At 34.7% G+C, this 144,179-nt stretch overlaps 5 protein-coding genes and 4 pseudogenes across 5 annotated transcripts; 7 read left to right on the top strand and 2 right to left on the bottom strand.

Annotated features, from left to right (window-relative positions):
- Nucleotides 1-395: 395 nt before the first annotated feature.
- On the bottom strand, nt 396-7,971 carry LOC128172966 (uncharacterized). The gene has a single exon (XM_052838704.1). The coding sequence runs from the start codon at nt 7,192-7,194 to the stop codon at nt 1,600-1,602; it is 5,595 nt and encodes a 1,864-aa protein (XP_052694664.1). The 5' UTR covers nt 7,195-7,971; the 3' UTR covers nt 396-1,599.
- A 13,482-nt stretch (nt 7,972-21,453) lies between these two features.
- Nucleotides 21,454-23,642, top strand: LOC128173877 (uncharacterized). The gene is made up of 4 exons (XM_052839555.1): nt 21,454-21,504; nt 22,601-22,784; nt 23,145-23,198; nt 23,476-23,642. The coding sequence occupies exons 1-4, from the start codon at nt 21,454-21,456 to the stop codon at nt 23,550-23,552; spliced, it is 366 nt and encodes a 121-aa protein (XP_052695515.1). The 3' UTR covers nt 23,553-23,642.
- Nucleotides 23,643-25,942: 2,300 nt separating this feature from the next.
- Nucleotides 25,943-49,085, top strand: LOC128173876 (multiple epidermal growth factor-like domains protein 10; annotated as a pseudogene).
- Nucleotides 49,086-68,407: 19,322 nt separating this feature from the next.
- On the top strand, nt 68,408-69,342 carry LOC128173019 (RE1-silencing transcription factor B-like). Its single transcript, XM_052838772.1, has one exon. The coding sequence runs from the start codon at nt 68,427-68,429 to the stop codon at nt 69,123-69,125; it is 699 nt and encodes a 232-aa protein (XP_052694732.1). The 5' UTR covers nt 68,408-68,426; the 3' UTR covers nt 69,126-69,342.
- Nucleotides 69,320-105,774, top strand: LOC128173875 (uncharacterized; annotated as a pseudogene).
- A 77-nt stretch (nt 105,775-105,851) lies between these two features.
- Nucleotides 105,852-107,304, top strand: LOC128173874 (uncharacterized; annotated as a pseudogene).
- A 4-nt stretch (nt 107,305-107,308) lies between these two features.
- On the top strand, nt 107,309-111,705 carry LOC128173873 (uncharacterized; annotated as a pseudogene).
- Nucleotides 111,706-111,885: 180 nt separating this feature from the next.
- On the bottom strand, nt 111,886-112,768 carry LOC128173023 (uncharacterized). The gene is made up of 3 exons (XM_052838778.1): nt 112,418-112,768; nt 112,079-112,300; nt 111,886-111,964 (listed from the first exon to the last, which is right to left on the bottom strand). The coding sequence occupies exons 1-3, from the start codon at nt 112,702-112,704 to the stop codon at nt 111,886-111,888; spliced, it is 588 nt and encodes a 195-aa protein (XP_052694738.1). The 5' UTR covers nt 112,705-112,768.
- Nucleotides 112,769-113,143: 375 nt separating this feature from the next.
- LOC128173872 (uncharacterized) lies at nt 113,144-117,784 on the top strand. The gene is made up of 5 exons (XM_052839553.1): nt 113,144-113,409; nt 113,683-114,866; nt 115,109-115,251; nt 115,690-116,994; nt 117,758-117,784. Exons 1-5 carry the CDS (start codon nt 113,144-113,146, stop codon nt 117,782-117,784), a joined length of 2,925 nt encoding a protein of 974 aa, XP_052695513.1.
- The last annotated feature ends 26,395 nt before the right edge of the window (nt 117,785-144,179 follow it).

The raw sequence follows: 144,179 nt of genomic DNA, 5'->3' as shown, positions 1-144,179 counted from the left end.
TCACACTTGCGCACTGACCATACACACCCATGAAAACCTGTTTTTCCACTACCAAATAAAGACATACAGTAGCTATTACCGTATTTGGTAAATCACAACCCAAAATAACACAATCACGTAACAGAACACGAATACCACTCAAACACGAGTAAACTATGAATGAGTTAATAATGAAATGTATGGATGAATGAATGAGTAAATAAATGAATTACTAAATACTAAATTATACTCAATTGTAGCCCTGTGACACACACACACACATATATATATATATATATATATATATATATATATATATATATATATATATATATATATATATATATATATGTGTGTGTGTGTGTGTGTGTGTGTACTGTTTGAAAAACAGCAAGTATAACCAGATTCAATAACTATTGGTAATCTTTATTGAATGTAGATCTGATGTAGATCTGAAGTGGTAAATTGCTGAAACAAAATATAAACAATTTATGAATACATGGGATAATATGCAAACTGACATTTTAACAATTCACACAATAATACATTTATATCATATATGTATATATATCATAGTTCTCATAAGAAATAAATTGACAATTATCAAAATAGACGAATTCCAAAATGTGCACCCAGTATTGAAACAGTAGCCCGAGGGAAATTATGGAATGTAGGTAAAAAATGGAAAACAATTTAATTGAAAAATATAAACAAAGAAATCACACTTTATAGGTGTGCTGTGTACTTATTAATGACCAGTAAATCATATAAATAATGAAGGTATCCTTATATGTTTAACATCAACAAATGTAAACACGAGAAAATATGGCGCCTACAACCTACTACAGTAACAGTCATTACGAGGGTGCTTATGTTTGCTTATATAAACATGTCATGGCAAAAACAACAAATAAAATGAATATTTCATATATCTAAATGCATATGATACTTACAATTTGAGGGGACAAGGATGAAACATGGAATATGTTGGTATAGAAAATGTGTAGCACTGCGGCGGGACCGCACGTATACAGCGTGAAAAACTAAACATAGAAGAGTTCCACATAAAGAGGAATAACTCTCAGACTGTACAATACAAGATCAAGAGAGATAACTCTTGGTTCCACTACACTCCCCGCCTGGCATCTTTGAGATGCCACTACTCATATGCATGCACAAAACATTTCAAAATTGTGATAAACTAGTTGATAAACAATACATCTCGTGATCACTTGATACATGAATCATAATACAAGTCAATGTTTACAAATTCATTGTTAACAGTCCATTATTCACAGTCCATAAGTTACAGTCCATTATTCACAGTCCATAAGTTACAGTTCACATCTAGTCACTGTTCACTTTCTATTAGCAACACGAGATCATGAATTGGTCGAATGTAAAATGTTGGTTTTCCGGCTCGAATAGTTCGCACAACAACTTTTCTCACGATTCCATCGTCACTTGGAAATACGCGGTCGATAATACCAGTTGGCCAGTTGTTCCGGTGCTCAGCGGGATCTTTCAACAGTACCACATCATCTTCTTTAACGTTTCTGGTTTTGCTTTTCCACTTACGTCTACTTTGTAGGATAGATAGATACTGCTTACGCCACTGATTCAGAAAATATCTGCAAGGATTTGGACACGTTTCCATTGCGCTCTGTAAACGTCTTGTAGACTGAGTGAATCAGACACGACTGGTAGGAAATCAACTTTTCCGGTGAGAATCATAGTTGGTGTAAGAATCATTGGGTCATTTGGATCCGAAGGTATCGGTGCTATAGGTCTAGAGTTTATGATGGCACAAACTTCACATAAAAATGTTGCTAATGTCTCATGTGTTAGAGGTTTACCACTAGATTCCAAAAGCATTGAATCAAGGATTTTCCTTGTCATTCCTATGACTCGCTCCCAGACACCACCCATATGGGAGGAATGTGGGACATTGAAAATCCAGGTGATGTAGGATTTGTCCAGGAACTGTTGAACTGGTCCCTCTTCTACTTTTATCGTGTTCACTCTCATTTCCTCAGCAGCTCCAATGAAATTGGTGCCTCGGTCAGATCTTATTATCTTCACTGGGCCACGGAGTGATAGAAATCTACGCAGTGCATTTATAAAACATGAACTCGACATCTCTTCAATAACCTCTATGTGAGCTGCTCTTGATGTTAAACAGGTAAACATCAGTCCCCATCTCTTGCTGTTTGCAGCTCCTCCTCTAGTTCTGCGGGTACAGACTTCCCATGGTCCGAAGACATCAATTCCAACAGATGTGAAAGCTGGGCCTGGTGTGATCCTGTCCTCTGGTAAGTCTGCCATCATCTGTGTTTCGAGGCCACGGCGAAGTTTTCGACAAGTCACGCAAGTGTGAATGAAAGATGAAATCATGCGCTTGCCTCCCAGGATCCAATAACCTGCCGTACGAAGTGCACCTTCAGTGAATAATCTCCCCTGATGTTTGACTTGCTCGTGAAAATGACGAATCAAAAGAACAGAGATATGACTGTTCTTGGGAAGAATAATTGGATTGATTTCCTTTGATGGTAAAATTCCAGCAGCTTTGTTCAATCTTCCACCAACACACATTAGTCCATTTTCATCTAAGAATGGTGCAAGTGTGGATATACTTGTGTCTTTGTTCAGAGGTTTTCCAGACTTTAAACTGTTTATCTCTTTAGAGAAGAATTCTTGTTGAATCTGTTTTAGGACAAAGGTCTCTGCTTCACGAATTTCATCATAACGGGTAAGTTGCATAGGTTTCTGGTCACGACAAGCTCTAAACCTGCGGCAAACTCGCTTGAGACAAGCAATGCCCGTAATGAGACAACTCCAACGATCAAATCGATCAAATTTCTTGGTAATGAGATCAGATCCTGTTGTTGTAATGGTAACGTCAGTTTGTGAACATATTACTGGTCTATCGATTGGACGGACTTCTCTGTCACTATCAGGTTCAACAAGTGGAAACTGTGTAGGTTTCATTTCCGTCACATCACACAACCATTGTGGACCAGTAATCCATGGTAACCGCATAATGTTGATCACATTAGTGTTGCATCTTGTACAAGAATCTGCAGGATTCTTTTCACTGGAAATGAAGTTCCATTGATTGGCATTAGATATTCGTAGAATACGATCAACTCGGTTGCTTACATAGGTGTAAAATCTTCGAGTCCTATTACCAATGTAGCCTAACACAACTCTGCTATCTGTGTAAAATCTCATGGTTTGCAATGGGATGCCAAGTTGTACAGATATGATCTCTGCGAGTTCCGTTGCTAAGACAGCTCCACACAATTCTAGGCGAGGAATGGTGTGGCCATTAAGAGGTGCTAACTTGCTTCTTCCCATGATGAATCGAACGCTTGTTTGTCCATCACTTACAGTTTTTATATATGCTGATGCTGCTATTGCCTTTTCTGAAGCATCTGAGAATATGTGAACTTCTGCTGTCTGAGCTGAACTAACAGAGGTGTGAGACATCATACGGGGAATGGCGATATCACTGAGACAGTGAAGAGACGATTGCCACTCCTTCCACTTTTGAAGATTATTGACAGGTAATGGTTCATCCCAGTCAACTCCTTCAGGTGTGCATTCTCGGAGAAGTATTTTACCGCTGATGATGATTGGTGATATGAAACCTAATGGGTCGAATAAGCTGTTTACAGTTGAGAGCAGACCGCGACGAGTAAAAGGTTTCTCTTCAGTAGGTACAGTAAACACAAAAGTATCGTCCTTCAGTCTCCAACAAAGTCCAAGAGATCTGTGTATCATGTCATCACTATCTATTTCTTTCAGCTGTTCTCCATGATCACTGACATCAAAAGCGTCCATCACAGCTTGTTTATTGGACGTGATTTTGTGAAGACGAATCTGACCTTCCTGTTTCATGGTTGACTGTGTTCGCTTCATCAGGCTGATAGCATCTGATTCATTTGGTAAAGAGATTAACCCGTCATCAACGTAGAAGTTATGCTGTACAAAGTTTTTCACATCTCGATCAGCGTGTTCGACAGTCTTAAGGAGTCCATAAGATGCAATAGCAGGCGACGGACTGTTGCCGAATACATGTGAAGTCATTCTGTACTCTATCATGATGTCATCTGGGTTGTTTTCTTTATACCAAAAGAAACGTAGATAATTGCGGTGGTCTTCATCAACACGAAATCGGTAAAACACCTGCTCTATATCTGCTGCCATCGCCACCTCATCCTTCCTAAAGCGAAGTAAGATCCCAAGAAGACTGTTGATCATGTCTGGACCAGACATGAGTACTGAATTGAGGGAAACTCCACCATACTTGGCTGACGAGTCGAAAACGCCTCTTATTTGATCTGGTTTCTTTGGGTTACGAACGCCAAACAAAGGTAGGTACCAGCAACCTGTGCTTGTTGGAGGTGGCGCAACTTCTGCTGCTCCACTGTTTAGAACTTTCTCCATGAATTTCACAAACTGTCTCTTCTTTTCTGTATCTCTCTGTAAACTGTTGTGTAGTATCTGAGCTCGATGTAATGCCTGAGGTCTGTTGTTAGGAAGATCAGGTTGGTTCTCTCGAAAAGGAAGAGGTGCAGTCCACATGCCGTCCTTGTCTTTAGTGAATGATCTATCCATCAACTTAAGGAATAGTCTGTCTTCTACCGATAAACCAGTACAATCATCTTCAGGGGTCTTCATGAAGACATCTTCACCATGAAATTGAAAGTCACGCTCACCAATTATATAGTTAGACACAAGTGTTTGCTCTTTCACATCAATGTTGTTCTGACACGGTTGACTGCATGTAACTCTACCATCATTGAGAATAGACACTTTGTTGACATTCACTGAGGTTCTTCTATGAAGTTTACCGAGACAAACTTCACCAATTATAGCCCAACCAAGACTAAGTCTTTGAGCGAATGGTTCCCCTCGAGGTCCAGTGATCTGCTCTTCAATGTGATGGGCCTCAATCAAGTCTCTACCAATAAGGAGCTGTATTTTTGAATTCACATCAAACTCAGGTATACTAGATGCAATTCTGAGAAGGTGAGGGTAGCTCTTAGCAACTTCTGGTGTAGGAATTTCAGAGGTTTCGTTAGGGATGTCATCACATTCCATCAGAAGAGAAAGGTCCATTGTCACAGCTGTGTCCAATGATCGTAACTTCAAACCATGTGCTTGCCGACCATTTTGGGCTGTCTTTCCCATACATGTAGTCAAAGTGTAATGAATGGGTGAGGACATAATGTTCAAGGCATCAAATAGTTCTGGAGATGCAAGAGACTGGTTACATTGGTCATCCACGATTGCGTAAACACGATACATGTTGTTAGGACAGTCTGTGTGAAATACATCCACAAGGAAAATTTTGCTGCATGATCTGCCTTGATAATGGTCGCCACAGAATGTAGTACACTTGACACTAGTGTTTGTTGAAGCTTTCATAGGTACAGGCGATATGTTGTCTGTTTCTGACTTCATGGTTTGTAGAGCTGAGTTATACATTTTCTCCCCGCCATGCATGCTTGGGCTTGATGATGGACCTTTGTTTATATGCAAAGCTGTCGTATGATAAACACTCCCACAAGCAGTGCATTGGATTTTGACTTGGCAGTCTTTTGCTGTATGACTAGTTGAGGTGCAACATCTAGTACAAATGTTTTTACTTTGCAAAAAGTTCTTGCGTTCAAAGAACGGTTTCGCACGGAAGGCTCTACAATCATGGATGCTATGATCTGCCTTATGATATGGACAGCGGGCGTTGTTGTTGTTGTCTGTTGACACCTCAGACTTTTTGGAGTATACCGGTCTCTTGAGAGCTGGTTGTCGGCTGTTGGTGAATACAAATGCCGGATCATTTCTGATTTCACTCATTTCGCGTACAAATGTCACAAAATATGAAAATGGTGGGAACGGCACTTTGTTTAACTTTTTGTAATTGGAGGCTTTGGCGATCCATTTTTCCTGCAGGTGAAATGGTAATTTGTTGATGATAGGATTCACTCCAATTGACGAGTTAAAATACGATAGACTTGTAGAAAATGTTGAATTGGCCATCAGTGATTCTATCTTAATGAGAATGTTTAACAAGTCATACAGGCGTTTGTTTTCAGCTGATGTCACTGGTCGGAAGTTTTCTAGCTGGTGACGTATAGACGCTTCGATCATTTCTGGTCTCCCGTACATCTCATCAAGTCTTTTCCAGATTATTTGAAGTGCTTCCTTAGGTTTACCAGGATTTGCATTGCGAATTCCAATTGCTGTAAGTTTGGAATTGCCAGTGAGTCTATTTAACATTAACTCAAGTTCTTCATTACAGGAAACTTTTAGTTCACTGATAATATTGGTAAATGTTTCCTTCCAGGCATTGTACGAATCTGGCGAGTCATCAAAGTTTGAAAAACGTTCAGGAAGCATTTGCTTTTTAATCATAAGCAGGGCCATTTCAGATAGCACATGAGGCGATTCAGTTGTGGGTATCTGGACATCAACAGGATTGGAAGGGATGTTTTCCACAAACTTCTGTGTTCGTTCCCCTGAACTCTCTCTCTCAATGTCGGCAAGGTCTTGCTCCATTGAAAGTTCATCATCACTAGCACTCTGTTCTTGTTTCAGTAAATCTAAGTCAATGTCCAACTCACACTTTTTTCTGTTCATTTCAGCTATGCGTATTGATTCATCTTCCTCAAGGCGAAGTTTCTGTTTTCTTAGCTCTGCTTCTTTTTTCATTACTTCCAACTTCCGCTCTTTTCTTCTTTTCTTCTCAGTGCTGGTTGTTGATATTTCTGAGGCTGTTTCTAAGAGGTCTAATTTTGCAGCTTTAATGTTGTCTAAGGCCTTGTAAACCACTGACTTTCCTTTCTCGAAGTCCTCGGTACATCGTTTCATCTCACTTTTACCTTGGTCACTTCTAGAGTGTCTTTGTAGAAAGACAAGGTACTGTTTAATACTGCTGTGAAACTCACTGAATGTGTTCTCTATATCACTCTGTAAGATTTGATATTGTTCAATGTTTCTGTCACATTTTTGCACACGTAGAATGCATTTTTCGACTTTCCCCCATGTTTCGAATATAGGTTTCTTATATTTTGAACATTCTTCTTCAAATGCTAAGAGTCCTTTCTCACTCAAGATAACATCACGTTTATCCTTGGTAGAGGTGTTGTTTTCTTCAATCTCGTTCTGGGAATCACCGTTCCGTGGTAAGGGGAGCCCTCCAGTAGCCATGTATCCTTGGTGTGTAAATTCAATTTACTGTACTGTTTGAAAAACAGCAAGTATAACCAGATTCAATAACTATTGGTAATCTTTATTGAATGTAGATCTGATGTAGATCTGAAGTGGTAAATTGCTGAAACAAAATATAAACAATTTATGAATACATGGGATAATATGCAAACTGACATTTTAACAATTCACACAATAATACATTTATATCATATATGTATATATATCATAGTTCTCATAAGAAATAAATTGACAATTATCAAAATAGACGAATTCCAAAATGTGCACCCAGTATTGAAACAGTAGCCCGAGGGAAATTATGGAATGTAGGTAAAAAATGGAAAACAATTTAATTGAAAAATATAAACAAAGAAATCACACTTTATAGGTGTGCTGTGTACTTATTAATGACCAGTAAATCATATAAATAATGAAGGTATCCTTATATGTTTAACATCAACAAATGTAAACACGAGAAAATATGGCGCCTACAACCTACTACAGTAACAGTCATTACGAGGGTGCTTATGTTTGCTTATATAAACATGTCATGGCAAAAACAACAAATAAAATGAATATTTCATATATCTAAATGCATATGATACTTACAATTTGAGGGGACAAGGATGAAACATGGAATATGTTGGTATAGAAAATGTGTAGCACTGCGGCGGGACCGCACGTATACAGCGTGAAAAACTAAACATAGAAGAGTTCCACATAAAGAGGAATAACTCTCAGACTGTACAATACAAGATCAAGAGAGATAACTCTTGGTTCCACTACAGTGTGTGTGTGTGTGTGCTGTTAAGCTTGTTAATATAGAAAAACAAAATTTGGTTAGTTACAAAGAAGACGCCTGGTAACGTTTTGTGATTCTGTTTGTTTTTAGTTTCGAAAGAAAGAAAAAAAAATTAACATTTAACCAATTCCATAATGAAAATTATCAAACAAAAAGAAATTAGGAGAGCTTTAAAGTTAATCCTTTTTTGTTGGTTAGTCATTGAAAGAAATTGCCCAAATTAATAATGCATTTATTGTAGGTGGAATGCATATTTGTTGTGGATAATGATTACATAAGCTTTGAAGGGTTGTTTTAAAATGTATAACTTGTAAGAACGGATTGACAGACAATTTGTGAGGGATTTGTATGGTTGTGTTTGTTTATCTGTGAGAGAAAACTCTGACCATTTAGTAATGACTTTACAAGACGGATACTGAAATATCAGAAATAATTGGTTTGGTTATGACAGAGTATGAAGGACAGAGTGATACATGGGTAACAGGAAGGAACTATAACACAGTTTCCACAAGAGGTTAACTCTAGTGCTATAATTGACCCCTTCTGCGACCTAGATTTGTACAAAAGATATGATACTAATAAAAGGATAACCAAAACAATGACCGAAATGATGACCGAAGCATGTACCCAAGTAAACTTAATAAATTCATCAGAAGTCTCTATGAGAGCTGCTTCACTACTGGGCTTTCTACATATAAACGAAGGGACATTTTGAGAAGATGCATGGTGCACCTTCTTCAAAACTAACAAGGTGGTACAATTGTTCCTCACCTTGATACGTTATACAATACATAGCACAAAACATATACCTGCTACACTTAGAGAAACTAAGGTAATGATATATGAGGTATTAGGCCATTCTCGAAGAATTTCAATCTGACCGTCTAACATGGTTTCAGCAAGGGACTTAACAATTTTCTGCTCCTTCTTAACTGCATTAGCTATTTTTTAAAGATTTAAATAAGCTTTTGTGGCTAACACATCATGCATATTTTGATTGTAAAAGATGAGTTCTGGGATGGACATATTTATAGGGGTCGGGAAGAAGTTGTTACCATATATATGTTGTAGGGGAGGTTCATCAAAAAATTGTTGCAAAAGGGCTAAATTTACAGGATGAATAACAGAAAAATTTGATATACTCTCATAACAACTGACCAAACGTGGTGCGAAAAACAATGTTTCTGTAGACAACGAACATCTACAGGGAATATGGAATATACAAAAAGCACAACCTTTCACAACCCTCTTTTCTTTGGGACAATCAAGAACAACTGTAGGTGTATTGTACAAAAAAAAACGAAGTAGAATATAAGAATTTACCACATTTTGAAGATACCTAAAATTACATAATTCCTTAACCTGTTGAACATTGTTTGCAAATAACGCCATGGTACAATCAGGAACGGTTATTGGGGATTGAGGCCAATTAGAAAAACACAAAATTGAGGTGCCATGAACACAATCAGACAAATCCTGAGAATTTAAGGACAAAAAATAATCATGATTAGGGGTAATTGCAAAATAATCTGACAGTGACAAAAGTTGTGTTGCTTGCATCTTAGAGGTGACATTTTCTGAAGTTGGTACAGGTAGAATGATTACTTCGTATTGGTTCAGTGGAAGTCTTTGAGAGGAAATAGGAAATTTCACTGTTACAAACAAATCACTATTGTGACGAGCAAAAGGAAATGTATTACTTGAGTAATAAAATGAAGAATCCAGTTGAATCAAATAAATTTTGTGGTATGACTGTCGTAGCTTATGCCGAATACTTGAGATGACCTCTGCCAAAATGTGTTTTGGAATAAGAAATGGGCTAATTTTTCCTTCTGAGAGACTTCCTACTGCATTTTCTAACTTTGCGAAATTTGTTCTAAGTGATGAAGCTTGATGAACCTGATTAATGAGGATTTCAGAGACATTAGTGAAAGCAGATTCAAGATCAAACAATTTGTTGTTAAGAGAGGTTGCTACACTGGTTATATAGTCAGAATTAGCCTTGATTCAATGCACTAAATTTTTCATACGTTTATCGGTTAGTGATAGAAAAGAGGAAAGTTGAGCACCATGTTGTTCTAAAGCTTCAGCTAACTTCCCTGTTTTTCGATTCAAAGCATTAATATGACCAGACAAAATATTAACGTCATCCATGGTTGATGTACCAACAAGAATAGAATTCCGGGGTCCCCCGCCGGTCAAGCAGTATACTAGTATCGACCAAGGCTGATTTAGGAACTTGACCAAGGTATTAGTGGTATAAACATTTGGTATACATTTCATGTAAAGCCATCAAAATTTGTAGGCATGAGAGCGCTTACAAGGTCAATTTTTGTATAAAACGGAGTCATTATTGTGGTCAAAGTCCAATAACTCCAACAAAAAGTATCGACCAATGCTGATTTTCGAACTTGACCAAGTATTAGTGGTATAACATTTGGTATAAATTGAATGTAAATCCGTCAAAATTTGTAGGAATGAGAGCGCTTACAAGGTCAATTATTGGATAAAACGGAGTCTTTATTGTGGTCAAAGTCCCATAACTCCAACAAAAAGTATCGGTCGAACTTGACCAAGGTAATAATGATATAAACATTTGGTATAAATTTAATGAAAATCCGTCAAAATTTGTAGGCATGAGAGCGCTTACAAAATTGTGACGGACGGAAACACGGACGCACGGACACACAGACGGACGCCCGGCATTTCTATGTCCCCGCTCCGCGTTGCGGGGACAAAAACACTTTTTGACAAAGAACCAATAAAGGGTAACAAAGCGCGTGTTTGACGTTGATTGCTTGCAATTTTAGTTTGAGGGATCAGATTTAATAGTTTCATTAAACTATAAAAGAGTTTCCTCATGCAAACCATTGATAAAGTTAGCCAAGTTTTTGAGTAGCAAACAAGAAGTAACACTGTTAGTAGTACTAAGTGAACAAAATGGAACCTTATTGACCTTAAATCTAGGAAAAATGCAACGGAATATGAAATGTATGCAGCCAGTACTCTTGAGCTAACATCATGTTTGACTGTTCTCGAAAAATGACACCATTGTTAATTCGCTGTACCATGTGTTAGAAGACGGATCCACTTGATTTGCCTGGGCCATTACCATACACAGGGACAACATCATGAATACTCTAAACATGTAATGTTGAATTCCAAAGTTTTCAAAGGGAAAAAGAACTTTAATGATGTGATGATTTTGTTGTGAAGAGATGAACCGATCGTTATTCAAATTTTCTAGCACTAAAGTTACTGCAAATGAAATTTACCAAATTGGATTACTACATCACATCAATAAAAACGTTATCTTAGATTTTAGAATATGAATTAAATTTTGAAGTGATGTTAATAAAAAAATATGGTAAATTACGGCAAGCCATGTAGGAATTGAAAATACATATCTGAAAATCATATGCTTACAGACCAATAAAGGGCCTTTGAACACATTGAAGAGCTCATTAGACGAAAATATTAAAATAAACCCTATTATTAGAACCACTGTAGATAACCTCAACACATTTCTCAAATATCAAATTATAATGTGTTGACATTGACATAAAACCACTAAAAATGAACCACTATGTAATACAAAAAGTTTGGACATAGTTTTACCTCAATATTAGAATGCATTACTAAAGGTTTTGACATTGAAAAGTAGCATTGAGCAGCATAAAAATAATATAAAAGAAAACCATATTTCACCTACTTAGTTCAAAAAGTACTTCATAAAGATATTAATAATTCCTTTTAAAACAAGATTTTCTAACTGTGCCAAGTTTGGTAAATTTGCGATTGATCATTTCTAAACCTTCATCATCAAAACATTGATCTGGTTCCCATGTCTTGAAACCATCTTCCCACTCAACATAAATTTCACGTCGGCCATTTTTGAAACGACCTCTCAAAAACCTTGTGAATTTCCACTTTTTCTGTGGATCATAAATTTCTTCATCCTGAATATCATAATCTTCATCTGACCTTTGACCCGAGTCTATGAAAGAAGTCATGTTGTATATTTTATTTGATAAAATGAAATATATCAGAAATATAAAGACACTAGTTACATTAGCACATTTAGGCACAGTGGAGGGGAGGGGGCATATATGTTGAATTAAAAGGATTGTTTGTTCACCTTTTCAACCAGTCTTTTGAGACCTGCATCGATCGAATTAAGACAGCTCTGTTAATTTATATACTGTTCTGATTTAACCTAATTTTAGAAATATAAAAAACGAACGCTGTGAATTAAATGTAAAGCTTTGTCTTTTTAATAACAAGTGAACAAATTGTAACTCCGTGTATATAACTATATGTGTTGTATGCAATAATGACGTTTTCTGTGAAAGTCTTTCCTTTTGCAAGTCGAAAAAAAACAAGGATTGTTGAATTCATCGTTAAATTTTCCTTTTTCGAAAACACGCGATCTGTCTCGCATACGCTTTAATACTGTAGAGGCAACTCGATGTTTTTCCGTCTCATGAACAAATCATGCTATTTTTCAAGTTTTACATTTAAAAAAAATTCAGTCAACCCAGGCTTAATTTCAAATGCAGTCGTTCTCAATTAAAATATTTTGGAATTATTTCATTTTGGATCCTCGATTAAAAAAAAAAAACACATTTCTGGAACTATAATGTTTTATCGTTCTCGTGATATCCATTGAATTTAATTTAAGCGCATGCAAGATAGTTATGTCAACATGCAACATAAAAACGTGTCGTCTTAAAGTGGTTTTAACACCTTTGCAATTCTTCATATAGCCTGCCAATTAACTGGTTTTATAGAACCACGTGACATAAACAGCTAATCGAATGAAAACCTGATATTTCCGGACAATTGATGTATTGTTACACCAAGTAAATTTCTGTTTAATTCGTCCCTCAAACGAAAGAAATAATATTTTCTTAGCTCACCTGAGCTGAAAGCTCACCTGAGATGAAATCTCACGTGAACTTCTCTGATCACTTTTTGTGTGGCGTCCGTCTGTAAACTTTTTATATTTTCGACTTTTTCTCCAGAACCACTGAGCCAATTTCAACCAAACAAAGCATCCGTGAGTGAAGGGGATTCAAGTTTCTTAAAATGAAGGACAATGCCTTCATATCAAAGGAGATGATTAATGATTATTAAAGACTTGTTGGTATCTTTAAGACATCTTCTTCTCAAGAATCAATTTGCCAGTAAAATTGTAACTTGTGTTGAAGCATTCTTAGGAGTGTAAATTCTAGTTTGTTCAAACTATGATACCCGGGGGTTGATTCTCAGTTGTTAAGACTGTTGCCTTGGATAATTGTTTAGTCACACAAGGGGTTCAAAGTTTTATGTAGGTTTCTATTGATATGAACAATCATTTAGGCTCAATATGTGATACAAGTATGAAATCGTCTAGTTACCAAAGGGGCTAAACATAAGAACATTTCTGGAAAATTCTAAAAATCTTTAAATACAGGATCTATTTTACTCATTCATTGTCCCGATACTTTGGATATGATGTAGAGTGTTTTAGGTCATTATTTACAAATGTATCTCTCTTGCACATACTCAGAGACAGGGGTTCTCAATCTCTTGCTTCAACTAAGCAAGGATATGCCTGTCCACATTTACTTTTGTGCCTGATATCATGGGTTCCCTGAAAGGACTATGTGCGGTTTTATGCATTTTTTGCCCCCAAAATTAAAGTTTTATAAAGCACTTTAAAAATAAGAGTGAAGATAGTTAGAATCATAATAAAACTAACGGTGAAAAAAGTTATCACCACAGTGACATCATAGTGTAGAAATGACGTCATGAAGATTGCCTTAATTTGATACATTGATGTTTTGAGGCAAAATATGGGTGTTTTCCGATGATTTTTCGACTGGAAAACATTGAGCGCAGGCTTGCTCAAGAACCATTTTTTAGTATAGTGTGTATAATTATCTGAAGAAAAACATATGTTAAAATCTTACTTGATCAGACCTGCGCTCTATTCTTCCGAATGCAAAATATAAAGAAAAAATGAGAATATTTTCATCCGTTTGCAAATATGCGGAAATAGGGTCATAAAGTTGATGTCATAGATAAATAGTCAATGACCAATGGTGGTTAAAATCAAGATTTAAGTGATAGGCATCTACTGTACGATGATTTATGACGATTTGATTTCTATATGACAATTTAAAAATTGGTTAAAATTGGGGGCAGATATTTGACCATACCGCACATAGTCCTTTAATTAATTCAAATGAATTATACTACACGTGCTCGAAACTGGAGCTGAGTAAGAATATGCGTTTGAAGTGTACTGAATTCCACATATAGGACATCAATGAGATTAACATGCTTATCCCACTCTCCCTTTCTGGGGGAGATGTAAAAAAGGACTAATATTCATATTTTTTTTCACCCTGTTTAAATATGTATTTAATCGAGTAAATCAAACATTATTAGAACAATATAGTCCACATTAAGCAAGTAAAATTAAGAAAATTAAAAAATATATCATAGCAAGCATAACACATAACTTCTCTTCCTTAAAAAGCCTAAAAGTAGAATTAACATATCTTTCAAATCATGTATACTACAAGTAATACGTACTACATGCATGGTTTGTTCTTTGAAAAAAAAAATCAAAGAATGGAGATAGTCTTCATATGTTATATCAGGTACATTACGATATCACTGCTTTCGATTGTTATCATTGCGCATTGTTTTAATATTTTAGAAAGTAAAAATTATTAAATTCCCATTTGGTTTAGATAGACTAATATATCGAGCTGACAAAGTATTTAAATCTTTGCAACGCACGTCGTGAGAAAACAAGATTTTTGACCAGAAATATGTAAATATTTGCAATTTTTTGCAAAGTAAATAAATTAATAAAACATATAATAGCGGGATCATAAATATTAAGGTAAATTTTACAGTTTCGTTTTACTCTTTCAAATCTCAAAAACTTTAGAATTTTTTGAAGACTTCGCCCCCTGGACCCTCTGATGACATTTGTAGTCTTTAAGCGACCGACCCCACTCCCCCTCTGAAAAAAATGCTACAAGCCTACGTACCTCCATCATCGCAAACCACGCTCAATATGTACAATTCTCTTCCACTTACGTGGACTTAAGACTGTGGCTTGAGACGATGATGTACTTCATGCCAGCAAATTACCTCTCAATCCCCAATCCCCCTTTGAAAATTTTCTGGATTCGCGCTTGCTGAAAATTAGGCCCCACGACAAATCGCTTTTAGATGCAAAGTATATGGTTTATAACAGTAGAAACTGCATTTTAAGTACATTGAAATACACAAAATGGTGATAACGATTATCCATATCAATAACTTTCAAGAACAAAGATCATAACATATGTAGCCCTGATTTCATTATTTTTTCGCAATTTCCTAACTCACTTCTTCTGGATCGATCACGAATTTTCTTTGACAATTTCTGTACCACAAGTTTTGTATAAAGTTAAGAATGTGCTAAATATTATTTTGTTTAACAGTGACTTACGTAGGCCCGATTGGTGGGGTATTTTATTTATGGTATTTGTATGGTATGGTTCAAACTTCAAAATTCTAAATACGCCCCTGTGTAGATACAATATAAATATTGAATACATATAAGCAACTGGAACAGGAGAATAGACAAAATACTCAAATTAAGGTTAACAAACCGTTTTGTAATTTTAAGCTATCATTTTTATACATGTATTTTTCAAGATTGTTTATAATTTTTTTCATTTTCTGAGTTGCACGTTGCTCAAGTTTGACTATTGTACCAAAAAAAAGGTTTTATATGTTTTTTAAAGAAACATATTATACAAAGGACATATCAAGATAAAATGAAATTTAGTCAACATTTATGACTCCTATACCACCCTCTTCCCGAAAACAATATCCACTACAGCCCCTTAATTTTTATTTATTTTTTTACATCCGCGCTTCCCCCTTGATGTCCTCAGAATTAACCGTAACTACTCGACCATATCCGTTTCTAAAAAAAACCGCGAGTGGAATCACCGAGTAGATTGGTGCTGTATAGACTGGTCCTCTGTCTCTATCATACGAAAGAGGCACGCCATCGAAGCCAGGGATTCCTTACTTGATTGACGCGCCCTCTATCGCTGCTGTTTTATACAACAATATGGGAAATAATCAAGTATCAAAATTTTACTCGATCTAATGCCTGTAATATCAAACTAAGTCGATTTATGTGTCCTGTGTTGGTTAAATATACCGTATATCAGGTTTTTTCCGCGTGTATCCAATTTCCGCTTTGTTCGCGACGATTTCCGAATCGCGGAAAATAAATCAGCGTAAATTTGATACAAAGTTTCCTTTTTGTAATAGAGTTTTCTCTTTCCTGATGAAGTGTACAGGTAAATAAAAGTACGGTGAACTGTGTTCAGTTAGTTTACTTAGATGTACAAATTGCGGGATCAGAGGACAAGCGCCAGATAATAGATTTGTATGCCTCGTTGTTTATTTAATAATCCATTGACAAGCTAATTAAAATGTTCGCTTTCCTTGCATGAACCGATGTCTAATTATACCTGAGCTACTGGTATATGTAACGGTACATGATCTATTTATTTATAACTGTTTGCGTCTCCAAAAATAATTGTCGGTAATTATTTCACATTAAGGAAAACGTGTAAATGGATTCATTGTCCGAATTTTTCATTACAAAGAGCGACAATTTAGATACTTTTCGCCACTTTCCTCACAGGTTAAGACAATCGTAAATTATATTTACAATGTGACTTTGAAATAGTGAAAATTAGATTCGCGTAAATTTTATATACCCTTCTAGGCTATGATTCGCGGAAAAAACATGACGCGGAAAAAACCTGATATACGGTATTTCACCCCCAACCCCAGTTTACATAATTGTTTCAGTTCATTTTTTTTTATACAATCTATGGAACAATTTGTAATAAGAGAGAACCATGTAAAGGTCTAAAATAAACAAGCAATTCCCCTTTAATAAAAATCTGAAAAAAGAATATTTGTACATGTTACATAGGCGTCAGAACTGGGGAGGGGGGTGGGTACGGGAAATTGTTGTGTTTTTTTTTGTTTTTTTTTATTTTTTATTTTTGCTTGTTAAGATTTCTGATGATAAGTCTCGCCCAACCCATACTTTCAATTAGCTTTTAAACGCATTACTTACAAATGGAAAACAAACTTTTTTTTCATTTCTCATCATTCGTTTTCATTTTAAGATAACCAACATTTGCATATTTTCTTTATTCCTGATTTTCGGTGAAATAAGTTATTTCTACCCAAAAGTCAACTTTCTGTGAAACGTCTCTTACACTCACATTTTTTTTATTCTAGAACTATTGATATCATTTTTTGTGTAAAAAGTAGTAGATATTAAGTGCCCTTGTTTAAACTGAAGTTGAACAATAAGAAAAAACACGATAAAATGAAGCTTTTGATCCATTTACATTGTATAGTTTGTTGTTTAAGCAATTACATGGGCTGAAAAGATCCTCAATCGAGATTTCTACCAATTTCAACTTTATTCGCTGCGCCGCCATTGCATCATAATTTTATAATCCGTCGTGGTTAGAACTAGTGAATCTTGCACAAACGTTAGTCACAATAAATAGGGAAAAAACATGTATAATTTGATTTCCTTTATTATGTATCGTTGGTCTACCGACACTTATAGAAAGTAGTTAAAGTTATTTTAAACTCAAAGTTTATGTCTGCATGCGCCGGGTACCCCGACCACATACTTGTTTATGTACTGTTGTAAATAAAATATTAGATATTTGTAATATTACTTTGTTCATTTATGTGTTCAGGTTTCGTCAATGTTTACTTAATTTATCACTTAGAAAGGGAAACATTTGTGTTGTCTCAATAATTTTCGAACAACCCTCGTAGTTATTGTCTCGCACGGTCACTATAAATTTCAACATAACATATGATACTAGTACTCCGGCTGAGTACAAAACGGCGATTTTTTTAGTAATCTATGGAGCTTTCTCAAAGTCGTACTCAAAACATTTAATCTGAATAAAATGCATTGCAAGCAGATTATATTGTTACATATTGTAATGTTGCTGTATTATACGCTATAATTTAATCATAATTACATGTATATGAATTAAAATGGAAATGTTTCACTTATCAATAAAATATAAAAATACAATCGAGATGAATCTAAGAGTAAGGGATAGTTGAAACCAAAATTATCGAAATAACTTTTAGATTTTTCACTTCATTAATTAATGTACATTCGTACAAAATACTTTCATTGAATAGCTCGGCTTTCTAAGAATTGTGGTTTTAAACAAATACTTTCCATCATTTAAAAAAAAGCAAGAAATGAATGTACATGTATCGCTTTTAATTAATATTATTCAGATAAACTTGCAGGGTCTCTTCTTTGATTTTAGTGAGAATGTATAGGTTAGTTCTAAACCTTACAAAGAATGAAGGATGCATTTAAGCTCTGGATCCACTTGCAGCCTCAATGCGGCACCACAGAAACCCCGGCCATTTACTTGCGCCCCTCTAACTTAAAATCCTGGATCCGCCCCTGGTACGAAATATTTCAGAGGTGTATGTCTGTGGGGGGGGGGGGGGGGGGGGGGGGTTGAATCCTTCCTTCTGTAGTATACCTATATGATATTTTATTCAATTTCATAATTATACTTTTAATTGTCATAAAGCAGCTGCTGTCTGTAGAAAATATTGGCTTTTAGAAATCGCTCTTCCTCTTTAGTGTCACAAATGCTTTGGAATAGAATAATTTATAATGATATTATACAAGGTTCATTTCGTGGGTTTTGTTTTCGAAATATCAAAAGCGTTAAAAATAATAATAACCTATTCTGAAAGTTAACAAAAAGCAATCTTAGCTGGAACTACAGAAACTAATCAAAACTCAGCAGTTAGAAACCAAAATGCATGTTAAAGGGCATTAAATGTAAACTTAAATAAAAAGATTGCTAATTACTGTGGGTTCATCCACAGGGACCAAGCCCGTTTTAACATCAATTTCAATGTAACCATAGATAAAGAAAGGGGTCGAACTCTGACCCAGTTAAAAAACTACCAGCTCGCTTCAAAAGCCTAATAAATCAATTAACTTTTAAAACACTCGCAATATGCATGTATTTTTCATAAAAGTAATGTATGAGATACACTCATGCCGAATTTCAAGTTGATGGGTCTTACAATAGCGGAGATATACGTCATTATTTTCTCGAAGTCGCTTATTTTTTTTTACTCGGACATTTACCGGTCCAGGGCTCACGATGGGATTTTACCTATGACAACAGCAGTATTGCAACAAGTCGAGAAACATTCGCACTAGTCTTTTAAAATCTCACATCAAACGTATGCTACTTACATCCTTAAATTCTGATAAAATTCCTTAAATATTTAATTTTTATTTTCCGAGTATTAAAGACATTTTGACCTAGAAACATCACTTACCTCATGATCTTTTTTATTTATTTCAAATTGAAACATAGAGATAATAGACATTTCTAAATAAACGTAAAGTGAAATGCGTTATTTGGTCTAACATTTGATTATAAACGCTCGAATATCAGGACGGTGGGTCCCAGTGACCCATAGTCTAATTCTTACATGTACATGTATATTAGTGTCTTTCCGCAAATGATTTTTTTAAAATGAAAGAGAGAGAATTCTAGACAGTGTTACCTCCTTTCTGTAAAAGTTATTTATATCTACGCTCCCTACCTTCTTTTCCAAACACATTTGACATAATCACAATTTGTTTTCCAATAACACTGGATTTATCGTCTTTGTTGCTCAAAAGGTAAAAAAAATATAGATGCAAATACATCTTCATGCTTGCAGATGGAAAAGGGCATGTGTACATGTAAATAATGTGTACCATTTTGTTGATAAATAATATATCTGAATACATGTACAGTTTGCCTACATGCCAGGACTATTTACATGATTTGCCTTGCTCTGTCTTACTCCAGAGCCGTAAAGTTTTCTCCACCGGCTTTTGGAGCATACTCCAAATAGAACTCAGCGGAGAACGTACTCCAAAACTTTTATAACCTCGGGTTTTTAAAGTCGTACTCAGTGGAGCACATACTCTGAGTTTAAAAAAAAAGTTTTATAACCTCGAGGTTCCCCGAGACATCTGGTAATTTTTATCAGCCAATGAGCATGACAGGCCACAAAAGGGTCCTTTACATTACTGATTACTCATTCGTTGCTGTCATTGATTACGAGCGCGCCTCGTATAATCAATGACAGGTCACCAGCCATGATAACGCGTCATAGGAAATAGCAGTGACGAGAAAATCTATTTTTAGCCCGCATATTATGTTCACACGATTGCCATGGAATGCCAACGAAAATATCTTGCAGAGAGTTTAGAATTTTATTTCAAAACTAAAGAGGCTTTAATAGATATAAACAAAGAAAAAGAACATATTTCAATTATCTAAAACCGCTACAAAGTGTTTCTCTGAAGAAATCTCTGGAAGGCGATTTTATGATTATTTTACCTACTGGTTATGGAAAGTCCTTAAAGAAACGGTGCAGCTGAAAACACATGTGTGAATAACTTCAGATTTACCCATTGTATCGTAAGGAAATAAGAAATAACGTTGATTGTAAAAGTTGAAATACACAAAAATCCCTTCCATATACCTAATTAACGTAATTATGACCTTCCGGAAATTCAAGGGTCGTACAAACCGGAATAATTTGTACCACGTGGACTTTGATTGACAGTAATTGACACGTGCTGAAAACTACAATATCTTCGTCCGACTACGGTCATCATGGTATACGAGGTTAAAGGGACTCTCTAAACGGAACACATCGTCAGTTACTCGATAATTGAAAAAAATGGTTTATAAATTTCGGTTCATTTTCATGTCATAAATATGTCAAATGACCCCTCAAGGGGCCTCATTTACACAAATGAATGTAGGTTGTAGCAACTCTTATGATAAACACGAAAAATACATGCTTACAAAATAATAATTGTGTGTTTTTTAAAACTTTGAACAATTATTACCTGAGAGAAGAGGAAAAAACATATTTGTTATCAACAAACATGTCCAGGAGAATCATCGCGAGCCCTGCAAATGTTTTGTTTACAGTACATACGCATGCGTAATAGTATAGAAGGCTGAACCCCGTAACACGTTGCGATGTAAATATGTGATAGGTTATACGTAATTATTAATTTTAATGAGACAATTAGATTTATTTTATGGAGAACTTTGTAATTTTCTGAAAGTTTATACATTCACGAGTAGTACAAAAATATCGAACCCGATCGGAAAAAATTTTCAAGTCGTTTTTTGATAAGATGCGCCGTACGTACTGTCTCTTTCTCATCTTGAAATTTATGAGACATAATTTCCTAGCGGCAGCGTTTGGAATCAAGGGCAGGCTATCCAGTCTATTATTAGTATCAAACAGACAGATATATAAATATAAAAAGAATAAGTATGCAGAGTATGTTAATGCCATTCCTCCTGTTCATTGAGGCGTTCTTTCCGGTAGGTAGAGTTTAAAAGGTTCCATCTATCTTCACGCAGACTATTCTGTCCGTGTCTATTCTAAACGTGTCACACTTTGCTTCGCCTATGTGCGCCATGTTTGTTTTCAGTACATGTAGGTTAACATGGTAAAAAAAATATGAGCTGTATTTTTCAGAATTTGTTTATGCTGCAAAAACCTACGAGTATAATAAGTTTTCATATAACTTCAACTTTAATGATAAATAAGACTTGATAAAATCATAAATTTTTGTCAGAAGAAACCTAAGATTTCTCTTATAAGGAGTATATAGCAGATCAATTTTTGTAAAGGACGACATTGATTCAATTTTGCTCCAAGTAAGACTTCTTAACGGCTTTCCTCACAAAAATATGGCCAACAGAAATGTAAAAACCATGATATTTTTCATGAAAAAAATCGACATGAAAATTGCAGCTCATATTGCTATATAATTACTAGATTTGTCCAAAGAATCTCTATTTTCACATAAAGTATTATTAAAATGATCTTTATTTATAGACCCATGTTACTGGAAATGTGGGCGGGGCCTAAATAAAACAAGTCTGACTAAATAAGAGGGTATTTACAATGAAGCGCATTGAAGTGGTAAAAATGTTCGTTGGAATCACAGGCACTTGTTTCTGAGAAATATTTTTTACCCTATAGTATAATAATAACACAAGGTATCTAACTCCAAATGAGGTAAACCACCCCCTCCCATTTGTTGCAGTCGTTTACGCTTTTATACGAAATGCAATGCAAACGTGTTTAATACCATTTTCTTCTACAATAAATTATCTAAACAACCATATATAGCATGCTGACTTTTGTTGTATTCTAATGTGCATAATCTGCGTCAAAACATGATAGACTCCAATTGAACCGTAGGCACTGACATGATGGTATCGCAGAGAATAACTTACTCGTCTGAACAAACCGATTTCATCTTAACAATCCTTTTTCGTCTGAACAAATAACGTAATCGTCAGAATAAATAAGACTTTTAAATATAAAAATTATCTTACCTTTCCACGCCGCCGTAATCTATAGATATATTATATACTTCTTAAAATAAAGATAATCTTTTTTTTTTAGATTGTGATCAACTCTACAGTCCTTCGTCTGAGAGAAACAGAGGAATGTCCTACAAACGAAACATCATGGATGAAAAGCTCAGCAGTCTACGAATGCCCTTATCCCCAAGAGTATCACTGTCTTCCTACTCTCTTTCTGAACGGGTCTGTGCAAGGCTGTCTTAACGTTACAGAAATTAACCCAGGTTTATCTATATAAATAAAGAAATGTTGTATACAAGCTTAGATTTTTTTCTGTGATAACAACCAAGTTTAAATTGCTTGAATTGGCACATCTATTTTTTTGCTTTTAAAACTTAATGTATTAAAATCTTTCTTTTGCCAAATAAATCCTTAAAGAAATATAATTTAATATTCGGTATATGAATCATCAATTTTATACAGGTAATACAATTGTAATGTGATCTAAAATCTCTTCTGATTCTTGTGTAAAAGGATACATATTATGAGATTAAAATCGATTCCTTGACGCCCAATAAATTATTATGAATTGTTTTAGTTTTCCTTTCATGTCGTAATGTGTTTTATGCTTTTTTTTGTTACAGGTTTCTGTACGATCTACAACCCGTTTTTTGAGACTGCTCGCACCGATGATAAAAGTGAATGTGATCAAATAAATGAGTTCAATTGTCCGAACGATTTTTACAATTCTAATAAAACCTACCTTTGTAAGTGTCGCTACTTTAAGTCATGATAAATTATAAAAATAAAGAAAGTGTAAAATTTGTTGTAAAATGTATCATATGCAAACATTCTATCATAAATTCATATTTACAATAACATTGCATGTATGTCACGTTTAACAAAAGTAATATTATTGCAGTTGAATATTTTGTTGTCTTTATCTAAAATGAATTGGCTTTTTACCTTTAATAGATCCATCCTGTCAGAAAATCAATCCTGTCGAAAAATGTTACCTGGGCAACCCCAACTGTCCAAACATTACCAGGTAAATGTTGTATTTGATCACACTCACCGTAAAAAGGACTTATATATACTGAGTTTTATTGTTTGCTGACAGCACTCCTGGGAAAACCACAGGTGTACAGGAATGCGATGGTTCATAATATAGAGCAAAATATGATATCTCTTGTCTATTCATGCGTTATCTTTCATCGTTCAGAGTCACTGGTTGTGTCATGAAAATGGTTTAAAATAAATAGAAATTTTAGAAAGAAAGCATTGCCCACGCATTAAAATCACGTGTTTTTAAACTCTTATCATATATTTAAAGAGCTTGTGTATCTGCAACAAAAATTCATAAGATATTAGAAAAATTTCATCGAATAAATATAAACACATACTATTTGATCATAATGTTTTTACACTTACGGAAGGAGTCTTCTCGTTATTAGACATAGTTCTTATATTACGAAATTCATGAAATCGTGAGTTAACAGATCATGTAACCAAATTAATCTACATTTCTTCTTATTTTCTTAAATTTTAAAGATATTTTGCTTCAAATATTGAAATATTTCTGAATGTTACGTATTATACAGACTTTATATAGATATATAAATCGACAGGAAAGCTAATATATTGACCATTTAACAAGAGAGAAAAATTTATTTAAGGTTCGCCGATCATAAGCCTAAAAGTATTTTTTTTTTACATCATGTAAATATTATTTATCCTTCAACCTTTCTAAATGCAATTTTAAAAATAAATTGTTGATACTATCCATGCAATTTTATGAAGTTATTGCAATTTTGGCCACGATGAATATAATGGAAAATATTTTGTATACAATTAAGATCAAATTAGAAAAAAAGTTGTAGCGGTGCATCGTTATCTCGAACACCGTTAACTCAAGGCAGTATGTCTCTGTGGAGCCAATAAGCCAACCAGTTCGTTGACTGGCTTTGTGTAATATTAACTGTTTATGACTTATCAAATTTTGTCTAATATATAGAATGCAGATTTATGGTACGGATAAAAAAATCAAGAAAATTTTGAGTATAGAATTAGGGCTTAAAAAAGCTAATTAAAATGTAATTTGATAGACAAATCATATTTTAAAAACATATTCTAAAACCTAAGTATCTTATTATTAGTTCACATTAGTTTAAAAATTTCAACATTAATGTTATTGTTTTCAAAATGTTAATAGACTCATGAATCTACAGCAATTCTGAATTGCAAAAACATTTGATATTTTCCTATGCCAAGTTGTATGATAGTAAAGAAGAAAGGTAATTATAATAATTTAATTTCCTTTCATCTTGAATCAATGAACATTAAATTAAATTTACTTTGGGCTAGTCGATAACCAAAAAGACTCCTTCATTAAGCATAGCATAGTACATGTCATTGGATTCATAACAGTACACATATTACTTTTCGCTGTGTATATTGTCAGAACACACGATATTAGATACAGGTCGTAAATCAAAAAATAACTATGGAAAAATTTCTTAACTTGACATTATTTATAACAAAATAATTTGTAGCAAAAACATAGGATCATCCAGCAAGGCCGAGACGGTTTACAAAACTGGGACAGTGAGACATGTTACACGTTGTTTTTCATATCTTAAAAAATTCAGCCTCTGTCGCGGGATGATTCGGGAATTTATTATTCGTCAGCCATGTTTTGAACTTCCATTGAATGATTGACTATTGTGACACCTATTATTTCAAAAATAAAGATACTTGTACATAAGAAAATAAGTACTTGTACTTGTACATAAGAAAATAATCCTTTATCACATTTTGCTCACAGCTCCTGGCGTTTTATATTTTTCTCAAAATAAGAATAAAATGTCATAAACATAATAATACGTAAGGTACCCATTGCCGCCATTTTTGATCAATTTCAAACTCCGGTTTTTTATTCGTGCTTCAACATTTTACCTTACAATCGATTCAACCAAAACGGTGCAATATACCTGTCTTTAGTTTAAGAAATATTTTATTCAAAAATATACATATAAGTATATAAATTTAATTAAATATTTCGTAAGCTAAAAACAAAACGATCCATCAATCTGTATCTACGGCCTTAGATATGCGAAAACATTTCCAAAGAGGGGGCGAAAGTTGTAATCTATATGTAAATGAGATTTCCCAAGCACCGTGTTGTAAGTTATATTGAACAGTTTATATTTTCCAAATTCTTAATTTTAACTTGTATGTTGATCGAGTAGAAATTCGAAGCCCTTTCATTGCTATATTTAGAGGGGATTGCCCAAATCTGACACAAAGATGTCAACCACTGCCCCTCCCTCCCCCCCCCCCCCTTAGCATTTTGTGGCATATTTCAGGCGGTAGATGCAGATTGAGAGTGATTTTTATTTGAGACAAATGTAATGTACCATTTTAGTTGTGTCAGTTGTACGCGATGGGTACCTTGTGTAATATGAGGTACATGTATATGGCATTTTTTTTAAGGAAAAATATAAATGATCATTGATCGTCAATGCTTCAAAATAAAGCTTTTCATAACTATCAGTCACAGAGAAGAGCCAAAAGATTCTCTTTTCTTACTTTTTCATTTTACCTTTACAGCACCACCCTAAGTGATCCCTCCACCATCCCTGGAACAGATGGCACCAGTGATGCAAGGAAGTTATTCCTACTCAATGGGATTTGTCCGACAATGTGTATTTCTATCATCACGATAGAAATGAATTGTCGCAGGATTCTTCCGTTTGGATAGAGCCGATTTCAACTACTTCAACTAATCTGTTGATGGGTCGGGTTTTTTTTAAATTTTAAATACACACTACCTGTTAAATACCTGCGGTTAAAGCTTTATTTCCTCAAATGTTGAAGCTGCATGTCCTTTAGAAAAGGTACAAAAAGGTCAATTTATCCCCGTCTCACATTTGAGACATCAAAGAAGATTTTTTTGTCGACAAAAATCTACATTATCTGCTTCAAGTGTAATCACTGGTCTGATCTCGTTGACATCAGGATTAACAGCCAACAGCCGATCAATTATTGATTCATGACGGCCTAAATTTAAAGGAATAACGTGGTAATTTGCATAAACTCTAGCATAGAATTTAATTTACGTAATTTACGTACCGATATTCCCATAAAAGTTAATAAATGGTACTTCAACTTGGTTATTCATATTTTTTACAACTATTATACTAAAAAATTCAATATTTAGCGCAAAACACCAATGAGCTATAATATCATTTTAAATATTCATATAGAGCAGACTAGTACTGTTTTATTTTTAAGTGCAGTTTTATGATGCATTTGAACACGCGGAAATTTATCTAAGGTTAAGTTTTACTTATTGATAAATTTTCTTTTAACAATAAAACAACATTTGATTATAGCACACAGAAAAATGCAAATATTATAAAAACCATAAGAACGGAATTTGAATTTATCATAGACAAAGCCACCAAATGTTAATATAAAAATGTAAATAGTTATCTATAACTGATTAGAGGCTAAATCGTGTATGATTTTTATTATTTTGTAAAAACTATCTTAAAAATCCCATATATAAAACATCGTTAACACATGCACCTGTTTTTGACATCTTTGCTAGTCAAGGGCGAGTCGATAGTTAACCCTTTGCTAGCGAAGATAGTTTTTGAAAGCCTCTCGAAAGATCTAAAAAGATAATTCCAACAACACTAGTTTTGCATGTCTTTCTATAATATTTTTGAACGTTTCATGACTTTTTAATTATCTAATCGTGCTTTTAATATCAGGCGTCTGCCGGCTTTGCTGTAAACTTTTTACAATTTTGTCTGGACTTCTTTAAAATCTTTTAGCAAATTACCTTTACATTTTGGACAAAGCAGCCTTGCTGGAATGGCTTCAAGTTTGTACAGTCCGCATTCTGTGCGAAGATAAACAACAAAAAATAAATAAAATGTGGTGTTTTTAAAAGTATTCTCTAGAACAAAATAACATTCCAGTTCTCTCAAAACCCATACGTTTCCTAATTTATAAGTATTTTTGTGTGTGTGATACAAACCATGAAGCCATAGCGAAAGGGGGTTGATACTGTATTATACATAATAGTAAAGTTTAAAAATATCTTGGATCATTGCTTGGCATTGTTGCTCGGATGAAAGATTTGGGCCATACGCCTCTACGTATTATCATTTTAAGCTATATTGTATTTATTTTGATATACATATACATATATGCATTTTTCATACCCCGGTGTGGCGTTTATATTTTTGAATATTTCAAAATCAATATACGCATAATTTAATTTGTAAATATTTTTTTTACATCTCTCGAATGTGTTGGCATAGATTGCTGAAATTAGATAACAGGAATTAAGTGTAAATAAAGAAATTAAGGAAATGAAATACTCGTTGAGTGTCGAAAATTTTCTTTAACATACAATCATTAGAACATGATCAGAGGTTAGTATATACAATTCACTTATTCATTAAACTAAAAGCTAGTCTTTGCTATGCAGGTACCAAACATCAGGCATATATCACCGTTTTTTTAAGTGTAAAAATAAATAACAAAATAAAATTTCTTCTTTTAACATCTATCCTAATCGTAGAGGGGCGAGTTATTAATTTCTCTACATTCTTTTCAAAACAGCAGAAGGCCGTTGGGGAGGTTCATTAATTTCTTTCTTACATGACTGTAAATTTTTGTAAGCCCTCCTGTACACTCTATGCTTTGTTCGCTACAATTGCTGCTCCCGAATTCTGTGTATACGAAACTAGCCATTATAAATTAGTGAAAAAAGACTCAAGGACTTTATATAAATAAAATTGTAGTCAACTTTTTAACAAGCTAAGACATATGCAGGCTAAAAAAAATATACACTGGACATCTTTTAATCCTTTAACTCTCATTATATACATGTTTATATATATATATATATATATATATATATATATATATATATATATATATATATATATATATAATGCCTGCGCAGTTCCAAAAAATCCAAGAGTGGTGAGAGATAATACTCAGTACAAGATTCGATTTAATTTGATAAACACTAAATCTCATTCATTTGCTAAGTTCACGGATGATGGGCTGGTCACAGGACGAGATGGTGAATCTAGAATGATCAGCGCTCAAGTCCCTGGGGGTCGCCGTCATGGCCATCATGGCAGACATGGCAGCATTAGGATCCCAATACACTAAATCTCATTCATATGCAAACTTAATATTAAAAACAACTCTGTAAATTTCTTATTCAAATAAATTTTCTAATTGATTAAAATGTATTTGTTTCCATTATAGTTTGGCCTATTATAGTCCGTTTTATCTATTATCAGTTTTAGAAAAAGGTCCGACTTTCCATCCCTCTTATTGTTTGTCACATGTAACTTATTGTTGACAAAACGGAAATTTACTAAATTACTTTTGATCGAAGAAGAGGTTGAACGACACGTCATTATGTCAGCTTCAAACAAACATTACAACATATTCTGTGTTTTGACCTACTTAGATAAACAGATAGTCTAAGCGTGTTGTTACTTGCACGGTTCTATGTTTGGAAAGTAGTAAATCATTTCGTTATCACGCATGCGAGTTATAACTTTGATTGAAATAATACTTTAATTGCTGGTTTTGTTGTCTTTTTACAACGATTAAATATAAAATTTACCTTGAACATATCTATCCTGCCAAAATATATATCCTGCCGAGTCATGTTATCTGGCCGACAGTAGCTGTGCGAACATAACTAGGTAAATATTAAGAGATAGATATATTTCCCTGTTTAAATACCTTCCGAAATATGAAACATTCACATATACATGTACGTCAGATACCGGGAATATTTTACCTGTGTCTGCAATACAATCGGTTGCCAAAACTGAATTATTATAAAGTTGAAATTGAACGACTCCACTATCTAAGTAAACATACTTAGTCTAACGTTACAAACATCATTGTTTACCGAAGAGAATGTTTTGTTCCGTGCTTCGTGCTTCGAATCAGTACGATTTTATGGGACACATTCAGTTAGTAAAATCATTCTCCACGTCATGATACGTTTAAGACCGGTGCTCCAATTCTCCAATTTCCATGGTGCTAAGTGGACGAGAATCATCGTCTCCCTCCAGATGGGTCACAAGGCATCCCTAATTGAATCGACCCAGTAGTTCGGTGGACTGAGTGCCTAGTTTAAGGACAAATCGAGCAACCGCCGCAACGGGACTCGAATCATGGACCTTGGGGTAATATAACTAACAATTATGATCATGCGTGAGCCATGTGCTCTAGCTTTCAAAAGCTTCTATTTTCAAGTGTTCATTTCTACTTTCGAGATTTGTTAACTGGAGAAATTCACATTTTTCATCAAAAGTGAACTGAATAAATTTCAGAAAATGAGTTACAAGTGAAATAAATTATTTGAAATTCGTTGTCATGTACAAAAAGTGTGTAACATGTTTTTAATTTCATAGGTGTTTAAAATTGTAAAAATGATCATTCAAATCTTGGGGGTTAAGCGACCACAGCGAGGTTTGAACCTTTCGGTTATTGGCCTAGTGCCCATGACTATTGAGCCATGTACTCCACGTGCTAAAAGGTGATCTATGATTTTTGTGTGAGGTTAAATACAGTAACTAATAATTAAAGATACAACTTTAAAAGAGGAAACCGATGGTAAGAAATGGGACGGACGCTGGTGGGTATCACATTCCATGTGATCTTTCTGGATCTGCGGTTTTGTTTTTTTTTATGGTTTTAAAGAGACATGGTCTCAATATGAGCTGAAAAATTCAATTTATTTTTTGTTTTGTTGTTTTTTTCATTTGTGAACTGTATATATAATTTTGTACATCTTTTAATGTAAAACAAATATATCAAGTTAGGTACTAGTAATCAGTAATAGTAATACTAAATACTGGATGTAAGATATGAGAAAAGCTAGTTTCTAGTATATAGCTTCAAGATGAAAGAACATTCTTTACACTCGTAGCCAGTTACAAGTTGCTAGCTTTTCTTGTATTTCGTAGCAAGTTACTTGTTGCTATCTGTTTTCGTAGCCAGTTTCTATATATACTAATAACTAGCTTTACCTATCTATCTGACAATGTCACGGCCAACATCATCAAGACAATGACTAAAATCAAGCGGCATCCACAGCGGACTGTTGGAGGTTGCTTATTTTTCGCTTATCTTTTGTTCTAAGATAGTGTTTGTACAACACGACTGACAAATATATAAGTATCAAATCTATATTGCTTATACATGTGACTTACGTATTTGAAATCAACCAGCCTGACTTACCACTAGATTGACATTTCAGACAATGAACATGGCAAATTGGGAAACAAAGCATACTAATTAAAAATGCAAATGCAGATGGTATGACCTTGTTTCCTTCCTGGTGCAATTTCAATATAATTGTATCGTTACATGACAGTAATGATTGGGAATTGGAGGTGGGGCATGGGACAGAAAATGATCAAAAATCTTGATTAAAAACAAAATCAAAATGAGTTACTGTTATGATATTGATAAAAGCGTCAGTTGGTTTTATATTAATATTTTGAATTTAAACCTATGTAAATTCAAAATATAAAATAAGAAATCGTTCTCCAACTGTAATACACACCTTTCTTCATTATATATGGCGTACGCATGAATAAAACCTCATTGGTTGAATTGAAATTTCTTTCAGATAGCTATAGCATATGATGTCCTAACACACGATGCAGATCAGCACTCTAACAATAAGGAAACTGAACTTTAATACTTGATACGTTGCATTCTTATTTCGAACGTTTAACCGGTACACCAGGTCTAAAAGCGGAAAATCATTTGTACTACGTAATTTAATCGACTAAGCTTTATCTGCATTACTCTTTATATATGTTTTTAAAGAACACTTTGTACAGACAAAAAAATATTGATTTATATAGCATTTTGGTAAAATGAGAATAATTTACAGTAAGCATAATTACATGTACTATAATGCATATTTAAACATGCACTTATATTATAATATGGTATTTTAACTGTATGTTAAAAGACATGAGCCAAGGCTCATGTACGACTCTTTATAATGAGGCAATCACCAAATTTTAAAGAATTATGTCATTGCAATTGAAATGAGGAGGTAGCAATGACATAAGAAAAGATTCCTCAAGGTAGCTATTGTGGCTTTTGTGTCCGATACTGGCTTCATCACAAATAAATTGCTCATATTTTTCAAAGGGAAAGGGAACCTTATTTATGTCGTTTTGTATCCGTTCGCCACATATGTTCTACCCACTTAAGGATAAGTAATGCTTGCTCTCCTTTTTCATTTAATTCCAGTAGATCTTAAAGGGTTGCTTTCTTTCTCGATTTTTTTTTAAATATTGACATTGTCAAATTTTGATAAATGTTTCAATGAGTCATAAAAAAACCAATAGATAAGAATTATCTGATAGATAATCAATTGCATACTAATTACTTAACTATATTTTTTTAAAGAACGGAATATGCCAGCAGTTTAGCTTGCAATAAAAATGTTTTAAACTCTATCTCATTTAAAAAAAAATGTCAGAAAATTCACAGGTATTCCGTATTAGATTTGAAAAATACTTTCTGATGGCGAATCAATATCGACGGAATATTGCCCACTCCAGTTGTTATTGTGTTTTGGACACTATTTTTATTCAGAAAACTATTATTATTTTCAAAACTTAATGTATTGTATACTAAGATGAGAATTGTATTAATAAAAGAACTAATGTTGTAACATTTTGGTATCTAATGCATTGAAGTATGTCCCGAATTAAAACGAGCATTGTATACAAAAATGTCATTTTACAACTGTCTTTCCATCAGATATTTACCTGCTATAATTTTGTATTAGATGACCTCATACCAAACAGACCAATCAATGATATACATTAAAGAGGCTGGGTCATCGGATCGTTCTTATGATGAAGTCTTTAGCTATAATCTATTATTAAGTAAAGAAAAAAATCATGTATTTTACCTTTTAACTTACCTTTTAACTTTTGCATTTTCCTATATTCTTAATATATAAGGCTATCCTTTTAAAGTATATCTAAAAATGGCCATGACCACAAACCCATTTAAGCATTTTCAACCGTTTGAAAGTGGCATATTACATGCGGTGCCGGACATCTCATCGAAAGACAACTCGCCCAATGCGACAACTCATCGAAAGTCAACTAATCGAAAGTAAAACTCACCGACGCGACATGTCAACGAAAGACATCTCGTGGATGACGACAATTCATCGATATAAATTGAAATAAAAATATAAATGTTTGAACACTTTTCAGGTTATCGTCTTCATTTTATTCTCAGTCACGATATGGCTGAGGGAGGAAGCGATTTTACATTTATTCCTTCGCAAAGGAATAAAAACAAATTAGCTTACAATGGTTTTATTTAGATTTGTGATCGGAAAAATGATAAAAAAAGTGATTGGAAAAAACAAAAAGATTTACTCGATCGTTTCGACATTCGGAGAACGAGTCGCGAATGCCAATTATTTACCATACCTTGAAGGGCTAGCACACAATATAAGGTTTTCATGTAAATGTTAATCAGTGCGAATACAATTACAATTTTTGATACCTATTAGTTATTGTGTTTTACTTTTCACTCTTAGAGTCTACTTTTTCACTTTTATTTTCACTTTTGATAAGTTTCGATGAGTTTCGATGAGTATCGATGTATTGTCGTATCCATGAGATGTCTATTCCATGACTTGTCGTATAGATAAGCTGTCCATTCGGCGAGTTGTCGCATCGATGAATTTTTTCGATGAGTTGTCTTTCGATGAGTTGTCATATGGTAATTACTGTTGTCGAAAATCCAGAGCCAGTATCTCATACATGTACTAATACTTAACGCATACTCGCACAACTGGTCGTGAGTTTCCTACATGGATAATTCTGTGGAAATCGTAGTTGTGATCACAATCCACACTTTACAAATGTTGTGTCTCTTTATCGCCATCCTTTGGGGAAAACCTATAGATTTATCACTGTAGCCTTTGCAGTATAGAAGTTTGTATCTATATGTTTGAATCTATATGTTTGTTTCTATAATTATGTTTGTATCTATATCACTTGACATTAAAACTCCGTTTTCGGTAATACATGTACTACATGTATGTATTTTTATTACCCCAAAATAACTCATTAAATATGTGGGTTGACACCACATATTGAATGAATAAATCAAATCCAAAGCAATTTCATCACAGTACCGCCAAATTGTATAAAGAAGGGGGATTTTGTTTTTTTCCCTTTTGACCTTTGGGTTGACACCACAAAGGGGAACAACTTTTGAAAAGTGTGGATTGGACTATTGTGCTTTAAAGATATTGTAGATTTCTCAAAGTAACGAGAACAAATAAAGCTTTTGTTTGATAAAATACTTATCAGGTTTTTACCAACTATTTGGGCATACATATAGGATGTTTTATTGTCCACCTCGACAGCATTTTCCATCAATTTCTTCACGGGGAAAAAGTTGCAGTCTCGTGGACCATCACATTTGCTTTTGTCCTCATAGTCAGTTAATACATTTAGGTGTGGTTTGGTACGGATGGTTTACAAGAACCTGTTTGATGAAACTGGTATTGCTTTTGGAATGCACGTCATCATGAAACAGAAGAGTCAATCAATATTTTATCTTCGACTCTAGTGGTGGATTATTTGCTCACAACGAAAGTAAATAAAAATTTGAAAAAAAAATCATACAATATTCAGTCGCGACAGTTTCATTAATCAACGTTTTAAAGTACATTTGTTCTATTGTATTTAGCTATAGATTTATTCAAATCATTTGAATGAATTTGGTAAAGTCACATCTCAGTACACTTTAACACGCATAATTTACTTGCTACATTAAACTTTTCTAGTTATTCAAAATTAGTTTTTAAAAACACCAAACAAACAAAATCCAAGTTGAACGCATGTTTTTTTGACCGTACAGCTGTGTATATAAATTTCATTTTATTTTTTGCATGTACTATACGATAGATCTAAAGCTAGAGTTAGAAAATCCCGGCAATATTTCCGGAAAGCTATAGTTCTGTAGCTCAACAAAATACTACAGTCATCTATGAAGCACATTTTTTGCCTTCATGTTTCATTATTTATCGCAAATATAGCATGGATGTATACGGTACGGCCGATGTAGCATTTTGTTGAGTGATGACACTTTCTAACTGGTGTGTATTTCGATTGCGAGTCGCAACAAACTGACGCCTATTTGTAAATGGAAACAGCTCATAATAGACTTGTACTCGCGAGTTAAAAATTATTTGAGAACAAAAGGGGCGATATTTACGTACATGTGTAAATAATGTTATCTGATAGTAAAAAAATCCCCTCAAAACCAAAGAAAAGGTTCTCTAATAGCAGGACGGGCGCATATGGATTAAAGTCACAGATTGAACTTAGCTCATCAAATTGCATTATTCAGTTTATTCTGAAAAAAATCGTCAAAAACTGTTTAGTGAACAAATTTATTATATCTTACATTACCGTTCACAATGTACCATAAATGTATATGGAATATTGCACGAGTTGAACCGATTGTTTTTTCTCACAAAAAAGCTAGCGTTTGCTGCAAACTAGAGATACAGGAGCTGACACGCCGTGAAATACATAAGACGTTTTACAGCATATGTCTTTAATCCCTTAATTCTTTGAAACATCGTAAAATGTGGTTTGTTCAACATGTATACATGTAAAATTCTAAAATGGCGATTCGATTTGCACGTGAATTTTACAATCCGAGATCGATCGATTAGCGTGTTTGAGAGACAGTCAGTAGTAAATATTGTCTGATGAATACTGAGGTACTTGTAATATAATTCATGTTCCTACAGACTAAGTGGGTTACAAAATTAGGTAAATCACAGGTCAGTCCAAAATTAAACACATTTGTATCGTAAATTTCAATTTTTTGTAAGTTAAAAAAAAACATGCACACTTGTAGAAGAAAGCGTGCCATTGGTCGGTTAAAGTTCAATAAAATGTAATTTATGTAATATATACTCATATTGTCAGTATCTATTGTGAATTCTTTGGAATAAGCTACATCAAAATAAATATTCTTCCTCAACTAAAATTAATTTGTTGAAAATGACTGAATTTATCGATGATCGAAGCATAATTGCTGAAATATGAAATGGCAAACCTGTTTAAATAGTGTGTTTCTGACAATTGTTTACATCATAAAAAAAGATCGAGTATTGTGAGATCTCTTAGCCAATTATCGCAGTGATATTATAGTTTATGCAGTCCTGATACAGAGTTTAACGTCACAAGTGGCAGTTGGTGCATAAATTATCGATACCGTGTATGCAGACAGGGTAACGGCTCATTTAAAATAAAACACAATTTCATAAATTATTTAGATATATGTACAAAATAAATAGCAGCTATAATGCTTGAAATATCCGATAAGATTAAAATTAGTTCTCATACTGAAATCGACATATACTAGATAAAATTAACATTGCGTGTAACACTGCATACCTAACGGAGTTATCGTTCCTTATCCGCTAGGGTCCCCGTGAGAAATACTCTTCCGGTCAGGACCGTAGCAATAGACCGTGGCTATTTATAGCCACCGTCTAAAAATGGAAGACCTTATTGTTTTCGTTTGGTTTCTTTTTCCATATAATTATTTTTTTTTCTTACAAAATTTGTGCAGGCATTTATCGGAAATAGCTGAACCAATTATAGTGAAATTTTTATATCTAATAGATATTAATCCGAACTTAATACACATTTTTTTATTTTGATGACGTCGTTTCCATTCTTGAGAAAATGACGTTTTAACGATTTTCAGAGGGTCGGCTTATCCAGGGATCTCCTCCTAAACAGTAGAAGATATTGAGTTCAAACTTTCAGAGATTGTAGATGTGCAATTTCGCATTCATATTTGTCATGCTAAAAAGGCGTTAAAGCTCGCCTGTTTACAAAAATTGAAACTAAACAAACGTCGTAATTTTTCATGATTTTCTTAATTTATTTTTTTTCTGAAAAATAATTTGTTAACACGTGTAATGCAAAAAATGTTTTTATTTACAAGACCTTTCATTTGATATCAAGAAAAGGGGCTGGCCCCTCAAATTAGGGGACCAAAGGGCTTTTTTAGTCTTTCATATGTAGCCATTTACTGAGGGAAATTTTGTGAACACTTATAGAAGCAAATATGTTTATTATACAGTTATGTATCCAAGGAATGTAATGATTTTATCATGTGTTACGTAATTAGGGGTTTTTAGGGGCCAACAGTCCAGAATTTTTATTTCATATATCTCAGAAAGGAAAACTATTTTGAAATGCAGTATAGAAGAAAAGATGCTCAGAATGATATATTAAATCATATACAATTTTCAATATTTCGTTAAACGGCCCCTATAAGGAGTTAAGGGATAGGCCCTTAAAATGGTCTTTCCCATATATCTCAAGAACGGTAACGAATTTCTAAACATTTGTTGAACAAAATGTGTTAAGATTTGATTGACCTTTTATTTTATATCAAGAAAAAGGGACTGGCCCCTCATATTAGGGGACCAAAGGGCTCTAAAGTCTTTTATCTGTAGCCCTTTGCTGAGGGATATTTTGTGAATGGTTATAGAAGCAAATATGTTTATTTTACAGTCATGTATCCAAGCAATGTAATGATTTTATCATGTGTTTCATTTTTAGGGATCAAAAGTCCAAAAACTATGACCACTTATATCTCAAAAAGGAAAATATTTTGAAATGCAGTATAGAAAAAAAAATGCTTAAAATGATGTACTTTACAAAATGCAACCTTCAAAATTTGGTTCAGCGGCTCCAATAAGGAGATAAGGGACCGGCCACTAAAACTTTTTTTTCTCAGTTATATTAAGGACAGTGAGGAATTTCTAAACACTTATTGAACATAGCTCTTATCCCTGAAACAAAATAGTATCTGGCCCTTTGAATGCGTCCCTGTGTTTCTATTCTAAATCATGTTTAGCTGTTAAATAGCAAAATCAAGATCGAACATATATCTCCAATTCTAAAAACAGACGGAAGACCTCTTCGTTGCTCGCAACGAGATGGTGTCTAGTTATTATTAAGGTCTTCCGTTTCCAACGGAAGACCTTATAGTTTTCGTACGATTTCTTCTTCTTCTTATTTTTTTTACACAAATTTTGCGCACGCGATTTCTCGAAAAATCATATTTTCACAGACGATGGGACTTGATTTAAACATAATACATTTTTTAGATGTTCCCTGTCGTCACTTTTGGTACCAATTTATCGGCCATTTTGTACCATTTTACGACCTATTTTGTGCAGAGCTGATCTCAGAAACTATTTCATAGAAAGAAGTCTATAGTTTGAAGTTGTGCACTATTGTGTTGTTTTACGCCAGTGGCGCTATTTCTTAGAGTTCGCCTAGGCACGAAAATTGGGTACGAACTTTCATTCAAAATTTTCATACGTTTTGATCTGTATCTTTTTATCAGTTGAAATTTTGTTAAGACATATATTACAAAAGTAGTAGATAATCAAAAGTTCTTTCCAACAAAATCAAGAAATAGGGCCTGCCCCTTTTTTAAGGGGCCAAGACACTCGTAAACTCTATTTCAAATAACTTAAAAACGATAAAGATATTGTAATCCATTATAGAAGCAAAGTTGTTGATCGTAACAATATGTATTAGAAAAAAATATTGCCACGCCCATTTTTTACGTAATAAGGGATTTTTAGGGGCCAAAGTACTTAAACTTTCACGCAATATATCTAGATAAGTAGACATACTTTTTTGGACATCATAGAAGAGAAAATGTTTGCAATAATGATTTAAATCGATTCCACTTATCAAAACACCAATGTCTGTCCCCATTAGGAATCTACAGGGCTGGCCCCTAAAATATTAAATCATTTGTACCTCAAAAATTTACAAGAATTCTAGATAAGTGTGAGAGAAAAAATCAAAGTACTGAAGTACTAACGGGAGTTGATTTTATCGATTATCATTTATTTTAAAATCATATAATCTGGCGTGGCAATTTGTTTCTAGTCTGTATTTAAATTACGCGCTTTTTTATAATATGAATTTTATTTAGACTTTTCAGACAAGAATTTAGAGAAACCCCATATGAATCATGTATAATATTTAAAGATAGATTTCAAACTATATATATTAGTAATCGAAACAATTCTAAAAATTGTATGGATCCAAGCACTATTGATATTGAACTCCAGTCTCGTTCAATCAGACGCTCAGCTGTCTCCGTTAATCTCCGACAAGCAAGAGAGCCAATCGCAACTTCTCGGGCCTTTCCGGCAAGCTCGGAAAAACACCTCGAATGTATTAACATCACCGGATGTTAGAATTTTATACAAAATGGAGTCGCTTCCCATTAAAATAAGTATCGGCTACACAGTCTTGTATGTCGCTTCTGTGTTATATTTTAGTGTATATCGTCTACTTTAATGAAGTATAGCTCACATCTCAACAGATCATAAACTGTGTTGTAGTTATATCAAGTTTTATAAAAAGGGGGGTTGTCATGGACGCTTAGGTAATACATTCGAGGTGTTTTTCCGAGCTTGCCGGAAAGGCCCGAGAAGCTGCGACTGGCAAGAGAGCATCTCTGTTTGTCGGAGATTTACGGAGACAGCCGAGCGTCTGGTTGAACGAGACTAGTATATTAAACTCTGGCGTAGGAATACATTAGACTACATAAATATCTAAATTGTTCGTATTATATAAAATCTTACTAGTTTCAAAGTGTTTATAGATAATTTTCCTTAAAAAACAATGCTTCAGCATACATTACATCGAATTTTTCTATTATATGCAAGAACTAAGACTTGTCAGCGGTGGTGATTTGTGCTTAGGTCCAAACACTGTTTCACTTTCAGTTTGTCATAGTGACTACATAGGAGAGTTGATTTAAACCAACTCCCAAAAATGTTAGTATTTCGGAGACCTTTCGAATGAACTCAAGAAAAAGGGGCTGACCCCTTCAATTAGGGGCCAAGACTCTCGTACACTCTATTACAGATAACTTAAAAACGATACGGATTTGGTAATGCATTATAAAAGCAAAATTGAAGATATAACCAATATCTATTAGAAAAATTCCTTGCCACGCCCATTTATTACGTAATTGGGGATTTTTAGGGACCAAAGTACTTCACCTTTGACGCAATATATCTAGAGAAGGAGACATATTTAAAATTTGTTAAGCATTGTTATAGATAAAATATCTCTATTGATGATTCTAATCAATTCCACTTATCAAAACACCAATGTCTGTCCTGATTAAGGATCTAGAGGGGTGGCCCCTAAAGTATTCAATCATTTGTATCTCAATAATGTTTAACAATTCTATATAAGTGTAAGAACAAAAAATGTTTTTATTTGTGAGACCTTCCGAGTGATCTCAAGTAAAAAGGGCTGGCCTCTTAAATTAGGGGCCAAGACATGCGTAAGCTCTATTACACATACCTTAAAAAGATCAAGATTTTGTAATGCATCATAAAATTAAAGTTGTTGATTGTAACAATGTCAGTTTGTAAAACTTTTTTCAACACTCATTGATGACGTAATTAGGGATTTTAGGGGACTAAAATCTTAAATCTTTAAAGTGCTGTATGTCAAAAAGCAAAACCCCTTGTTAAGCATATTAAAGGATATTGACAATCGTATACATTATCTGAAATAGAGTGGTTGAAGGGACTTCTGAAATTTCATTGATATTTTAATGATATCTTTTAAAAATTGAACGGAAGACCTACTCGTTACTCGTAACGAGATCGTATCTAGTTATTATTGGGTTTTTCCCACAAATTTTGTGCACGCGATTTCTCAAAAACTATCCAACCAATTTAAACCATTTTTTCACTGATAATAGGAAGCAATCTGAATTTATTTTGTTTTTCATATTGTTGCCGTCGTCCCTTCTGATACCGATTTATTGCTGATTTTGTCAAAAACTATCAGAGATATGAAAATGAAATTTTCAGGATTGGTAGGCCATATTCTGAAGTTTTGCCTTTTGTTTTTGTTTTACGCCATTGGCGTTGTTCTAAAGAGCTCACTATGGCTCAAAAGTTGGGTACGAATTTTGTTCCCATTCTTTGTACACACGATTTATCAGAGATGGCTCGTTAGATTTTGTTAAAAATTTTAGGAGTGATAGAAAAAAAATATATCTGGATTATCCATTTTTCATTTTTTCAAAGTTAATTTCCGGTCGTCCGTTTCCTGTCCCACGACAATAAGCTTGTGACATTCAGATCTCAAAAATGATTAGGACTTGAGCATTCACACTTTGTAGGATTATAGACCTATAGTTGTGGATGTCTGTCAACCATTTTGTTTTGTCCGTCCTAACTTCCGGTCGTCACCGGAAGCACTTCAGAAATTATTTTTTCTTTTGCAATAAATTTGTTTGATATGAAATTGAAATATAAGTATAATCCTTACATATGTGATGTTTCCAATGTTAAATGAAAACAAAAAACTCGACTTCGGGTGAGATATCTCAAACATCTCAGAAAGCGTTTTTTAGATAAATGTTTTACTCACGAAAACTCGAAAAGTCAAGTGATCAATACACGAAACTTATATAGATAATAGACATTCGATAGAAAATGCGTTTAATTGTTTTCATTTTGTCAACCGTCACTTCCGGTCCTCATCGGAAGGGTTCAAACAAATCAAGCTGTTTGAAAGTTTCACTGTTTTTCTTTTTAGTTTTAATTTTAGTAAAATTGATAAACAATAAAGTACAAGTGTCTAATGTTCATGAAATACTAACTTTTTATTTTGACTGAGCATTTCCATTTGTCCGTTTCCTGTCAAGAAACAAAAACAAAAATAAAAACAATGACTCCACAAGATCTCAAAAACAGTGATGAATTAAACAACCAAACTTTGTGGGATGATAGCCCTAAGTATGAATCCGTGATTACATTTTTTTGTTTGAATTGTCGTCACTTTTGGTCGTCACCGGAAGTACTTAAAATATGTTTTCCCTATTTTTTTTTTACATGGACTTAATACCGGTATATAATTACACGATCTTATATATGTTAAATAAGCAAAGATATTCAATTTTCGGTCAGTTATATCAAATATCTTTGGTATCTAGTCTTTTTACAAAATTGATAACCTCGAGATTTAAGTCACAGTAAGTGATTGAGAAACGACCTCTTATAAATGATAGACAATCGATTGAATATATGTTTAACGGGTTTTCTTTTGTCAATCGTCACTTCCGGTACTCACCAGAAGAGTTTAAACAATCCATTTTCTTCACAAGTTTAACCGATGATCTTTGGTGTTTCATCTTCCATGATCAACAGTGGTGTACACTAGACAAATGTATAAAAAAAACAGCTTTTATTTTAATAAATCTCTTTCGTTCGGCCGTTTCCGGTCTCGAGACAAAAAACCTAGATTCACCAAGATTGCAGATTTGGCAGAGAATATTGATATTTCATCGTTTCATATAAAAACAAAATCGGGCGGAAGACCTACTCGTAACGAGATCTAGTGTAATGAACTGCTTGTAAGTAAATGTGAAAATGTGCTTCATCAAGAAAGATTTTGACACAAGTCATTTTTTGTAGATCGTTCCACCTTTCAGGTGAACGACCTCTTGTTTTCTTTATGTTTTTTATTCTTCTTCTTTTTTGTTTTATTTACTTCGGAGTCACTTTTTGTTATTAGGGTTATCTAAAACAATTTAAACTTTATGTAATTGCTCATTAAAGGTTATAGTACCAATTGACCCTGTGTAAAAAGAAACTCCCAGAACTTACAGAGTTACTGCCCTTTGAGAAGGAAATGTTTGTTATCGCTACTCCTCTGAAACAATAAGAGATAGCGACTTGGAACTTTTACCAATGTCTTTAGTACCATTACATGGTGCAATTAAATAGTTCTTCACTCGATTTATACCAACAGGATCTGAGGCCCGCTTCTAGAAGTTATTGCCCCTGAAAGTATATAAATTTCCATAAAATCACGTCCAACTTTTTTTTATTACTTATTGTAGACACTTCGAACCACTTGGGATGGAAGCGTCTACCTTGGCCGAACAAAATGACATAAAGGTCAAAGGTCAAGGTCATTTGGAAATCTGTAAATTAACGAGTGTTTAGATCTATTTTGTTTAGAGTGCTAGAGAAATTGTTTTTTCATAGACGTAGTAGGACACCTTCAGACATGTCAAAATATAGCCCCTTAGCTCACACTTCTGAATAATTACAGAGTTATTGCCCATATTATACTAAATACTTGTTATCGCTACTCCTCTGAAACCATAAGAGATAAAGACTTAGAACTTTTACCAATGTATTCAGTATACTTAGAGGATTCTTCAATCTATTTATACCGAAAGGATTCGAGGCATCCTTCTAGCAGGTGTTGCCCCTGAAAGTATTGAAACTTTGATAAAATGACTTTTTTACTATCTATCATAGAGACTTCGGACCACTTGGAATAGAAGCGTCTACCTTGGCCAAACAAAATGACATAAAGGTCAAAGGTAAATGTCATTTGGAAATCTAGTAATTAATGGATTTTCATATTTTTTGAAGTACAGAATTATAGTAAGAGTTTCAATAGCTTGCTGGATTGCGCAATAAGGTATTCAATTAGATCAGCGAAGTATCACATCAAGTTCTGCGGTTACTCAAGTGAAACTTGTTTTACAGTCAACTCATTCATTTTGTACAAAGACAGCTAGCCTCTAGAACACTCTCTTCTATTGTTAGGTTTACTGCTTATATGATTGTGTAAAGAATATTCACTTGGCTCAATTTTTTTTCAGAATGAGTGAAAAAAAAAATCAGAAAAGTAATTTAATAAATATTTACGATATATACAACAAGGAGTTCTTAAAGAAATGGGTTGAAATTAAAAAAAAAAAACACTTTAAAATAATTTATCATTTTATGACTTTTTTGTTTTCCCATTTTATAGAACAACATATATCAAGTATGATAATTTGTTGTATACCTTATTGAGCTATCTACAGCTGATCTAGCAATTCATTAAAAAAAATTAAGGTGGAAAGACCTCCAATTGTTCGAGGACAATTAGCCTACTAGTTTATATTTGTTTTACTAGAAAATTTCGGTACCCTTTACTATTAAAAATAACTCCTTGTTTAGGTTGTAACTACAATGGGTTCTCTGGGAAGTATTGTAACATGTCTTGCCCTACGAACTGTGGAGACAAAACATGTGACTCAGAACTTACAGCCTGTTATGCATGCACGACCGGCCTCCATGGAAGTAAATGTAATAGTTCCTGTCCATCCAATTGTAACGAGAACAAATGTCGGCAAGAGGATGGTACATGTTTTTCGTGTGAACGTGGTTTCTATGGTAATGAATGTAGGACACTTTGTCCAATCAACTGCAAAGACAACGCATGTCCAAAGGAACTCGGAACTCGTGTGAGCCAGGCTTTTTTAAAAATCGTTGCGATACTCCATGTCCCATCAACTGTAAACACAACAGATGTCACTTTCATTATGGAACATGTTCTGAATGGAAACCTGGATGGACGGGTACAACCTGCCAAACAAGTCTATGTAATCATTTTGCATTGGATTCCAAAATGTAAACCATATTTAAAGGTATGGTATTAATATATACATGTTTTTATGTCTGATATCAACAGAATGTGTAGATGGCTAGTTTGGTGAGGGATGTAATTACCAATGTTCAGGACATCATCTGTAACTACGTGACCGGTCAGTGTGAACGAGGCTGCTCTATTGGATGGGCAGGATATAGGTCTGAGAAGGTAGCGTATCTGTCGGTATAATCTGAATTTCAAAATAAATCTAAAGCAATCAGAATGCTACACGACAATCGAATAGCAGCAGTTTTAATGTAAATGAACACGAAATACTTTTTTGCGTTAATGACATGTAAAGAAAGTATCAAAAATATGTTTAAAAGAATGCGAGGATGGTACCTTTGGTTTGGAATGTACCAACAAGTGCAGTGGCCATTGTTAGAATGATTTACTTTGTAATAAAAAGACTGGTGTTTGTGATAGAGGGTGCAATCCAGGGTACATTAACAGTAACTGCGGCGCAGGTTAGTGATTACAATTATTTTCTACAAGTCCATAAAAATGTATCTTTCTAAACATGATTGACACTAATTGTGGCGTGATACATGTAAATATCGTTGATTGTAAAAGTCTGTTTGAAGGCACATGTGAAATTATCAAGAATTTAATTGTTGTTCTTCAATCATTTAAGCATATCTTTTACAGCATGCACACGCCATCGCATTCAAAAAGCATAGCATTGGAATATCACAACATAGCATCTCATACATTCTCAATTGTCATATACCCATAGCATTCCATAGCAAAGCACACTTGATTGTAAATCGATTTTAAATGCTTTTATCTCAAAGAATAAGTGTTTACAATATCGATAAGTGGCAAACTTTGAGTTCTTATCATTTCACTTCGAAATGTTTGGAACTCTTATGTATAAGGAGGCGTTTTTGTTTTAATAAAATAGCATAGCAAAGCAAACCATATCATAAAGTCCTTCACTTTGATTTCTCATCGCATAACATAAACATCTTATAGCATTGTATTAAAATTTCATAGCATATCATTAAAATTACTATAACACAGCATTATATTGTAGCAGATATGTATGAAATTACTGTTGTAGTTTTGCCTGTATTTGTCATATCGTTTTGGGGAGTTGATTTTAATCAACTGTCCTATGCAGTTACTCAGGCAAACCGAAAGTGAAACAGTGTTTTGACTTCAGCACAAATCATTGCTGCTGACAAGACTTAGTTCTTGGAAATAATTCATAAATTCGATAAAATGCACGCTAAAGCATTGTTTTTCAAGGAAACTTATTTATAAATACCTTGAAAATAGTCAGATTTAAAATGGTACGAACAATTTAAATAATTTTTGTCGTCGTGTATATTTCTACGCCAGAGTTCAATATAGTCTCGTTCAACTCGACGCTCGGCTGTCTCCGTAAATCCTTGTCGGAAATTTACGGTGTCAGCCGAGCGTTTGGTTAAACGAGACTAGAGTTCAATATTGCTTGGATCCATACAATTTTCGAGAAATATTTCTATTACTGATACATAGTTTGATTGAATTAATTGTATCTTTAAATATTATTTAACATGATTCATATAGGGGTTTCTCGACATTCTTGTCGAAAAAGTCCAAAAAGTCATATCATAAAAATGTGCGTAATTCAAATTAAAAACTACATGTACTTGTCATGCAAAATAACATATCATTGAATTTAAAATAAATAGACATCGACAAAATCAACTCCTGTAAGTTCTTCAGTATTTGATTTAGAAATACATGTCATTATCTACAGAAAAAAGCATCTACATATTCTTTATTAAGTATGTTATCTTTTTACTTAGAGTGTTCAACCGGATATTTTGGAATGAACTGTCGCGAGAATTGTAGCGGTCATTGTGTTAACAATGAATCATGTCGAATACAAAATGGTGCGTGTTTGTCGTGTAAACCTGGCTTCTATGGGAGTCAGTGTGTGGTATCTTGTCCAACCAACTGCAAAAATAACGGTTGTGACCAAGAACATGGGACCTGTTCTTTGTGTAAACCCGGCTTCTTTAAGATTCATTGTGATACTCCATGTCCCACCAACTGTTAAGACAACAGTTGTCACTTTGATTATGGAACATGTTATGAATGCAAACCTGGATGGACAGGAACAACTTGCCAAACAAGTCAGTGTAATTATTTTGCCATTGTATAAATGAGTTTTTGAATGTGAACCGTATAAACATGTTTTATTTATGTCTGATATCGACAGAATGTAGAGAGGGTTGGTTTGGTGAGAGATGTTATCACCAATGTTCAGGACAACATGATCTGTAACTACGTGACCGGTCACTGTGAACGAGGCTGATCTCTTGGATGGACAGGATATAGGTGTGAAAAAGGTAGTGAATCTGTCTGTTCATAATTCAAAATTAATCTAAATCATGACACTTAAATATCAGCAATTTCAATGTAAATGAACACGAACTACTTTTTTGCGTTAATGACATGAAAAGAAAGTTTCAAAAATATGTTAAAAAGAATGCGAGGATGGTACCTTTGGTTTGGAATGTACCAACAAATGTAGCGGCCATTGTTTGGATGATTCCCCGTGTAATAAAAAGACTGGTGTTTGTGATAGAGGATGCAGTCCAGGGAACATTAACAGTAACTGCGTCGCAGGTTAGTGATTAAAATCATTTCCTATAAGTCCATATCAAAATTTATATTTCTAAACATTAATGACACTAATTGTGGTATACATGTATCTTTGATTGTAAAAGTGGTTTTGAAAGGACATGTACAAATTATCATGTGTTTCAATATTGTTCTACAGTCATGTAAAGCATATCTTTTACAGCATGCACACACCATAGCATTTTGAAAGCATAGCATTGGAATCTCTTACCGTAGCATTGGAATACCACACCATAGCATCGCATACATTTTACGGCTTAAGGGAATTATTTAGCAAATATTTTATTTTGGGACATTGACTATATAATCACCAGTACAATAGTCCTGGTACCTATATTCAATTTAAAATCACGAGAACAATAATCCCGGTACCTATATTCAATTTAAAATCATTTTGAAGAGGAGGACAAGAGCTTGTTCAATACCGTTTTTGGAGAGACTGTAGGCATTCTAGATATATTTCGTTAGTCAAATGGACAAATCTCCGAGATATGTTACTTTTAACCCTCATATTTCATAGAAAATGATTGTCTAAAACATGATTTTTAATTGCGTTTACCAAAAACTTAAGCCCCGGTACACCTTATGAAAAAATATATTGTTATGATGCATCAATCATTAAAAAAATTTATATCTTGAATTTCATAAACCTGTAGGTACCTTTCAATTACTAGATCTTGACCTTAGTTGTATTTCAATCGAGTGTAAAGTATATCATTAAAAGGTAATTTTATGGATGTACATATGTATTTTGTTAACATTCTGTTATGAATACGCAGAATGATTTCTTTGAATTTAAATTGAAAAAAAAATTCATTTGTTTGAAATTAAATTATTCTATCAAGAAAGTTTTGCTGTTTGTAAGAACAGACTATATACTTCTAATTAGCGGACCCCAAGTCACGCTAATTGCTGCAGGTAACCAACCCCGACGACAACCACCCAAATTCTTTATACACATACTGTATACGTAATGTTACGCAATTCACCTTTCTCTGTTGGTGAACTGACACTTCGAAATTTTAACGTGTGATGGATACCCAAGAAAATATGAATATTCATATTTTATTTTAAACCGACTGATAAACTAGTTATACAACTTATATTAAAGGGGCATGGTCACGATTTTGGTCAAATTCTATTTTTATGTTTTAATGCATTTCGGATGATCAAATAAAATTTGAGAGTCATTCGTAGAGTAATAAACAAGATATAGGGTTCGTAATTCTTTGTCATGTACACAAGGATCGTGCCCTTTTTTTGTTTATATACGTTTGATATACCAATAAAAAATCTGTCTCTAGCTTATTTGTTTATCTTTTTATTTATCTTAAACATAGATAAATATTTCTTGAAGTTTAAAACATTCGTTTAATCTTTAAAATTGATTTTTTTACTTCAACGTCCAAAATGTAAACAAACGCTTTGTTTACATAGCAAAGAATTTCAAGCTTTGTAACTCGCTTATAACTCAACAAATGACAATTAAATTTCGGTTGCATGTTAAATATGCCTTTCTTAAGCATTGTAAAAACGAAAATCGGAAAAGTAATTTTTGACCAAATTCGTGACGATGCCCCTTTAATATCTTTCGTTGACATGGGTATCAGCGCGATGGAGTCATCGACGTGGGTGAAAGCTGGAGTGTCCAGAGAACACCCACGTGTCCAAGCGGGCAACCAGCATATCCATTCAACTATTGTCGATCACGGGGATTGAACTCGGGTCGTAGCGGTGATAAGCGAGTGCACTTTTAAACAGTTTATATCTACATGTGCTTTGTTATTTAAGAGAAATGACTAGGTGTAAGGTATGTTTTATAGGTAAGAATCAATTATGAAAGATTGAAACGCTAATTAGTATCCTCTTTCTCGAGGCAAAATAAGATATTTCGAAATGTTTATTATATTATAATAATTAATCAAATTAATTGATAACAAACAATTGTAAGCGATGAATGTACCAGTATCAGGTAATATGTAACGCTATCGAGTATACAAAATAGTAAACAAAATTATGTAATAGCATCATTACACGTTTCTTTTATTTCTCACACTTTTAAAAAAAAATAAATAATAAATTGTAACAATCAACTCCATTTATAAAATAAAGGAAGATGAATTAATATTCATTAATTCCCTCGGTTATATTTCCCGTATGAGAAGAAATTGGGGGAGGTAACTCGCGTTAAAAACAAGATCAGTATCACCTGGGACTGGTTTTACAGTACAGCGACGGTGTGGACAAGGTGAGAAGCTGTACTGCGAGGATGCACAGTTTTACCTGAGATACCTGTGCTAAACCGCGATCAGTTTCACACCAAGAGGACTCGCGGTAAATACGCAAACCGCGTTGGCCGTAGTATAATCTACTACAATAATAATAGATTAATACTACACAATATGTGTGTGATCCTGTCCCTCTGTATCTGCCTGCATGCTGATGAGTTGTTTATGTGAATATTCTTTGCCCTCCAAACGGTTTAGAAGAGTTATTTTCAGAGTGTGTGTGGTCGTTTGGAAAGAACTGCCAGTTTCCACGTGATGGATACTGTATTGATCAGAAATGTGACAGATTCAACGGAAGCTTGTAAAATTGTACACTAGGTAATGGATTTTATCTTAAGCCGTTAATCCAATTTGTACAAAAAACCGCACTTTGTTAAAAAGTTGTTAATTTGTTAAAATATTTTTCTTAATATGTATTGCATGTTTTGAATGACTTGTAAAAACACCCTAACCAGTTTTCTATGATTTTTTTTCAACACAAATACTCAACATAATGACGATTCTAAACAAATCACACCTGTGACGATAGCTTTAGCTTTCATGGTTGGACTCTTGGCCTCAGTTGTTGTAAACCTTTTTGCTATCAGTTTGTTTCTGTTAGAGTTGAAGTAATTTACAGTACAAACAGTAATATTAAGTCATATGCTTGAAAACAGAGTGTTTTTTTTTAAAGAATGGGGTTTCTTCTTTTACCTTTGAGCAAATGGATAAAACATTTTAGTATTAAAATTAGAATCCATTCTAAGTATATCGAATATCATATGAATTGTAACACTGTGATTTTGCTGGTCGAAACTCCACATTGAAGAACGGATCACTACAGAAAGCCTACCGTTCACTCAAATTCATTTAAAAGTCATTTAAAAAATCAATAAAATCAGTTCGTACTTTTATTGTACTTGTTTTGTTTTAACTTTTTATATTTCTTAAAATAATGAAAACAATAGACTTTGTTATTTGCCTATATTGAAAAAACTATTAGCATATTTTGTCTGTTGCAACAAGTACATATTATTTCTTCTACATAAATACAAAATATACACAATGATAAATAAAACAAAGCTTGGTTAAAAAATAATCTATAGAACAGAGTCTTTCTTCTTTTTTTTTTTAAAGGACTTATTATTCAAAGTCAAAAAACAAAATGTTCTGATTTATTTAGTGGAGAAAATAATACCAATCTACTCATATGATATAGTGTACACCTTACAAAAACGTTTTTTTTTTTCAAATATAGATCTTTGTTGAATAGATGACAGTTTTTTTTTACACAAAAACAACAGACAAAGTTGTTGAAAGTCAGACACATTTGTTGTGTGCATCTCTTAACTCGTATTTTAAAGAAAAAAACCTACTTACTATGTACATGTTAATTTCGTGGTGATTATGAATTTATAACTTAAAACATAATATTATTAATTAACTTTTATTGTTTAACAATGATAAAAATAATGACAGTGTTGTATTTTCTAAGCAATAATATTACAGAGTTCCATCTTTGTGTGACGTTGCTAAATGACCCATGCGCCACCGTAGTCATATGGTTAATAACGACACAAGACGATGCATAATTTAATGTTTATCATATTATTGAAATGTTTATGAAATCAATATATTTTTTACGTGTATGACATCAAGTACTTTGACTTTAATCATTTAATCATAATAAACCGTATATTTTTTAAATATATTTTTCTGAGAGCAAATATAATTTCAAATTTCATATCACATTTGTGATTGTTTCTTAATTCTCCATTTTATCCTATTAATTCAAACAGATAAATACAAAAATCTTTAATTACTAAACCAAATATTTCTTTTTCATGCATAGTATAATACCATTTTTAGGAAATAAGTAGATGGATGAGATATAACATGATCTTATGTACCTCTATCACACAAAGGTCCGATTCGTCCAGCAGCACATCCACTGACCTGTCGCGTGGTTGCAAGCAGTGTGTTCCTTACAGTTTTTTGCACATGGTTCTGTGCAGTTTTTTTAAAACTATCTGTCTCTACACTCTTCGTACAAAAACTCAATACTTTAAAGCGTACCTGTAGCTCAGCGGATGTGAAACTTATGTCAAAGAATTCATTTACCAGAATTAAATGCCTAAAAACCCCGCATCGAAATCGATGCAAAAAAATGCAGTTACGATGATTCAAAGTGGCTATATTTACCTGCTTTGAGAAATCTAATCAAAAGAAAATAGAATTAGCCGAGAACGAGGCTTCAGCGGAAGTGACGTCACGAGGTCAATAGGAAGGAAATTTTCTGACAAATTAAAGGTTTACAAAATTAATTTAATTTTACAGACAAAATGTTTGATATAGGTCTGATTATTGACGTATCAGGTTTTAATTTGTATCCGTAATTGTTTTGTTACAGTCAGATTTCTTTTTAAATGATTCGAAAATCTGCTATTCTCATCGCCTTTTTACCGGTGATTACGCAGATGATTGGATGGGAAGATTTATGCTCATTATTGTTTTTTATTACATAATTTCCCTTCACACACGACTGGTCCGAGAAAATGAAACAGGTAAACAAACGAATCTAATGCTCCACGTGTATATCTTGGGTATGCATACACTTGGTACACGAGTCTGGTGAACAAAGAAGGGGTTTTCACACTTCTTTACTGGTGAATTGATTTGTGTATACTAAGCTCGTCATTTAAAATAATTTATTGTGTCATTTATTATCATATAGTTTCATATTACTTTATACAACGTTGTTTTTTCCATTTCCATTTCCTTTTTAATAGGACTTCACTATATTTAACATTATAGACATGTCATTTATTATCATATAGTTTCATATTACTTTAAACAACGTGTTGTTTTTTTTTTCCATTTCCTTTATAATAGGACATCATTTTAGATAACATTATACACATGTATTTATAACTTATGACCCGTAAAGACACATATCAATATTGATTTAATTTCTATTGTAACAAATGAGTACTTTAACTTCGTTTATTAACTATCATTGTTATGGTGAAGCTCCTACAAAACATAATACATATATGAACTTCACAATAATAAAGCATCACAATAAAATTAATAATATGACACACATATATGTTCAATTATAATGTATTGTTTTTTTACTTTAATTACAACATTTATCTTATATTTTATAAATGATGGTTATAAAAAGAAATAAACAATACTGCATACTGTGATAATGCAGATAAAAAATCTACTCTGACAATATGTAAATGCCATAATCAATAATTTATCAAGTACACACGTGCCTATTCTAAATAAGGGTGAAAGGAACATGTTCTGATACTGTATATACAATTATATGTACGGGTAGGTAATATCTGAAACAAACCATTAGGCATGTATCTATGCAAAATTTGCATGTTTATAATTGTATAAAAATATATGTAAAAATCAATACTGTACCCTTTTCAAACATTAGTCTGTATTGAAATCATGAGTACAATTCACTGTGAAACCTTAAAATTTTGTAACCTTTCTTAATAATTTTAACATATATTCTCATCTGTGATACAATGATTACTTTGATATAGTTACTAATAAAAAAAACAAATTTACATTCAATACAAAATAGTAGCAGTAAAATAATTTTACTTTCAAAAGATTTCTCAACTTGTCTCAGCAATGGTCACAAACAAAATGCCTATTGTCAGAAATTTATAATCTCTAGTATAATTGAAAATGTAACAAAATCAATTTCTTTATCAAATTACTTTCAAGAATCAAAGTACTGAAGTACTGACGGGAGTTGATTTTATCGATTATTATTTATTTTATAATCAACGATAATGTTATTTTGCATGGCAAGCGGTTACTTATTTGTATTTGATTTACGCACATTTTTATACTATGAATACTCGGACTCTTCCGAAAGGAATTTCAAGAAAACCAATATGAATCATGTCGCGTAATATTTAAAGCTACTATTTTGGTTCAATACGTAGTAAGAGCACTGCAAACTTTACTGTATAGTGCTTTGGACGTCATTGCAAGTGCGCAAAGAAAAAAAAAATTAGGTCACACATCGGCAAATGGCGGTCATCTGCTACAACGCCATATTTCAGCATAAGTTGACAGATTAGAATGTTATGAAATTAGGGAAAAAATTAGCTTGCTTATTTTTTCCATACATTATTTATGATTTACTCTTTATATATATCCAAAGTCTCTTTTTCAATGAATAATAAAAAGAACATTTAAAACACTGTTTCAAAATATTTCGACCGTGTTATTTCACTACACACACACACAAAGGAAAAGAAAACAATATAAAAATACCCAAAAGAACACCACAAAAAACCAAACAAAAGGTCCAGGGCCACGCCCCATCGCTCACCTGAGCAACAACTGCCTTAACTCTGATCAAATAAGCATTACAAAATAAAAATCAAAATATCTTGACAACTAAGTACAGTACGTCTTGCTCAATTTTTTTTTTAAATTCAAATATCTGCTGATTTTTATCCACATCTTATTGGGGGTAAATATCAAGCCCCTTGTCTTGTTGTACCTGTAAGAAGATTGTTTTTCTATTCCTATATACCCCCTTCCCTAATTTTATTGCCCTACTTTATCTAGGGAATCATTAGCTGATTAAATTTTGTTCTGCACGACTCGTGCTTTCACACAATTTACTGATTTATTAGACTGAAAACCTTCCAATAATATTTTTAAAGATTTTCTCTATATATCTATACTTCTTTATTAAGATAATAGACTCGAATTTTTGGAAGAGTACTGTCTTTTGTTTTATATATTTTAAACATCATTGGTTCTTGACGATTACCAATTTGTGTTATTTTTTCTCAATTAAGCTTCGCAAATTATTTATCAACGAAAATTCCTAAAAATTTCCCGGAAATTATCTGGTTTTCTTTCATTTTTATCTACTTGCGCGTGCGCAAGACATTCAAGCAAGCGGGGATCTTTAGTTTATGTTTCCACAATATCAAACTTGCATGAATAAAATTAGAAACGATAATACAACTACGCGTAAATTTCCCATGTTTTCTTTGCTATATTTGCTATCTTTGCTATATACCCTGTCCATATATATTTATAATTTTTTTTTGAGAAATAATAATAAAAAAGAAAAAATTACACATCAACTTAATACTTAGTTTCGTCTTTGTGATGGCAAAACAACATGTGATTCCATGCAAAAATTCATATTATATTTCTGAGGAGAGTGAACATAAAATGTTAGAATGTTTTTTTTTTCGTTAAAATGATAAATGTCTTACGGACCCGGTTTTACGACAGATTTCTTTCTGTGTATTATCTCTGTAGCAAAGAAAATATATGAACGTTGGTGAAAAGGTGTTGAGTTCCTCATTATATGGGTTAATTTTTTAGAAGAAAGATATTTACAGTCTCAGCAGGTTAATTATGATTATTTTGACTGTTATTTTTAATGCAACTTCATTATTTTTTCCAAAATCGTTTCGGAGCGATTCTGCAGTTTTCTGCTACATTACGGGTGTAAGGGATGAATTCTAACTGTGGTGAGGGCCTTTTGCGATACAAAGTTAGATTATTCTCACTAAAGAAAGTGTAGTGAAATTAATAGCATTATTGTACGCGTATAGCTTTGTTATGTAAATGTCAACAATACGGTGTGTCGACGTATCTATTTTGTAAATATTCGATATGCAATGTCAACCCGTGCACGCACGGGTCAAAGTCTAGTTCATGTGTAAAAATCTATTCCCCCATCTTTCCCTGGGGACCATGATTTGAACAAACTTGAATCTACACAATCTGATGCTTCCACTCCAATTTGAGCTTTTCTGGCCTGATAGTTATCAAGAAGAATATTTTTTATGATTTTCTCAATATCTTCCTCTTTCAAAATTCATCCCCCTTTTGTGGCCCCACCCTACCCCCGGGGTCCATGATTTAAATAAACCTGAATCCACACTGTCTAAGGATGCCTCCACACAAGTTTTTGAGGAGATGGTTTTTATATAGATTTTCTCTATACATTATTTTGTAGAAATCCATCCTCCATTGTGGCCCCATCCTACCCCCGGGGTCCATGATTTAAATAAACCTAAATCCACACTGTCTAAGGATGCCTCCACACAAGTTTTTGAGGAGATGGTTTTTATATAGATTTTCTCTATACATTCTTTTGTAAAAATCCATCCTCAATTGTGGCCCCACCCTACCCCCGGGGACCATGATTTGAACAAACTTGAATCTATACTACCCGAGGATACTTCCATACAAGTAACTTCTTTTCTGGGCTAGTAGTTTTTGAGAAGAAAATTTTTGAAAAATACCTACAATTTTTTTTATAATTCTGAATTATCTCCCTTCTAAAGAGAGTGTGGCCCTTCATTTGAAAAAAAAAAACTTGGATCACCTTTACCAAGTAAAGCTTTGTGCTAAGTTTGGTTGAAATCTGCTCAGTAGTTCTTGAGAAGAAGATGAAAATGTGAAAAGTTTACAACAACGCCAACGACAACGCCAACGACTGCAGACAACGGACAAAGTTGAACATGAAAGCTCACTTGAGCTTCCAGCTCAGGTGAGCTAAAAACTACAAAAAAAGGATTTAAAATATATAATGAGAAAAATTCGACAAATATTTATGAATACAAGATTAAAAATATAAAAGATAAACATGTAGCAGATTTAGTTACAAGCTTTTAAATAATATATTATGGAATAATGTATATGTGAATAAATGGGAAAAGATACATTAAATCAATATGTACACTATAAACAAATAGAAAATATAAAGCATTAGCTTTTTTATTTTGACAATGTTAAAAACATTTGGAATGCTGTTCGTATTTTTTTGTCGTTTAAAATACAGTCGAGACATATTGTTGCTGGTTTCTTTTTTAAAGAACACGATAGAACCAAATCTCTACATCTACTTATTACTTATGTAGCTTATAGAATTGACAAACAAATTGTAGATTAAATTCTACGAGTTAAAAAATTTACTTGTTTTTATGCTCCAGTTTTATGTTTTTTTAAATGCAAATATTAAGTGCCATTTTTTGTTTTGAAAATTTGTCAAAGATAATGTGATATGTATTGTTATCATATTGTAAAATATTCTATTATCAAAAACTACTGTAGAGAGACATGTCATAAAAGGGAGGATATGGGCTGTGAACAGCGTGAAAGTAAGAATTTAACCTTGAGTTAATATCAGTTATAACAAACTAACATACTTTTGAGTATGTTTGTAATAATACGAAAAAAACACTATTTCCTTTTGTTTCAGAATGATCACTTAATTCTAGTTGTAACACCTTTTTATTTTTAACACAAAAAGGTTTATTCTCTATAGTTAGAGTTGTTGCGATTTGAAACGAATTTGAAATATGAGTAGTTGATATTTGAAAAGACGTTTAAGTGTTGTGTCTGGAGCAGAATAAAATTGATCAATAAAAATGGAATTGTTTAACCTCTGTGGAGGAGAAACATAGCACGTTTAGATTAAGAAAAATCAACAAAACAATAAAAAATATTAAGGGTGCAAAAAAGATTCTCAAAGAGTTTTTTGAGAATGAAAAATTTTAAGAATTGGACTGTGTAAAATTTTAAAAATGTAAAATACGTTAACATGGAATTTCATAGATCACTGCTTTGAAATAAAATGTATTACTGAATTGTCCTTGAAAACAAAACACTTTGCATTATGACTATAAAATTAATCAACCTTGTATACTCGTATTTTTTCTAATCAGTCATTTATAATCTTAAAAGTAACGTAACATTTTTTTTTCAAAGTTCTTTTAATAATTTAAATTTACTAACAACAACGTTTGACGTAAGTGTTTTCATTGATCGTGTTTGAAAAATCAATTTACATGTAGATAAAACATGCAATTGTCTTTTTTACAAAACATGCTGTCGGCTTCTGTTTCTGGTGTTCATCGTAAAATAATAAACCAAAGTTCTAACCATCTTGGTGATTATTGTTGTGATCGTCAACTCATGTTGAAACCAAATAAAAAAAAAACCCAAGATATTGTAACATTGTTGCCGGCAAAAATATAATGTAAACATAATATATAAATACAATGTTTTTCTGCTTTAATATCGGAATTATGGAAAACACCAAGGAACTAGTTGAAAGACCGCCGATGGAATCCAAATAACAAGATTGCGTTCAATGGAAATACAAAAAAAAAAAAAATGCCTACTGAATCAGTACGGAAAATATCCAAAACACATAGACGTTTTTAAAAAAATAGATAAAAAATGATATCTATAATTCAGTTCAATTCGTCATTGTTTGTCTATTTATGGTTCTTCATGTTTTAGCAAACGCGTTCATTTTAAGTCTTAACCTACTTAAAATGTTACAAATGAAATTAATAACACACGATATATTTTTAACGCAAAAAAGGACTTAAAAGCCATGGCCAGTGAAAATTATTAAAAAAAAGGAATCAAAACACATGCCGTTTAGATCTTGTTCAATATTCGACAGGCATATCTGATATTTGGATTCGCAAATTGATTTAACGTGTCCAATAAAATTTCCATGACGTTCTTTTTCACATTTAAGGTAAGAAATGTATATTTATTCATGATAATTTTTTTTCAAAATAGAAATGTATATACAAATAAATCAATAATAATAGTTTGTCAAAATCATTAGGTTGCAAAACTCGATGATATTCAACTTGTGTGATGCATATATACGTTATGAAGTAAAAAGTTAGATGTCCGTTTTTCTAAGCAGTACACGTTTTATTCGTTAACTCAAAGATTCAAATCTTCCCTTAATTTTGTAACACTCGTTTCCATCGTATTAATCTGCGTTACCAGGCGAAGGAGCCCTTTTCGGTTTGCTAGAATTTCATTGCGTTTTTCCGAGATCTGATGTAATCGTTCATTTAGTGCCTCTGCATCTTGAAGAAGTTCCTTTGTAACTCTTTCAACCATTAATCTGATGTTTGATCCACATTGTTTTTCAAGAAGAGTGTGCATTCTTTCTGGGACCGACTTTATGCATTTGTAATATTCATCGTCTATTTCTTTTGTTGTTTTAACTACTAAGCCAAAAAAAGAGCTTACTGCAAAGACAATAGTTCCAATAATTGCTGCAGGAATACCAAAGCCAAAGGCTAACGCAACAATCCAGACTGGAGAAGTAAGTAAGCCTAGCTGAATAAGAAAGGTTGATGATTCGGTTTCCTCAACGTCCGGATTCAATCGTGCCCATTTATTTTCCATTACTTCAAGACTTGATTTTATTTTTTGGCGAAATTCTCTAATTTCTTCTGATATTTCCTTAAACTTCTTTAAAACACCTTCAGATTTTAAAAATTCAACAACATACAAATCGACCCTAGCCCGTATTTCTTTTTCAAAATTCGTTTTATTCCAGTCGACCTCTGCAATTGGTTTTCGACCTTTTGGGTTCAATACGTCGTATTTCCCTGCCGATGTTGACATGGATCTTTCACATTCTTGAACTACGGCTTTGATTGTGTCATTGGTTTTCGCGATGTGGTCTCCTCTAAACTAAATTTAAAAACCATATATATATATATATATATATATATATATATATATATATATATATATATATATATATATATATATATATACAAACCTCAAATGTTGCAAAATTCTTAGGTCTTTAGCTTTTTTAAACATCGAATCCAGTACCTTTTGGAAATTCGCAAACGTTTTTGTTGATGCGTTGTTTTTTCTTTTAGAAACCTAAATATTATAGATGAAACAAACAATACAATGTAAGTATCGAATGTTTATATTTTAAGAATCAATAATTTGTCAAAGAACTATATATGATATTAGTCAAATTTGGCCCCCATAATTCGGTAATTTTAAAGTGATTCAGTTACATTCATCTGTTGTGTTATTTTATAAAAGAGTTGACCTAAAATATGTTTTTCACCTATTTATTTGATTTATATACACTCACTAGCAGTATATGATGTCAGAAGTGACGCTATTTTAATAATTCAATCAAAATCAGTCAACAATTGACATTTTTCTAATCTTTTTTCGAATTGGAAATATAGAGCGACTTTTTGAGCAAGAACGAACTTTTTGTCACTTATAAATTCTTAAGAGATACATCTTTGGTGAAAATATTTTGTTTGTTCAAGCAGTCGCTCACTGTTTCCTTAAAGAAAAACTGCTTCAAAACAAGCCGTTTTATGCTAAAAATGCGAAAATGGCGGGAAAAGGTAAACTTTATGATGTCATACTATTAAATTGTGGGCACTAAAATCAAAAAGAAAATTATGAAAAAACTTCAAATGAATATTTGTTCAAATAAACAAAGAATTACAGTAAAATGACAACGTTCATTTATGGGAGCCATTTTAGGCTCAAACCATATATAGTCCTTTGCAAATTAATAACAGATATGCATTAAAACAAGAGGCATATTGGCCATATCGCATACCACATACCAATAGCCGTACTAAAAAAAGCTCTATGGAGTTGTATACAAAACATTTAGATAATGTAATAAGATAGATCCCGTATAAAAATATTCTAATGATGATTTTCTTACATAAAAAAAAATATTTAGCTATCAACTGTCAAATTCATACCTGATTGTATTTAACCGTATATAAAAAATCCACTTTAAGGAAAATTAAACTAAGCAAAAAACCTTTCTAAACTTAAAGTTTTCTTGACTGATATGCATATACATTAATATGTTTAAATGTTGAAAAAAGGGCGATTAGCATACCTTTTTCTTACTTGTCTATAGAATTACATTAGAAAAAAAATGAACAAGGCCTGTTGGTATGGGAATTGTGCTGACATCTTTTACATTTAAGGATAAAAATGATAATATATCTCGAACTGGGTTGTTTCTGCAAAAACTGACTTAAACTTGTCAAATCTTAAAAAAAAGACTAATACATGTAGATATGAAGTTTTACGTGTTGATTTGTAAGTATATGAAGCATATAAGAGTAGAACAAATCCTTATTAATCACATGTTTACTGTACTGTATATCTAATAAATCCAAAAGAAAATTCTATTAATTAATTAATTTGATATGAATTAAAGCGTCGTACGACATAACATCGGGTGTTTAAATCTTACAGTATAATGTTCAATTCTGTGAAAACAACTTAGAGGTATCTTAGTAGTATTATTTTTTAACAGCTTGCGAATGCATATCATTAACCGACCGGTATGGTTCCTACATTTTTGTGCTAACATCCTTTGTTCAAGATCATGGGAAACAAGCATGGCTACCAATTGGCAGGGTCATATAGTTTCGTTGTTTGTTTAAGGTCTTCCGTTGGAACTTATCGTGATTGTAATGTTTCTTCTTCTTATTTTCCCCCCTTTTTTTGGTCCGCAATATTTCACAAAGATGGCTCGATAGATTTTCTTGAAATTTTCAGGACTGATAGAGAACAATAATATCTCCAGGCGTTTTTATTTTTCATTTTTTTCAAAATTCACTTCCTGTCGTCCGTTTCCTGTCCCGCGGCAAACAGTTTTGGACAATGAGATCTCAGAAACGATGAAGACTTGAACATTCAAACTTTGAGGGATGATAGACCTATATGTTTTTAGGCATTCAATTTATTTCACAGAGAATAAAAATATCAGTATAAATGCTTACATATATCATTTATCCGATGTTAACTAAACAAAAAAATATGTACTTCCGGTGAGATATATCAAATATCTCAGGTAGCCTTTTTTAAAACAAATGTTTGAACCGAGAGATCTCAGAAACTGTAAGTGATCAAGACACGAAACTTACACGGATGATAGACATTTGATAGAAAATGCGTTAAATTGTTTTCATTTTGTCAACCGTCACTTCCGGTCCACACCGGAAGAATTCAAACAAATCAAGTTGTTTAAAAGTTAAACTGTTTTACATTGACAACTTTAGATAAATTGATTGATAATTAAGTCTTTTTGTCTAATGTTTAAAGAAAAACTAACTCATTTTCATTGAGCACTTCCATTTGTCTGTTTCAAAGTGACATTGAGATCTCAAAACCAATAATGACGTGAGCATCCAGACTTTGTGGGATGATAGACCTATAGTTGTAGATGTGTTTAAATTATTTTGGGTTTTTTTTTCGTCGTAGCTTCCGGTCGGCACCGGAAGCACTTCAAAATTTATTTTTTTACGCATTTTTTAAATTTAACACAGAACTTAAATATAAGTTTAAAAGCTTACATATGTCATCTGTCCGATAATTGATAAACAAAAAAATTACTTCCGGTGAGATATCTCAAATATTTCAGGTAAGTTTTTTCAAAACAAATATTGTAACAGCGAGATATCTTAAACTGTAAGTGACCAAGACACGAAACTTACAGGGATGATATACATTTAAAAGAAGATATGTTTATCCGCTTTCATTTTGTCAACCGTCACCTCTGGTCCCAACCAGAAGTATATAACAAATCAAGTTGTTTAAAAGTTTAACTGTTTTTATTTGACAACTTTATATAAATTGATAGACAATTAAGTTCTGTTGGGTAATGTTTAAGAAATACTAACTTTCATTTTCATTGAGCACATTTGTTTGTCCGTTTCCTGTCCCGAGGCAAAACAACATTGAACCTTTCAGTTCTCAAAAACAATAATGACTTAAACATTCAAACTTTGTAGGATGATAGACCTACGTACAAAGATGTGTTTACATTATTTTGCTTTGTTTGGCGTAACTTCCGGTCGTCACTGGAAGCACTTCAAAAATTATTTTTTTCTTATTTTATTTATTTTAAATAGAATGAAAATATCAGTATAAAATCTTATATGTGTCATCTATACGATGTTAAAAAATTTCTAATTCCGGTGAGATATCTCAAATAGCTTTCCTTTTTACAAATTTGATGCCCACGAGATTTTAGTCACTGTAAGTGATTGCGACACTAAGCTTTTATGAATAATATACATTTGATAGAAGATGTGTTTAAAGGGATTTATTTTGTCAACCGTCACTTCTGGTTTTCACCGGAAGGGTTCAAACAAACCATGATTTTAACACGTTTAACTGACTATCTTAAGTGTTTCATCTAGCATAATAAACAGTGATGTCGATCATATTCCTTCCAATGATACTATTGCTGGAGGGTTAAGAAACTTGTTTATGGTGTCTGTTGGAGCAAGAGTGATGCTTACGAGGAATATTAAAACTGAAAATGGTTTAACTAATGGACCTATTGGAACAATTGTGAATATTATTTTTACAAGTAAGAATGATAAGCTATCATGTATATATGTGAAATTTGATGATCCTTAAATTTGAAGAGTAATGATGAAACAAGAATTCTCTCTTCATAGTCCAGTTGCAATAGAGCGATATGAGCATAAGTTTGGTTATAGAGGTAGATATGTTGTACGTTTACAGTTTCCTTTTATGTTATTTTGGGCGTGCACAATTCACAAAGTCGAAAAAACTTCTTTGAACTCGACAGTTATTGATTTAGGTATTACTGTGTTTGAATTTGGTATGGCATACGTTGCATTAAGCAGGGTAACTTCTAGCACAGGCTTGATTTTGATCAACTTTGATCCACCAAGGATAAAAGTTTTATATGATATTATATAATATATTGTGTAACGATTTTAAGTTATGTAATGTTGAATCATGCGTACGGCACATGATAGCTGTGTTTGTATTGTCGCCTAGCAACCAGCGGAGATTGTCACGTGACCCACAGAGGGTATATAAACGAGCGCATCGCAGCTGCAGCGTTCTTTTCCCTAGCAGTCTTCATTGAGAAGAGAGAGAGAAATTGCAAGACTAAGGTACGGTTTTGGTAGGTGGGTTGCCTTGAGAGAGAGGCTTACCACATTTTCATAGTTAATAGGACCAACCGTGTTTGACCACTAGTTGGTTATTATAGAGGCTGTCCTCTCGGAGGTTAGCCTGGCTTAGTCGTCGCTGATACTCTAGTAGTATTAGGGAAGGGGTACGCCTTTAGTTAGAGGTTGTACACTGTCCGTCCTGCATAAGGCATTAACACAGTGACTGCCTCTACTAAGGGTTTACCTCTTCGGTAGGTTATCCAGCTAGGGCGTGCCGCGGGTATTCACTACCGCCTGAATAAGGCATATAATAGTGTTTACCTCGTGGTATTAATAAAGTTACAATCCCGGCCGACCAGATTCATTTGTGATTTTACCCTAGGTAAGGGAAGGCCATTTTGTAAATATTTGTAGGCCAATTGTAATCACTAATCATTTTAGAGAGGAAAATTATTATTGTTTGATATTTTTTTATATTCAACACCCAGACCCTAGAATTGACTAGGTACGGACCCCTCGACACGTTACAAAAATAAATGGTGGCAGCGGTGGGATCTGGGTAACTGTTAAATTATTAGCTGATTACTGTATGTGGATTTTGGTCGGAATAAATTCTTTTGATTGTATTGTGTTTAATTTTTTAATTATGATGAGCGCATTAGAAAAAGAATTGCGGCAGTTGCATGACGGGTTGCCTAAGACAGCTGAGAAATCGCACGCCAGAGATTCAGGCATACCTGACAGCAGGCACACCACATTACTGGGTGAAAAGTCATATAAGAGTTCTGGTGCGAAACCTAAGCAATTAAAGAAGACAACCAGTTTTCTTGAAGATGACGAGCCTAGTTTTGTGGAAAACCTCAATGAGCTGACAAGCCGCAAGCAACGTGTATCAAGTACACCATATATCGACTCTGCAGCTATTGATGACCCTGATGACTTAAGGCCTTACAAGGACAATGTAACACGCAGGCGTCAGAAAAAGTACGACAATGAGCCCGTCCGTTCAGGAGTTAAGGCAGACAAGTTTGATGGTAGTTCATCCTGGGTTGATTTCAAATCACATTTTGAAATTTGTGCCGCCCTTAACAAATGGTCTGTTTCAGACATGGGGATGCATTTGGCGGTATCATTGAGGGGTCAAGCCCAGGGTGTATTAGGAAACCTACCAGAGGGTGAAAAGTGCAACTACAGACTGTTGTGTAAGGCGCTTGAAGAGAGGTTCTCCCCGACAAATCAGACAGAACTCTATAGAGCTCAACTGCGTGAGAGACGACAGAAAGCCTCAGATTCATTGCCTGAATTAGGTCAGGATATAAGGAGGCTTACCAATCTTGCCTACCCAACAGCACCAGTTGAGGTAAAAGAGACGCTTTCCAAAGAGCAGTTTATAGACGCCCTGAGAGATAGAGACATGCGTCTAAGGGTTCGACAAGCAAGGCCCATTGATCTCAATGATGCCGTGAGACATGCTGTTGAGTTGGATGCTTTTCAGGCGGCAGACCATCGAATGCACGACAGTCCAACTTATGCAAGGTCTACACAGAGTGATGAAGAAAAGTTAGACCCAATTTCGGTGTTGACAAAGGCGGTACTTGACCTTCAAAATGAAATAAAAATTCTGAAGAAAGACAGAGACCATCCCCCAGTAGATACGCATAAAAGAGGCGGACAAAAATCTACTGTAGTTTGTCATTATTGTAAACGGGAAGGACATGTCAAAGCCAAGTGTTTCAAGTACTTAAAGTTATTAGATAAGACAAAGAGTTCAGACCAAGGTCCATCGAAGAATGGTCTGCCTAAATCCAACAAACCAAATACAAAAAGTTCTGCAGGAAGGTCCGGTGTCACCTACAAAGTTGGAGAGGCTGGCATGTTTTTACATGCATTAGTGAATGGCAAAGCTGTTAAATTGCTGGTAGATTCAGGAGCTACCCTGAGCATATTATCTCCGGATATCTTAAACTCCGTTGGTTTTCGGAGCTCACAGCTTGTGAGGCTGAGTAGACCAATAGTAACTGCAAATGGTACACCACTAAAGACTGACGGTCTACTAACAATCAACATGCAGTTAGGGAATGACAGTTTTGCACAAGCGTTTGCCGTTGCAGAAATAGGGGTTGATGGTATACTAGGTCTTGATTTTCTGAAAGACCACCATTGCTTCATAGATATGGAATCCCTGTCACTGAAAGTAGGAGGCAAACAGCATGCTTTACACATGGAAGGTAAAATTGGCTGTTGCAGGGTCACATTAGCAGATGATGTTTGTATACCACCGAGTTGTGAGGTTGTCGCCAAGTGCAATGTTTTACCTCCGATATTTGATAAAGTCCCAGAATTAGGTCTAATAGAACCTTCATGTCGGTTTATGGAGTCAGACAGAGCCTTAGTAGCGCGAGCTCTTGTAACTGGAAAAAAATTTGCACCAGTTAGAATGCTGAACTTGTCTGATCAAGTTCTTAATGTGTATAAGGGGACACTAGTGGCAAACCTGGTGCCAGTAGAAAATGTAGAGGATGTAAAGGGTGATAAATGCTTTGACGACAAACAACAGGCAATGCCTGATCACCTCCGTGATCTTTACGAACGAACAATAAAAGGAATGGGTGCCAAAGATGCCAATTTGATATATAAGTTTTTAATGCGGTATTCAAAGTTATTTGCTGTATCAGATGCAGAATTAGGGAAGACAAATGTGACTGAGCATAAGATTGATACTGGAAGTGCACAGCCCATCAAACAACGCCCAAGACGACTTCCATTTCACATGCAAACAGAGGTTGATAAACATGTGGATGACATGATGAGGAGAAATGTTATTGAAGAGTCAACAAGTCCATGGTCGTCACCTGTCGTCCTTGTTAAAAAGAAAGACGGTACAACCAGATTTTGCGTCGATTATCGCAAGCTTAATGGCGTGACAATCAAAGACGCTTACCCCTTGCCAAGGATTGACGACTCACTAGATCAGTTGAATGGAGTCAAGTGGTTTTCCACTCTTGATTTAAACTCTGGATACTGGCAAGTTGAAATGTCTCCGGATGATCGTAGCAAGACAGCTTTTGCTACAAGAAGAGGCTTGTATCAATTTAAGGTCATGCCATTCGGGCTTTGTAATGCCCCGGCAACCTTCGAGCGTCTGATGGAGACAGTTCTAAGAAATCTTCAATGGGATATCTGTCTAGTGTATCTAGATGATATCATTGTGGTAGGAAATACTATAGAGGATATGATTCAAAATCTTACTCTAGTGTTCGACCGCTTACTGGCTGCTGGTCTCAAATTAAAAGCGCGTAAATGCACATTGTTTGCAAAAGAAGTAGAGTATTTAGGTCATATCGTATCTGAAAGAGGGATAGCAACGAGCCCCGAAAAGATCAAAGTGGTTAAACAGTGGCCTATTCCATCTAACCTCACTGAGTTAAGGTCATTTGTAGGCTTCTGCAGTTACTATAGAAGGTTTGTGCCAAATTTTGCAATGATTGCAAAACCGTTACATGACTTGACGAAGAAGAATATAACCTTTAGATGGAACGATGACTGTCAAAATGCCTTCGATAGGCTCAGGAAAGAACTAGCGACAGCTCCAGTTTTAGCTCACCCCGATTTCGATCAAGAATTCATACTTGATACTGACGCTAGCAATGAAGCCGTAGGCGGGGTGCTCTCGCAAATACAGAATGGAGTAGAGAGACCTGTAGCATTTGCGAGTAAAAGTCTATCGAAGTCTGAAAGGAAGTACTGCGTTACTCGCAAAGAACTCTTAGCTGTTGTGCTATTCGTCAAACATTTTTGACAATACTTGTATGGCCGAAAGTTTAGAATAAGGACCGACCATAGTTCATTAAAATGGTTGATGAACTTTAAAGATCACCAGGGGCAGCTGGCTCGTTGGATAGAAATGCTGTCAAGTTATGACTTCTATATAGAACATAGGTCAGGAAAGTTTCACAATTACGCGGACAGTTTGAGCAGAATGCCATGCAAGCAGTGTAAGAGTGATCATAGACTGGGTTGCCTTGCTTTAAAGCAGGATTCACACAATGCCTTTGGTTTCACTGGAGATGTTACTTTGAGTGAAATGCAGGATTCCGATAGAAATCTAGGTATGGTAAAGAAGTGGTTGGCAAATAAAAAGCGTCCTGAATACAATGCCATTTCAGGGGAGTCCATGACTGTAAAATCGTTATGGTCTCAATGGGATAGATTGATTTTACATGAAGGTGTTCTATACAGAAAGTGGGATGATTTGATTTCAAAGAGTCAAAAATTACAAGCTGTAATCCCAAATGAAGAAAGGAGAACAACTCTAAAATTCTGCCATGATGATCGAGCAGCTGGTCATCTCGGTGTGCATAAAACCTTGGCAAAAATACGACTGTCTTACTACTGGCCGGGCTTGCAAAGAGATGTCAGACAATACATTAGAGGTTGTGAGGTTTGCACCAAGAGGAAGGCGCCTACTATGACAAATAAAGCCCCGATGCAAATAATTGGTTCAGGATCTCCTATGGAAAGAATAGCCACTGACATTCTTGGAGAACTGCCTGAGACTGATAATGGCAACAGATATATACTAGTTGTAGCTGATTATTTTACTAAGTGGACGGAGTGCTTTGCAATGCCTAACATGGAGTCGAAAACAGTAGCTACAAAAATTGTAGAAGAGGTGTACTCGACTTGGTGTCCCAGACACAATACACTCGGATCAAGGTCGACAATACGAAAGTGAACTCTTCCAGGAGACATGTAAGCTACTTGACATTCAAAAGACACATACGAATCCCTACCACCCACAGTCAGATGGTATGGTAGAGCGTTTTAATCGGACTTTAACAACGATGCTCAGTGCCTTTGTAAATGAGCACCACTCCGATTGGGATGTCCATTTGCCATATGTTATGATGGCCTATCGATCATCCATACAGGAAACTACTGGGATGACTCCAAATATGTTAATGTTAGGCCGAGAGACAAAGACGCTACTAGATGTTATGTATGAACCACCTCGTAACATTAAACAGTCTCCGTCAAACAAATGGGTATGGGAACTCCAAGAACGCCTAGAGATTGCTCACAATGTTGTCCGAGAGAATATTGGACAAGCCATGGTTAGACAAAAGCACTACCATGATAGAAAACTGAAATGGAAAACATTTGTTAGCGGTGAAGAGGTATATGTTTTCTTTCCGAGACGAAAGCCCGGGACCTCTTCAAAATTTACAAGCTATTGGCAAGGTCCACATAGGGTTATCAAAAAGATGTCTGACATAACGTATTTGATCAACTGTGGTCCTAAAGGGGGTGAACAAGTTATACATGTTGACCGTATGCGAAAGAAGTATCCGCAGGTACTTTCAAATGAGGAACTTTCACCACTAGAGGAAGATCAAGAGCCACTCGATAAAGAGGGCAAAGATGATGTTGCATATGATAGCCCTGTCCGTAATAATAGACCTGTTAGAGATAGAAGGCCACCTAAATGGCTTCATGATTATTATGTTGATAAACCTGATAAATAGTGTTAAGTATGATAATGTCTGTAAGAGTACAGTGACTTATACTCTTTTCATTTGTTGTAGATGGCAAAGACTAAGACCACTCCAAATTATGAGTTTCGGCGTTGTCCAATGTGTTCCTATTCAGCAAGAAGTGAAGACTACAAAGGACACGTCTTCAAGTGTGCTATGCGGACCTTCCAATGTCCTGTGTGCGACTTCTGTAATAATAAAGAAGCTAACCTGAAGCGACACATAAAGAGATGTCACCCTGGCCTAGCCAAGGAAGAAGTCGTTAAGTTGGGAAGCAAGGAGGATAAGTGTGAAGAAGTGAGAGAACAGCGGGAAGACGATTGGCTTGCTCAAGATCCGGGAGATCTTATTGGAGAAATTTCAGATGAGGATAGCGATAAAGACGATGATGGAGACACCACGAGTGATAAAGAAGCTGAATCTCAAGAGAAAGAGGTAGATGAAAGTTTGCTTGAGGGAAGGATGTTTAGGAAGCCGACAACGCCTTCGCTTCCGATAATTAGTAAGCGGAAATCTTCGGATGTTCACTTGTCTCCTGCACAACCTAAAAAGTTGAGAAAGGAGGATCAAGCCGTGCAGACTTCATTAGGTGGTGAACACTTTGAAAACTCGTTTGGAAGCAGGAGGGACTGTGGAACTCAAACGGATCCTTTGAAAAGAATCCTGACAACGAAAACTGTCAAGAAGTTCAGAGATGGAAATGTTGACACTAAGATCGTTTCTAAAGAAAAAGTTGTGTTTGATATGTGAATCATTTGAAATGCATTTTTAAGGAAAATTGTTTATTTCTGCAAAGTTAAGAAACTTTGTAGTTTGAGTACTGATGTTAAATAAATATAACTTGGTAGTTTTAACATTTTATTTACATGCGGGTCGCATGTCATCGAAGGCGTGGGTAGTGTAACGATTTTAAGTTATGTAATGTTGAATCATGCGTACGGCACATGATAGCTGTGTTTGTATTGTCGCCTAGATACCAGCGGAGATTGTCACGTGACCCACAGAGGGTATATAAACGAGCGCATCGCAGCTGCAGCGTTCTTTTCCCTAGCAGTCTTCATTGAGAAGAGAGAGAGAAATTGCAAGACTAAGGTACGGTTTTGGTAGGTGGGTTGCCTTGAGAGAGAGGCTTACCACATTTTCATAGTTAATAGGACCAACCGTGTTTGACCACTAGTTGGTTATTATAGAGGCTGTCCTCTCGGAGGTTAGCCTGGCTTAGTCGTCGCTGATACTCTAGTAGTATTAGGGAAGGGGTACGCCTTTAGTTAGAGGTTGTACACTGTCCGTCCTGCATAAGGCATTAACACAGTGACTGCCTCTACTAAGGGTTTACCTCTTCGGTAGGTTATCCAGCTAGGGCGTGCCGCGGGTATTCACTACCGCCTGAATAAGGCATATAATAGTGTTTACCTCGTGGTATTAATAAAGTTACAATCCCGGCCGACCAGATTCATTTGTGATTTTACCCTAGGTAAGGGAAGGCCATTTTGTAAATATTTGTAGGCCAATTGTAATCATTAATCATTTTAGAGAGGAAAATTATTATTGTTTAAATATTTTTTTATATTCAACACCCAGACCCTAGAATTCACTAGGTACGGACCCCTCGACACGTTACAATTGTATGTTATCAGCCATAACACTTTAAACAATGCAAAATTTACATTGTAATACATTTAATTTTATTTTAATAATTGAATGACATGAAAACTACAAAACTTAAGTAGAATCATTTTAATTGATTGTGTACAATATTTGTGAATAACAAAACGTTAAATTTCTTTCAATTAGAAATATTTGTGCAAGTTTGTTTCTTACACAAGATTAAAATTTGGTTTGCAGTACTTTGACAATATTTTGCAGAAATGTTGTGATTATATACATAGCATACATTAATTTTGTGTCGAATAAGTACTTTTGCATTTGTATGTAAATGATTGCAGTCTGTTTTATTAGGTTAAGATACATATATAGTGAGCAAGAATAGGTTGTGCCTGTTTGTAAAAATGTTATAATTTCCTTCTAGTCTCAAGAATCTTCAGATGAAACATTGACGGATACATTAATGGTTTTAAAGAAATCGAAAGACCTTCAATCCTATCGCAACAAATCCTCTAAAAGGACCATGCACTTTTTCAACATAATTAGTGGAAATGACACTGAAGCATACAAAATTAGAATCTATCAAAAGGCAAGGTTTGACATCATCAAGAAGGGAATGAACTTAAAATTTCAATATGCACTAAAGAAAACAAGGAACGAACTATGGATATCATCTAGTATAATTGCATATGCAGCATCAGTCGAAACCAGTGAAGACATAGAGGTATCATATTTACCTGAGAATGCACCACAACAAGGAAAGTCAAAACTGCTTAAGGATGTTTTGCCGTCACCAGACAAATCGTAAGTTACTGGGAAGATATTCAAGGTAATTAAAACAAAATCACATTGATTCCACTAATAACAAACATAACCGAATTTGCACAATTGTTTTTTTTCTCTTGGAAACAATCTGTATATTTTCACTTCTTTGATAAGAAAAATATTTGCATATAATAGTTCTCTACAATGCATTAATGAAGCATGTATATCTAAAGAGTTCAGTGTGTACTTGTATATATTTTAGGTTTGACCATTGAAGTATCGTGAGGACAGTAGTTTAGCAATGGAATCAATCATGATCAAAGACACCAGCAGTGTGGCCAAAGTTTCCTTATTCAACAAAAAAGCTTCGTGTCCATTGAATGTTGGGGACACAGTTAAAGTCACAGATGTTTACCCAAAAGTGTTTCAGCTAACAACTTGCCTAACATCTTCCTGTGAGGTAATGTAAAAATAATGTCATAAATTAAACAGATATTTATGTATATTTTTCTTTTTTTGTTTTGAGTCTGGATTGAATACGTTCTGTTTTTAGCTCACCTGAGCTGAAAGCTCAAGTGAGCTATTCTGATCACATTTTGTCCGTCGTCCGTTTGTAAACTTTTTACATTTTGAGCTTCTTTTCTAAAACCGCTTATTCAATTTGAACCAAATTTGGCAATTAGCATCCTTATGGGAGGGCAAATATAAATTGCAGAAATAAAAGTCTGATCTGTATTCAAAGCGGAGAAAACCTTGAAACTGTAGAAAAAGGGGGGGGGGGTGCATTTCTAAAAATCTTCTTCTCAAGAACTCCCGAGTCCAATTCAACGTAGTTTAGCATAAATTATCCTTATGGTAAGGACAATATAGATTGCAAAAATTAAGGGCTAATTCTGTTTCAAATCTAAGTTATTACGAAAATAATAATAAAGAAAAGGCGTGTTTAAATCTGTTTAATAGTTTCTGGTTCGGCATCCGGTAAAATGGGTAGGCAAGACTTGGCCTGGGCAAAACAAAAGATTGGCAGTTATTAATCTGCCAATCTCATAAAAATTTCAGGATATTTGATGGACCAGTATATTTGTATTTGCTGTAAATATTGCTGCAAAATAATGCGTATTTGGAATTGACGATTGCCGATCTGCCCCGGCTTTTATTTTGTCACGGCCCGGGTTTGCATACCATTTTACCAAGACTCGTATTCCATACTTTTAAAACGATGTTCGTTGTTTAAAGCAGCCATGACATTATGCGAAAAAGGGTCGATCTGACTATGATGAATTTGCTTGTTGTGCAACAGTTCGCGTATGAAGGGAAATTTTTGAAACATGCAAAATATATTGGTGCCGATTTTGTGAAGTAAATTGAGGCTTGATATTTCAATGCGTTGACAGTTTTCACACATGATGTTAATTTTAGCGTGTTCTGATTTTCGTTTTCATTATTTATGCTTTGTAACCTGGGAACTATCGTCTGTATTTTCTGATTTTTACGTATCAAATCAATCAGAGACTTCGGTAAATCAAACAGTTAAGTGTTTACCTGCGCAAATTAAGCAAAATCTGATGTATCAAAAAAGTATTGAAATACAATTCATTCTATCGGCAATTCGGCATTATCTTTTGCGTAATATGGTAGATTAATGCAATAGGTTTTGTTGAGATGCTCGGCATTTTCTCGAGTTTATTCAGTTTAAATAGAGTTTGATATCGCTGACGGAAATATGTAGGTATATACATGTATATATATGATTTAGTACTAAAAAGATAAATTGTGTTCTTCATTTGTTATAGTGCATGTTTCTTGTGTTTAATTGTTTACAATTTCTATTTACTAACCATATTTGAGTGTTAAGCTTCAAATTATATACAAGATACAGAGATTTGCTCACAATTCTACGTTTGTTTACAGATCTTAAAAACTAAAGATTAAAAAAGTAAAAAAATTGTCAATATTTATTAAGGAAATGTGTAAGGTCTGTTTTTCCAGAAACCAACTTTAACAACTTATTGTATCGTAGACTTAACCTTTTTTCGTCATTTTTACTTCTACTGTACATGTGATCCTTGACTGTGTTTGTGTACATTTGTATAAACTGATTTTGAACCTCAAATACCAGTTAACTGGTTTTGAGTGAATAAAAGAATTGAAAACCTTAGGCCATTCTTTTTTTCCATTTTAAATGCTGAATAGGAAATACCAAGTTAAAAATCTTAAAGCTGAATGTAATAAACTCATGTGAACAAAATATGACTCAAACCTAGGCGAACTGTGAGCTCTGTATATTGCTTAAAATTCTACGATTGAAGCTGAAATTTTGGTTGAACATTAGAAATTCTATATGAATTAGAGTATGTTAAATACTTGTACAAACAAAATAAAAGAATGATATTCTGTATATACCTTCTCTCTGGTGCCCCCTCTTTATACAATAAATAATGTGAAATCTACATCAATTTTGATAGTTTTTCAGAAACAAGTAAATAAAAAGGCATCTTTCAATAGTTTCCATAGTTCTGACACATTTCTGTTGCGGGGATATCGCTATTATCGCTATTCCTCAGAAAATATCACAGCGGAAAATTATCCTGGTTTGAACGCGAGGTAAATAACAGGTTTTTTAATTATAATGGAGAAGGCAAATTAAATGTTTGAATGTTTTTAATTTGAAGAATTGAGCGCATTAAGGTACAATTTTTTTCTTCACATCTCTACATGTAGGATTTTTTAGATAAAAAACAATAACTATTATATATATTTTTTAAATACAATAACTAGTAAGTACTTGATGAAAAAAAATGTACCTATATGCTCTTATATATTTTGATCGCTTTACATACTGGGGGGAGGGCGGGTAGAACGAAAAGATAGGGAATTGGAAGTTAACAATTTAACAGTGTACCCCTACCAAAAAGTTAAGTTTTATATCTTGTGTAGGATGTTCTTATTCTGGTAAAAAATTGTATTTCATGAAGGTACAATGTCAAAGATTACGTGTATGCAAAAATAAGTGTAAAACTCGAATACTTTACTATATTTATTTTTTGTTATTCTACCGAGGAACCATATGGCACAATATCTTTTGAACGCCAATTGTTGCTCAGTTGAGCGATGTGGCCCCATGGGCCTTTTGTTATCGTAAATTTTGTTGCTGACAACAAAGTATAACTTAGTGATGAATATTTAAGTTTTGCGAACCTTGATCTAAATTTTTGGAAGAAGTGCACGCGGGTAAGATAAGGCAACTCTCAGCGATCGACTGAGTTAAAATTCCTCTTATCAATATGACGTAATAATAAGCAGCATGCTATCATATTTTACTTTTGAAACATGTCAAATTCAACTTTATCTCTGGTTTAAGTTATAACAAGTGAAAAGCTGTCAATGTGACAGCAAACCGGGTTTTCTTTTATGTAAACTGTATCCATAATCCATGTCAACCCTTATCCAGTGAAATGGAGTACCCTACATGTATATGCAACATTTTGCCAAAAAAAGACTAAGTTCAAAAGCTAGTATTTTTTTCATAAATTATCGGAAATCAAAATCCTAGCAATATGCACACCTCTGATATATGTACAATTGATCTGCAAAAGAACAACTTCCTATCTTGAGAACTGTAGGAGGAGTTATCCGTACAATGAGGGTACCCTATATGCAATATTTTGCCAAAAAATGACTAAGTTCAAAAGCTGATATTTTTTCGATAAATTATCGGAAATCAAAATCCTAGCAATATGCACACCTCTGATATATGTACAATTGATCTGCAAAAGAACAACTTCCTATCTTGAGAACTGTAGGAGGAGTTATCCGTACAATGAGGGTACCCTTTTGGCAGCCGACCGCCCGCCCGCCCGCCATTTTCACCATTTTAATAACCGGATTTTTCCGTTGGAAAACCCGGTTAAAAACTACAGGCGTAAAATGCGAGTAGAAACTCTTCTAACTGATTTTGACGTTGCCAAACGTTCCATTTACGTCAGAGTTGCTCGATGACGTCGCCGGCGGGGCAACGATAATGGAAAGCGCCCTGAATATATCTTCGATTTCTCTGTATTACGTATACTTATCATTGATGACGTCACAAGCATGTTAATAGCGAAGATCAATGTCGGGAGACAAATCATCGGATTGCAGTGTAAACAATGCAAAAATAAGACTTATTTAATACAGATACCCAAGATTTAGATAAGTGTCCGTTGGGATATAATTAGGATAATACAGGCAAGGATATTTTGTTTTATCAGCGAGTGTTATAAGGTAAGCAAATTGCCATTTATATGGCTTGATCGGCCTTTCCTCTGTAAATGTGTTAAGGCAAACATGTAACACCACCCCAAATATTATGAACGATGAATTTGGTAAATATCAAAAGTATATGTGCTAAAATACTTGAAAAGTGCTGCTAGAAACATTTGCTTTGTTGTTGAAATGAAAAATACGTAGTCATGTGATACCATGGCATGGCACCTTTAACCATTTCTGTGCCACAGGGCCTATTTGAATATCTACGTTAAGTGGCACAGGGCCTATGGCAATTTGAAAAAAATATACATTAAAATAGAAAAAAATATTGAATATATTCAGGTTCTGTTTTTCATTATTGATTTTTTAAATTTGTATCAATATACATCGTATGATCTATGTGTTTAGTGAAATACTGCTGATAACGTCACAACGTAGAAAATGACATCATAATAATAACGGCACTACGTCACACAGCGCCAACTCGTTGTCTGCATTTTACCATGGCTGGCGTATGGTTTTTGTGAATAGATCCCCAGGACTTTTCCGTCAGAACCGGAAAATAATATATGTCCTAATGCACAACCTGGACCAAAGGAAATCCCCCTCCCCCACAAGAGCAAGACCAATATTACTTTTTCCTACTCTGCCATATAAACCTGGGGTTCGTTTAACATAACCGACTTTTGACTAAAATCTATCTCAAGACCAAATATTTTTCATAAGATCTCACCATAGCTCATAAATTTGTCATATCTTAGGATAATGTTAAATACTGTCAAAATACAGGTTTTAAGTCCAACTTTAACATGGCGAAAGCTAATACTTTAGTCCACCACCGAAGGCCCAGTATAATTCGAGTGTGCGCGACTTTTTTATGTTCATGCTGCCGTTAGTGCTGATTAAAAAAAATCAAATAAAACACATCAGTAATATCCATGCGTTTTTTTTTAGTTTAAAAACATAAATTGGGTAAAAAGCTACTACATACAGCATCGTTCTCTGGTATTGTATAATATTCAAGAAATCGAGAGAATATGAATCGCTTGAAGGAGACCGTGTGTATTTTTTTTTTACTTGGAATTGAAATATTGACAGGGCACCAAAGGAAGCATGTACTTTATATATTTTATTTTCATTCAGAGTTAATTAATGAACGGCAATATAAACTGCAATATGCCAAAAAAGGAGGAATGGGGCACTGAAAAAATTACTTTGATATGATCCTAGAACAAAATTTTAACCAGATGATCAACATTTAAAAAAATTTCATCTGGTGACATTTCACTGTAGTTTTCATGCATGTGAAAGAGCAAAACTGAATCTTTGGGCAGAAAAACAAGAAATGCATGTAATAACTTATTTGGAGATAATGGTGATGCTTCTTTGACCGTGTTCGAGATCAATAATTCAGTGCATATCCCCGCCCCCCACCCCGCGTGCGCGCTTCAAGTCCTATTGATACCTTTTTCGTATCTTCTGTCTCCTTCTTCAGAGCATTTCAAACAGAGACATTCTTTCTTGAAACTAAATTTCAACCGTGTCTCTAAAATTGGTCACATGGATGGTTATGACCGCACGGACTTTCAAGTCAATACCTGTTTTATGGTCATAAAGAGCATCTACTGTGTGTAAAGGCGCAAATATAGCGGAAAAGGAAGGAAAGATTTCTAGTACTGTAATATACTTCATGAAAACAGTTTTTTTTCCCTCAGTTTATGTATAATTTTAGCATATAACATATATCAATGTTTAATCACAAAATTTTATCACTATTATATTTTAGACAACTCAGTTGGTCAAGCGGATTTAATCACTTAAACAAACTGTAAGACCACAAGTTGGTAAAAAAAACTCCTTAGCTCCAATCGAGATACAGAATCGTAAATGTTTTGCATTTCATAACTGTTATATTTGATCGTATGATGATGAACTATGTGTAATCGTTAACTTTCTTAGGTCTATATTGTTTTTGATTCTTTGAATATTAGAACTATAATATAAATCACAATCGTAGTTGTATCGATAAATAAGCTACGATATTAGAGAACATTAAGAACAAAATTATACATCTTTTTCCGAGAGTTCAAACGTTTACAACTGACGATCGTGATTGTCAATATTACACGTATGATGTGGTAAAAGTTTTTACTTTGTATGGAATGAAATGTAAAAATTAAGATAGTGCTCACCTGTCCGAGAAAAGGAAGATTTTAAAACATACAGATAATGTAAACCTACATAGTCTGATTTTTTTGGCTATGAGAGTATCAAATATTTTTTCTATACAGACCAAATTTATTAGAAAGATGCCTTTTTACACAAGCAAAATCCGTCTCCTTTCAAAGTTTGATTTATCTAAAGTACATAAAAAATTTCTGTATGAGAAGACAAAAAACAAAACTAACAAACTCCATTTGGGAATGTTTAGAAACGGGAACCGTTTGGTTTTGTTCCCGAATGATTGGGTTTAATTCAAACCGCATGTGATGTATCGATTGTATACAAAACACTTCCCCAAATATTAGTGAATAAAATGTACCGACGTTTATTTTTTATCTGATTTTTTTTTCAAAGTCTTAATACAACCATACCCGCCTTGACCTCAGCAGCGAATTTTATTATGAGACGAAAGAAATCAATACAATTTACTTCGTTTGTTTTTGTAAAAAAATTGTGTACATCACTTTTTCATTAAAGTATGGCTTAATGGACCTGGAAAACTACTGCAATGTCTATTATGATACACATACTTAGCATAGCCATCGTATAAAAGCTAACACAACATTTTAAATGAAATCGGGCTTTAAAAATTTTACGATAAGCCTATATATTATTCTATTTACAAAATCATTAATGCAGTTATTTGGGGTATTTTGAATAACACTTTTTGTTCAACTTGATTGTAAAATATGTGTAAAACGCATTTTTAATAAGTTCGTTGTTTTTGGTCCAACAGAAAGATCATACTCGTTCATGTGCGGACCTAGAAGGGGGTGCATGGACTATTCCTTCCACCTCTTGGGAAATTCAAATTAATAAGATTATATAGCAAAATTCCCGAAATAGACCTCAAACCCCCTCTCCAACATTGGAAAACAAAATTATCCCTCGGACACACTCTGGAAATGTTTTCTGGATCCGTGCATGCGGTAACAAACATACACTGTATCAATTTTCTCGCTGAATAAAGCAATAGCATACAGTGTAATGAGAAAAGAATATTTAGCAGCGTTTTCATCACACAAATTCCATTTACTGAGGTTAGCGAGAAGTTTTTAATCACAAAATAATTTATTAATGTATGTCATTTCTTCTTTAAACTCCCACATCATGAAATTCCTAATCCGGGGGGGGGGGGGGGGGGGGGGGGGGACTAGTATGCCTATGACTAGTATGCCTATGACTCCAACTTCTCAATAATTTAATCATTTCAAGGTAAATTTAGGAACAAATATGTTTCCTGCGAGTAAAAGTGTGGGCGGGGGGCTAACCCTCTATGATGCTATGTGCCTAATGGTTAGGTTTAACTTTGCAAACAAAGTGCCCTCTCCCCCCCCCCCCCCCCCCCCCCCCCCTTAGCCCCCCTCCACCGATTCCGACGCCTATGTAAATTACATTGCAGGTGGTGACTGTTGGTGAGTTTCATTTGTTCATGTTTTGTACATTGCAGTGGGATACATCAAACTTTCTAAAACACGGAATGCGGGGTGATTCGAAATTTCCCCCAAATGACTGTACGAACATAAACTTGGATGGACGTTTATGCTTGCACGATTTCATAGAAATGATTATTAAAACGAACAAGGAATGTGTTTACCAATTTAGCACTGCCATTCTTTGTCTGTCTGTCTGCCTAACTAACACACATTAAAAATCAATTCCTTTTGCGAATTTCTTAAACTGCATCATGATAAACCTTTACAGCTGCAGCCAGCAATACCCGCCTCTTGACCACTAACATATTTGCGTTATACAATTACATGTAATTAGTTTTTGAAAATTATCCGCTATTAATGACAATGTTTGTTACAAAAATATCGTATTAATGATGCATACAGGCTCTAAAACAATGTAAGTTGGTTATATAAAATCGCTTTAAAACATTTGGTGTTTTGCTTAATTACACATATTGTTTACTGTTGATCTAATATGGTTTCTACATGGTCAATAAATCCCATACGGTGCGAGACCGAATGAAGATGTTTTAAAAGTAAATGTCGAAATTATTCGGGGGAAAAACTTAGTTATTGCTATTTAGACCATATACTTTCGTGATAACTATTTGATAATCCCGCCCCATCAGTTCCATTTTTCACAATTTGAGGGAATCTCTGGTGTGAAAAGCATGATTAAGTTTGCATTGCATGCCATAAGGTTAGCAAAAAAAGAAAAGCCGATAAATTATGAATTTTTAAGTCAACCTATTTAAACTCTCTCTCTCTCTCTCTCATGAAACAAAACATACCGTAGGCAAATGCGCTCCATGGTAGGGTGAATAGAAATAAGGTTTCTAACATGAGCTTTTTTATCGTGAAATTTATGTCTCACATATATGCAAACAAAGAAATAAGAGATATATATGCGTTAGATCTTATAGAACAAATTACAATTTCAATGATAAAAAATTCACATGTATGCGTGGGTTATAATAAAGATTGACAGGATAAGAAAGTGATTATTTTAAAAACTGGACGTATTTGTCAAAGATTGGAAACATGCATCATTAATGAAGTAATTCATATTTTTTGAAAGATGTGGTTTTCTTTACAATTCTTTTTCATTTAGCGACGATAAAAAGAAAGGAAAAAAAGGAATGGCGTAACGTCTTATTTGAAATGACAGAGAAAAAGATAAAAAGCCATTGTTTTCGATAATAACATTAGAAATTATCAATTAAACACAAAACTGCATCCCGCAACGCTAAAAAAATGGTACGGCGCGTTGTGTCAGATTGTTACGTCAAAACATGAATTTGATAACGTCATGCTTGGCACTGAAGCGTAATTACGTCTTTTTTGACGTGGCAGCGAAAGGGTTAAAGATCGAGTCGATTCCGATCAAGTAGAACAATAATATCTTGGAGAACACATTCAATTGGTAATGTGGTGTATCTATATGTATTTGTATATGTTTGATTCCGGAAATTTATACTCCGTTTATATTTTGTTTAAGACCATTGATGCCCTGTCTATTGTTATTTAAGTTATATTGTCTGTAAGTGTATAAATACGACCGTCATGGTGCATTCGGGAGACTCTCTTGTTGGTCTACGGACCAAGCTCTCCCCCTCCCCCCTTTTTCGGCATTCATTAAGGTACATTTTCATTTCTCCTTCTTAGGTTATAAACGGAATCAAACAATGTTATTGATGTTCAATATTTGATTTTGCTTAATAGATTTGTATATCTTCGTTTTCTTTGTTATTTTGTAATTCAGAGGCAAACTGAAAAGAATGAACCTGGGTTGATGTTGAAAGACGTTTCCATTTTGTTTATTTATAGTACATTTTTGGTTGCCGCGACCGGATCAGTTTGTCAACGAATTTACCAAAATGGCATGCAGAAATTCAATTCATTTTCTTCAATCAGAAGTTCTTAAATTTAGTTAAGAAATTGAAGATCTTTCTCTAGAAATTGAAAATTTAAAAAGATAAATAAATCAAAGAACTAATGCTAGCTCTGGTTATATTACGATTGAAACGCCCAGAATTTACCGTGAAAACTTGCTCCGTAATATGCAGAGTGAACACGATTCACTGACCTCGCCTCACATTGATGCACTACCTGTGCGTCCCCCCTTCGAAGGCTCGGAGCAGTGAACACGATTCACCGAGTAACAGGTGCTCTATAAACGAACCCGTTTATACTAGTCCACCGAAACGACATGTTCAATTTATTGAACCCGACCAAGTTGAAACTGTGTATGTTCCCGAAACACCTTCGTTTACTTTGAATGTTCAACAAATTAAAACAAGGGCAGATGAAACGAATGTAAATCATTGTCGGGAATACATTCCTGAAACTCCGTGCAATCATTTTAGTTTTGCCCCATCTAGTCGGCCAGAATCGGAGATTACTAGTAATTCTATTGAACATGCAGAAATTCCAAGCTCTGGTTTATCACACCAGTTTACGAGCAGAGTTCACAGAAAAGCGAAAGAACCTGACATATATGATGGGAAATCTACGGATTTTGAAGATTATATTGTTTACTTTGAACAAGTTGCCCGTTGGAATACATGGGATAAATCAAAAATGGCCCAACAAATATGTATGTGATTAAAGGGAAACGCACAAAAACTCTTAAGTGACCTCAATGCAAAACAAGTCAATGATTATGAGGAAATAAAATTTGCATTAGAACAGAGATTTCACCCCTCTGGTCAAGAATCAGCATTTAGATCCGACTTCAGAAATCGTAGGCGAGACAAAAATGAGTCAGTCACTGATTACGGTTATGTTCTTCGCAGGTTAGGATGCTTGACCTTTCCTGGAATCCCATATGATGCTAAAGAAATTTACATCATTGACCAATTCATATATGGTTTGGGAAACCAGGAATTGAAAAAGCATGTGAAATTGAAACATCCTAAATCCCTAGACCATGGAATATACCTTGCTGTAGAGTTTGAGTCATTTGAAGGGTCCCAAAACAACCTTAGCAAGCTGCTTACAGTGAATGCTGTACACATAGTTGATAAACCCCATCCGAACTTGGACTGCGTAGAGAATAATACGCTAGAAATTATTCAAAAACATATTGTAGAAGGTTTTAAAAACCTGTCAGAAGCCTTTCATACCAAACAAAATAATGGGGAGCAAACAGAGAAAAGAAATTATCAAACGGTCCCTAAATGTTATTATTGTGAAAAACCTGGCCATATACTTAAACACTGTCGCTCAAAAATTAGGGATGAAAGTAACAAAAGCTATGCCCCACAAATACCAAGTCCCATATCAAATACCCCCGGTACTTCAGTCAGTGAGTCTCGAACTTCACAAGCTGAAAATTCGGCAAACTAGGTATGGTCGGGCTTGAGGCCAAAAGTTCAACCTGTAAACACACTAATGGTAAACCTATCTTGCCAACAATTGAACTAGATTTAAATGAATCGACAGACGGATGTCTGTATGCACCCGTATTGATAAACTCTGTTAGAGGCGATTTTCTAGTTGACTCGGGATCTACCGTCACCCTCATTTCTTTTGAATACTATGAGTCGTTAGGAGATAGGAAACCCGACCTACGAAGCGTTGAAACTTCGCTGACATCGGCCGGAGGGAACTCTTTAGAAGTTATTGGAAAGTCTGAGTTTAGAATAAAACTTGGTAAACACACGTACAATCACGAAATCCTTGTTGTCAAACTAGGTACGTAGTGATCGACTTAGAGGTATTTTGGGTATGGATTTGTTTGAGTCAATAATCTGCTGTATTGTTTTCAAAAAGTCGTAAACTCAAGATAGGCAAGGATTATGTCCGCCTTAACCCAGATACAAGTCGTGTAGATTCGTGTGCAAGAATTAGAGTAGCTGAACCAGTCTAAATACCTCCTAACAGCGAAATGTTTATTCTAAGGTACATTGATGGTGAATATAAGGATGACAAAGGTCTATTAGAACCCTCTAAAGTTATCAAGTCGATGCAAGTCTCAACGGTCTCGGAGCGGTACTCTCGCAACACCAAGATGGTCAATTACGTGTTATTGCGTACGCCAGCAGATCACTTCGTCCTACCGAACGGAATGTACAGAATTACAGTTTACGACGTTTCGAACTTTTAGCATTGTATTGGAGTATTACCGACAAATTCCGGGATTATTTAGTGAACTCTTCTTTTACCGTTTATACCGACAATAATCCGCTTGTGTATCTACAGTCTTCTAAATTGAGTGCATACGAACAACGCTGGGTCTCACAGTTGGCTCTCTTCAATTTTGAAATCAAATATCGCGGTGGAAAACACAATTCGAATGCAGATGCTCTTTCACGTAAGTCAGTGAGTGAGGAGGAATACTTACCTTATCAACCAGTCAAGGAAACCTCTGGTCGTCTGAAATTCCAAAGGATGTTATGGGTGTGCAACAGAGATTGTGTCAAGAATCATCCGATGTGATATCTGATGAATTGCAATGTTCTCGTCGTCAATACAGTCAAAGTGATCTGAAACGCTTACAGTCTCAGGACAAAGACATTCATCAGTTTTTAAAGTTCTGGAAACAGGGAGTATATCCAAAGAAAGAAGAAAGGAAAAACTGTGAAAAGGCTGTGAATATTCTTCTCAGGCAGTGGAATCCTTTAAGTATGGATAACGGAATACTTTACAAAACTGTGTGTGATCCGGTTAATGGAGAAACCAAACAGTACGTTTTACCATCTTCACTGAAACTGGTAATTCTTAAACAGTGTCATGGCAACCTTGGTCACCAGAGAATCGAAAGATCATTCTGTGTTATTAAAGACCGATATTTTTGGCCTAGAATGTTTAGTGAGATCAAAGAATATTGCAAGAACTGTGAACGTTGTTGTGTAGCCAAATCAGAAAACCAACAGATTAGACCAGCTATGAACCACTTACTTGCAAACCGACCTCTGCAAATTCTAGCCATTGATTTCACAGTATTGGAACCATCTAAGGGTAAGGAAAATGTACTTGTGATGACAGATGTTTTTACCAAATTCACACAAGCAGTGGCAACCCGTGATCAGAAAGCTTCTACTGTTGCGTTGTGTTTGATTCAGCAGTGGTTTCATCACTATGGTGTACCGGATAGAATTCATAGCGATCAGGGAAGAAACTTCGAGTCGAATATTATTAAACAACTCTGCAAAATCTATGACATACAAAAGTCAAGAACAACAGCTTACCATCCCGAAGGCAATGGACAGACAGAACGTTTTAACCGCACACTTCACGATTTACTCAGAACTCTACCACCACAGAAGAAGAAACTCTGGCCAGATTATATATCCGATGTTACTTTAGCGTACAATGTGTGTATACAGTTGTTTCAGACACTGGACAGCAGCGTACCTTAAAAGACGTGGTATCAAACGCGTACCGCCGAAATATATAAGCAGTGACGATTACACCGCACGTGACGTTAAGCCATCCTTATCTCTTCATCGGAGTTTGCGATTACGCGATAAACATAATAAGAATCATAGACTGTGAATGTGATACGTATATTGAACATTTGATTTATATATAATATTATATTGTCAGATTAGTTTGTGTAAATTTTGATTTTTATCGAGACGATAAAATTCAAAGCAGTGGAGTATGTGGGCAGATTTAGAATTTACAATATCTAATTATTTACCATGTTACGCTTGTCCTTGTGCGCGGGTGGATTGAGTTGGTGAACACTTTCTTTACTTTTCTATTGGCCGTTGTTCCCATTGGCTAGTATTATCGAATCAGATCATTTCTATTATTATAAAACCCGGTAACTTTTGATTTTGTTTCACTGTGGGTCCGGCGATTTTACACCAACACCTCGCACAAGGTATTTATTGTATTAATTTATATAACTGTTCTTAGTATCTACATAAAGTAAACTAAGATTATGATAAAGTTTAAAGGTTTATTTAAACTGTAACGAATTACTGTGTATAAATTGTATATATATTTATATGTGTTTATATTTATTTACAGAATCACCTTTTTGTACATATAAAACATCCTGAACACCGAACCTTGTCTTTATTTTTTACTCGGTCACATTACCTTTAAATTTTGCAGTTTCTATTTGACGAGCATGATCTTACATGTACATTTAAAATAATATATTTCCATTTAATTTTATGGCCCCTTGAAATGATATAAACTAATGCATTAATTTAATACAATGCAACAAAAAAATCTTCAAGAGAGTAATGATGAGCTTAACTTTGTATTTGAATAATGTACAAATCAATGTGTTCTCCATTACTTCATACCATGTCAATGATCATACAATTGTTGTTAATTACTGTTAAAATGCTAACAGTAACGAACTGATTTCTTCATAAAAGAAAAAAATCTTCCAACTTCGAAACGTGCATCTGAACATATGTTAACATTTATCATTAAAATCAGTACAACAAACTCATAATTTTCGTTTTGGTTCTGTGTTTTTAAATTATGTTTTTTGGTCCATTTGAATCAATATTTTTTCGTGTTAGTATACGTATGACATTACCTCTTTCAAAGTCAATCTGAAAATATGGTCATCTTTCACCGAAGGCCATGCTTGGTGGATATTGTGCTTTAGCGTTTCCCAAATTTGTTCCGCTTCATTATGATTTAAATCATCATCATCGTCATCATTATCACTATCATCGTCTTCATCATCGTCATCATCATCGTCATCATTATCGTCTTCATCCTTAGTCTGATGCAGAACTAGATCCCATTTGTTTACAAGAAATATAACGCTTTCTGGATGAAAACATGGCATTTCTGATTCGAATACTAGCTTTCCTATTTCTTTCAAAATTTCAGGAAGCTGAAGAAAAGAAGATATATGATGTTAGAAGATGAAGAAATGCACATGGAAATTATGTTACTTATTTCTATATTTGAAGGCAACCAATTATATATGCGACAATAATTTCAATAAGAAAAAAACAAAACTATTATCACTGCTCAGCACGTTTTATTTTAACTCCCTATGTTATGTAATTTATTATCAAAATCACATTTACGTATAATCTCAATGATTTACGAATGATAAATTTGAACAAAAGAATGTCACTGACAGATAATATAATTATTCAATTAAAATAAAAGTCAAACATACATTGTAGATAAAGTAAATCACACATACACTTCTAAAACAAAGTAAAATATAAAAAAACAGTTTACTCTATCATTTTGAAATCCACCAGCATTTGATGCATTTATCACAAAGATAAATGACAATGCGTTGGGAAGATATTCTTTGAGTTTGTGCGTGACTTCTCCTGATCCTCCAATGCCTGGTGTGTCAACAAGGATTGTGTTTCCCTGTTTTGTATAAACCATTTCATTTCAGATGTTTGATTTTTCTCCGCCAGTATATCAAATATTACAAACCAAACTATATGTTTCCATGTGTATTCTATTTTATGTAATTAACAAGAGGCCCGGGGGCCAAATCGCTCACTTAAGCAACAATTGATCAAATTAGCATTACAGTATCAAAATATCTTGAAAATCTGCCAATTTTTATCCACCTCTTTTTTTGGTTAATACCAAGCCCCTTTTGTTATTATACATGTAAGAATATTTTTCTCTATTCCTATATACCCCCCCCCCCCCCCCCATTTCATGGCCTCACTTTTCTCTAGGGAATCATGGTTTCATCAAACTTAAATCTGCATAACCTGTGCTTTCACACTAAGTACTGAGTTTTGGACCGATAACTTTCAAAGAATATCTATTAAGATTTTCTCTATATATTCCTATGTAAAAATTCAAACCGCCATCACGGCCCCGCCAAACCACTAGGAACTGTGATTTTGCAAACTTGAATTTACACTACCCGAGGATGCCTCTACATAAGTTTAAGCTTTTCTGACCAAAAAGTCTTTAAAAAGAAGATTTTCTCCCTATATTTCTATGTAAAAATTCATCCCCCAATTGTGACCTCAACCTACCTCTGGACTATTATTTAAACAAACTTGAATCTATACGATCTTGGGATGCTTCCACTCAAATTTGGGCTTTCCTGGCCTAATAGTTTTGAGAAGAAGATTTTTAAAGATTTTCTCTATATATAAAAAATTATCCCACATTGTGGCCCCGCCCTACCCCCAGGGTACATGATTTGAACAAGCTTGAATCTACATCATCTGGGGATAGTTACACGCCAATTTGAGCTTTCTTGGCCAAATAGTTTTTAAAAGAAATTTTTTTATAGATTTTTGCGTGGACCCTGAGGTCCACGCAGAAAATATATAAGCGAGGTTAAACTGGATGCTATGGGGAAAATGCAGCCTGCGCATGAGCTAGCCTGGTTCTCAGGGAACCAGGCTAGCACACGTCTATCTGAATCGGGATCGGGATTCCATGCCATATGCACACATAAGTTCAACGGCCGTATAATTGTAAAGTTGTCGGTAACAGTACAGAAACAAATTATTCATTTTAAAGAAATGATTGGCATGTGCTATGAACTATCAGTATTACGAAATAAGATAATGTTATGCCGAAACTACAGCATGCATCAAATAGCATAATTTGCAATGTTTTGTTGTTTTCCGAATACACATGTAACTTAATTCACTTTACTTTTATAGTAGGCGAGGCTATAGTACTTCCCGATTAAATTTTTTTAAGCATTTAAGTATGATTGAAAAAATATGTCACTGTATACAAGTTTTAATCTCAAGAAAAATGCATCAAAATATGAAATTTTTAATTCACACAAAGCTGTCACTGCATAGCTAACAAAGAAGTGTGCGCAAATAGTAGAATTCACTGAATGTCTGATACTATACAATGTATGCATGTCATGCAAACTTCATTCATAGATAGATCATAATTATTTTGAAGTATGAACCCTTTAAATTCTGAGATAAAAAGTCAGGGCTATATACGTACACGTGTAATACAACGTACAAATTTAGTGGTTAAAAGAAGAGGGCTAGAGTTGGTGGAATCTCTGATAATCTTAAGGCTTTCACGTTTTCGTTGGAAACACATACAAATGGTCAACGTATTGTAGTCGTTTTTTAAAGGACAGCAACTTGTTTCTATATATTCCTGTATAAAAATTTATCCCCCAAATGTGGCCCCACCCTACCCCCGGGGACCATGATTTGAACAAACTTTATTCTACACTACCTGAGGATGCTTCCATTTTAATTTGAGATTTTCTGGCCTAATAGGTTTTCAGAAGACGATTTTTAAAGATTTTCTCTATATATTCCTATGTAAAAACTGTATCCCCCTATCGTGGTCCCTCCCTACCCCCGGGAACCACGATTTGAACAATTTTAAATCTACCTACCTAAGGATGTCTCCACACAAGTTTAAGCTTTTCAGAAGATTTTTGAAAAATACCAACAACTTTTCAATAATTCTCAGATATCTCCCCTTTAAAGAGGCCATGGCCCTTCATTTGAACAAACGTGAATCCCCTTCACCTAGTGGTGCTTTGTGCCAAAGTTGGTTGAAATCTGCTCAGTCATTCTTGAGATGAAGATGTGAAAAGTTTACAACGACGACAACGACGACGGCAAGGACAGACAACGGACAAATTGTGATCAGAAAAGCTCACTTGAGCCTTTGGCTCTTAGTTTACATGATAGTAAAATTACCGAATATAGGCCTCATATGAACTTCAACCTTAGAGTAAAAAAGTTACTGTGGACCCTTTCAATAGAAAATATTACTGGATTCATAAACTTGATTATGTGTTTTTTTTCATCTTATGGTAAGACGGTAAGCTTTAAACAAATGACACACTGATTAACATTTTTGCAAGTGGTAGTTTAGTTCTACGGCATTTTTGATTTTAGTTCATGTTTGTTATGAAATGACGCTATCAAAGGTTAAAAAATTTCATTTAAAGAATAATTTCAAAGAAAAAAAACTTACTGTACCTTGAGAAAATGAATAGGAAAACCTATGTCGACGCTTCGAATGTTTTTATCTATGGCTTTTTGGCCTGTTCGTTGTTCGAGAAATTTTCTTAGCCTTGTCACTCCCTTTTTAGTGCCAATGTTGTATTTATCAGTAAGGTCTTGTTCATCTTTCTCTCCCGACTCGTTTTCTGTTACAACCAGTAATCTATCAGAATTTCGTATTTTACATATCGTAGAGGTGGATTCTGTAACTTTGCCCTTAAAAATTTGTTTTCCCAATATCTTATTGATCAATGTTGATTTTCCAGCGCTTGTTTCTCCTGCAAGAAAAGCAACAGTTTTAAGAAATTATCGACACCTTTGTTATATAGACCGTTTATGGTTTAGTAAAGATGCAGATATTAAAAATCAAGTGGATATAGATACACAAACAGATGAATGTAAGAAATACAAAATATTAAACGTTTGTTAGTTATCATACCGCAATTAGAAAAACTACACTCTAAATTAAGTTAATTTTTGGACAAATTTACGCACACTCTAAAAAAAAGCCCTGGTAAAACAGCGTTGAGATTGTTTATATTAACGCACTTTATTCGCAAATATTGAACAAAGAAACCAAGGGATTCTCTGCTAACTTGATAAATTGTTTGTGAAATAAATGTTTCAGTAGTTGAAAACATTTACACTGCGAGATTAACTTGTAACATATTTATGATCCAAATATAATACCTAACTACATCGCTAAGCAACTGACATAGTCAATATACATGTATACGCGGAGAATGTCCTTTATATAGCAGGATATATTTTGGGTACATATTTTGTTGGGCTATGATGGAAACAAAACGTATCTATGCTAACTTCAAACATAATGCATATATCCAGAGCAACGTTCATGGTGATTCTAAAACAAACAATAACATGCATTGGTAAATATATGCCAATTTTTCTCCCAAGATATTTAGAAGTTGTCACAAAGTATTAAACTCAAACGTTCATCATTTTGATTTAATAAGATATATGCAGGACAAAAATGGACGTTCATTTACGATATATGTAATTATTATAAAATCAGTGCATATTTTGATAGAAGTATTTTGCAACTCAAATGAAATATAAGTAGATAGAATATGCATACAACTTAAAAAGTGTTTTAAAGTTGAGTTAAATTGCTCTCAAATTTTTAGACGACAAACCAAACTGAATTGATAATAAATCTTAAAATGAAGGGATTAATCATTACATAAATATTGATATGTTTTATCTTTTTGTACAGATAGATATATCTGTTCACAGAATAACGTTTTATAAGAAGATGATACTAATCAAGTTCAGTGTAGTGATACGTAAAATGGCAGTGATACGTTGCCGTATGAAAAACGCTATTACTAAGGTATTCCGTTCTGAACGGAAAACCCTACTATGATTCTGAAAGAAATTAAGATTTTTCAATTTTTTTTCTTCCAGGCGCCAGCTTTGATTTTGGGTTGGAAATAGATACAATGAAAAGATGCAAGATGAAAAAATGACAATGACAAACTGTCAACCATCTCAGAAATCCGTAAAAAACGAAATACAAAGCATCCTTCTGTTCTTTCCTATATATTTTATTTTATCAAATAGAATATACAACATGCCTACTTTTTGTAGAATATTAGTACATGTAAAGGAATTTTTAGTCATAGTTTGTTTGATAAAGTAGAGTAGAAATTTCGTTTTATTGATTTCAATATTTTGTTCAGGTTTATGGTTTACATCAATATGCACAATTATTGCCTTTTTCTTTTAATTCAGAATACATTACAAAATGTTAAATATAATGATTACTTTAGAAATCGTTTTTTGGCACATCCAACAGTTGCAGATTTCTTTTGTACAAAGCAACGCTATTTAAAGTAAATACCTAAAGCTTGTCCAATTACTTATCAAAACTTATTCTGTTAGGTATGCGTTGTAACAATGTCACAAAAAGGTGGTATTATATAATTTATTAGTCCGACGACCAAGTTAATTTACATATGAGTGTTACGATGTTTATAATTGTTATTGTGATCGGCTTCGGCCGATCACTGTTCTGTCCATATGAGGCATCCGGCAAATGCTTCCACGTGCGCACACATTCCGCTTGCATAAGTAGTTCTTATGAAAACTTGAAGCTTTGGTTTAGTATTTATATAACATTTTACTCAGTTTTATTTCTATTCATTTACCTTAAGAGATGCAAACATACATAAAATAAAGTTCGACCTGTTAATTCAAGAGTATATATTTTGTCTCAAACGTAAGCATTTCGATCGACAGATTAATTCAGTAATGCCGTTGACCTCGATGAACTAAACTAGAAGATGCTCCATGAACTGACCTCGATCTATTGATGTTGCATAATAGTAGCTAGGAAGACGACTTGATTTAAAAACAAGGTTACGTTATAATGCGACCTCAATAACAAGCTATGATGGCATTCAGTGTTTTTCAGTCGCATTCAATTATTTTAATACACCTCTTTGTATACGTGTTAATGCTCTTTGAAGAGCCCTACTCAGTTTTCTGAAGAAGAAGAAGATACATTAACATTTAATAATTACGTGAACAAATAAAACTAGACAAGGAGTTTACGAACGGCTTTCCCCAAATTTATTTCAAAATTAAATTTGTTGACGGTTAATACTGATGAAATTATGGTGTACAGATTCAAAATATTCTTTATTTTGTAAAAATACAGTACTTTTTAAATTAGTTTACATCAAACTGATCATGTTGATTGCTTCTAGCTATCTATATCTCATTATTGCCGATCATTCCTTTAAATGGAATACTTGTTAAGGTTTCCTTTTATCATTTTACCTGGTATCAAGATGTGCTCAGGTGTCAACAGATTTTTCTCTGTTAGGGGATTATCTACGTTAACTTAATTATTCCTTTATGGCCATTGTCCGGAGATCAGGGTCACATGGTTTAATTTTTAATTACCAAAATTGTGTCCGAACAAAGAATCTAAATTTTGATTGGCTGAAATAGATCAGGGAAGCCCAGGTCTTCGATTGAGAAAGCGTACCCTTCCTTGGTCATTCTAATCGGAGGCCTGCAGCAATAAACGTCATCTCAGAATTTTCTAAAGGCTTCCCGGTTCTTTTTTTAGGTAAGATATGGTTTATGTTATTTCTTTTTAATTTAAAGTTTATGTTAAAAGTTTTATCATTTCTAAAATGTTAAGTGCATAAAAGTTTATCATGTCGTTTTCAAGTTCAATGTGTTTTGAAGAAATTTGAGCCTTCGTCTAAGTTTTTGTTTACTTCATTAATTTTCTTAGTCAAGCTATATTTGATTTAAACCTTGCTTTTCTATTTTAAATTGTTAACTTTAATTGCAATTCTGTCTTGGTCTATGAATTCATTAATTTAATCAGTTAATTATAGTTATTTGTGTTTATTGATTCATAACTGACACCTGCGGCACTTGCAATTTAATTTTTTTACAAAGTCGAAAAATAGTTATTCCGTGTTTGGGTCTTGAGTTTAAGATTTGTTTACTACACAGCAATGCAACAATTAACTTTTTTTATCGTAAGTTTATACTTTAAATACTTAATTGATCCTTATCTAAAGGAATACTCAGGTAAATGTATGCATTGTTTGAATCACTGCCTCCTTTGTGTAAAGCCTCGTTCATCAGATATATGTTGACTCTATTTACCTTTTTAAGTTCGAATTTCCTCGGCAATTGTTTACATTAACTATTATTTAGGAAAATGTTATTGTTTGGATTTTTTATCAGAGTGTTTTTACATTGTTTAATCACTCTGATAGTCACCAGCGTTAGGTAGACTAGGGCAACCACATATGTAATGCTTAATGCAGATAGCTATCATTATTTTTATTGTGCTTGGTGACTAATATTGTGTTCATTTTAACCGGAGACCTGCAGCATTAAACGTTATTGTTATTGTGTTGAGTATAATTAATTTCGTCTACATCGTTTAAAAGTTTGGAGCATAGTTTTGTAATGCGTTTTTCGATTAAGATGTTTATTTTACTATATATTTCATTGAAATGGCGTTGCTTGATTTTATAAATGACACTGTATTTAAAACACGGTAACAATATTACCGCGCAGACGAATCTCAAATAAATTTTAGAAATAAAACTCTGAAACCTATGGATCACGTGAACACATTTTCGAGGTAGGTTTTTTCACAAGCATGTAAACCCGCGAGCTACCTTAAGTATAATATAGTCAGTTTTTGCAGAAAAAAAAATTGACGGTTCGGTTCATTTTCTATTGGAGTTTGAAGGTGCAAGAAGTTATTAAAGGGATTTTTGTTATGCACTAAGTGAAACATGCAGGGCGTATAGATAATTCAACTTTAAATTTCCAAATGTTCTTGTTAATACAGTCCCTGAAACGTTCTACTTTCCCATTTTTTTGTGCGTTCAACGTGTGCTCACAGTGCGTTCACCTGCGCTCTCCGCTCCGATTCGTTAGCGCTCACAAAGCGTTCGCCTTGAGTTCAGCATTCATTCAGCGTTCACTTACCGTTCAGTACGTTTTCATTCATTTTCATTCGGACCTCCAAAATGAAAAGATCGGTCTAAGCAAAATGAGAAAAGAACCATTGCGTATAGATGGAAGGAATTTATATTACACATAAAACATCATTTTAATAAGAATTAAATCCGTAGAATTTAAACTACACATTCTTGAGCAGGTCTGTGTTGTTGTTGTTGTCGTTGTTGTTGTTTACCACTCTTTTAAACAGGCATTATTTTTGTCGATCCGAAAATGGCGTAAGTATGCAGTTATTGTGAAAATTTTAAGTTGAATATATATTGATTCATTTTAAGACCAGTCGTTTAGAAACAGAAAAATTCAATCAACAAACGATACTGTTAAACTCATTTAATTAATATATATGATTAGGGCAAACAATTGATGTAAATGTTTGTTTCAACAATAAATAAAAGTTCTTTATCTTCTTTATTTGTTACATATATCTAAAGAAAACAAAATAGCTATATATGGCTAATTTTTTTTTACGTTATTGTGTACACTCCGCGTACAATTTAATATTTCGGATGGACAGGTATTTAAGCTACCTCACTCTAAAGATTTTCGGTTTTATGTATTAATTATAATTTTTTTTATTATACACTAGACTTTGACCCGTGCGTGCACGGGTTGACATTGCCTATCGGGCATTTACGAAATAAGTACATCGACACATCTACATTACAGTGTACAAAGCTTTAAGCCTACAATAATGCTATTAATTTCACTACACTTTCCTTAGTTTGAATAAATTAACTGTGTCTCGGGAAAGGCCCTTACCACAGTTAGAATGCATCCCTAATACCCTTATATAGCAGAAAATTGCAGAATCGCTCCGGAACGATTTTGGAGAAAGTTAATGAAGTTGTCATGAAAATAACAGTCAAATTCATCACAACAAACATTTGTGAGACTGCAAATACCTTTCAACTAAACATCTTAATCCAAAGAATGGAAAAATTCAACACATTTTTAACAACTTACACGTATTTCCTTTGTAAAAATGGGTCCGAAGGACATTCACAGGATGAATGACCATTTTTAAGTTCTCCTTAAAGATAGCTTAAAGGTAGCTTAAAGACGATCGTTAAGCCACCTTTAAGCTATATGTGTTGCTTAAAGGTGGCTTAAAGAAAGCGTAAAGATGGCTTAAAGGCAGCTTAAAGACTATCTTTAAGCCACCTTTTAGGACAACTGATAGGTCCTTAATGTCCAAACTGCTTTAAGCCACCTTTAAGGCACATTTAGGCTACCTTTAAGCCATTAAAAAAATTTCAATTAAATATTGAGCTTTAATTACCAACAAAATGCATTAACCTTATGATAGAAAAGGTATTAAAAACGTTTTTGGTTCTAGAAAATAAAATGAAAAAAATAAAAATTATAATGCCCAGGGCAAGATTTGAACCCGGGACCCTTCGTTTACCAGGATCACCTCACTAGACAAATAAAGCAGTAATATCCTGCCCGATATAACATAGGCAGTTGAACGTCTTTTCATCTCTAACATGTATCTAGCAGATACAGAATTAGACCTACAAATAATTAAAATTGAAATAAAAATACAAACCTTAAACCGATTATCAAATTAAATCATGCATGTTTGGTTCATTATCTTTATTTTGTTTAATAACCGGATGAACTGACAGAGAGAAAGAGAGAGAGATATCACCGTTACATTTATAATAGGAAACAAACATACAATGTACTTTATTTAGTTTTATGCACAGAAGAAGATACAGAGACTGCGCTCACCCCTACAATATTTAAAAAAAAAATATAAAGAATTTTATAACGGCAATCTGTGTCCATCGGAGCGGTGTTGATGATAGCTATCTGAGTTTAATGAAGCGACAATTAAACCCGCCTGGAACTAACCCCCCCCCCCCCCCCCCTCCTTTCTTCCTTGGAAATTATATTATCACTCGGATCACCCCCTCCCATCCCTAAAAAAGACCTTTTGCATTTAATATATGTTTTTATTGTTCAGATTGATCAAACTTGACTTAAAGGGAACTTAAAGATGGTTAAAAGACAACTTAAAGGGAGCGTAAATGCCACTTAAAGATGCTTAAAGGTTGCTTAAAGATGGCCTAAAGGTGACTTCAAGAAGTTTGGACATTAAGGACCTATAAGCTCAGCTTAAAGGTGACTTAAAGATGGCTTAAAGATTGTATATCCTTTAAGCCACCTTTACGCCACCTTTAAGGACTTGCTTTAAGATTGTTTTTCGCCCTGTGATTATTCAATTTTACTATAAAACATATTCTATCTTCACTCTCCTAACAAATATAATGTAACTTTTCTGCATGTAATCAAATATTTTTGTCATCACGAAGACTTAGTTGAAATGTATATTTGTTATTTTATACTTTCTCTCATAAGAAATCATTAATACAATATGAACAATACATAGCAAAAGTCCAATAAAAATTTACTCGTATTTGTATTATCATTTCTATGCAGGTGTGATATTTTGGAATCATAAACTAAAGATCCCCTTAGCGTGAATATATGAATGTGCAAGATTGTAAAATCCAAAAAAATCCAGGTGATTTCCGGGATTTTTTGCGGATTTTTTTTGTTGATTATTAATTAGCTAAACTTAACTGAGAAAACATAAAAGCAAATTAATAATCTTTAAGTACCAATGACGTTTAGTATATATAAAAGAAAAGACAGTATTCTTCCGATTTCTCGGTATTAAAGACCAAAAATTCGAGTCTTTTATCTTAATATAGTAGTATAGATTACTCAATTATTCGTTGATAAAATTAATATTATGGTCTTTTAAATTTGGTTTTATTTAATGTTATTCCTAAACATAAATGGTATGGTATAACTTTAAAAATAATTAAGGATATATATTATTTAGGATAGTCGATAGGATAGGAATGTTTTGTCAACTTTCAAGATAACAGCATTTTACGTGTAGTTAATTAGCTATTTTTTCCTGATTACCGACAAAATATGTAAGAATGACTATCGAGGCACTCCGAATAAATCGTACATATTGCGTTCACCGTTAATTTTGCGCTCCCTTTGCGCTTTGCGTTCACCGTTCATTAGCGTTCACAAAATTCCGTTCAGTGTGCGCTCATCGTACGCTCAGCGTTCACTCACCATGCGAGTGGGATAGGTTCAGGGACTGTATGTAGTTTCAGTTCATACAAATGAACCTTTTTGAGTTTATTTTAGTTGTTTGTTTCAAAACTGCTCCACGCTATGTTTAGATGCATTCCAAAACTCAGGTAATTGATTGATAGCCGAGTCACTAGCTGTCGCCAAGACGCATGTGCTTAATAGCTTGAAGTACACACATTTAAACGCCCCAATTATTTTCGACTACCGATACATTTGGAGTTGTTTCATTAAAGATACGTTAAAAATGTATTGTAATACATGGTGATTATACATATAACCATATTAAAAGGACAAATGCGTACAATGCCTGAGAAATTCTCCGCACCCAGAACGTTGAAATGGGATACGTACAGTATAAAAAAAATATATTTGAAAGTATACATCAGTACATGTATAATAAAGAACAGCATTTTCTGACAAATTAACAAATATACATTCATACTCTGTACTTATCTCGTTTGTTTTATAATTTTATTTTCTAAACATTAACTTCATCACAGGATGAATCTCTGCCGTTCAGTCAACTGAAATGTGACTGAAAGGTTGCTGAATGGCATAGCATTCAGTCACCTTTCCAGACCACGAAGTTAACATTCAATTGACTGAATGGCAGAGATTTATGCTGTGCATGATCTCATATTTGATCAACCGCTATTTTTGGTAGACATTGTTTGTTCAGATCATGAATATTACTTAATTTTGATTGTTATCTAAAGTGTATTAAACATTTTATTTTCAAAATAATCTAATGAAAAAACATTTATGATGTTTTACCTAAAACCACCAAAATCAAATTTAAACGGCGGCTATGATTCGAACACACTCTTATCCGAGCCCAAGCCTATCTCACTGAGGTATGTTAATGTATTATAGGAGTGAGGGATAACTTTGATTGTTTGACAAATATTAATAATGTAACAAGAGGCCAATTGGCCTTAACGGTCACCTGAGTAGCATATATCCCATACACAAACTTGTAATGGAGTCTCATATATGCATCTAATCAATTAGGTTTCATACTGGAGTAGAAAAATTATAAATTTGTAATGACGACCACATTTCAAAAAGAACTGTGAAACCTATAATTTTGGTGAAAAACTAAAAGATCTGGTCTACAAAATCATGAATTCAGCTTTCTTTTCAGGTGTGTGGGAGTAAAGAAGATAATATTTTAATGTTATATACATTAACATCTATACATCCATTTCGGCCCTGCCCTAGATTCAAAACCCATACCCCAGGGGACATGAAAATCAAAATTTCAGTAGAGGAGTGTTTTTTTATACAGATGTGTGAGAATAGAGAAAAAGATTTTTAAACATTATATGCATTAACACTATATTGCCCCCCCCCCCCCCCCATGTCCTGAACCCCTGACCCAGAGGCCATGAATTTCACAATTTAGGTAAAGGAGATTGTGGATATCATAACCATGAATTCAGTTTTTTGCCCACATCTGTGGGAGTAGAGAAGAAGATTTTTTAAGATTTAAAACATTTTTACTATTTGGCCATATTGGCCCCACCCTAAAGCCTGATCCCCTGACCCAGGGATCATTAATTTCACAATTTAGGGCTTCATGGAAATCATAACCATGCATTTATTTTTTAACAAATATATATGGTAGTAGAAAAGAAAATTTTTCTAAGATTTAATACATTTTTACTATTTGGCCATATTGGCCCCACCCTAGAGCCTGAACCCCTGACCAAGGGGTCATGAATTTCACAATTTAGGTAGAGGGCTTCATGGGCATCATAACCATGCATTTAGTTTTTAACAAATATATATGGGAGTAGAGAAGAAGATTTTCTTAGATTTAATACATTTTTACTATTTGGCCATATTGGCCCCACCTTAGAGCCTGAACCCCTGACCCAAGGGTCATGAATTTCACAATTTTGATAAAGGGCCTCATGGACATTATAATCATGCATTTAGTTTTTAACAAATATATATGGGAGTAGAGAAGAAGATCTTCTAAGATTTAATACATGTTTACTATATGGCCATATTGGCCCCATCTTAGAGCCTGAACCCCTGACCAAGGGGTCATATAATTTCACAATTTAGATTGAGAGCTTCATGGACATCATTATCATGCATTTAGGTTTTAATAAATATATATGATAGCAGAGAAGAAGAGTTTCTAAGATTTAATACATTTTTACTATTTGGCCACATTGGCCCCACCCTAGAGCCTGATCCCCTGACCCAGGGATCATTAATTTCACAATTTAGGTAGAGGGCTTCATGGAAATCATAATCATGCATTTAGTTTTTAAATAATATATATGGTAGTAGAGAAGAAGATTTTCCAAGATTTAATACATTTTTACTATTTGACCATATTGGTCCCTCCCTAGAGCCTGAATCCCTGACCCAGGGGCAATAAATTTCACAATTTTAGTAGAGGGCCTCATGGACATCATAACCATGCAACCAGTTTTTTCCTCACATGCGTGGGAGTAGTGAAGATTTTCTAAGATTTAATACATTTTGACTATTTGGCCATATTGGCCCCACCCTAGAGCCTGAACCCCTGACCCAGGGGTCATGAATTTCACAATTTCGGTAGAGGGCTTCATGGACATCATACTCATGCATTTAGTTTTTTAAAAATATACATGGTAGTAGAGAAGAAGATTTTCTAAGATTTAATAAATTTTTACTATTTGGCCATATTGGCCCCACCCTAGAGCCTGTCCCACGGGCCATAAATTTCACAATTTTGGTAGAGGGCCTCATGGACATCATAACCATGCAACCAGTTTTTTCCTTACATGCGTGGGAGTAGAGAAGAAGATTTTTGAAAATTTGGCTTTTTTGCACTTTTGGCCCCGCCCGTGGCACCACAGGGGTGGCAGAGCCATAAATTTCAGAATTTAGATTCTTCTTACCATAGAGATGCTTCATACCAAAATTGTAACGATTGGCCTGGTAGTTTTCAAGAAGACGTTAAAAATGTAAAATTGTTAACGCACGACGACGGACGAAGACCAATTGCAATAAAAGTGAAATGTTCTCGGTGAAAACTACGAATGTTGATCCATCATGGGTCTAGACTCAATTTTGATTAATCGTTAATAAAAATGAATAAAAACTAATCCTTTAATTTAAAGTACCTGTATGGTGGAGTCAAGGCCCATTCATACCTAAATTTGCAATTTGTAACAGTAAATGATCAAGATGTTTGCAGAAAACTCTGTGTAGCTTAATTTGGACGCCCATACCTGTCTAAATACAGATGGACGGGACATATTTGACTCACACATGACACTCATTAACAATGCTTAAAGGGGCATAATCATGATTTTGGGCAAAAATATTTTTCCGATTTTAATGTTTACAATGCTTCATTAATGTATATATTTAATAGCCAACCCAAATTTGAGTGTCATTTGTTGAGTTTTAGGCGAGTTACAGAGCTTACAATTTTTTGCAATGTAAACAAAGCTTTTGTTTGCATTTTGAATACTGAAGTAAAAATTCCAATTTTTGACCTTAAATGAATATTTTTAACGTTAGAAACTGTTTATTTATGATAAAAATTAATAAAAAAAATAGACAAATTAGATTGAAAAAAGTTTTTACCGGTATATTAAACCTTTGCAAACAAAATCAGGGCACGAGCCTTGTTTATATGACATAAAATTGTGAGTATTGTATCTTGCTTATAACTCTACGACTGACTTTCAAATTTCATTTGATCATTAAAAATGCATCCCTTAAGCATTGTAAATAATAAAAACCGTAAAATAATTTACAAATTTGACAATAAGTCGCTTATTACTCAACGAATCACGCTATAATTTTCGTTGCCTATTAAAACTGCCTTACGAAAGCATTGTAAACAACAAAATCGTAAAAATAATTTTTGATCAAAATCGTGACCATGCCCATTTAAGCCTCTAAAATCCCGCATTACGTTATAAATAGGTGTGTCAAAGTTTATCAAATAAATATTGTTACGGTCAACAATAATTCATTTACAAAATCTTGATTGTTTTTAAGTTCTTTTAAATAACGTTTACGAGGTTTTTGCTCCTAATAATTTTTTTTTCCAAAAGGACTTGTAATACTCTACAACTTTTGTTTTAATTTCCTTAAAAACAAATAGAAACAGATCAAAACGTGTGAAAATTTTGATCCAAAATTCGTACCAATTTTTTGAGCTATTGCGAGCTTTGAAGAATGGCGGCACTGGCGTAAAAAAAAAAAAAAAATAGGCAAAACTTCAGACCATGGTCTATCTATCCTAAAAATTATATATTCACATCCCTGATAGTGTTTATGAACAAGTATACAAACTGTTTACAAAAATCAGCGATAAAGCAGAACCGGAAGGGACGTGACGACGGCTAAAGTGATATACTGTAAAACGAGAAAATTTGGCGCATACATATTTTAGCGCAAATGCAAGTGCCAGTACATTAGCGCAATTATATTTTAGCGCATGCATATTTCTTTAAAAAAGAATACAAAAAATGTTGATAAACGATCACGCGAAAAATTTAGTTCTGTGTTCACTCAAGCACGTGAACACAGCAACTTTGATTTCTATCTCGCATACACGGTAAACTGTCGTTGAGAACAATACACTTACTCTTGAGTAAACCGTCAGTAGATAGATATGAAAACTTCATTTATTGGCGATGATGTGTAATTTTTGTTGGTAAACAAATTTGAGTTATCGGACTTTGAATTTAACGTGTCGACTTGGATAACACTAGAAGAGTCCCGAAACTAAATGTGAAATCGAATGCTACATTTACCATGAGTTTCGATCACCATGAGAGAATCTTTTTCACAGTAATTTTGCATTTAAAAAAAAACAAAAAATAGGTATCGTCTTGTTATTTTTATATCCACTAACCAGAGATCAAAGAAATTATGATCAATCATGTATTGTCAGCGTTAACGATCGCCATGCTTAATCACATTTTCACCTCGAGGCGCTAAATGGAAGTGGCATGGGGGGAAGCCCAATTTTCAAGGTACTAATAAGAGATATTAAAAAGCAATTAAAACTAAATTAATTAATCCATGTTTAGGCACTTATATACCCGATAACCCATACCGTTTACCTGTGTAATTGTTTAAACAAACAGAACCGACAGCATCTGATATTTAAATGAACACTTCTATATAGCCTTAAAAATGGACTGACGTTATTGTTCTGCTATTTGCAGAAATTTAATACATACGGAAAATCGTTGGCGCACTATCAATTTTAGCGCTCAGAGGCAGTTGCGCCAAAGGCGCTAAAATTTGTAGCGCGCCATATTTTCTCGTTTTACAGTATATATATATATATATATATATATATATATATATATATATATATATATATATATATATATATTTATATATATATATATATATATATATATATATATATATATATATATAAACTCAGATCACTTCCAATCATTCGAGAATAATTGATTGAAATTGAGAAATAAAGTGCACAAAATTTGTGGGGAAAAAAATGAAAAAGGTACGAAAATGATAAGGTCTTTCACAGAAAACGGAAGACCCTAACGAGTTTTATATAGCAGCAATACAAGGTATCTATTTGTTTAGGATGAGTTTTGCTTGTTTTTGATGACATCAATAATCTCGATACGTTCTTTCACCTAAGGACGACAAACCCAAATTGCTTTGCGCTTGTTTGAACATCTAAAATAAGTTTTTATCGTTTACTTATAAAAAATATAACCCTTTTAGTACTGTCTGATATGATAATTCGCATACTTGTGCGTAAAAAAATCCTAGTTGTGTGTAATATACAATTGAATTATATCATTGATGGAGTCTACACGTTTTCAGTTTCCCGAGTGCAAGGCAAATTCTTGATCCATGACCTATGGAAACAGGCTTGTTTGAAGGGAAATGGGATTTTGCTGACTTTATTATTGTCATAACTTATCTGTTTATTATAACGAAACAAACAATTAATCAGTAACAAATAATAATAATTAATTAAAATAATTATCCCAAGTTATATTTTCAAAACACGATTAAGCTGCATATTTTGACTTAGGTTAACATAAATTAATAAGTGTTTCGAAATGACGCACTTGTTCAGGGATTCAGTGAAATTTATAAAATTACTCTTAAGAAGAGGTATAAAAATAAAATTGATTGAACAGCTCGCTCTCTCTCTCTCTCTCTCTCTCTCTCTCTCTCTCTCTCTCTCTCTCTCTCTCTGCAATATTCAGCTGAAATTACACATCCGTTAACCATCGGCTACTATGACTTAGAGTACGGCATGCATCGTCACTGAGAGTTGCCTTATCATTCTGGCGTTGACTTCGACGGACATTTTAATATTTGACGCCATACTCTGTGATCACAGAGTATGGCGTCAAATATTAAAATGTCCGTCACAGAGTATGGCGTCAAATATTAAAATGTCCGTCATAGAGTATGGCGTCAAATATTAAAATGTCCGTCGAAGTCAACGCCAGAATGATAAGGCAACTCTCAGTGATTGTTTGGGTAAAAAGTCACCTGATCAATATGACGTTAAAATAAGCAGCATGATGCCTTAATTTACTAATTTTTTAACTTTATATCTTGTCCAAATTATAAAAACTACAAGCGTGAAATGTAACTAGAAACTATCTTAACTGAATATATATAAATAACACGATTACTGTCTTGAAATAGTTATACATTTTTTGGCAAGGGTATGCCGAGCTTTTTCACGTTCTGTTCCTTTGCTTAAGATCTTTAAACATTTTCATTTAAATGTCATTTTGTTTTACAGACTTTCATATATCTTCAGTCATTGTAACTCATTTAAAATTTTGTTTTATAAAAAAACTAGTATAAAAGGTAATTTGGTCTTTAAGTATAGGAAATAGCAAATGAGTAAATATTTCTTTAGCTTAATATTGAAAAAACTCGAAAACCTTTAAGATATGATTTGAAGATGTAGTGTATTTATTAAAAAAATATGAAAAGTTTAAAAAAGTTTACATTGAAAATTTATATGCAATAATATTTACCTGAAACAACTAATCCGTGGTCGGATTTCTGTAAATCTTTTATTCTGTTTGTCAGAACAATAAGATAATTTGGATTTGATTTTCGAAGTTCCTTTCTGAGATCTTCATTGTAATCATCACTTTCCAGAAGCGTTGCTAGGTTTTGAAAGATGGCAATGGTTTTATTCGTAACTGTTTGTCTCTCTTCTAAACTTAAATCTCTGTTAAAAAGAGAGTAAACTAAAAGTGAAAACTTATTAAGCCGGAACATTAAATAGAAGTTTTTTTTTTTTTCAAATGCTGTCAATTAATCAATGACTCTGACTGTTAATAAATCAACTGAATGAATATGGTTTCCTTTTATGGAATTTGTAATATCTAAATTGTTCAGAAGTATACATGTACCTTATTAGTTCCGTCTCTCGTGATGATTCTTCCCACTTGGATAATTTCTAAAAGACAAGTATTTGAAACAATTGTCTTCAATGGCGCATGTTCTAATTGCTTCACAAATTACCGTAATGGTTATAGGAAAATACATATATCATCTAAAGTAGTAATATTTAAATAAATAGTCTGATACAATTACACTAAAATGTATACCTAAAGACAACGACCCATTTTTACTTTCTTCTTTCGAGATAATATATCTTGTATACGAATAACATTGTTCATTCCAAAAAAAGTATAACCACTGTGTGTCAATGCGTAAGAACGCGATTTATTCGTAAAACATATTGAATAAGGCGACAATCTACGCAAATCCATGAAAGAGGCCAAACTTCTCGTCCATGTTTACGCAATTAAATTCTTCAAATCGTCGATGAATCCTTATTTACTTACAACGTATAGGTGCTATTAAGTTTTAAACTGTTATATTTTCCCCCGTTCCTCCGCAAAGATTGACGTTAATCTCAACGCTGCCTTTTTTTGTATCCAGACACAGCAATGTGATGTCAATTCAAAAGGCAACACCGCTTATTAAAAAGGAATCTCAAAAGGCACTTACTTCGAATATTTTTAGAACTTAAGTATAAAGATTTCAGTTTAAGAAAATAAAAATATTGGGATGAGTAGGCGGAACATCATTATAGTTTTTACCAGAATAACCTAGAGATATTTTCCGCAGTCATATGTCATGTTTATGCAAACTACAATGTCCTAGTGCAAACAAGTAGTCATTATCTTGATAATAAAACTGAGTATCATGTGTTGAAGACTTGGCGTCTGTTAAAACGACTCAATTACATATACGGTTTTTTCAACAAATTATCTCATTCTTTCAATTTTAATATCTTTTTACGAAAGTTTATCTCATTTTAAGAAATCGTTGCAACGACTCAGTGAATCGTTATGACGACTTAAATTCTTTTACGTACGAAGAATTACCTCTTTAAAGTGACTTACTTTCTCATTAATATGACTTGGTGTCTCGTTATAATGACATATTATAACGTTATAACGATTAATTGCGTATCTCGCTGTAACGACTTTTCATCTCGAATTATTATCTCATATGCACAGCCTAAAATATTGCTACAACAATTCATAAAGTTTTATAAACGTAGTGTCTTTTTATAATGATTCAGTATTTCGGTGTAACGACATATTGCCTGGTTTTAAGAACATCCTACTGCGTTATACTGACTTCGTTTGTGGTTGTTATTGTATATTGTTATAACGACATTTTTTTCTCGTTATAATGACTTAGTATAGATATAGATGCATGCAATGGATCATTCAAACTATCTGGAACCCTTTATCTACACGTATTATATTACCCCCCAAACATGTTTTTGTTACCAAAGAATCAAACCAAAATATACCTTGACAATGTATTCAATTAATATACCTTGACAATGATTACACGGGGGGTACAACCAGTCAGCAGGGGATCCTTACTCCTCCTAGGCACCTGATCTTACCTATCTTTTTTAGAGAGGTACATGTTGTTTTGCTTAAAATTCGTATTAAGCTTTATGGATTTTTTTAGATGGTTGACCGTATTATTCTCATTGTGGTGAATTTGGAACTTATGTGTCCTGTTTGGTTTGTTTTTTATTGAGTTCATCCGGTGTTTACATGTGCTGGAGGCACTTTTGCCCAACTCATTTTTGATGTACATTTACGCACTACGGAGTAAGTATTTTGTTTAGCATTGTACAAAACATTTAATTACACCCAGATAACCAGTTTGCTTTACTGTAATTCTGCTGTCATCCCTTAAGATGTCAGTTCATCTTCGCTAGGTTTATCAAAACATGTGTAAGGCATAATGTAAAACATGGAAATTTAGGAACATTGTTAATTACATGCTATTTAGTCACACTAGCAGAATGTTACAGTTAATATCCTATATGTTCTTACAAGTTTTAACTGTTATTATCAATCTGAGTTATGTATAAGCCCTAAACCTTTCCATGATGAAATTTTCTTCATTTGGCACAGTGTGAAAAATAGATTGGATTTGACATGGTACAATTTTTTGTAACTTGTATTTGTACTTTTGCAGTTTTCACCCTCACTGGAGGAGCAATAAACACTTTACTCAAGTAGAAGTTTTAGTTGTTTAACGGCACAGTGAAAATCCGCAAACCGGTAAGATTGGTCATCAAGATGAGTTTTCGGTCGGAACCAACCAGGAGAAGCACACGTATGAGGACCCTGACAACACCAGCTCAGGAAACTTACGAAGCTCGAGTGGACACCTTTCAACGAAGGCTAAACAGTATTAAGAGTGAGTGGAGGGAGTGTTTTGAAGAAATAGAGAGATCATGCAGTGATATTAAAACTCTGAAATCTATTGACGATCTTCTTGTGAAAGGCTTCGAAACGTATCAGAAAACATTTTAAACATCATCTCCTAATTAAAGAGACTTTGTTAGGAAAAATCAACTTAGGAAGAAGCAAAATTGAATATTTGATTTCAGAGGGATCATTCAAATCGCTGACTCAGCGATCACTTTCATCCGGCTATAGTAAATCTTCAAGCCGATCGATAGGATCTATCCTGTTAAGGAAAGAAGCAAAACTAGAAGCCCAGCGCACAATGTTGAAACATTTAGATGAGGAACTAGTGCTCGAGGCTCAACTAAAACGTCTGAAGGCCCAGCGAGAAATGAAGATGGTAGAGAGCGAGCTCAGTGTTCTTAAAGAGGACCCACGTTTACAAGAGCTTGCGCCGAGTCTCTCGAGTGAGTCAAAAACTGAACAATACTTGAAGCTTCTCCCAAGGTACGAGCAGGATCGCAAGCAGCATGAAAAGGTCATAGAGACATCCCAGTCCAACAGCTTTAGTGATTGTAGACAAAAGGAGGATGCAGTTGTATCAACACCGAAACAGTATTCCACTTCCCCCCCCCTATAGCAACTGCTTATGTCCTAGAAGAGACACCACAATTAAACACACTGAGGCCGTTCGACGATACACCTAAGACTCAGCTGAACCCCGAAGTACAACCCTTCACTCCGATACAGACGGAAGTAACTCAGCAGAGTCAGATGATCATGATAGACACATTTACTAAGCATTTAGTAAAAAAAGGACCTCATCATGTCAAGGCTGTCAAAATTTGACGACGATCCGATAATGTACGTCTCATGGAAAAAGGGATTTATTAACATTATGGAAGAACTCGGAGCTACGGAAACAGAAAGACTAGAATTATTATGTGAAAAACTGGGACCTGAGTCTTCAAGACAAGCGAGAACTATAAGAGCCTGTAATGCAGACAGTCCAAGCATCGCAATTAAGAAAATCTGGGAGAGGCTGGAGAGACGCTTTGGAGCGGCAGAACAGATCCAGAACTACATCCTGAAGAAAATTAAAGAATTCCCAGAGATTTCGTCGGATCACTTTCATCTGCTCTACGACCTGACAGACCTAGCATCCGAGATTGCACCATTAAAGGCACAACCTCAGTTTGAAGTCTTATTCAGCTACTTTGACTCAAAGAAAGGTGTTAACGAACTTGTGGGAAAACTTCCATGGAATCTGAAGAAGCAACAAAACATAAGCAAAGTATGGGAGTGGCATATCCACCCTTTTCATTCTTCGTTAAGTTTCTGAAAACATGGCAGAAATGAAGAATGACCCTGCATTCAAGTATGACAAGAAAGGGGGCAAGAAACAACAAACGTTTTCGACTCAGCAACCGAAACAGTTTAGTAGGAATGCAGTGAACATGACTTTACCATTAACCAGAGTAGCTGCTAGAAAGACCGAGGCAATCACAACTTTGGAAGTGACGGACATATGTCCACTACACAAGAACAGTTCACATTCCCTTAACGACTGTATGTCTATCCGCCAAAAGCCAATAGGAGATCGTAACAAAATGATCCTAACTAATGGAATATGTTTTAAAGGATTTGTGACACAATTTTGTTAATCTTTTATTTTCCTGTAAAAAATGGAGCTGATAAAAAAAGAGATAACCAAGCATTTCTATTAAGCTGTTTGTATAATCCGTGGTGTAGTGCTGATAAGACAGCTGGTCAGAATATGCATAATTCTGAACTGAAAAAGAGGCTCTACGTCAGAGGTTTGTCCCAGTTATCAGCATCAGTTCTTTGTTTACAATTGAGATATAGAGGTTACACACGTTTTTAATGTATAATGGCCAACTGTGCCGCATTTGGTTGCAACAACAAGGCAGTTTCCAAAAGATTCTAATTTGAGGAAGCAGTGGATTTATTACTACAGAAGGAAGGATTTTACACCTGGAGATGGACATAGACTGTGCTTAGTACACTTTTTAAACAAGTGTTATGATCAGGATCCTAAGATGCTGAGTACTCTAGGCCTAGGGTACAGCTTTAGGAAACGTTTAAAACCTGATGCTGTGCCAGATATACCACTTTTGCTTGAGGAAGAACAAGGCAATACAGAAAAACATAGTAAAGTGCGAGGGGCATATGCAAAACGGCAGCGAGCAGAGGTAAGTTTTTTAAAGTAAAATTTACACTATAGAAAAATTTGTTTTTCTGTATTACAGTATTTATTCATATTCTTTATTATTATATTTCCAGTTTCTCAATATGCTTTTGGTAAGCATAGATGACAGTTAATATGTGCAACTGAAGCTTTGTTTTTAATGCTGATACAGGTTCTAAATGAAGCTTTGAACGAAAGTGTGTCACTCCCATTTGATGATTCTTTGGAAAATATAAGTATCCCTGAAAACCTTTCCACAGAGCCCTCCAAAGAAACTAGAAACAAAAAAGTTCAGGTTGATCTCCACCCTCCTCAACGCACAAGGTCAAAACAGACAGACGAGCGAATAGTTACATTGAAAGTAAAGCAGAGATCATTTGGCACTTTCGGTTCGGTCAAATCAAATAATTTATACTTGTTGCATTCAAGATATAACATAATTTTTTTCAACTTCAGGTTCGGTCCCCTACAAGCTGATGAAAGAAATCATTTGAGCCCTTTCCTTGTAAAGGACATTGCCAAACTTTCACCTGCTCACCAAACCAACAGCCTTGAGGTGTTCCACTTCGTGGTGAATCACTATGCACCAAAGAGCACTCATTTCTACTACCCGGCCATGCATGCAAGGTATTCACCAAAATACATTAACATTGCATGATAATTCTATACAGTTGCAAATACAATGTATATCATACATAGTTTTTTTTCTCTTAAGATTGAGTGTTGCAGCTCTGCATTTTAATGAAAATAGTGGAAGACAGCAGGCAACTTCCAAATCTGGTGAATTGCGGTATGGAATATCTTATCCGAAAGCAAAAAAGGGATTAGAGGCAGTCGTCAAACCAAAGAAAACACCTCCAACATTTAGAATGTAAATCAGTATTTACATGTACTTTTTAGAATACTATACATGTATTATAAATATCTATAAGTTTTGTTTATTGCATATATCACAGGATGAATGACCATCTTTAAGTTCTCCTTAAAGATAGCTTAAAGATGCTTAAAGGTAGCTTAAAGACGATCTTTAAGCCACCTTTAAGCTACCTTTAAGCTATATGTGTTGCTTAAAGATGACTTAAAGAAAGCGTAAAGATGGCTTAAAGGCAGCTTAAAGACTATCTTTAAGCCACCTTTAAGCCACCTTTAAGGACAACTTAGAGGTCCTTAATGTCCAAACTTCTTTAAGCCACCTTTAAGCCACCTTTAAGCTACCTTTAAGCCACCTTTAAGCCATTAAAAAAATTTTATTTCAATATTGTGCTTAATTTCCAACAAAATGTATTAACTTTATGAAAGAAAAGGTATTAAAACGGTTTTTGTTCTAGAAAGAAAAATGAAAAAAAAAAAAACACACAAAAGAAACCGGCCACGGCGAGAATTGAACCCGGGACCCTTAGTGTACAAGCATCACCACACTTCCTCTGCGCCACGGCAACTTACATATATATGAGCGTTTTTATATCCTATATATCAGTGGATATTGAATCACTGTATTGAATGTGTTTACTTGAAAAGATTTTGACAAACCATTCAGTTTGTAACAATCAATTATATCTAATTTATAAATTACATGCATGCGTGTATTTAGAATGAAATACGGAACTTGGTCTTCAGTGAACAGAAATATATTATACCTAAATGGAAACCGTTAGGTTCACTATAGAAGGCTTTCTTAGTTAATAAATTTAAACCGAGTAGATATACGTTCATCTAATTTATAGCTATAAAAATGAAAGAAAGAAAATGAAATCATTTCTTTTATGAAATGCATTGATACTATTAGGGTATTTGTTCAATTTCCCGCAATTTCCCGGTTTTCATGATCGCGGCGCCGTTCCAATATGTTTAAATATTTACATGTAATTGTATGTACATGATTTTTAAACTATCAATTCTATAACAAACAAAATTACCAATTACCGGTGACGTATTTACTGCATGTGACAATTGCAAATGACTTGTATATACAATTGTATGATGTGCCAGGCCGGGTATATTTGACATATTTACCCTTATACATGTACATATATTTAAATAATCAACCCCTATTTATGACCACCGGTACATTAATTCATTAGCCTCAAGATTTTACTCTTACATACATGTATCGTTAATTTGTAGACGTAACATCTTTGAAACCCAGAGCTAGGAAATAATACTTTGAAAATGAATTACAAATGTAAATTAACTTTTATTCACTTGACTTATCGTATACTCGCACATACTAAGATTCAACGCCTTTAGAAACCCTGACGTGCACCTGGGCACACGACACACCTGTTGTGTATATCTTGTATATTCTGTGTTAGTTCCAGGGGTTTTCTTAAGTTGGACAAACAATAGACTTTAATTAGATATACACAAACATGCACCTGGGCACACGACACAACTGTTGTGTATATCTTGTATATTCTGTGTTAGTTCCAGGGGTTTTCTTAAGTTGGACAAACAATAGACTCTAATTAGATATACACAAACGAACAAAACTATGTCTAGACAAACAAAGCAGTAATATCCTGCCCGATATAACAAAGGCAGTTGAGAGTCTTTTCATCTTTAACATGTATCTAGCAGATCTAGAATTAGAAATCATGAAAATTGAAAAAAAAAATACAAACCTTAAACCGATTATCAAATTAAATCATGCATTTTTGGTTCATTATCTTTATTTTGTTTAATAACCGGAGGAACAGAGAGAGAGAGAGAGAGAGAGAGAGAGAGAGAGAGAGAGAGAGAGAGAGAGAGAGAGAGATATTTTTTCACCGATTAATTTATAATAGGAAACAAACATACTTTAATTAGTTTTTTGCACATATTAAGATACAGAGACTGCGCTCATCCCTACAATAATTTTGAAACCCCCAAAAAATTATAAAGAATTTTATAACGGCAATCTGTGTCCATCGGAGCGGTGCTGATGATAGCGATCTGTGTTTAATGGAGCGACGATTAAAACCGCCTGGAACACCCCCCCCCCCCTTCCTTGGAAATTATATTATCACTCGGATGACCCCCTCCCATCTCTATAAAAGAGCTTTTGCATTTAATATATGTTTTATTGTTCAGCTTGATCAATATTGACTTAAAGGCCACTTAAAGACAGTGTAAAGGCAGTGTAAAGAGAGCGTAAATGCCACTTAAAGATGCTTAAAGATGGCTTAAAGGTGGCTTAAAGGTGGCTTAAAGAAGTTTGGACATTAAGGACCTATAAGCACTTGCTTAAAGGTGACTTAAAGGCGGCTTAAAGGTTGTATAGCCTTTAAGCTCCTTTAAGTCACCTTTAAGCCACCTTTAAGGACTTGCTTAAAGATGGTTTTTCGCCCTGTGTATTTTCATTTTTTAGACTATGTGACAATAATTAAACAAGCTGTTCATGAACGGAGAAGTTCAGAGTGCGCATCATATAGATCAGCTGCACTGGATATTTCTGTCCTAAATGAAGATGTTCCAGTGCCACTCACTCAGAATTTTGAACATTTCGAGAAGGCAGTTTTAATTCGCAGGCATTCATCAAGATATGCAAGAAGATAAATTATGAACACTATGAAAAACTACATTATACAAACAAGATGAAATGTCTAACTATTTATTAATTATAGGACTGATTGTGTGAGATGTGCCTTTTCTGTTTGCTTTTCATCTGGCATATCTAAAACCGCAATATTGTTCTAATGGAAATGTCTCTCTTATTTTGGATACCACACATGCAGGTCATATTTTTCTGTTGCTTTTTCCTAAGAAGTGCCATATCCACCTGACAAACCGTCTATAGGCAAGATGTCTGTATACCCTGGAAACAAAAATCATTGAATGTAAGACATGTAGAAACTGGGTGTTTTTGTGCACGATTTTTTAATGTCAATGTACATATATTTTCAAAAATTTATAAATTAACAGAACTTACTGGTGAGATGGTGGATTGTCATCGATTGGTCCCACATTTTGTAAATATTCATACATTGAAACGTGTAAAACATGTCGATTTAGACAATTGTCTGTAAATATTGGACTTTCTGTTATGCATTGGTGGGCCCCTGCCTCAACTTCTGCGCTAATTGCTGCTATTTCCTGACAACAAATGCACTCTTGTTGAGTTGCCATGGAAATGCAAATGCCACATTCACACCTAAAATTAGAAAATAAAATCTTGTTTTATATATTACGTGATTTTCCATGAATTGTTGTCTTAATTATAATTTTCTATCTGTATTAAAACTGATGAAAATCAGAATAATTAACTTACCAATTAGTATTGACTTGTCTATCCTGAAAGTCCTCTACATCAGAACTATCATTGTCTGGTGTAGCACTTCTTGGAGTTTCATTAGTGTTAGCCAAAGGTTCAAACTGATATGGTCTAATGTTTTCAGCATCAGAAAGATCAACGTTTGGAATTTCATCTTCCAGTGTTTCCATTATTTTAAACTTGCTTGAATGAGTTGCTGTGTGTTTGATAACAGAGAGGTGAGTGATGTTTGATAACAGTGGGGCGATTGCTGGCGAACCTCTGACGTCATGGCCAGAGCTCATTAACGCTAGCTGCTGGACTCAGCAGGCTGCATTTATCTCTGTGTTATCAGTGAATGCAGTAAAACCTGACCAGTATTACATTAATTACAGACAGAAACTGATTTATCAGAGATATTTATAGGATATATAAAGTTAATAAAAATTGAGTCACAAATCCTTTAAGTGTTGCAGTGGCAAGAAACATAGGGCTAAGAACTGTAAAGCAGATGTGAAATGCAGTGTGTGTCAAACATCATTACATCCGACAGCTCTTCATGAAGAACCATCCGAGGCACAAGATTCTGGACGATATGCCGTGAAGAACAGAGAGGGGAACCCTTATGAAGGGGAGAGCAGATCCATTGTCTCTTCAGCCTGTACAAAGGTACATGGAGCAAGTAAATCTTGTGCAAAGATAGTACCTGTTCGAATAAGTACTATTTCCAATCCACGGAAGTCGATGCTGGTTTATGCGATTATCGACGACCAGAGCAATCGGTCACTGGCTACCTCATCGATCTTTGACTACTTCCAGGATGATTGCGGTGATGTCTCTTACACATTAGTTTCCTGCTCTGGAACAGTTTCAGCAACTGGAAGATTCGGTACTTGTTACACAGTGGAGTCTGTAGATGGCACATGTCAGTTAGAGTTCCCAGAACTGATAGAGTGTAATGACTTACCTAGTAATAGGGAGGAGATCCCTTCACGAGAGGTCGCCTTGCAGTACTCCCATTTGAATTGTATCGCATCTGAAGTTCCCCCGCTTTTTGAAGCAGCAAATATAGAACTTTAAATAGGGAGATATCTTATCGGTGCACACATAGTTCATGAGCAGATAGTCGGAGAGAAAGATGAACCCTTCGCACAGAGACATGCTTTAGGATAGGTCATTGTTGGTCAAATATGTCTTGGTGGAGCCCACCGACCCGAAGTCAGGACCTTCAAAACACTCGCATTGAAGAATGGCAGACCCTCAACCTTTGAACCCTGTAACAGTGAGTTATTGGTCAACGACAACCTGTTCCAGAAGACCGAACATGATGAGAAGATAGGATTCTCGATAGAAGACAAAGAATTCCTAAAATTGATGAACACATCATTCGAGAGAGATGACAGTGGCCATTGGGTGGCTCCCATTCTATTTAAGCAGAACCAACTACGTCTACCAGACAACAAGACCCAAGCACTACAACGTGCAAGAGCATTTGACATGAACCTTCGACACAACTCTAGAAAGTACGAGCATGTCAAGGAGTTCATGATAAAATTGTTCAATAGAGGACATGCAGAGAAGGCACCTATGCTCGAAGAGGGAATAGAGAGATGGTATCTACCAATGTTTGGTGTGTATCACCCTAAAAAACCTGAATCCATTAGAGTGGTATTTGACTCATCCGCTCGTTTTGAAGGAGTGTCCTTGAATGGTTCACTGATGAAAGGGCCAGATCTATCTAACAGCTTGCAAGGAGTACTGATGAGATTCCGGTTAGATCAACATTCCGTGAGAGCGGATGTGAAGCAGATGTTCCATAATTTCCGAGTGAGAGAAGACCACCGAGACTACCTTCGTTTTTTTTGGCATCCTAACCATGACTTAGACGCTCCATTGGAGGAATTTAGGATGACAGTACATGTATTTAGGAACAACCCTAGTCCTTCAGTTGCTACGTTTGGTTTGAGACAATCTGTCTCGACTGCAGACCCGGAAGTTCAACACTTCGTATCCCGTAACTTTTATGTTGACGACGGGCTGATGAGCTTCAGTGATATACCTCAAGCGGTGGACCTTATCAAGCGTACACAAGAGGCTCTCTACGAAGGAGAACGCTTACGTCTACACAAAATCGCATCAAACTCTGTCGAAGTTTTGCAACATTTTGAAGCAGAAGATCTCAGCAAAGACCTACATGGGCTTGATATTATGCAAGACAACTTACCAGAGCATAGAAGCCTGGGAATTGCATGGAACATTGAAGACGACACGTTTATCTTTAGGGTGAGCAAAGATCCCAAGCCCTTCACACGACGGGGTGTCTTATCAGTCATAAACAGTCTCTTTGACCCCATTGGATTTACAGCCCCAGTGACAGTGGTGGGGAAGATGCTTTTAAGGGAGGCAATGACCACGAAGTGCGACTGGGACGACATACTCCCGGTCAGTTTTCAGACAGACTGGGAAAGTTGGGTAGACTAACTTCATGCTCTAGATAGGATTCATATACCCCGCATGTATTGCCCACTTTCTGTAGGAAAGGCGTTACACCTAGAAGTTTTTTTCGATGCATCTAAAGAAGCAGTGGCTGCTGTAGCATACTTGAAAGCTTTCCACCAAAAACACTCCGAGGTAGGATTTTTTTCGGCAAAGCAAAGGTTGCCCCTTCGCATGGGCACACCATCCCAAGACTTGAACTATGTGCTTCAGTCTTAGCTGTAGAGATGGCAGAGACTATCCGAGAAGAACTACAAATTCCTAAGGACAACTTCACCTTTTACACAGACAACCAAGTCGTCTTGGGATACATCTCTAACAATGCTAAAAGGTTTCATGTGTATGTGTCTAACAGGGTGAGCAGAATTCGTTCATTTTGTGGACCAGGACGCTGGAGATACATCATGTCCGAACAGAATCCTGCTGATGTTGCGAGCCGGGGTTGCAGCACACGGGAGTTGCCTCAAAGCACTTGGCTTTCGGGACCGGATTTCTTGAGGGATGACACGCTATTTTGAGATCAACCTCAAACCTATGACCTTGTTAATCCAGACATGGACGAAGAAGTTCGCAAACAGGTGACTTGTAAGAAAACCTTTAATGCATCTCAGGGATCTGAATCGTCACAGCCGGGAGACTTGTCTACATGGTGTGAGCGGTTTAAGAAATTTTCAACATGGATGAGTTAAGTCCGTGCCATTGTGTGCCTCAAACGATTTGTGGCTAGAACCCGCTGTAAAAAATCAAATCCAGTAGCTCAGAAAGAAGATGCTGAACGATTTATCATTACACAGACTCAAAACGACAGATATCCGTCAGAGATTCATGCAATCAAAAGCGGAAAACACCCACCACTTAACAGTCACTTAATCTCCCTCAATCCAGTACTAGACAAAAATGGGATCCTGCGAGTAGGAGGTCGAACAAAACACATGAAGGCTTCTCACCTGACCACTCAACCTATCATTATCCCTAAGGATCACCATATTGCCACATTGTTAGTACGTCACTACCATGCAGAAATTCATCACCAGGGAAGACACATGACAGAAGGAGCAGTCAGAGGCGCAGGTTTCTGGATTGTTGGATTCCGTCGGCTCGTGAACTCTCTGATAAGATCATGCATTATGTGCAAAAAACTGCGTGGGAATCTAGGATGGACAAAGATGGCGGACCTACCGTTGGACAAAATTGAGCCTGGACCTCCTTTCAGCTTTGTTGGAGTCGACGCATTGGGACCTTGGCCAGTTGCAAAGAAGACTACTAGAGGTGTCAGGACTACATCCAAGTATTGGGCCATTATTTTTACATGTCTTGTGTCAAGAGCCATACACATAGAGCTAGTGGGAGATATGAGAAGTGAAGCTTTTATCAATGCCCTGAGAAGATACATGGCCATTCGTGGCCCCATGCTCCAGATTCGTTCAGATAGGGGCACACACTTCATTGGGGCGATGAAGGAGTTAGGGATAAGTGCGTCATTCGATGAAAGTGGAGTAGTGCAAGATTACCTGACAAAGGTTGGATCTACATGGATCTTTAATCCACCATATGCACATCACTTTGGGGGCGCCTGGGAACGTCTTATAGGATCCTGCCGTCGTATTTTGGATGCCCTGCTGTTGGAGAACAGACCTAAAGACGTAACCTTTGATGTTCATAGCACCATTATGAGTGAAGTTAGCGCCATTATGAATACTCGTCCACTGTTGCCTATCTCTAGTGATCCAGAAGCTCCATCGGTTCTCTCCCCATCCATGGTCCTGACGCAGAAAGAATGCGACCTTACCTCATCAATGAACATTACAGGATTTGGACCTAAAGATGCTATGAAAAGTCAGTGGAAATTGGTTCAAAAATTGGCTGATGACTTATGGCGTAGATTGCAACTCGAATACATCCACTGCCTGCAAACTCGCAGAAAATGGCAACTGCCAGGAGCGACCTTTAAGGTTGGTGACGTAGTTCTAGTCAAGGACGGCAATTCTCATCGTAACACTTGGCCCGTTGGTATTTTTAAGGAAGTGTTCCCAAGCAAAGATGACGTCATTCGGAAAGTCATGGTGACCGTTGTTCGTGATGATGTTCGAAACTCATATGTGAGACCTATTACAGAACTTATCAACTTACTTGACTGTGTATGATATGCTATATGTAGTTATGAACTGATTGTAGATGTTCCGTGTTCAAACTGTTATGATTGCATACAACTCCTTTCATAAAGTTATCAAACCTGCAATGATTTTTTTAGTCAATGCTTAGAACAAGACATGTTCATTTTTGGCACGAATGTTATGTATGGATTTTTCATGTAACTATTTTTTTTATTTGATTTGGCGATTTTTCATAAACTTGGAAGGGGAGTGTGGTGAATTCGGAACTTATGTGTCCGGTTTGGTTTGTTTTTTATTGAGTTCATCCGGTGTTTACATGTGCTCGAGGCACTTTTGCCCAACTCATTTTTGATGTACATTTACGCACTACGGAGTAAGTATTTTGTTTAGCATTGTACAAAACATTTAATTACACCCAGATTACCAATTTTCTTTACTGTAATTCTGCTGTCATCCTTTTAGATGTCAGTTCATCTTCGCTAGGTTTTTCAAAACATGTGTAAGGCATAATGTAAAACATGGAAATTTAGGAACATTGTTAATTACATGCTATTTAGTCACACTAGCAGAATATTCCAGTTAATATCCTATATGTTCTTACAAGTTTTAGCTGTTATTATCAATCAAGGAGTTATGTATAAGTCCTAAACCTTTCCATGATAAAATTTTCTTCATTTGGCACAGTGTGAAAAATAGATTGGACTTGACATGGTACAATTTTCTGTAACTTGTATTTGTACTTTTGCAGTTTTCACCCTCACTGGAGGAGCAATAAACACTTTACTCAAGTAGAAGTTTTAGTTGTTTAACGGCACACTAATTTTATAAACAATAATTGTTATTTTCTTTTAAATGATATGATGCATAAACTGATATCATGAGAGTTGCTTTTTCTTATCACCATGATTTGATGCGAGTCTTTTTTATAACGCAAAGAAAACACTCACATCAAATGCAGTTAGTTCATGCATGATAGTATTTGATATCGTAGTTATATACATAACATTGCAGTTTACATAAACATAAGAAACATGAATGCCCGAAAATTCATATCATAGGACTGTGCGTAATTTAGATACTACTTGTCATCCGAAATAAAATATCGTTGAGTCTAAGGTAAATATCAATCGATAAAATCAACTCCTGTCGGTACTTCAATAATTAAATTAATCTCCTCCAAAATGATGCCTCCGTCTTCCAGTACTTTAATTTGTAATGCAACCACTCTCTTATTAATATTGTTAATTTGAAAATGTAATCTAACTATTTAAAGTTATGAATTAAGAACAAATTCTCTATATTATGCATCATTATTCTTATTTAATCTAACGCGTTATTGATTGTTTTTAGACAAACACGTGCTAGGACTATCAACGTTTAAAAAAGAACCTTATGGTTTTCTAAATTACCACCTGTCGTGCGATATATTAAATAATTTAATCCATGAACCTTTGGGAGTCATAGATCTCCCCCTAAAATAGTGTGAAGATTGATATTGACAGTGTATAAATAAAAAAGTGTGGGGGGATATATATTTATTCAATTTTTTAAATGTAAATTTAAATCCCCCCATACTTCATACCTGAATGTCTTGTACATTACAATTGATATAATTTATAATTTTAGTTATTTAATAGTGAGGTTACTAGGGAGATTATTATGAGAAACAAAAAAACCAGGTATGCAGTATGCAAACAGCTTATTTGACACTTTTCGAAGGTACATATTTACCAAATTAAGAATTAAAAACAACTGAAAAATAGTGGTTTATGAAAGAAACCCCTTTGAACATTTGTTTGGTTTAAGATAAAATGAAACATAATTTTATCAAATTCTTAGTTTTAAATACATTATTTAAGTGCTGACAGTTTTATATATCATTTCACCAAGACTTTAAAAAATCTACCATCAATAAATAAAATTCCAGCTAGGTTCATTCGGTAATCATGGTAGTCAAGCTTTTTGGTGTTATGCGACTAAGATAAAAGATTTTGTTGTGTTATAGAGGTAGAAATTTTTATTTTTGTTAAAAAGTTAATTTTAATTGGTTATTTTTTTTAAATTTAGGACTTTGATCAGTTGGAAGTTATCGGAACAGCAAACCCAGTCAACCGTCGATATAAATCGAAAACGAAGAACAGTAAATACTTTATATTATTTGCAATTCATATAAGTATATGATGTCGTATTCTGAGGGCTGCTGTATGACCAGTACTTGAGCAGTTCGTAATGATATTTTATGTTTGGGTAACACATCTAAACTACATGAACCCTTTACCTTAACGTTTTAAATTACCCTCTCCCCCTGAGAAATATTTACAAAAGCGTCAAAAATATCATGCCTGAATTGATTGCATGAACGTTGCATTTTCCAACCATTATGATTTGATGCGAGTCTTATCATCACGCCATCATGGTAATAAAAAAATGCAACGCTCAAACAAGTAGTTAGTGTTAAATAGCACGTGATATTAAAAGTTGGAGCCCGTTGTCGTTGAAAGTGTAAATTACCATCTAATTTAAAGCTGACATGAATTCAGAAATACGCATTATTTCCGTTTTATCTCCGACTACCGCCATATTAGTTGTCGATTTCTGTTGTTCTGCTCATCGCTACACCCCCTATATAAGGCCGAGAGCACTATTCATGCTTCACCGCATTCAGGTATTTCATACACCCGAACACGTTACCTTGGACGAAAAGACGTGTAGAAACGCGTTTTGAACAAAAAAAAATATGACAACCATTGCACTGATAAGGAATATATCCAATGAACGACGAAACAAGACAGACTGAAATCCAGGCACATAAACATAAAAAATCCTCGATATTTGTAGACCCTTTTCCTGTTTATCTTATAACATCGCACATGCGCAACCACACACTGTGGGTGATCGAGCAATGTCAATGATCGCATGGAAACGGAGCGTTTTTATATAACCGATGGAAAAGAGTCGCTGTTACGTTGTTACTTTCTTGGAATTGCTATCATTTAGCTACTGGGTTGGATGTAGTGCCGCCGGGGTTTCAAAAAGATGCAGATGTTATGCACTCTGTATCGACGACACACGTGTTCGATGTGCATGTGAAAGTAAGGCAGCACTATCTGTGCAAAATACGGATACAATAGTATCAAAGAATAAATATATTTTGTATTTTATTGATTGTTGTTTCCTTTATTCTTTATTGCAAACATTTTACTGCAATGTGTATTAGATGCATTTAGAAGTCCGTGCAACCTGAATGCCTCGATCGGAAAGCAACCGACCGTAACTTTCTCGACCAGTATATATACCCCAGTGGCAGTAGAGGAGCGATCGAAACTAATATGGTGACCAAACGCTTTTATGAATTCATGTCAGCTTTATGTGTGCCCAATTCGCCTCTAACTACAATTACAAACACATATATATGTTGATGGTTGACATAAAATACAATCTGGATTTAATAGAACAAATATATTCAATATTGATTGATTTTCGTTTAGCCAATATTCGTGTTATTTTATTTTAATAAGTTACAACGGGTATAACATTTCGGGGAAATTCGTGATATGATACTTCAACTTCTAATTCCTTGTCGATTTTAAAACTCATGGATGATAGGATCAACAGACTACATAACAAAAGACCCATGGGCCACATCGGTCACCTGAGTAACAATAGGTATGATAAAATCAGCTTAATGGAGCCATAATACAAGCTCTCTGCACAATGTACAATAATACATGTAGATCCTGTATAAATAAAATCCATTTCCCCTGGATATTCTTATGTTTATAATCACTAGACTTTGACCCGTGCATGCACGGGTTGACATTGCATATGATATCGGGCATTTACAAAGTAGATACATCGAAACACCGTATATTGTTGCATAACCAAACTTTAAGTCTACAATATTGCTATTAATTTCACTACACTCTGCTGAGTTGGAATAATCTAAGTGTGATTCTGGAAGGGCCTTCACCACAGTTAAAATGTCCCCATATACCCGTAATGTAGCAGAAAATTGCAGAATCGCTCCAAAACGATTTTGGAGACAATTTATCAAGTGGCATTGAAAATAACAGTCAAATTGTTCACAACAAACCAATTTGAAGCTGTTAATACCTTTCTTTGAAAAGTTTAAATTCTATAATTGCAGAATTCAACATATTTCAACAACGTTTTTTACACACTTTGTTGACATTCGAAACTCTCGGAATTTTTTTATAGTTATTGCACTGTGTTTAAGATATCTCCCGTATTTTCTTTAAAATTTCCAATGAAAATTAAAACGCATTTGTTTTATCGTTTCAAAGATTATCCATGCAAAAGTGATATTGTGGAAACATAAAAAAAGAGCCCCCGTGATTTAGCGTGAATGTAATCCGCATGCGCAAGTTTGTAAAATCCAAAAAATTCAGATGATTTCCGTAATTTTTTGAGGAATATTCGTTGATTATTAATTAACGAAGCTTGATTGAGAAAATATAAAAACAAATTGGTAATCTTCAAGTACCAATGATGTTTAAAATATATAAAACAAAAGACAGTACTCTTCCGATGTATCAGTATTACAGCTAAAAAAATTCGAGTCTATTATTTTAATATAGTAGTATAGATTAGCCCTTTTTTTAATAGGATGATTTTATATTCATATCACATGTTGAGTATTGCAGTTCTTAAAAAGATCCTTAACAATTGTTTATATATGGGATATAAACCTACATCAAACTCTGAACCTTCTTGTCAGGCCGAAGTATTATCATGGGACCAAAGTCTTAACAATAATAAAGAATCATCTGCCTGACTATTTTCTGAGAAGAAGATTTTTTAAGATTTACACTACACATCCCTATGTAAAACGTTGACCTCCCATCCATTGTGGTCCCACCCTACTCCCGGGGGTGTCATTATTTAACAACTTTGAATCTACACTACCTGAGTATGCTTCCACACAAGTTCCAGCTTTCCTGGCTGATTAGTTTTTTTTTAGAAAAAGATTTTTAAAGATTGACTCTATATATTCCGATACAAAACTTTGACCCCTCCCATTGTGGCCCCACCCTACCCCTGGGGATCATTATTTTCACAACTTTGAATCTACACTACCTAAGGATACTTCAACACAAGCTTTCTTGGCTGATTAGTTTCTGAGAAGATTTTTAAAGATTTACTCTATATATTCCTATGTTAAACTTTGACCCCCATCCATTGTGTCTCCACCCTACTCCTGATGGTGTCATTATTTCACAACTGTGAATTTACATTTCTTGAGTATGCTTCCACACAAGTTTTAGCTTTCCTTGCTGATTAGTTTCTGAGAAGAAGATTTTTAAAGATGCACTCTATATATTCTTATGTTAAACTTCGATCCCCTATTGTGGCCCCACCCTACCCCTGGAGGTCATGATTTTCTCAACTTTGAATGTACATTACCTTAGGATGCTTCAACACAAGTTTCAAAAGATTTTTAAAGATTTACTCTATATATTCCTATGTTAAAATTTGACCCTCATTATGGCCCCACCGTACCCGTGGGGAGCATTATTTTCACAACTTTGAATCTACACTACCTGAGGATACTGCAACACCAGTTTCAGCTTTCCTGCCTGTTTAGTTTCTGATAAGAAGATTTTTAAAGATTTACTCTATATAATCCGATATAAAACTTTGACCCCTCCCATTGTGGCCCCATCCTACCCCCGGGGGTCATGATTTTCACAATTTGGAATCTACATTATATGAAAATGCTTTCTCACAAGTTTCAGCTTTCCTGGCTGATACGTTTCTGAGAAGAAGAATTTTGTGATCGGCTTCGGCCGATCACTGTTGTGTCCATAAGAGGGATCCGGCAAATGCTTCAACCTGCGCACACATTCCGCTTGCATAAGTAGTTCTTATAAAAACTTGGTTTTTCATGGTTTAGTTTTTATATAACATTTTACTCAGTTTTATTTCAATTCATTTACCATAAGAGATGCAAACATACATAAACATACAGTTCGACCTGTTTATTCAAGAATGCCAATTTTGTCTCGCGCGTAAGAATTTCGATCGAAAGATTCATTCAGTAATGCAGTTGACCTCGATGAACTGACCTCAATCATAAGAAGATGCTCCATGAACTGACCTCGATCTATTGTGTTGCATAATAGTAGCTAGAATAGTACACAGAAAGGTATGACACGTTTCCTTATGATTTTTTATTTCTTGCTAATTAGTATGACACGTTTCCTTATTTTTTTTTATTTCTTGCTAACTGGTTTTTACAAAATATACCTCATGATCCATTGGGATTTGTGAATCAGTTCGGAAATCAACCATTTTCTCTGCACCTTTATCTTTGATGAAATCTTTCTCTCCATTGTTCTCAGCCATAGCCTTGACAAACGTCACTATTAGTCACTGTAAAAAATACTCTGATTTGTAAGATTTTAGCAAATACATTCATGTGAATTTTGTGAAAAATAAAATTTGGTTTAAGGTAGGGCCCTACTCCCGAAATGTTTGGATTTATTTTAAAAATTTTCAATTGATGTATCGGTAATAATGCTTAAAAGACGTTTGATTAAGACTAAACAATAGAACAGGTTAACCTTCTTTTTTCCTAGATAATTTACCAGAGGCACATGTATACCCATACCTCAAAACAAGTCAAGACTTAATCTGGTCAAAGATATAATTTGAATCAATGCAAACAAAATTCACATCATTACTAACACATTTTAACTTGACTACAATACTGCTTTCATTTTTTGCAGAATTTATGCTTTAAGAACATAACTCTTGGAGAATGAATAAAAATATTTCACATTTTTGAAAAAAAAAATTAAAAAAACACAAAATATCTTTCTTTTTTTTTTTTTACAAATATCGAGCTATTTTAAAAAATGAACTGGTTTTATAGTGTGATATATTTCTTTTGCTAATCAAATTTGATCGTATAAGGATAAAAAAAAAACATTAAACAGACTAATCATCTTTAATTTTACCGAGTTCTGATGTCAGATGCACATCCACCCCTCAACACAAAACAAAACAAACTTATTTTCATGGTTACTGATTTATGTTTAATATAAATCAGTTACTTGGTAAGTAACCATGACAATAAGTTTGTTTTCACATTTTGAAGGGTGGATGTGCATCTGACATCAGATTGATTAGAAATCAAATAATAAATATTCAACTAGATACTATCTCGTTACGAGTAACGAGTAGGTCTTCCGTTCAATTGTTTTGAAACAAATGTCGAAATCGAGATCATTTATCCCATTCTGTTTACTGGAGCTGAGTAATAAGCGCTTCCGGTTTATCACTCCCTTTCGATCCTCGTTGATCACGTGGGTTATGATAGTATATAAGCGGCTACAACGGAGGTTGTAAGGCAGTTGCAGTCCGAAGCTGATGGTGTTCACTTCGTGATAGGTGAGGACAAACCCTTGGTATTAGGATAAGTCTTATGTGCCTGAATAAGGCTTTCGAGACTTGAGTTGTTATTATATTAGCTTGTGATAGCTGTTAGGGTTAATAGAAAGCGCGCACACTCCATAATAGAGTGGGATATTGTAAATATTATTGATTAAAATATTTGATTGAGAAATTTATAGTTTCTTTACATATTTCTTAAATTGCTCAGGCAGAGCAGCCGAATACCTGAACCCAGAAACGTTACATAAATTTGGTGGCAGCGGTGGGATTCGGCAAGAGATATAATTTATATTAATAATTTTAAATCAATAATTACAATGGAAGAAATAGTAGATGAAGAAATCTCATTTTTGGAGAGTAGTTGCGAGCGATTGCGCAAGGAGATAGAGAGATACTCAACACCGTTAGATAGACGAGCGCAAGCGCGCGATTCGGGCATAGCGACTTTGGTTGGTGCGATCGGGGACCAGAGTCATGCAACTGATGATACAGTGGTACTGCAGGGAAATGAGCAGAGTGGAAACATTGTTGAAGGAGTATCCAATGAACATGTTACATTGCGACCAGCGAGAGCGCAAAACAGAAATGGCAGAAGTGAATCAGAACTTGCGGATGCCTTGTATAATTACAGCTTAAGGAATGATGAACATCCAGTTATGGTGAGCGCACAGCGGAGAGCGCGAGCGCCGTCGATTGTGAATGCTTCTGCTTTATCAGCGAATACGCCAAATGATAGACAAAGAGATTTTCATAATAGCGCACAGACGCATAGCCTGGGAGCTGGAACTAGAAATTTGATAAATGAAAATCGACTACGAGAGGAATTTGACCACGGTAATAAAGGTTCAAGGTGTAACATCAAACCAGCGACATTTGATGGAAGTAATTCATGGCTTGACTACAAGTCCCATTTTGATGCATGCGCTACTATAAACAATTGGTCGGAAAAAGAGAAAGGCCTGTATTTAGCTGTATCACTAAGAGGGACGGCTCAGGGCGTACTGGGAAATGTTTCAAAAGAAACAGGGCAGCATTATGACTTGTTAGTAAAAGCTCTTGAAGAACGATTTGCTCCACCCAATCAGACCGAACTTTACCGGGCGCAGTTAAAGGAGAGAAAACAAAGAGCGTCTGAGACCCTGTCCGAGCTAGGACAGGCCATCCGTAGATTGACGTGCCTTGCTTATCCTACGGCGACAGCGGAATTAAGGGAGACGCTTGGTAAGGACGCATTCATTGATGCATTAGTAAATTCGGATATGCGCTTGCGCATTAAACAGAATAGGCCTGAAAACTTAAATGATGCAATCCGACTTGCTGTAGAACTAGATGCATACTATAGAACAGAAAGGCGAGGTGATTTGCGGATGATTGAGGGTAAGGAACGCGAGTGCGATCAACCCGCACAATCAACAGAGCTTATTGAATTAATGGCGAGGATGCAAACCCAGTTAGATAACTTGGAAAAACAGGTCCAAGATCAGAATTTTCGGAGGAGACGAACATTACAGTTGCCAGTCAGAAACACAAATGATGGGGTGACTTGCTATTACTGCAAGGAAAAGGGACACATTCGTAGAAATTGTCCGAAACTTAAAGATAGAGAAACAAATAGAAACAGTAATGCATCAGCGAAGAAAGGTGGCAATGCGCGGCGGATTCGTTCTGAGCGCAGGAGGAAGCAGCGCAATGCGCAAGGACATGTTGGTGGTAGCACCATGATTAACGAATCTGGTATTTTTGTTGAAGCTGATATACATGGAGTACGGTCAAAAATGTTGATTGATACAGGTGCATCATTGACGTTGATCTCAAAAAGGGTGCATGATATAATTTCAGCAGAAAAACGCCCAGCACTAGAGGAGAGTGGACAGAAAGTTTTGAACGCAAGTGGAAACCCACTTTCTCTATATGGAAAAGCAGAATATCATATCAAAATTGGGAAGACTGAAGCATTTATCCCTGCAATGGTTACAGATGTTACGGTCGATGGAATCCTTGGTCTAGATTTTCTGAAAAAAGGCAAGGGTATTATAGATCTCAACTCTAATACAATACGACTTAACAATGAGGAATATCGCATTTCTTGTGAGGGGACCCTGGGTTGTTTTCGTGTTGTTGCGGCCGACGATATTTGTATCCCTCCTAGGAGTGAAATGATTGTAGAGGCTAAAGTTCCAGGACAGAATACATTTGGAGCCTCAGACTATATTGTCGAGCCAGAAGAGAGATTTCTTGAGAGGGGACGTGCTTTCGTAGGTAGGACATTGGTTAAGGGGAGTGAAACGGTGCCTGTATGTCTGATGAATGTTACAGACGTTGCTCAGCAAATCTACAAGGGGACTTTGCTGGCAAAAATGACGGCTGCTGATGAAGAGAATCCGCAAGAAACAGCGGTAGTAAATAGTTCAAAACTACGACCTGATTTGCGAGAATTGCTTGATCGATGTAAGGAAAATCTATCTAATGCACAAGCTATGCAAGCCGATAAATTCCTTCAAAGGTATCAGCACTTGTTTGCTTCTTCGAACTTTGATTTAGGTCGAGCCTCAGTAGTTAAACACAAAATCAACACTGGGCCTATAGAGAAACCAATTAAACAAGGGGCACGAAGAATTCCTTTGCATCTAATGCAAGAAGTTGATAAACAGGTGAACGAAATGTTGGAGAAAGGGGTAATTGAACCCTCTAATAGCCCCTGGGCTTCACCTGTGGTTCTTGTGCGCAAGAAAGATGGGTCGATGCGCTTCTGCATAGATTATAGACGACTCAATGAAGTCACAGTTAAGGACGCGTATCCCCTTCCAAACATAGAAGAAGCATTTGATCATCTGTCAGGACATGCTTTATTCTCTACGCTTGACCTCAACAGCGGCTACTGGCAGGTTGCAATGGAAGAGGATGACAAGAGTAAAACAGCATTTGTAACGCGCAAAGGTTTATTCCAGTTCAAGGTAATGCCTTTTGGTCTTACCTGTGCGCCTGCGACATTTGAACGCTTAATGGAGACGGTCCTTGCAGGTCTACAATGGGACAAATGTCTTGTATATCTCGATGATATTATAGTTATTGGTAAGTCATTCGACGATATGCTTTGCAACCTTGAAAGGGTATTTGATAGACTGATGAGAGCGGGGCTTAAATTAAAAGCAAGAAAGTGCAATCTGTTTGCCACTAAGGTCTCGTATCTAGGGCATATCATTTCACAAGAGGGCATTGCAACAGACCCGGAAAAAATCAAAGCAGTTGCGGAATGGCCAGTTCCGTCTTCTGTGTCTGAGGTCCGCTCCTTTCTAGGATTGTGCAGCTACTATAGGCGATTTATCAGGGACTTTGCTTCAGAAGCAAAACCGTTGCACCGCTTGACAGAGAAAGGGCGCAAGTTTCAATGGACAAAGGAGACGCATGATGCTTTTGAAACACTTCGAAACAGGCTGATTTCTGCACCAATATTATCACTGCCAGACATATCTAAACCATTTATACTTGACACAGACGCAAGCAATTGGTCTATAGGCGCAGTGCTTTCTCAAGAAATAAATGGAAAGGAGCGCGTGATAGCTTATGCAAGTCGCACACTGACAAAAGCCGAAAAACGATATTGTGTGACTCGAAAAGAGTTATTGGCTGTAGTGCACTTTATTAAACACTACCGCCATTATCTGTACTGCAGACGGTTCTTACTAAGAACAGACCATGGATCGCTTAGGTGGTTGCTTAAATTCAAGAATCCAGAGGGCCAGTTGGCAAGATGGCTCGAGGTCATTAGCACGTATGACATGACGATTGAGCACCGCCCAGGTAAGAAACATGGAAATGCGGACGCGCTTAGTAGGATACCCTGCAATCAATGTGGATATGTCCCTACTTTGGAAGATTCGCCTCTTCCATCAGTGAAAACTTTGCAAGCGTTTCAAAAACTCGATAAAGAGTACTCTGAAGCAGAAAATGGAAATCTACTGGAAGCGCAAGGAGGTAACAAAGATATTCAGCTAGTGCGCCAGTGGGTCGAAAATGGCAGACGACCAGCATTTTCTGATGTGACACAATATGGTTATGTAGTGAAGTCACTATGGAACCAATTTGAGAGACTGAGCATTCAAAATGGATTCTTAGTACGGCGATGGATTTTGCTTCCTTCAAACCGAGAGACATTTCAAGTCATAATACCTGACTCAGAGAGGAGGAATGTACTAAAGATGTGCCATGATAATAAAACATCAGGTCATCTTGGTGTTACGAAAACATTGGCTAGAATTAGACAGAGGTATTATTGGCCGGGATTACAACAGGATGTCCATCAGTACATAGCAGGCTGTGATGCTTGTAGTAGACGAAAGAATCCAATCCCTAAGCATCGGGCACCAATGCAGATTCTAGCATCTGGTGTGCCAATGGAAAGATTGGCCTCTGATATTTTGTGCGAATTACCCGAAACAGACAGGGGGAATCGTCATATTCTCGTCGTCGCAGATTATTTCACGAAATGGACGGAGGCGTTTGCTCTACCGAATATGGAGGCAGAAACTATCGCCCGCACAATCATGGAGCAAGTGATAGTAAGATTTGGCGTACCCTCTGTTATCCATTCAGATCAGGGGCGCCAGTATGAAAGCAAGCTATTTATGGAGATGTGTCGGTTGTTGGGAATAACAAAAACCAGGACTACCCCATATCATCCTAAATCGGATGGGATGGTTGAGCGCTTCAACCGAACGCTGATATCAATGTTGAGCACTTATGTTCAAGAAAATCAAAAGGATTGGGACTTGCATCTTCCCTATATCCTTATGGCGTACCGCTCAACAGTACATGAGAGTACCAACTTTTCTCCAAATATGCTAATGCTTGGAAGAGAGGCAACAACACCTCTAGATTTAATGTTTGAAATGCCAACAGAGATGAAAGACATTCCAGCGCATCAATGGGTCTGGGTTTTGCGTGAGCGCTTAGAAAACGCGCATGCAGTTGTGAGAGAACATATGCCAGGTGAGATGCTTCGACAGAAAAAGTATCATGATACTAAGGTGTCTTGGTCTTCATTCGAGACAGGAGATATGGTTTATGTATACTTTCCGGTAAGGAAGAGTGGATGCTCTCCAAAGTTAACATCTTTTTGGAGAGGGCCTTTCGAAGTACAGAATAAACTGTCTGATGTTCTTTACACGGTTGCATGCGGGTCTCGCGGGAAGAACACAGTAATACATTGTGATAGAATGAGAAGATGTCAACCTCAGATCCTTCAGGGAGAAACTGAGGAAGATCTGGTTGAGAAAGAGGATGATCAGATTGTTGACGAGCAATCTCAAGACAATGTTCTTGTTGCTGAGGGACCTTGCGCATTAAAAGAAGAAATTGGCGCATGCGAAAATAGTAGACCGCGGCGTACTAAAAACTTACCTAAATGGCTGCAGGACTATGAAGTCAATTACAGCGCTTAGAGCTTTAAAATTTCATAGTTGATATGTGTAAATACAGTGTTCATTCGAGTTTTTGAAATTAGAGTAATTGTAGCATGTTTGTTTTCTTTTCGTAATAGATAATGGTGAATACAAAAACAACACCTAGGATGGAAGGCCATCGATGTCCAATGTGTAATGTCAGGATTGCAAATGAGAGCGAGTGGGAAAAGCATGTGGTGGAATGTGGAAGAAAGCGAAGGCAGAAGAAATTTGAATGCGCCGATTGTGACTATGCCACGAATAAGAAAAGTGACATGGGGAGACATCGCCGCACTCGACATAATGGAATTGTTTCAGTTACGGCTGATAGCGGCACTGATGATTGGGAGCAACTGGACCCAGGGAATATGTCGGATGTAGTTGGAAGTACACCACAACAGCCCCTGGTTGAAGAAGTTGTCCAAAGAAAGCCGACAAGACCGACTCTTGTTTGCGCGCCAACAACAAATTCGAAGGTTTCTAAGGATCTTCTGACGCCACGCGCTCCTTCCCCGTTTCGACACCCGATGACCACTCCAAGAAAACGCTCATCCATTGATGCAGATTTATCTCCAGTGTCTGTATTGTCGTCTCGTGATGCAAATACACAGACACAGCGTCAACTTGTCGATGCTAGTACCCAGACCAATGGGCAGTTCGAAGATGTGGGTACGCAGACTGAAGGACACAAACGGCGGAAACTGGATCGAGTGCAGGAGACGTATCAAAGAGACGGAAAAACAGTTGTTGAAATTCACGAGGACGAGAATTGGTTTTAAAGGAAGCGTTTTGGCATTTGTTGACTGAAATCTTTTGAAATCATAACATGTTTTTGTGATCATAAAACAGCGGCGCCTGCGCCATTCATAAATCATTGGCTGATTTGTACTATGATGGTTTTCTTTTTACGACAATGACTCTTTTTGCTGATTTTATTTGTTCATAGAGTATACTCTATTAATCATTTGTTGATTTATCAGAATAATTGAAAGTCGTAAATTTAGTCTTTTGTTGTGTCATTATTATAGTTTTCATGTCCCTTGCGTGATAGTTAGACCAGGTTAATGATTTAAATGCGAGACGCATTTCCTGGAGGCGTGGGTAATGAAACAAATGTCGAAATCGAGATCATTTATCCCATTCTGTTTACTGGAGCTGAGTAATAAGCGCTTCCGGTTTATCACTCCCTTTCGATCCTCGTTGATCACGTGGGTTATGATAGTATATAAGCGGCTACAACGGAGGTTGTAAGGCAGTTGCAGTCCGAAGCTGATGGTGTTCACTTCGTGATAGGTGAGGACAAACCCTTGGTATTAGGATAAGTCTTATGTGCCTGAATAAGGCTTTCGAGACTTGAGTTGTTATTATATTAGCTTGTGATAGCTGTTAGGGTTAATAGAAAGCGCGCACACTCCATAATAGAGTGGGATATTGTAAATATTATTGATTAAAATATTTGATTGAGAAATTTATAGTTTCTTTACATATTTCTTAAATTGCTCAGGCAGAGCAGCCGAATACCTGAACCCAGAAACGTTACAGTTTAAACGATACGATTAAAATATCAATGAAATTTCAGAATTTCCACTCAACCACTCCCTTTCAGATAATGTAAACGATTGCCAATATCCTTTCAAATGCTTGACACAATGTTTTGCTTTTTCACATAAAGCACATTCAAGATTTAAGATTTTAATCCCCTAAAATCTCTAATTACGTCATCAATGGGAGTGGCAATGAGTCTTACAAATTTATATTGTTACGATCAACAACGTTGCTTCTATAATGCTTTACAAAAACTTGATCGTTTTTAAGGTATGTGCAAGAGACTTTACGAGTGACTTGGCCCCTAAGTAAAGGGGCTAGACCCTTTTTCATGATTTCTTTGAAAAGGTCTTCAGAATTCTAATGTCTCTTACACCCATCTAAAATTGTTGTTCATTTTTTATATACAAATGATTGAATATTTTAGTGACCAGCCGACTAAATCCTTAATGGGGACAGACATTGGTGCTTTGAAAAATGGAATCGATTTAAATCATCCATGCAAACATTTTCTCCTCTACAATGCTTAACAAAAAATGTCTCCTTTTCTAGATGTATTGCGTCAAAGTTTAAGTACTTTTGCCCCTAAAAATCCCTAATTACTTAATAAATGGGCGTGGCAATGATTTGTTCTGATAAATATTGTTACGATCAACAACTTTGCTTCTATAATGCATTGCAAAATCTTCATCATTTTTAAGTTATTTGTAATAGAGTTTACCTGTGTCTTGGCCCCTAAATAAAGGGACCAGGCCCTTTTTCTTGATTTTGTTGGAAAGAACTTATGATTATCTACCACTTTTGCTATATATGTCTTAACACAAAATCAATTGGAAAAAGATACAGATCAAAACGTATGAAAATTTTGATTTAAAATTTGTACCCTACTTTCGTGCCCAGGCGAGCTCCAACAAACTATAGACTACCTATCCTGAAAATTTCATAGTCATATCTTTGTTAGTTTCTGAGATCAGCTTTGCCCAAAATAGGTCGTCAAAATGTGCTAAATGGCCGATAAATCATTGCCACGCCCATTTATTAAGTAATAATATTACCGGAAGTGACGACATGAAAAATCTCATAAATGTATGAAGTTTACAAAATCTGTATCGTTTTTAAGTTATCTGTTATAGAGTTTACGAAAGTCTTGGCCCCTAAATAAAGGGGTCAGCCCCTTTTCCTTGAGTTAATTCGAAAGGTCTCACGAATAATAATGTTTTGTTCTTACATTTATCTGAAATTGTTGTTCATTTTAAAGATACAAATGATTGAATAATTTAGGGGTAAGCCCTGTAGATTCTTAATGGGGACAGACATTGGTGTTTTATTTATGGAATCGATTAGAATCATTCATACAGATATTTTCTCTTCTACAATGCTTAACAAAATATGTCTCCTTCTTTAGATACATGTATATTGCGTCAAAGTTTAAGTACTTTGGCCCCTAAAAATCCCTAATTACGCAATAAATGGGCGTGACAATGATGTTTTCTGATAGAAATTATAACGGTCACCAACTTTGCCTCTATAATGAATTACACAATCTGTATCGTTTTTAAGTTATCTGTAATAGAGTTTACGAGAGTCTTGGCCCCTAAATTAAGGGTCAGCCTCTTTTTTTGAGTTCATTGGAAAGATCTCACGAATAATATTATTTGTTCTTACACTTTTCTAGAATTGTTGTTCATTTTTTAGATACAAATGATTGAATATTTTAGGGGCCAGCCCTCTAGATCCTTAATGGAAACAGACATTGGTGTTTTGATTAAATGATTCGATTGGAATCATCAATACAGATATTTTCTCTTCTATAATGCTTAACAAAAAATGCCTCCTTCTCTAGATATATTGCGTCAAAGTTTAAGTACTTTGGCCCCTAAAAATCCCTAATTACGTAATAAATAGGCGTGGTAATAATGTTTCTGATAGATAATGTAACGATCAACAACTTTGCTTCTATAATGCATTACAAAATCTTTAGCGTTTTTAAGTTATTTGTAATAGACTTCTCGAGTCTATTGATCCCTAAATAAAGGGACCAGCCCATTTTTTGGATTTTGCTGGAAAGAAGATTTGAATCGCTACCACTTTTGTTATATATGTCTTCATACCCAATTTTCGTGCCAAGGCGAGCTCCAAGAAATGGCGCCACTGCCAAGCAACATAAATAGTGCATAACTTCATTCTGTAGACTACCTTTCCTAAAAGTTTTATAGTCATATCGCTGATAGTTTCTTAGATCAGTTTTGCACAAAATAGGTCGTAAAAATGTACAAAATGTCCGATAAATCGGTACCGGAAGTGAAATCAGGCCAATAGTTTTCGAGATATCGCGTGCACAAAATTTGAGGAAAAAAATAATAACTAGATATAACCTCGTTACGAGTAACGAGTAGGTCTTCCGTCCGATATGTTTATTTTTTTTACTGATACCATAATATATCGATACAATTTAAAAATTTACACCCCCCCCCTCCAATTTTAAGATAATGAATAAAATCCCTAATTACGTCAAACATGGGCCTGACGATGACTTTTTCAAACAAATATTGTAGTGATCAACAACTTGGATTCTATAATGCATAGCAAAATATTTATCGTTTTAAGTTATTCGTAATAGACTTTACGAGTCTCTTGATCCCAAATAAAGGGGCCAGCCCTTTTTCTTGATTTTGTTGGATAGACCTATTGATTCTCTACTACTTTTGATTTATATGTCTTAACAAAATATAAACTGATAAAAAGATACTGATCAAAACGTATGAAATTTTGATTCAAAATCTGTACCCCATTTTCTTGCGTAAGTGAGCTCGGAGGAATAGTGCCACTGGTACAAACAACTATATAGCGCACAACTTCAAACCATGGTCTACCTATCCTGAAAATTTCAAAGTCATATCTTTCATAGTTTTTGAGATCAGCTCTGCACAAAATTGGACTTAAAGAATTTCAAAATCTACTGTAAATCCGGACCGGAAGTGACGACGACAAAAAATTCAAAAACATATAAAATTCAGATAATGTCCCATCATTTGTGAAAAAATTGTCGAGATCGGTTGAGTATTTTTTGAAAAATCGCGTGCACAAAATTATAAACAGTACGAAAACAATAAGGTCTTCCGTTGAAAACGGAAAACCCTAATAATAAGAACCAGTACGAAAACAATTAGGTCTTCCGTTGGAAACAGTACGAAAACAATAAGGTCTTCCGTTGGAAACGGAAGACCTTAATTAGAGACATATATCATAGTTAAAAGAAGACATTTATTCATTTAATGCTGATTCAGCATCAATCATGATATTGTCAAATAAGTTTCTAATTTTTGTTTGAAAACAATAGGTTTTTTTTATGAAACATCAAACATATTTTTCTAGAGTATTGAAAATGAGTAACGGTTCTATAAATCATTGTTAATATTTACAAACAAATTGTATATCAATAAGACATACACGGTCAATGAAGATTGATATCCTGTTTTACCATCATTGTCATGCTAATCAAAATGAAAATTGGTTGCTCTGCTTTGAATTTGTATTTCGTTTTTATGGATTTATGAGATGGCTATTGTCATGTTTTTACAACAACGATTCCGACGTAATGAACGGCCTCTTTAAAGATATGGACCCGTTTGTCTTATATGACAATAATTTGCGTAATATTGAAACATATAAAGAGTATAGACAAACACATTAAACAGTGTATCGCTTGACAATTGGCCTAATACATCCATCTCAATATAATCGAAACCCAAACCCTAATATCACAAAATTCTCACAAACTTGACCCTCAACTTATGTTTTAAGAGGTATGCAGCTCTTAGATCAAAAACACTAAACACATAAGCTTACTTTTTCATACTTTTCGACATCAATATTCAAATCAAATAGTATTTTAAAACGGGCAGCAAAAGCAACGCTTGGTGAAATACAAGACTGTCATGTCTTGTCCATATAAGACTGTCATGCCGAAGAACTGGGAATAAAACAGGACAATTTTTTTTAATGAACCAAATAAGTAACGCTTCGTTGAACTCCTTGCACAAACACTACATGTGAGAAACACAAAGTGAGGGTGATGCAGATTTGTTGGTGTCATACAGCTGTGAAAAAGGCAGCCGATTTTACAAGGGTAGTAAATTGAGGAGACACTGATTTGTTGGTTATGTTGAGTCATTATAGAATAGAATGCAGGCAAACATTGTTCTCTTCTGACAAGCAAACTTCAGTGAAAGAAAAAAAAACAAGAGTTTAAGATTAATCTTAAGCAGTCATTTCTTGGAACTCATATCCACCAATGATGTCATATTTCACTTAAAACGAGTGTACTTATATTGCAAGTACCGGAAAGCCAAACCAGTGACAGATCCCGATCATGCTAAATGGCGTTTTAATTTAAGGTAGTTCAAGTAATTATATGTGGTTTTCTAATTTGATTAAAACGGATAAAAGAGGATTGTACTGAGGTGCAAAAACTTTGGTGCAAGACGCGCATTGATAACTTACTTAAATCAAACTTAAACAATGAAATATCACCAGGTAAAATGTTTATTTTACATGTTGCGAACATTTTTTATAGTTTAGCTTGTTGGTAAATTAACGTTATTTACTCTTCTTAATTATCGTGAAATTCCTCCTGACTGTGATGTGATAGATGTAAATTAATGTTTATCAAACGTCTGAACTGTAACAAAGAAATAGGACATCAAAGTAACCAAGTGTAGCTTTAGGAAATATACTTATTAGAAAGACAGGATTGAAGGACAATGGTTTCAGCTAAGAAATGTGTGTTTAACACTAATAGAGTTAATGCAATTACATAACAATTAGCGGATTAACACAGGTGAATAAATGGGCGTTTACTTGGTACATGGTCAGTTTAGGGATAAAGGAATATTCTCTGATTGGATGATTTATACATGTCAATTATTTAGATGGTCACGCCAGTAAAATATTATTATATGTTTTATAGATGATTGTAAGTTAGTCTAAGAGAGTAGAGAGTTCGATAGTAGATGTTATGAGTTAAAGTACAAGTCGTCCGTCTACTCTAATCCGTTATATTTTCCCTCACTGTCATATGTAGGTTAACATTAAGTTAGAATTATTAATAAGCGAGTTTCCCCTTTTAATGTGTACGGGGTGGAGAGTAACTGTTTATATGATTGTGTTATTAAATGGAATAAATGTGGAAAACACAGCGAGTGTTGAGCTAATACCCTAGTAATCGCCCGATACTGAAAATACTCCATACGGTACAAATCCAGCGGTTATAATTGGTGGAGTTTCCTGATTTCCCAAAGATGTACCTCTCACAGGAAACATAGACATTTCAACCTAGACATGAGGAAGGAAACGTGCAACAACGATTGGACGAGAAGTTACAGACAACTGAACGGACAACGCCTGAAACGCAGTGAAGATGAAGTTCAATATGGATATTTCGAAATTCGCGCCAGCCAAGTTTAAAGAGAATTTAAAAAAAAAAATGCTGAAAAATGGATTTCTCAGTTTAACTTGTTTGCAAATAAAGTGCTTCGTGATACAGATTGGTGAATCAAGTTTGTGACAAAGAAAATCAAATAGTGCCACCTTATCAAAATTCCGAAAATAAAATGTGCTACCATGTCGAAACTGCGAATCTGCGAATTCCCCCCAGATCTGAAATTATTTAACCAGTTCAATCAAATCACAAAGATTTTATAAAGTCAAAATTTGGTGTCATTGAAATGAATTCCGCACTGACTGGTACTCATTCGGTTGTAGGAGCTACTTGCTTGGTTCAAATGAAAGACAACAAATCTATAGCAAGAATTATGAACCCGACTAATTCAGAAATTAACTTATCAAAAAACGTATTTGTAGGCAAATTCTATGAAATTGAAAATGTTACTTCAGAAATCGGAAATGAAAACAAATAGGTTCAAAAAACAATAGATATGGGTATTGATTCTTCTCAGTGTGATTTGGCAATTAGTGAAAAGGAAAAACGTTTAGATATGCTTGGTCAAAATCGCGACGTCTTTGCAAAAGATTTATTAGAGTTAGGTCAATCGCCACCCGCATATAATTAACACGGGAAACGCTAATCCGATTAGACAAAGACCGTACCGCGCATCCCCGCGAGCAGGCGCGGAGAGTTCGCGCCAAGTCAAAGAACAATTAGACAATGACATAATTGAACCGTCAACCAGCGAATGGTCAAGTCCCGTGGTTCTTGCTCGGAGGAAAAACGGCGATTACAGATTTGCCGTAGATTACCTGAAGTTAAATTCAGTAACAAAACCAATGACTTTTCCGTTGCCGCGCATGGAAGACATCATTGACACACTGGGAGAGAGCAATGCACAAATTCTCTTGATATGTTCTCTGGGAATTGGCAATTCAATCTAGACCCCAGAACAAAACAGAAAACGGCATTTGTATGTCATGAAGGTTTGTATCAATACAAGCGCATCCCCTTTGGTTTACAGGGAAGTCTCAGCGCATTTATGTCTGTGATGTCAGATGTACTTCGTGATGTAAACTGGAAGTATTCACTAGATTCCATGGACGACATTCTCATTTTCTCAAAGAATTTTTATGAACATTTATTTCATTTAGATCAGGTTTTTCAAAAACGCAGAGAGAAAAAATTGTGCTTAAAACCATCAAAATGCAATTTTGCTGTCAAGGAAGTGAAATATTTAGGCCATGTTATTTCAAAAGATGGAATTTCTGCAGATGTGTCAAAAGTAGAAGCTGTCAAATCTTTCTCGGAACCGAAAATACAACTGACATCAGAGCATTTTTGGGACTTGTGGATTATTACCGCAAATTCATTCACAGTTTTACAGACATTGCTACCCCCTCAATAGGCTACTAGTTAAGTGAACAACATTTTGTACTGCATATGGACTTGCAGTATTTATAAATTTCCTACTATGGATTGGACATTATAGAAATTGTTATTGTTGACTCAGTGAGGACTTCGGTGTGGAACAAAATAACGATAAGAATTTGTTTTAAGATCTTAATAAATGTTTGATAACATTCACACCAACCGTGTTACTCGTGTTAAGGCTTTTTTTTTTTTATATCAATACTAAGATAAAGACTTTTACTGATACATATTGCATGCGGTAAAGAGTAATATACAGAGCACACTGCTCCGGTGTAAACAAAACACTGGTTATCTTCACCTATAATGTCAATAACTAGCTCATAATTCAACATTTTAGCTGCTCTAAAACTTTATAAAATAAATGTTCTTTTAACGTTTTTTGTTTGTAAAAAATATCAATGTCAATTGATAACTGCCTTGGTAGCTGTGCTTACATCAAAATAATTTTTTTTTTTTCAAAATCAAGAATAATACCAATAATTCGAAAATATTCTCTCTGTTCTTAAAGTTGCAGAAATAAAGAATCACCAATATAATTTGCGAATGACTGCTATGTTTACCTCCACCCCGAATTTTATTGGCGCTTACTGTATTTCTAAAATCTAAAATCAGAAGGAATTGTATTTTCTAAATGAAATGCTTGCAAAAAGATATGATTAAGGCAATATAATAAGCATAAGTCAACTAGAGTGACTGAGGACCTCTAGAGGGTTCAGATTTATTCAGGTGAATAAAGTTTAGGACTGAAACTCTGTTATCTTAAAGACAGGACGTGGACTGTTCAGACATATCCACCAATGATGTCATATTTCACTTAAGGTGCCTCACTACACCTTGAAATAGTTTCTCAAATCAGCAGAAAATTACTTGATTATGATAGAAATCATGATGGATAAGAAGAATATATGTCAAATAGGCGAACAAATGTGCAATTTTAGATAAAAAATGATATTTTCGAAAATTTCATTCCGTAAACATAAACAAAAGCCCCAGATGGACTCGAACTCATGACCTGCGGTTCACAAGCCTGATACTTTAACCACTGAGCTATGACGATATACATCTGAATCGATTGATACAAATAGTAAAAAAAGACATTTAAATCGCCATCTTGTGACCTAGTGTCTTAAAAGGTATAAGTCTCGGTGTAGTGAAGTACCTTAAAACGAGTGTACTTACATTGCAAGTACCGGAAAGCCAAACCAGTGACAGATCCCGATCCTGCTAAATGGCGTTATGATTTAAGGTAGTTCCTGTATTTGTATGTTACCTTCTCATTTGATTAAATCAGACACAAGGGGGTTTTATTCAGGCGCAAATATTTTGGTGCAAGCCGCGCATTGATCACTTGATTAAGTATTTGTTTCAATTTAAATTCATCTATGATATGTTGCGTGCAATACTTTAAATCAAATTTAAACAATGAGATTTAAAATTTAAATCATTTATGTAAATTTTGAAATTTAAGTCCTCTTTGTCAATATTATCTCAAATCAATGACAATTGCAAAATGCCAAGATCCCGGGTTATGATAACAACAGATTTCAGCACGTTTAAAGTGCCCTATGCTTACATCTTATTAATGAAGAACACGATTTTAAAGCCTTTTTTACGATTTCCACGACATTTTAAAGCACTAATAATACACAGTATTACATAAATACAAGAAAAGCAATTGACTTCCACTTTGGAGACTAATGTTAATAGAAAAAAATACTAAATTTAATTTGCATTCATTTTTCATTTGTATTGCTGAATAGCCACTAAACAATTAGGAAATATATATATATATATATATATATATATATATATATATATATATATATATATATATAGTTATACAAATCCGTGTTGTGGGTTATTTCATGTATCTCAGACTCACGTTGTGGGATCCTTAGGTGGTTTATGGGTCATCTATATTTTGACCCATAAACCATGTAGTTTAAAATTCACAGGGAGGTTGAAAATGGTATTGTTAACATAAAAAACAAAAAAAAATGTTTTTTTAACCCACACGGATATATTGAAAAATGTCCCACAACTCAAAATCTATTTTTAGAACATCGCGTCAAAGCTACTAGTGTTGAACATTTTGTCTATCTATAAACATCCAGCGGGGTGTCCCACAAAACGGTTTTGTGATGCACGCAATGCATTGTTGGATATCAATGGCGGAGTTCAGCAGTAACTTCGGTAAGTACTGAGTATATTTTCTTATTAGCAGTAATTAGTATGGCATATTTATAAAAATATGACGAGGAAGCAAAGACTATCGAACTAAAAGTACAATTAAGAAAAAATGGCGGACGCTCTTAGGCTGAAACGTCAAACGGCTGCCTTTTGACCATGCACCGATTCGGAATGCTGAAATGTCAAACGGCTGCCTTTTGACCATGCACCGATTCTTCTTCTTCCAATAAAGTGCAGGACTCCTTGGAGTATCATCGCACTTCGGCTTGTGCTCGGTGTGACAACAAGTGCATGTATTACAGTGCAGGTGAGATTAAAACCGGATAAAAGTTGGTGGTGCTCTAACGTAGACTGCATGCCAGGACCTCCTGTCGGAATTCATCCAGGGAGGTACTGTCCACTGCTCTCTGTGGCAAGTTGTTCCAGATCCTGATACTATCTGGGAAGAAGGAATGCTTATATAATAAGGTCCTAGCATAGGGAATCAGGAATCTGTTTGTGTGGCCTCTGGCTGAAGTCATCGTTGGGTGTAACTCAGTTGTTGGAATAGCTACTAGTCCATGCACTATCCTGTACATCATTATAGCTTTGTTCCTGGCTCGACGTTCTTCCAAGGATGTCCACTGGAGAATTTCAAGCATATTCGGAATGCAAGTGTCATTCTTCAGCTGTACAGTACATGGGGTACAAGTCTGCGAGTTCAGAAAACTTGTCTTGAGCGGTTAGATTACTTTTTTGTTCGTTTGCATACATACAAATGTATTGTTTACAGGTGCAAGTAGAGAGTCCCCCAATACTCAACCCCGGGACTTGTTGAACATTTCTTCCTTAAATTATATTTGTTATGCACTAATTTGTACGACCGGATTAATTATAAAGATCGTTTGCTTATCACTTCCCTGCCATGTATACAAACTGGTGTTCACTGGGGGATAGTAACCTAGCCTGGAGGCATGGATACGGTAGCACATGCAACCCTGTGTCTTTGTTGTTGATCGAGTCTAAAGTAGTATGTATATAATTCTGTATATGAAATAGTTCACCGGAGATGAAATGCTTGCAAAAAGATATGATTAAGGCAATATAATAAGCATAAGTCAACTAGAGTGACTGAGGACCTCTAGAGGGTTCAGATTTATTCAGGTGAATAAAGTTTAGGACTGAAACTCTGTTATCTTAAAGACAGGACGTGGACTGTTCAGACATATCCACCAATGATGTCATATTTCACTTAAGGTGCCTCACTACACCTTGAAATAGTTTCTCAAATCAGCAGAAAATTACTTGATTATGATAGAAAGCATGATGGATAAGAAGAATATATGTCAAATAGGCGAACAAATGTGCAATTTTAGATAAAAAATGATATTTTCGAAAATTTCATTCCGTAAACATAAACAAAAGCCCCAGATGGACTCGAACTCATGACCTGCGGTTCACAAGCCTGATACTTTAACCACTGAGCTATGACGATATACATCTGAATCGATTGATACAAATAGTTAAATAAGACATTTAAATCGCCATCTTGTGACCTAGTGTCTTAAAAGTAGTGAAGTACCTTAAAACGAGTGTACTTACATTGCAAGTACCGGAAAGCCAAACCAGTGACAGATCCCGATCCTGCTAAATGGCGTTATGATTTAAGGTAGTTCCTGTATTTGTATGTTACCTTCTCATTTGATTAAATCAGACACAAGGGGGTTTTATTCAGGCGCAAATATTTTGGTGCAAGCCGCGCATTGATCACTTGATTAAGTATTTGTTTCAATTTAAATTCATCTATGATATGTTGCGTGCAATACTTTAAATCAAATTTAAACAATGAGATTTAAAATTTAAATCATTTATGTAAATTTTGAAATTTAAGTCCTCTTTGTCAATATTATCTCAAATCAATGACAATTGCAAAATGCCAAGATCCCGGGTTATGATAACAACAGATCTCAGCACGTTTAAAGTGCCCTATGCTTACATCTTATTAATGAAGAACACGATTTTAAAGCCTTTTTTACGATTTCCACGACATTTTAAAGCACTAATAATACACAGTATTACATAAATACAAGAAAAGCAATTGACTTCCACTTTGGAGACTAATGTTAATAGAAAAAAATACTAAATTTAATTTGCATTCATTTTTCATTTGTATTGCTGAATAGCCACTAAACAATTAGGAAATATATATATATATATATATATATATATATATATATATATATATATATATATATATATTGAAACACAATAAAATCCACAGTGGTCGGCGAGTTATAGATAAAAATTAAATAAGAAAACACGAAAAACGTTCAATATAGCTTAAGCGCTTTCTATATATATATATATATATATATATATATATATATATATATATATATATATATATATATATATATAAATATTCTAACTGTGTAGTGGTTTTTCAGCAAAACAAAGCAAGCGCGGGATTTAACACTTTACACATTATTATGATTTAATGCTTAATATGTTGAACCATATTCTTTTTGTTTGTTTTTGTATATACTTTGTCCTATTTTTTCCTAATCTTATTTTTTTTAAATTAAAAACAAAGTAAACTGCATTTCAGATAATCTAATCTGAAATGAAAAATATATACATGTATGTGTGACCTACTAGTATTTGTTGCAGCTGACTGAAAAAAAAAACAAAGCAACTTTCTTGTTGTTTTTATTTTAAACCAGTAAATAGGTATTTAGTGTATATTTTCTAAATTTGGTTCTATGGGTCAATTTCAAATAGTGCAGTTGTCTTGCCTCTTACGAATAAAGGAACATAAAATAGTTATTATTATTGACAAATGATAATACCCTTTATGTGACGTGTGAATTTATTTCATGTCTGTCTTTATATCGACATGTAAATCTTTATATGTTTATTGTTTCTGTTTGTTCATCTGTAATGTTTAACGACAAGTGTCATGTAATAGCAGGTGCTACGTGTTTGTCTTATTTGCTTAAAGACCGGGTCTGGGGTATAAATAGCAGCCAATGAGAAAAATGGAGGAAATTTCAATTTTTTTGCCACCTTTCACTTCAGAAGATAAATTTCTGAATTTACACTTTAATCAGCAAAAACTATAAATTAAATATTGTCATGCAACTAAAGTAAACTGAAAGGCATCTCTAGATAGTAAAATAATTATTATTGATGCATTACTACTTTCGAAATTCCTATTTTGAAATGATCCAGCAATTCAAATTTCCTCAGATTTGATTGACAGATGAGAAATCGGCTTTTTGTTTACATTCCTACTGGGAATGCCTATTGCTAGAGACGCACAGTAAATGGCGGGACAGCTTGTCTTACCTCAAAACTGAATAACACTAAGTAATCCTTCTTAGTTGATTTATTACTCTATCATCACTGGTAATCATAAACAAAGAGAAAGAACACACACTTGTGTAGAACTGCAATGTCAGTCCTGCAGCTTCACACTGATAGTATCAAGTTCCCATATCTGTTTACGCATGGGGCCTCCCAGGTCACAGGTTCTAGCAGTTTTAAATTATAAACATGTTGGTCATCACATTAATTGAGAAATTTTAAAAGCAATCCACTGATCATGCTCATATCATTATTCTAGTGAAAAATCCAACTTTCCCACAGATGTTTTTTGGGTCTAGAATACAGCTCTGTAAACCATATTGTCAAAAGTTTATCCCTTCAATAAAGTCGTA

This window comes from Crassostrea angulata, chromosome 2, assembly GCF_025612915.1.
Source record: "Crassostrea angulata isolate pt1a10 chromosome 2, ASM2561291v2, whole genome shotgun sequence".
In the NCBI taxonomy this organism is placed as follows: domain Eukaryota; kingdom Metazoa; phylum Mollusca; class Bivalvia; order Ostreida; family Ostreidae; genus Magallana; species Magallana angulata.
Note: the sequence above shows the minus strand (reverse complement) of the source record. Positions and strands in the feature narration are given on the sequence as shown.

Excerpts from the sequence above, each read along its gene's own strand:
- LOC128173023 (XM_052838778.1), bottom strand. The coding sequence starts at position 112,704 with ATGAGCTCTGGCCATGACGTCAGAGGTTCGCCAGCAATCGCCCCACTG. Across the intron at positions 112,301-112,417 it reads AGACAAGTCAATACTAATTG|GTGTGAATGTGGCATTTGCA; the intron begins GTAAGTTAATTA and ends TTCTAATTTTAG. Across the intron at positions 111,965-112,078 it reads GACAATCCACCATCTCACCA|GGTATACAGACATCTTGCCT; the intron begins GTAAGTTCTGTT and ends TTTTGTTTCCAG.
- LOC128172966 (XM_052838704.1), bottom strand. The coding sequence starts at position 7,194 with ATGGCTACTGGAGGGCTCCCCTTACCACGGAACGGTGATTCCCAGAAC.
- LOC128173019 (XM_052838772.1), top strand. The coding sequence starts at position 68,427 with ATGGCAAAGACTAAGACCACTCCAAATTATGAGTTTCGGCGTTGTCCA.
- LOC128173872 (XM_052839553.1), top strand. The coding sequence starts at position 113,144 with ATGCTGGTTTATGCGATTATCGACGACCAGAGCAATCGGTCACTGGCT. Across the intron at positions 113,410-113,682 it reads TCACGAGAGGTCGCCTTGCA|TGAGTTATTGGTCAACGACA; the intron begins GTACTCCCATTT and ends ACCCTGTAACAG. Across the intron at positions 116,995-117,757 it reads ATGATGTTCGAAACTCATAT|TTTTCACCCTCACTGGAGGA; the intron begins GTGAGACCTATT and ends GTACTTTTGCAG.
- LOC128173877 (XM_052839555.1), top strand. The coding sequence starts at position 21,454 with ATGCAGAGTATGTTAATGCCATTCCTCCTGTTCATTGAGGCGTTCTTT. Across the intron at positions 21,505-22,600 it reads TCATTGAGGCGTTCTTTCCG|ATTGTGATCAACTCTACAGT; the intron begins GTAGGTAGAGTT and ends TTTTTTTTTTAG. Across the intron at positions 23,199-23,475 it reads TGCTCGCACCGATGATAAAA|ATCCATCCTGTCAGAAAATC; the intron begins GTGAATGTGATC and ends TACCTTTAATAG.